The 144,179-nt window shown below is 40.7% G+C and overlaps 2 protein-coding genes across 4 annotated transcripts; one reads left to right on the forward strand and one right to left on the reverse strand.

Annotated features, from left to right (window-relative positions):
- Window positions 1-68,770: 68,770 nt before the first annotated feature.
- On the forward strand, window positions 68,771-83,429 carry LOC114318048 (uncharacterized). Of its 3 annotated transcripts, XM_082903365.1 has the most exons (4): window positions 68,939-69,005; window positions 69,145-69,244; window positions 78,434-78,491; window positions 82,273-83,429. In XM_082903365.1, exon 4 carries the CDS (start codon window positions 82,276-82,278, stop codon window positions 83,125-83,127), a length of 852 nt encoding a protein of 283 aa, XP_082759491.1. In that variant the 5' UTR covers window positions 68,939-69,005; window positions 69,145-69,244; window positions 78,434-78,491; window positions 82,273-82,275; the 3' UTR covers window positions 83,128-83,429. The 3 variants fall into 3 exon arrangements, with proteins under 3 accessions (XP_082759490.1, XP_028120709.1, XP_082759491.1); XM_082903364.1 differs by lacking the exon at window positions 78,434-78,491 and having other exon boundaries at window positions 68,771-69,005; XM_028264908.2 differs by lacking the exon at window positions 78,434-78,491 and having other exon boundaries at window positions 68,873-69,005; window positions 69,116-69,244.
- A 30,019-nt stretch (window positions 83,430-113,448) lies between these two features.
- Window positions 113,449-116,921, reverse strand: LOC114318049 (chloroplast thylakoid lumen protein). Its single transcript, XM_028264909.2, has 4 exons — window positions 116,487-116,921; window positions 115,090-115,229; window positions 114,663-114,735; window positions 113,449-113,847 (listed from the first exon to the last, which is right to left on the reverse strand). Exons 1-4 carry the CDS (start codon window positions 116,869-116,871, stop codon window positions 113,738-113,740), a joined length of 708 nt encoding a protein of 235 aa, XP_028120710.2. The 5' UTR covers window positions 116,872-116,921; the 3' UTR covers window positions 113,449-113,737.
- Window positions 116,922-144,179: the final 27,258 nt, after the last annotated feature.

The raw sequence follows: 144,179 nt of genomic DNA on the forward strand, positions 1-144,179 counted from the left end.
CACCTTTTCTTGGTTCTTGAAGGGCCAGAGGTTTGTTCTTGAAGCTTGGGAGCTGTTTTGAGCTCAAGGAAGGGGCTGGTCCACCATTTGTGAAGAAGGTCAACAAGGGTAACAATCTTACCTCTTTTTACCCTATTCTTATATACTATTTTTGCCTATCTTAGAACTATTTTTGAGTTTAGTGTATAATATAAAAAAATTCTGTTTTTGGGCCCTCTAAATAGTTTGTTTAGAGTGTTTTGTGGTTTGGAGGTGTTTGACCCCTCTTAAGCCTTGAGGGGCTCCATTTTGTGCCATTTTGAGTGAGCTCTGGGACTTTGGTGTTTGGGCCTCCTCACCACTGAAATCTTGAGGGATTTCAGTGGTAAGGATGGTGCCTTGAAGTCCCAAGAAGGAGAGGGTCACCCCCTCTCCTTGTTGTCCTTGAAAAGGGCCATTTTTGCCTCTTGAGGGAGCACCTAGCTTAGGCTCTTGTTGACCATGCCTTAGCTGATTTTTGTGCTTATTATGTCATAATATGCCTCTGTTTTTAGTTGGTTTTGGTACACCATGCTTGCTTAGCATACATGCCTTGTAATGCCACTTTGTTGCCTTAACATGCCTTAGGTTGTAAACCATTATTCTAGCATGTTTTAGGCTTAGCCTTGTGAAGCTTTTGTGCTTATTTTTCCATGTTTAAGGTCTGTCCATAGTTGTTTGGGTCGACTTTGGCATGTTTAGTATAGCCCTTTTGCATTTTGGCTTGTTGACCTTAAGTGTATGAGTGTGTAGCATGCATTACTTGCTTTATTTTAATGGTTTGGCACCATTTATAGCATCATTTTAGTCCCCTTAGCATGCTTGTATGCTTGCCTTGGATGCCTCTTTGATGCCTTATGAGCTTGTGTGGTATGCTCCTTGAAAGTGCATTCGTGCATGCTTTTGAATTCAAGCCATTTAGATGCCATCTAAGTGGTCTTTTGGGCTTTGTTTTATGTGCTAAAACTCTGTTTTTGGTCATTAAATTCATGCCATGTTTGGTCTTGCTAAGTGTGGTCAAATACCCCTTTAGCTTGCCTTGAATCTTGGACCATTGTTACATGCTTAGCCTGTCTTGTTTGCTTGGTTTGGCACCATGTTCTTGCATGATTTTCAGAGCTTAATGCATGTCATTTGTCCATGTTTGCATCCTCTTTAGTGTGCTTGAGAATTGCTTTTAAATGCTTGAAGTATTGGACACCCTTTGCATGCATGTGCGCGTGTGTGTTAGTCCTTCATTTTGGGCACATTGGCCACTGTTTTGAACCTAACTTAGAGCTGTCCAATTAGTGTAAGTCCATCCCCTGCATGCCATTCAAGTGTTGTTACATTATCCCATGTTTGCATGCTTTGGTTACATGTGTTGCATGCTTGAAATCACTCGCATTTGGCATGCATTCCCTTGGTCAAGTTGCTAGCATGTCGCATGATTAGATTGCATCTTGCATGCTTTAGTAGTTTGCATAGTTATGGCATGCTTGTTTGCTTGTTTGCTTAGTTTGTGTACCTAGTGTACATCACTTGCTTGTATGCTCATGTTGCATGCTAGCTCACATGATTAGGATTGCATTGCATTGGCATGCATGCTCTACCTCTTGACCAAGTCATGATGGAGGTAGAAGCCCCTTGGTTTGATTGTTTGCATTGCACTTCATTTGACATGAAAATGCACAACTTGGTCTCTTGGGCCATCACGCATTGAAATGCGCGATTGGTGGTCTGAGAACCAAGGACCATGTCCCTTTGAGTCATACACATGATAAGGGGCTTGGTTGGTGCATACATTCCTTGAATTGCATTGCCATGCTATGCCTTGCCCTCTGTTGCTGTCAATTGCAGGTTCTGCAGACATTATTTGCCGACCGGTAGTGTTTAGTGCCGACCGGCAGTCCATTGGTGGCCGATAGCTTCACCAACAGCCGATGATCACATACTGTAACACGTCCGCGTGGGACCCTCGCTACAGTTCGGACTCTCGATTTTTGTTTGTCGCGGTTCTTAATCTGAACCAAAGAGTCCAAATCTGGCAAATCGTTTTGAGAAACAAATTTTTGAAAAAGTAGTGCCAAACATGGACTGCTTTGCCAGATACAGAGTCGCCACCTAAATATTTTTTTTATGGGAGAATTTAGGAAACCCTGACTCGGTGCTGAAGGCCACATGTCCGTCATCACCGGAGTTGTCTCGGCTCGGGAGCTTGGGTACGATCGGGGAAGGTCAGCTATGAGCACCCCCTTTCGCCCGGTCCGAAGACCGGCCTCTACTAACCGTGATATCCGTATTTGAAAACTTTATGTGTTCTTATTCCAATTATTAGCCTAGAATTACTATGTTATGCGCGCAGCAAACAAGTATAGACTAGATTGCCTAATTTGGAAACAAGCATTGCATATCCGTTTGTTTTGGAAAATGCTTTGGATTTGCTACTTGCAAGTAGGCTAAAACACGGATTTCAATGAGTTCTTCCAACTCAAACAATCCAACCTTCACCCACAGGCATCCAAGCAGTTTATAACTTATAAGCATCTAGCCACATGTTAAGCATGCTGACATGGCAACATTCACACTCATGCGATATGCTAAAGCGGAAATACTTACATCGTACTCCGTGCCAAAACAAAGAACTCGTTAGCAAACATGCATGATCCAAGTCCATGTTAAGTGCCTAATGCATCGCATACAAAGTGTTGCTAGAATAGGCTCGGCTATCCTAAACATGGCATGTGAGAAATGCACAACTATCACATATTCAGTTTAGAATTTGAAGTACAAATGCAGTTGGCATGATGTACCGAGCCTAATGTATGTAATACAAATGTATGGATGCACACATGCGTAGCATAAGGTATGCTAATTTAAACGTGCCCTAATCTACCATCATAAGCAGGTAAATAAAAGGGAAGAAAGACGTGAGGTTGGAAGACATACACACACTCACGCACACTTATTACATCTTTACCCTCACTCGGAGGGATCGAATAAATATTACAGATTAATTAACTACGCAAGCTAATTAATATTACAAATTAATTAATTTAATTAACAAATTAAATAATCTAAGAAAAGCAGATAAATCGCCTCGGGAAACGCGCCGCCATGCGCAAGCTGCCTCTGTTTTCTTTCCTCTGCTCCTCTGGAGGCTGTCAGAACCTCAGGATTACATCCCTGGACACTGGGGAGTACCACCGGCTGAGTGGAATTACCACCGGCAGTGGTATATGGTCATCGGCACAAAATGGAGTTGTCGGCAGAGAAAAGATTGCCGGCCGGCACCTTACACTGCCGGTCGGCAAAGAAAGCCTGCAGAACCTGCAACTCACAGTAACAGAGGGCAAAACAAAGCATGGCAGCACAATTCAAGGCATGTATGCACCAACCATGTCCCTTATCATGATAATGACTCAAAGGGGCATGTGCCTCGATTCTCGGACCACCAATCACGCATTTCCATGCATGATGGCCCAAAGAACCAAGTATGCAACTTTGATTTCAAATGCAATGCAAACCAATCAAACAAACAAGGCCCAATTCCTATCACCAAGTCAAGGAACAAGGCATGCATGCAAGATGCAATGCAACCTAAGCATACAAGCTAGGGATGCAACATGGCATGGCAACTAGCTTATGCAAGCACACAAGCATACATATGGCAATGCAAACCGATGGAAAGATGGACTTATACATGGATTAGGCAGCTCTAATAAGGCCCAAAACAGTAGCCATAATGCCCAAAAATGAAGGCTAAACATACATGCACACATACACATGTTAAGGCCCAACACTTAGGCACAAAGCAAGCAACATTCAAGCACACTTGAAAGAGGCAATCATGAACAATTGGCATGCAACGCGAGCTCTAAAATCATGTTATAAAATGATGCCAAATCACATTAAACAAGACAAGCAAGTGCATGCAAGCATGGTCCAAGTACTTGAAGCAAGTCATGAAGCTTTGAAGCATGTTTATCACAACAAACATGGCATGCATTAAACTACTAAAACAGATTTTTAGCATGTCAAAACAAGGCCAAAGGACTCCTTAGATGGCATCTAAGTGGCTCAAATACAAAGGCATACATAGACACCAAAACATGGAGCATTGCTACACAAGCTTCCAAAGCATTAAAGAGGCATGCAAGGCAATCGAACAAGCATGGAAATGGGACTGAAATAACATGTGGAGGGACCCCAAATCACCAATTCGATGCAAAGATGTCATGCTACACATGCACATACTCAAGGCTAACAAGCCCAAATACAAAGGAGCTATATCAAGCATGCCAAAATCGACCCAAACACTTATGGGCAGACCTAAAACATGGCAAAATAAGCACATATTCTTCACAAGACTAAGCCTAAAACATGCTCCAACAAAGGCTAACAACCTAAGGCACATTAAGGCATAAACATGGCATTACAAGGCAACTATGCTAAGCATGCATGGAATACCAAAACCAACTTTAAATCATGTTATATTATGGATATATAAGCATGAAAAACAGACCAAACATGCTCAACACACACTCAAGCATAATGCTCTCTCAAGAGGCCAAAATATGCCCTTTTCAAGGACAACAAGGAGAGGGGGTGGCCCTCTCCTTCTTGGGACTTCAAGGCATCATCTTCACCACTGAAATCCCTCAAGATTTCAGTGGTGAAGAGACCCCAACACCAAAATCCCGGAGCTAGCACAAAATGGCTCAAAATGAGGCCTTTTAAGGCCTAAGGGTGGTCAACAACCCTCAAACAACAAAACACTCTTAATAAACAATAAAGAGGGTCTAAAAAAAGAACTTTTTTATGTTATACAATAAGCACAAAAACAGCTCTAAGATAGGTAGAAAATCAATGCAAAAATGGGGGAAAATGGGATTAGATTCTCACCCTTGATGACCCCTTCACAAATGGTGCTCCAATGGCCTCCTTTAGCTTGGATCCAATGCTAAAACTTCAAAACCAGTCCCTTAGAACCTCAAGAGCCAAAGGAAGGTGAAACACTAGGTGTTTGTGTGCAATAGTATGAACTAAACACTATTTTACACACACAAGAAGGAAAAGAGAGAGAGATAGGATGTGTATCTAATCCTAACCCTAAAACCAGAGCTTGGTCTGTATTTTTCTCTCCCTCCAATGTCCAAAATCTCCAACCCTTGCAACAAGAGAGAGAGCTCCTCTATATAGAAGCTTCTTGTCTTGTAAAGCTTACAAGACAAGCTTCATAAGAGGGAGATCCCTCCATACACGTGTATGGAGGGATGCAAAAGTAAGACAGCTGTCTAAAAATATCTGCAAAAGCAGATGAACAGCAATCGGCCGGCCAAAAATGCCATCTTGGCCAAAAAGAGTGCCGACCGGCACAAAATAGTGCTGACCGGCAACAAATAGTGCCGGCCGGCAATAAAAATTGCCGGTGGCAGCAAAACACCAGCCGGTGGCCTCTAGCCACTGCCGGTGGTGGGGTGGGGATGGTCTACAAGCCCCACCCTGCCTCTCAAGGGCAAGATGCAAGTGTTTGGTGCAAAACCAGACACTAAACGGTCGAGTTCGGGGATCCTGAGGCAAGGCGCGCGAGCCGAGACCTCCGGGAACTCCAAACAAACACAAACATGGAAGATCACCGTGTGTTCAAACGGTGACGTCCAAGTCTTGAGGACGGTCAAAAATGGGGTGTCTACAGTTGCCCCTCTTTGACAGAGCTCGAAAGTCATAACAATGACGGGAGTGAATGTCAAAGCCCAGAGACGACCCATTTTTGACAAGGCCGAAGACTTAGACAAACATGCAAGACAATCAAGATATGCGCCCGAAGGCAGGGGCAAAATGCAAGACAATGCACAGAGCCGAGCATAACCTATGATCATGCAAAGAAAAGCTGTAATGAAGCAAACATGCGACAGTTTTAAGCTAGCATACACCGAACTACACTACAATGCAGAAAGGATGTAAGAGAATTATGCAATTCTCAATACGTCTCACTCGGGAGATACAATACCTGTGCGGCTCGTCTGGTGGCACCAGCTTCAAATGAACCGTACATACAATATCGTGCCTGCAAAGAAAACAAACTTAACAGGTACAATATGGTTAGCAACATGCATGACAATGCAAATGTGGATGCAAAACGAAATGCAAAATATACAAAACAATGTATAAACAATGCAAATGAAGATGCAAAGCATTTGAATCGTGATCCAATTACGAGCGGTTCGAAACCACACCTATGTCAAATAGATTGATGGAGATAACAAGTCTGTCTACCACAGAACGGTCAACTGAACTGTGAGCATTGTAGACAGACGGAAGAACAAGTATTGGGTGGAATTGACATAAGTGGGGGAACAACCCGCTGGAGAAAGGATTACGATCCTAATGCCGGATGCAAAAATTACACTACAATGTAATACATGAATATGCTAGGAAGATGGCAATGAATATGGCACGCAGGCCAAACCAAATCTTCCCTAGGAAAGGTATGTACGCATACAAGCCATGTGTAACACAGAAAAGGTGCCGCAACCCTCAACCAACATATCAGCGTGGAATCGGCGCGATACACATGCAGAACTGTGTTTCAACATGAAAAGTAAGGGCACATACCTGACCAAGCTCAACATGGAAAGGCGCAAGCCATAGGCGGAAGGTGATGCAATGAATGCATGCAATCTACAATGCAATATCTACAAATATGCAATGGAGTGGATATGGATACAATGGATATGGCACGCAAGCCAAACTAAATTTTGCCTAGGAAAGGCATGTACACATACGAGCCATGTGTAACACAGAAAAGGTGCCGCAACCCTCAACCAACATATCAGCGTGGAATCGGCGCGATACACATGCAGAACTGTGTTTTAACATGAAAAGTAAGGGCACATACCAGACCAAGCTCAACCTGGAAAGGCGCAAGCCATGGATGGAAGGTGATGCAATGAATGCATGCAAGCTACAATGCAAAATTTACAAATTTGCAATGGAATGGATATTTACAAAATGCATGACAATGCAGTATGATGCGATCTACGGGGAAGATGCAATGAATGCAAGCTACAATGGAAATGCATGACAATGCACTATGATGCAATGACTATGATTGCAACTTTCCCTATCTTACCAACAGGGTGATATACTAGGTTGGTTCAGTATCCAGAACTAAGGCGTAGACATGCCGCCTCAACCTATGGGGCTTCCATACAGATTTCAAGCCGAGGGTAAACCCCTGGGTAATTAAACCAGACTTTAGTCTCGGAACTCCCGAACCTTTGCATTCTAGGCATAAGCCGTTCGAACTCTAGTTTCCACCGTCCCAGTTGTTCTTCTAGGAACTCGTCGCAAACATAGGCAGGTGGCTTTACCAGACCACCGAAAGTCGTTCGGGCACGACAAACACCAAAGGAATTGCACCTTCAGAGGATTTAGGGTCTCCTGGACCGTGCGTGTTTAAGGTCTCGCCAGACCGCAAAATACCTGTCCGGTTCGTCTGGTCGCTCCAGCCTCAAATGAACCGTACATACAATACCGTTCCTAAAAAGAAAACAAACTTAGCAGGTACAATATTGTTAGCAATATGCATGACAATGCAAGAATGAGGCACGCATGCCGTATGGAATGTAAGTTGATGCAAATGGACTTATATGCCAAATAAAAAAAAAACGTGCACATCAATGCACCGGAGGTTTCGCACCTCCCAAGGATTTAAGGTCTCCTAGACCGTACGTGTTTAAGGTCTCGCCAGACCATGAGCAAAATGTAAGTGTGGTGCACAAAACAGTGCGATGCGCAAAACAGCGCGATTGAAATACAATGCACAAAACAGTGCGACAATTTGAAATGCACAAAACAGTGCGATGGTTTGAAATGCACAAAATAGTGCGACGGTTTGAAATGCACAAAACAGTGCGATGGTTTGAAATGCACAAAACAGTGCGACGGTTTGAAATGCACAAAACAGTGCGATGGTTTGAAATGCACAAAACAGTGCGACGGTTTGAAATGCACAAAACAGTGCGATTGATATGCGATACACATGGGGAAACTTTTGAATTTAAAAGGATACAAAAAGGATACACCTTGCATGGGTTGGAGTGCTACGCACGGCAGATGCAGTCCGAAGTCAGAACGGAGGCCGGTTGAGCGTCGGGAATGCACTTTCTTGCACTTTCTTGAGTCATGAAGACCAAAAACAACTCAAATGGCCTAAACAAGGCTGTGGAAACATCACCGGCCGGGAGGGGAGGCCACCGGCTGGCCGCCGGCATCAAAATAAGTCCATCAGCACAAAAAAGTGCGGCCGGCACAAAACATTGCCAACCGGCAAACAGTTGCTGATGCGGGGCAGTTTTGACTTTTCACCTTGGGTGTTATAAAATAGGGCTTCAAACCCTATTTCCTCACTTCCCTACCGCCAAAATCCCTTGCTCTCTCTCTCTAGAGTGTTTCTCTCTCCCTTTTTGCTCGTTTCTTCGCGTTCTACGCTCGTTTCGTCATCGGATTCGCGATTTCCTTCGCGTTTCGGACATTTTCCACCGATCACATTTTCGTTTCGGCGCCTCGTTTGGCGTTCTCGCCTTTTCGGGGTTTGTTCCCCTCGTTTTCCTTTTCATTCTTGTGCCTTTTCACATTCCGGCCTTCCCGGTCATTTCCGACCCTCTCAGAAGTTGACTTTCCGATTGACTCTTCGTATTCCGGTCCGGTTTTCCTTTTCCCGACCATTTTCTCATCATTTTCGATATGGCGGACGACATTCCACGTGGCGGGACTCCCCCGGACCACGAGATGGATCCCGGGGTCGAGCTCCTACCGTTGAGCGAGCGCCCGTTCGACCCGGCGACCTACCGGCCGGCGATCCATGTTCTGCCCCTCGACGGCCTGCGTCAGTTCCGGAGCTTCGAGAGGCACGTGGCGCCTGAGCTACTACTGCGTGAGCCTACCTCCCACCTTTCATTCGGCAAAATGTAAGTGTGGTGCACAAAACAGTGCGATGCGCAAAATAGCGCGATTGAAATACAATGCACAAAACAGTGCGACAATTTGAAATGCACAAAACAGTGCGATGGTTTGAAATGCACAAAACAGTGCGACGGTTTGAAATGCACAAAACAGTGCGATGGTTTGAAATGCACAAAACAGTGCGACGGTTTGAAATGCACAAAACAGTGCGATTGATATGCGATACACATGGGGCAACTTTTGAATTTAAAAGGATACAAAAAGGATACATCTTGCATGGGTTGGAGTGCTACGCACGGCAGATGCAGTCCGAAGTCAGAACGGAGGCCGGTTGAGCGTCGGGAATGCACTTTCTTGCACTTTCTTGAGTCATGAAGACCAAAAACAACTCAAATGGCCTAAACAAGGCTGTGGAAACATCACCGGCCGGGAGGGGAGGCCACCGGCTGGCCGCCGGCATCAAAATAAGTCCATCGGCACAAAAAAGTGCCGGCCGGCACAAAACATTGCCAACCGGCAAACAGTTGCTGATGCGGGGCAGTTTTGACTTTTCACCTTGGGTGTTATAAAATAGGGCTTCAAGCCCTATTTCCTCACTTCCCTACCGCCAAAATCCCTTGCTCTCTCTCTCTAGAGTGTTTCTCTCTCCCTTTTCGCTCGTTTCTTCGCGTTCTACGCTCGTCTCGTCATCGGATTCGCGATTTCCTTCGCGTTTCGGACATTTTCCACCGATCACATTTTCGTTTCGGCGCCTCGTTTGGCGTTCTCGCCTTTTCGGGGTTTGTTCCCCTCGTTTTCCTTTTCATTATTGTGCCTTTTCACATTCCGGCCTTCCCGGTCATTTCCGACCCTCTCAGAAGTTGACTTTCCGATTGACTCTTCGTATTCCGGTCTGGTTTTCCTTTTCCCGACCATTTTTTCATAATTTTCGATATGGCGGACGATATTCCACGTGGCGGGACTCCCCCGGACCACGAGATGGATCCCGGGGTCGAGCTCCTACCGTTGAGCGAGCGCCCGTTCGACCCGGCGACCTACCGGCCGGCGATCCATGTTCTGCCCCCCGACGGCCTGCGTCAGTTCCGGAGCTTTCAGAGGCACGTGGCGCCTGAGCTACTGCCGCGTGAGCCTACCTCCCACCTTTCATTCGGCACTTCCGAGGTAACTCTTTGTCTTCTGCTTTACTTTCCGCAATGTAGGATACAAAACTGTCATAGTTAGTTGTATTCTTTAACTGTTGAAAACTGATATGCTGTAGACTGTAGTTGACTGTAAACATACATACAACTGACATCTGCTTGAGACTGACACATGCACACACACTGCACTAGCCCTGAATCACTCAAACACACTGTACTCACTGTTTTTCACTATATGCGCACTGGCACCCAGTATTTGTCTGAATCTGTCAAACCTGCATGCATGCTATATCTGTTCTGAAACACCCAAACACGCTGACACATCACACGTATTTCACTGTAAGCACACCGGCACCCAGTATTTGCCTGAATCCGACAAACTTGCATACATGCTATATCTGTCCTTTCAAAACTACATTTTGAATGTTGTCTTGCCACCGTTATTTTCTGTTTACAGGAGGGTTCCCATACCACTCGCGGGTATGGGAATACTGGTGCACGGGAGTGGTATGATGAGCTCCCCGACGCAGTCCGACGCATCGTGGATCGAGTGGGTTTCGGCGCCTTCTGCTGAGGACTCTCCAGGCTCTCCACATGCAGACCTCTCCTGGCCGCTCTGGCGGAGAGGTGGTGGGACACCACCGATTCTTTTCATTTCTCTGCTGCAGGGGATATGACGATGACCCCTCATGATTTCTCGATGCTCACTGGCATCGGGGTAGGGGGGGATCCGATCCCTTTTGACATAGACATAGATGAGTGGACCGCCGCTCAGGTCTATCTACTGGGGGAGGCGCCACCCCTAGCTCGCCCAGGTTTCGTCCGATACTCCTGGTTCGAGGTCCAATTTCGAGTCCAGCCCGTGTTGGAGGAGGAGGCGCAGATGACCCCGGAGGACGTGGAGAGGTATGCTCGCGGCTTCCTCATGTTCCTATTTGGGACTACCATCTTCGCCGATCGGGCGAACACCGTGCCTCTCTGTCTTCTCAGCGCACTGGTGGACGTCTGGGACATCTTGCACTATGACTGGGGCGGCGCTGCTCTGGCCACCCTTTACGGGTACATGAGCTCGGCTTCGCGCGGCAGCGGCCAGCTACTCAGAGGCTACTGGCGGGCTTGGGAGGTACATTTCTTCTCCGCTTTTTCATTTCTGTCTCGTACTTTCTGTACTTTGTACACTGCACACACTGTAGTCTGCTCTATACTTGCTGTATACTGTACACACGGCACACACATACATTCTGCTTTACACTGACTGTACACTGCTTACACTGTACACTGCACACAATACACTGCACAACACACGGCTCTGCCATTTCTGCTTTATCTGACGGTCATACTGACATCTGTTTTGCAGTTGTGGGTTTACGCCTACTTTCCTAGGCTTGCCCCCGTGCCAGTTGCGGAGACTCCCCTGGCCGTCCCGTTTTCGAGTCGTTTCGACGGGAGATGCACCCGGCGACCACGGGAGACATTCGGCTTCTTCCGCCGATATTTCGACACCATCACCCCCGCGGAGGTATGCTTTACTTTTAGTTCATTTAAGCTTCGCTTTTCAACTGTATATTTCAATAACAGTAGATAACAAACTGTCTGTCATTTTCATATCACATGGCGGCCGTGGGCTCCTATGCCGGCGGCGATGCGGGGTCGGTTCCCTGGTGCGGAGGAGACCTCGCGTTTCCGGATTCTGCTTGAGGGCCCGGTCTGTCGGGCTTGGTACCTGGGGGAGCGTTTTCTACGTCAGACCCTAGGGTTACCTGAGCAGATAGTCTCGGTTCCCCCTCCTGCAGACATGAGGGAGACCGAGGGGCTCACCACTGAGCAGCTGGATGATTACACCATCGGCTGGGAGGAGGCCGGCTTCCGAGGTACCGGCGACTATCAGGAGTACGTGCGGACGTACCTGATGTGCCCCCTGAGCGGCCGTCAAGCAGAGGGGGCCAGGCCTGTGGCATCGGCGGCTGGGGCCGGAGCGAGAGTTGGAGCTGGATCTTCGAGGAGGGCCCGAGTCCGTGGCAGGGGCGGAGCTCAAGGAGGACGAGGAGCTGGCTAGCCTGCCCTGCCTGCTGTACTGACTTTCTAGGGGCAGGGTGGGTCGACCTATCAGATCCCCTTCGCCCCTCCACCGGCTGGTCACGAGTTCATTGACGTCCCCGACTTACCTCCGGTACGTATCACTGCACTTTTGTACAGTTATTCATTTCAGTTTACTTGATATTCCACAGAATATTGATGCATCTGATACTTTTACAGGCTTCTTTTGGGTACACCCGTCAGTCGTTGGCGATGAATGCCTCGATGATGCGGATGCTCCAGCGGACCTTTGATCTCCTGGCCCTCTACAGCATACCGGTATGTCGTTCTGACACTGGCCTCAAACCATTCATATACTGCTTTACATAATCTGACGCACGGCACAACACCCGATACACTGATCTCACAGCATCTGACACACTGCATACACTGCATTCTGCACTGTTAAACTGCCCACGGCATTCATACACTGTATTCACACACTGCATTCTGCACCGATAGACTACTCACGGCATTCACACTGTACTCATATACTGCATTCTGCACTGTTAAACTGCTCACGGCATTCATACACTGTATTCACACACTGCATTCTGCACCGGTAGACTGCTCACGGCATACTGAAGCATTTCCCTTTTTGTGTACTTTTTCAGCCTCCTTTCCAGATTCCTATGGCAGGAGGCGCTCCAGCCAGGCCTTCTGTCCCTGCTCGGGGGAGAGATGAGGGGGGCAGGATATTTCCCCGTACCAGGGGAGGGCGTACCCATGTCGGGAGTAGCTCGCGAGCTCCAGTCCCGGACGATGATGATGACGAGGAGTCAGAGGCGGAGGCAGAGGCGGAGTCCGAGTCATTGGAGGAGGAGACCGGAGACGGTTCTAGCTCGGGCTCTAACGACGATGCTGATGATGCTCCTGGACCCTCGTCCAGGAAGAGGACTAGGACGGACTGACGGCCCCCTGGAGTGCTCGACATGGATGCAGATTTTTGCTATCTTCTTCTTTCTTGTACTTTTCTCTTTGTTGGTAGATAGATTACCTTGTACTGCCGCAGGCAGATTTTTGTTTCCAAAACTTGTACATTTGAAAAGATAATGAAATAAAACGGAATTTTTATCTGAAAAAGTGTTTACATTTACACATTTCATGCATTGCATCGCATCTCATCATGTTACACCTTAATGTAAATGGAACTGATTGGTTGTCTGAAAATTAAACACTTGCACTGTAATAATCAGATAATTTAAACAGCCAACAGCAAAATAACCCATGCAACCCACTGCCTGATCCTTAGACACACAGCCCTTACTCTGTTAGGGATTAATCTGCATACAGTCCATAACACAGCATTCGGTTCATTCTGCACACGGCAAATTCTGAACAAACGGCCCAATCTAACAGGACGGACCTCAAAGGTGGAACCAGTTGGAGTCGGAACACGCTCAAATGTAGAGAATGGCACAGCATTCTTAAGCATAAATGATTTTTGAAATCGAATGAGGGTTTTTCAAACCGGGATATTGAGCCTACAACTGAACACAGCGGGGAGGACTCAAATATAGGTACACGACCTAAACACAACGAGACACGCTCGGAAAAGACTAAAAACGAAAGACGAAAGCGTCAAATCAAAGAAACACGACACACAGACGCGTGAACGAAGATGGGGGACCTCAGATCACGAGGGGCCAGTTTCTCTAGGCATTGTTTCCCGCCCTTTCTGATTTGTGATTCTCACATCACTCGGCTCTCGAGCTCGGATTTTCTCTCAAAACCCTTTTCCTCACTTTTCTCTCAACTTACACCTCTCTATTCTTCATTCTCTCATTTTCCATCCCTCCCCGAGGTGATTGATGAATGAACAGGAAGTTGCGGGTTCATGCCCAATGCCGTTAGCTCACTTCTATTTCTTCCGGCGGGTAGAGCGCCCTTCTGGCAAGTACGTCGATGACGGGGGAAAGACAGAACGCCTGACTCAACTGTGCCCCTAGTTCATCATTTTAACCATTTTTTGTTTTTTCTTTCTACTAAAACAGTCTTAATCAAAATGAGAGTTGGATTAACGTACTTGTTCGATTTTTGATTTGAAAACCGTGCAAGTCAGGCAGTAAGCACTGAAAATTTTCCTTTTTTGGGTCCAAGACAATGGTCCGGTTTTGGAAAATGGAATAGTTTTCGAGAAAATAGTCAACCTCAGTAAAAATTTTCAAAAACTACTTTTCAAAAAGCTGATGCTCAACAAGCATGGAACTTACTCTTCGAGATGCGCAACCTCGGATCGGAGGCAATGGAAAATTGCCCCTGGTTTGAAGGGGGATGGGAGGCAACGGAAAGTTGCCCCTAGTTTGAATGGCGGCTCACGGCGGCTCGTGGCAACGGAAAGTTGCCCCTTGTTTGGGATGGTGCCGCAGCAATCTGTAAACAGTCTTCATTGGCGATGGTCGAACTCTCAGACACAGAGATGACGAAGACGGTCACAACACATATATGGACACAATCACCTTGAAGGGTGTTGGCCACTGGACTTTGGGGATGAAATCGAAACCATTGCATGGACTGAAACGCTATGAAAGCGTTGGGGGCTGGACTGCATGATGAAGTTTCCTACGTATCCCAAACATGGGAATCAAGCCTCACGTAGTTCCGGTTAAGGTACACTCGGGTATTTTAACCTTCACTTTGTTTGGCTCTCACTTTTGCCAAGGCGCCCAATGCGGGTTTTCGACCTTGCGAGCTTCTTTTCATTTTCTATTTCTTTTCTTTTTCATTTCTTTTTCTTCTTTCTGCTTTTTTTTTCTTTTTTCTTTTCATTCATTTTTCTTCTTTCTTTTTTGTATTTTTCTCTTGCTCTAACTTTTGCCGGGGTCGCCCTTCCGGGTTTTCGGCCCAGCGAGCCTCTCAAAGGGTAAAAGTGTAGCAAGTCCATGCCAAATGGTTTCTTGAATTGAAGCCTCTCTGTATCTAAGAGAACGGCTGTTGCAATGATTTATAGGAGAATCCATCCCGGTTACTCCACGAGCTTCTTCCGGCGAGATCTACTCCTTCTGATTCGGCTTTGGTGCCTCTTGATCAAAGGCTACTGCAAAACTGGCCACACGGGCCTTTCATGGCGTTTGTCCGTTGAACTTTCTGAACGTTCTGAACGGGTTCAAAGTCGGAAAACAAATGGGTTGAATCTTGAGGCTGAGAGCGATCCTAGGCTGCGCGACCTCAAGAGGGATTCCACACAAGTCTTCACAGGGCCGCGCAAAACATTTGCTTTTGAAAGTTTTTAAGAAAGCGACAAATCGCTCGCGCCGAAGATAGTGTGGAACCAATCTGGATCAGGCCAGGATCTTTCTCAGTACTCACGCCGACAAGCATGATTTCACTCATTAAAAGGCTTAGCACGCCTCTCTTTCTCTCAAAATGATCAAAATTTTGCAAAACCCGAGGAATTCCTTCCTCTTCGTTTTCATCACCGCAGTGTTCAAAAAGTTTGTTTTGGAAAACTTAGGTTAATGCAATGAGTTTGGCGCGCAGGAGAGCAGGCGAGATGTACTGTCAGCCCAATCAAATTCTCTGGCACTTATGCTGAAAGCAAGCATGAAGTTTGAGATAGCAACAGCTGTTTCAATCGGCTTTGTTGGTGCAACTAGCCCCTCTGCAGAACAGACTCAAAACAAAAACAAATAATAACAAAATGGCGTTCGGGACAACAACCCCAGAATCACCTAGTATTATATACAACGGGGACTGACTCGATACAACCAGACAGACCCTTAAGCAAAAAAAGACTGACTCAAGACAAAGAGACAGACCCAAAACAAAAGACTGACTCGACATCCAAGCCAGGATTTACAAAACTCGGTTTCACCGATGCTCAAAAATGCGTGCCAGATGCTTCAAAAATACACCAAATGTTGCCCGCAGGCGGTCCACTTCACATACTCGCAGTATCTGAGCCCTCGAAATCCAACAACTGGGTGGTGACGGACTTGGCCGGGGCAGGTGGAAGGATAACCTTGTTATCGATCAAATCCTGCACTTCATGACGAAGGCGGGAACATCCATCGGTACTGTGACCGGACTGTTGATGGTACGCGCAGTACAAGGTGGCATCATGAGTGGTGGGGAGATTCTTCGGGAGTGGCCGGGGCTCCAAAGGCTTAAGATGCCCATTCTTCGCCAATATTAGCAATGCCCTAGACAAAGGCATGTGGAGGTCGTGAAAGACCCTGCGCCCTCGGGGCAGGTACTTTGCAGTTTGAGGATTCTTGCCAGATGCGCTGGCGAAAGGATCGGCTGGCGCTGCCTTAGCTTTTTGAACCTTTCCCGGTGCAGGGTTGGGAACTACAGGAATTGTCTGGGCATGACGGGGCCCATCCCCGGTTTTCTACCTGGCTTGAACTGCCTTTGATCGGAGCGGGGAAAGCATCATCCACAGCTTTGATCACGATCGCGGATGTTTGTTGCTTGTTCATCCCTCTGACTTTCAGAGCCTCGACTGCCCACAGCAGTTGTTCAATAGGGTCGGCGTCTACCTTTGCCTTATCTTTTCCTTTGGCCTCAGCCTGATCAAGGGTCGGGGTTGATGCTGGCATGTCGCGGCTGTAGCTGGAAGCCACCTCTGGCTGGCTGAGCTCTATCACAATCCGCCCCAGTAGTGGGGGCTCCTGTGGTACGAAATTCCCGGCATATGGCGCCGCTGGCGGTGAAGCCGACATTCCATAAGCTAGATCGGCCACGGACCTCTGGAGGTCCCCTATCATTCCCATCAACTCAAAGGGGGTGGGCTCACGAGCCTGATATAACTGGGGGGCCCAAACCGGGTGCACAAGGGGCGACCTGGGCGGGTATGACATACTGATGCTGGCCTCACTCTGCGGAGCAGTCCCCTGCTCCAATGCAGCCGTCATAACCACAATTTCTTCTGAATTTTGTGCCGCCATAAATCCTGCCTCAGCAAAGGGGAGACACTGGCTATTCTGTATCAACTCTGCAACTTTCCGAACTGAAAGAAAAAAACAGACAGCATTTCAGCCCAAGCTGATCAAACACGGGTGTAGCCAGACAACTGTACCCTACTTCTAATCACTGTTCCCAGATTTCTGTTCCCACGAACTGAACCCGATACCCGCAGATAACTGATTCCTGATAACTGATTCTCAACAATACTGATTCTGGTGCCCTCGGGCCCGATACTCAAACTCGCAAACTGGTATATGCGTTCCTGTAGAGATACACTCTAAAAGCACATAGCAAGTAAGTGAGAGCCAAAACACCCCTATGTTGGGGTAGGGTTTCCCTGTCCTATTTTGTCAGGAACTAGGGTTTCACTATGCACACAGCGGTTTTCAAACAACCTAACATCGAGTAAGCAACCTGTCCTAGCTTGGAATGGTCACTATGGATCCGAATATGCACTAGGTCGAATGGTCAAAAAGGGTGCCCCGGTAAATCGGGGTTTGTGTTCCCATGCTGTCAGAGCCCATAGCCGGTCAGCCTTATGGACATGCCTTGACAAGACAAGCCTCCGGCAAACCGTTCAGGAATGGCAGATGGCAAACACTGTGTTCCTAGGCGTACCAATGCACATGCAATGCAAAGAAACACATAAATGAAGTCAAAACAGGATATCACGAGTTCGAGTCAAGCTCTCTAAAATCCCCAGCGGAGCCGCCAGAAACTGTAACACGTCCGCGTGAGACCCTCGCTACAGTTCGAACTCTCGATTTTTGTTTGTCGCAGTTCTTAATCTGAACCAAAGAGTCCAAATCTGGCAAATCGTTTTGAGAAACAGATTTTTGAAAAAGTAGTGCCAAACATGGACTGCTTTGCCAGATACAGAGTCGCCATCTAAATATTTTTTTTATGGGAGAATTTAGAAAACCCTGACTCGGTGCCGAAGGCCACATGTCCGTCATCACCGGAGTTGTCTCGGCTCGGGAGCTTGGGTACGATCGGGGAAGGTCAGCTATGAGCACCCCCTTTCGCCCGGTCCGAAGACCGGCCTCTACTAACCGTGATATCCGTATTTGAAAACTTAATGTGTTCTTATTCCAATTATTAGCCTAGAATTACTATGTTATGCGCGCAGCAAACAAGTATAGACTAGATTGCCTAATTTGGAAACAAGCATTGCATATCCGTTTGTTTTGGAAAATGCTTTGGATTTGCTACTCGCAAGTAGGCTAAAACACGGATTTCAATGAGTTCTTCCAACTCAAACAATCCAACCTTCACCCACAGGCATCCAAGCAGTTTATAACATATAAGCATCTAGCCACATGTTAAGCATGCTGACATGGCAACATTCACACTCATGCGATATGCTAAAGCGGAAATACTTACATCGTACTCCGTGCCAAAACAAAGAACTCGTTAGCAAACATGCATGATCCAAGTCCATGTTAAGTGCCTAATGCATCGCATACAAAGTGTTGCTAGAATAGGCTCGGCTATCCTAAACATGGCATGTGAGAAATGCACAACTATCACATATTCAGTTTAGAATTTGAAGTACAAATGCAGTTAGCATGATGTACCGAGCCTAATGTATGTAATACAAATGTATGGATGCACACATGCGTAGCATAAGGTATGCTAATTTAAACGTGCCCTAATCTACCATCATAAGCAGGTAAATAAAAGGGAAGAAAGACGTAAGGTTGGAAGACATACACACACTCACGCACACTTATTACATCTTTACCCTCACTCGGAGGGATCGAATAAATATTACAGATTAATTAACTACGCAAGCTAATTAATATTACAAATTAATTAATTTAATTAACAAATTAAATAAACTAAGAAAAGCAGATAAATCGCCTCGGGAAACGCGCTGCCATGCGCAAGCTGCCTCTGTTTTCTTTCCTCTGCTCCTCTGGAGGCTGTCAGAACCTCAGGATTACATCCCTGGACACTGGGGAGTACCACCGGCTAAGTGGAATTACCACCGGCAGTGGTATATGGTCATCGGCACAAAATGGAGTTGTCGGCAGAGAAAAGATTGCCGGTCGGCACCTTACACTGCCGGTCGGCAAAGAAAGCCTGCAGAACCTGCAGCTCACAGTAATAGAGGGCAAAACAAAGCATGGCAGCACAATTCAAGGCATGTATGCACCAACCATGTCCCTTATCATGATAATGACTCAAAGGGGCATGTGCCTCGATTCTTGGACCACCAATCACGCATTTCCATGCATGATGGCCCAAAGAACCAAGTATGCAACTTTGATTTCAAATGCAATGCAAACCAATCAAACAAACAAGGCCCAATTCCTATCACCAAGTCAAGGAACAAGGCATGCATGCAAGATGCAATGCAACCTAAGCATACAAGCTAGGGATGCAACATGGCATGGCAACTAGCTTATGCAAGCACACAAGCATACATATGGCAATGCAAACCGATGGAAAGATGGACTTATACATGGATTAGGCAGCTCTAATAAGGCCCAAAACAGTAGCCATAATGCCCAAAAATGAAGGCTAAACATACATGCACACATACACATGTTAAGGCCCAACACTTAGGCACAAAGCAAGCAACATTCAAGCACACTTGAAAGAGGCAATCATGAACAATTGGCATGCAACGCGAGCTCTAAAATCATGTTATAAAATGATGCCAAATCACATTAAACAAGACAAGCAAGTGCATGCAAGCATGGTCCAAGTACTTGAAGCAAGTCATGAAGCTTTGAAGCATGTTTATCACAACAAACATGGCATGCATTAAACTACTAAAACAGATTTTTAGCATGTCAAAACAAGGCCAAAGGACTCCTTAGATGGCATCTAAGTGGCTCAAATACAAAGGCATACATAGACACCAAAACATGGAGCATTGCTACACAAGCTTCCAAAGCATTAAAGAGGCATGCAAGGCAATCGAACAAGCATAGAAATGGGACTGAAATAACATGTGGAGGGACCCCAAATCACCAATTCGATGCAAAGATGTCATGCTACACATGCACATACTCAAGGCTAACAAGCCCAAATACAAAGGAGCTATATCAAGCATGCCAAAATCGACCCAAACACTTATGGGCAGACCTAAAACATGGCAAAATAAGCACATATTCTTCACAAGACTAAGCCTAAAACATGCTCCAACAAAGGCTAACAACCTAAGGCACATTAAGGCATAAACATGGCATTACAAGGCAACTATGCTAAGCATGCATGGAATACCAAAACCAACTTAAAATCATGTTATATTATGGATATATAAGCATGAAAAACAGACCAAACATGCTCAACACACACTCAAGCATAATGCTCTCTCAAGAGGCCAAAATATGCCCTTTTCAAGGACAACAAGGAGAGGGGGTGGCCCTCTCCTTCTTGGGACTTCAAGGCATCATCTTCACCACTGAAATCCCTCAAGATTTCAGTGGTGAAGAGACCCCAGCACCAAAATCCCGGAGCTAGCACAAAATGGCTCAAAATGAGGCCTTTTAAGGCCTAAGGGTGGTCAACAACCCTCAAACAACAAAACACTCTTAATAAACAATAAAGAGGGTCTAAAAAAAACTTTTTTATGTTATACAATAAGCACAAAAACAGCACTATGATAGGTAGAAAATCAATGCAAAAATGGGGGAAAATGGGATTAGATTCTCACCCTTGATGACCCCTTCACAAATGGTGCTCCAATGGCCTCCTTTAGCTTGGATCCAATGCTAAAACTTCAAAACCAGTCCCGTAGAACCTCAAGAGCCAAAGGAAGGTGAAACACTAGGTGTTTGTGTGCAATAGTATGAACTAAACACTATTTTACACACACAAGAAGGAAAAGAGAGAGAGATAGGATGTGTATCTAATCCTAACCCTAAAACCAGAGCTTGGTCTGTATTTTTCTCTCCCTCCAATGTCCAAAATCTCCAACCCTTGCAACAAGAGAGAGAGCTCCTCTATATAGAAGCTTCTTGTCTTGTAAAGCTTACAAGACAAGCTTCATAAGAGGGAGATCCCTCCATACACGTGTATGGAGGGATGCAAAAGTAAGACAGCTGTCTAAAAATATCTGCAAAAGCAGATGAACAGCAATCGGCCGGCCAAAAATGCCATCTTGGCCAAAAAGAGTGCCGACCGGCACAAAATAGTGCTGACCAGCAACAAATAGTGCCGGCCGGCAATAAAAATTGCCGGTGGCAACAAAACACCAGCCGGTGGCCTCTAGCCACTGCCGGTGGTGGGGTGGGGATGGTCTACAAGCCCCACCCTGCCTCTCAAGGGCAAGATGCAAGTGTTTGGTGCAAAACCAGACACTAAACGGTCGAGTTCGGGGATCCTGAGGCAAGGCGCGCGAGCCGAGACCTCCGGGAACTCCAAACAAACACAAACATGGAAGATCACCGTGTGTTCAAACGGTGACGTCCAAGTCTTGAGGACGGTCAAAAATGGGGTGTCTACACATACCACTGCCGATGGCTATTCTACTCAGCCGGTGGTGTCTCCCAATGTCCAGGGAAGCAATTCTGAGACTTTGGCAGCCTTCAGAGGAGTATAGCAGGGAAAACAGAGGCAGCTTGCGCATGGCAGTGTACTTCCGAGCAGGACCGAGCATGCATTGCATTGGGCTCTCTTCCCGAGGCAGTTTATCTGTTTTCCCTAGATTAGTTAATTTGCTTAGCTAATTAGATGGCCTGTAATATTTCATTAGCTTGTAGGTTAATTATCTGTAATATTTATTTGGTCCCTCCGAGCGAGGGCGAATTTGTAATAAGTGTGGGTGAGTGTGTGCATGTCTTCCATCCCCCACTTCTTTCTCCCTTTTACTTACCTGCTTTGATGGTTAGTAATAGGACATGTTTAATTTAGCATACCTTATGCTATGCATGCGTGCATCATTCATCAGTATTGCATGCATCGGGCTCGGCGCATCATGCTAACTTCATTAGTACTTCAAATCTAACTTGAATACATGCTACTTGTGCATTTTTCGCATGTCATTCATAGACTAGCCGAGCCTACTCTAGTGACACTCCATATGCGTTGCATTCGACATTTAAAACATGAACTAGGATCATGCATATGATTACTAACTAGTTTTTTTGTTTTGGCACGGAGTACGATGTAAGTATTTATGCTTTAGCATCCTTGCATGCGTGTGGGTGTTGCCATGGTAGCATGATTACCATGAGGCTAGCTGCTTATGTGATATAACTGCTTGAATGCCTGTGGGTGAAGGTTGGATTGTCTGAGTTGGAATAGCTCATTGAAATCCGTGTTTTAGCCTACTTGCGAGTAGCAAATTCCAAAACATTTCCCAAAACAAACGGATATGCAATGCTTATTCCCAAATTAGGCAATCTAGTCTATACTTGTTTGCTGTGCGCATAACATAGTAATTCTAGGCTAATAACCGGAATAAGAACACATAATGTTTTCAAAAACGGATATCATGGTTAGTAGAGGCCGATCTTCGGATCAGTCGAGAGGGGGTACTCATAGCTGACCTTCTCCAATCGTACCCAAGTTCCCGAGCCGAGGCAACTTTGGTGATGACGGACACGTGGCCTTTGGCACCGAGTAAGGGTTTCCTAAATTCCCCAAAATAAAATATTTAGGTGGCGACTCTGGATCTGACAAAGCAGTCCATGTTTGGCACTTCTTTTCAAAAATCTGTTTCTCAAAACGATTTGCCGGATTTGGACTCTTTGGTTCAGATTAAGAACCGTGACACAAATCGAGTCCGAACTGTAGCGAGGGCCCCACGCGGGTGCGTGCTACAGTTTCTGGCGACTCCGCTGGGGATTTTAGAGATCTTGACTCGAACTCGCGATATCCTGTTTTGATTACACTTATGAGTTTCTTTGCATTGCATGTGCATTGATGCGCCTAGGACACCGTGTTTGCCATCTGCCATTCCTGAACAGTTTGCCGGAGGCTTGTCTTGTCAAGACATGACCATAAGGCTGACCGGTTATGGGCTCTGACAGTATGGGAACACAAACCCCGGTTTTACTGGGGCACCCTTTTTGACCATTCGACCTAGTGCATATTCGAATCCATAGTGACCATTCCAAGTTAGGACAGGTTGCTTTCCCGATTATAGGTTGTTTGAAACTACTGCGTATATAGTGAAACCCTAGCTCCTGACAAAATAGGACAGGGAAACCCTACCCCAACATAGGGGTGTTTTGGCTCTCTTTACTTGCTATGTGCTTTTAGAGTGTATCTCTACAGGAACGTACATATCAATTTGCAAGATTGAGTATTAGACCTGAGGGCATTAGTATCAGTTTATGAGAATTAGTTATCTGCGGGTATCAGGTTCAGTTTTGGGGACAGTGATTCTGGGGAACAGTGATCAGCAATAGAGTGCAGTTGTTCGGCTACACCTGTGGTTGATCTTTTTGGGCTGAAATGCTGTTTGTTTTTCCTTTTAGTTCAGAGTGTCCAGAGAATTGATATAGAATAGCTAGTGTTCCCCCTTGCTGAGGCAGGACTTATGATGACGCAGAATTCAGAAGAGATTGTGGTTATGATAGCTACGCTAGATCAAGGGATCACCCTGCGGGATGAAACTAATGTTGATGTATCACATCCGCCCGGGTCGCCTGTCGCGCACCCGATCTAGGCTCCCCAGTTGTATCAGGCTCGCGAGCCCACTACATTCGAGTTGATGGGAATGATTGGTGACCTCCAGAGATCCGTGGCCGATCTGGCCTATGGAATGTCGGCTTCACCACCAGCGGCACCATACGCCGGGAATTTCATACCACAGGAGCCTCCGCTACTGGGGCGGATTGTGATAGAGCTCAGCCAGCCAGAGGTGGCTTCCAGCTACAGCCACGATATGTCAGCAACAACCGGGCTTCGCTCTGAAGTAGCAACCCAAACCCTTGACCAGGCTGAGGCCAGAGGCAAGAACAAAATGAAGGCAGACGCTGATCCCATTGAACAACTGTTGCAGGCAGTCGAGGCTTTGAAAGCCGGGGAGATGAACAAGCAATAGATATCCGCAGTTGTAGCAAAAACTGTGGAGGATGCTTTCCCCAATCCACCTGAGGGTAGTTCAAGTCAGTCAGAAAATCGGGATAGGCCCCGTCATGCCAGAACAGTTCCTCCTATTCCCAACCCTGCACCTGGGAAAGATCAGAAAACCAAGGCAGTGACTGCCGACCCTTTTGCTAGTGCGTCTAGTAAGAATGCTCAGACTTCAAAGTACCTGCCCCGAGGGCGCAGGATCTTTCATGCTCTCTACATGCCTCTGTCTAAGGCACTTCAGATCCTTGCTAAGAGGGGACACCTTAAACCCTTGGAGCCTCGGCCTCTCCCGAAGAATCTCCCTACTACGTATGATGTTGCTCAGTACTGCGCGTACCACCAGCAGACGGGCCATGCTACCGACAATTGTTTCCGCCTCCGTCATGAGGTGCAAGATTTGATTGACAACGAGGTTATCCTCCCGCCCACCTTAGCCAAGTCCGTTACCACCCAGTTATTGGATTTTGAGGACACAGATACTGCAAGTATGTAATCAGAAAGTGAACCACCTGCGGGCGGCATTTGGTATATTTTGGATGTGGCGTCTGGCATGCATTTTTGAGCATCTATGAACGCTAGCTTTGTAAATTCTGGCTTGGGTATCGAGTCAGTCTTTTGTTTTGAGTCTGTCTCTTTGTCTTGAGTCAGTCTTTTTGCTTAAGGGTCTGTCTTGTTGTAGCGAGTCAGTCCCCTTTGTATAGAATACCAGGTGATTCCGGGGTTGTTGCCTCGAACACCGTTTTGTCTTGTAATTACCCGTTTTTGTTTTTGAGACTGTTTTTGCCAAGGGGCCAGTTATACCAACAAATCTGAATGAAACAGCTGTGGCTATCTCATTTTCATGCTTGCTTTCAGTGTAAGTTAGTTGTGCCAGAGGATTTGAATAGGCTGACAGTACATCTCGCCTGCTCTCTTGCGCGCCAAACTCATTGCATTAGCCTAAGTTTTTCAAAAACTCCTTTTGAACACTGCGGTGATAAAAACAAAGAGGAAGGAATTCCTCGGGTTTTGCAAAATTTTGATCATTTTGAGAGAAAGAGAGGCATGCTAAGCCTTTTAACGAATGAAATCATGCTTGTCAGCATGAGTACTGGGAAGGACCCTGGCTTGATCCAGATTGGTTCCACACTATCTTTGGCGCGAGCGATTTGTCGCTTTCTTAAAAACTTTCAAAAACAAATGTTTTGCGCGGCCCTGTGAAGACTTGTGTGGAATCGCTCATGTGATTGTGCAGCCTAGGATCGCTCTCAACCTCAAGATTCAACCCGTCCATTTCAAACCTTGAACCCGTTCAGAAAGTTCAACGGTCAAACACCATGTAAGGTCCATATGGCCAGATTAGAAGCAGCCCTCGAACAAGAGGCACCAAAGTCGAATCAAAAAGATTAGATCTCTCCAGAAGAAGCTTGTGGAGCAGTCATGATGGATTCTTCTGCAAATCATTGCAACAGCCGTTCTCCTAGACACAGAGAGGCTTCAACTTCAAAAACCATTTGGCATGGACTTGTTACACTTTTACCCTTCGAGAGGCTCGCTGGGCCGAAAACCCAGAAGGGCGACCCAGGCAAAAGTTAGAGCAAGAGAAAAATACAAGAAAAAAAGCAAAAAAATGCCAAAAAATGCAAAAAAAAAAGAAAGAAAGAAAAAAGAAATGCAAAAAAATAAGAGAAAAAAGAAATGAACAAAAAAAAAAGAAGAAAATGAAAAGAAGCTCGCAAGGTCGAAAACCCGCATCGGGCACCTTGGCAAAAGTTAGAGCCTGAAAAGTGAAGGTTAAAATACCCGAGTGTACCTTAATCGGAACTACGTAAGGCTTGATTCCCATGTTTGGGATACGTAGGCAACTTCATCCTGAAGTCCAGCCCCCAACGCTTTCATAACGTCTCGGTCCATACAATGGTTTTGATTTCATCCCAAAGTCCAGTCGCCAACACCTTCAAAGTGACTGTGTCCATATATTGGTTTTGACCATCTTCGTCTTCTCTGTATCCGAGAAAGTTCGGTCGTGATCATCACTGGTAGGGACTGTTTACAATATGCTGCGGCATCATCCAAACAAGGGGCAACTTTCTGTTGCCATGAGTCGCCGTTCAGACCAGGGGCAACTTTCCGTTGCCATCCACCCCTTTCAAGCCAGGGGCAATTTTCCATTGCCTCCGCTCCGAGGTTGCGCATCTCAAAGAGTAAGTTCCATGCTCGTTGAGCATTGACTATTTGCAATATAGTTTTTGAGAATTTTTACTGAGGTTGACTATTTTCTCAAAAATTATTTCATTTTCCCAAAACTGGACCATTTTCTTGGACCCAAAAAGGAAAATTTTCAGTGCTTACAGCCTGACTTGCATGGCTTTAAAATCAAAAATCGAACAAGTACATTAATCTGACTCTCATCTTGATCAAAATTGTTTTAGTAGAAAACCAAAACAAAAAAAATGGTCAAAATGATGAACTAGGGGCACAGTTGAGTTAGGTATTCTGTCTCTCCCCTTCCGTCAACATACTTTCTAGAAGGGCACCCTGTTCGCCGGGAGAAGCTTTCCCTACCTGAAACCTCGACTGAATGTCACCAAAAGAAATAGTTGTGAGCTAACGGCATTGGGCATGAACCTGCAACTTCCTATTCACCCATTAATCACCTTGGGGAGGGACGAAAAATAAGAGAATAAAGAATAGAGAGGTGTAAGTTGAGAGAAAAAGAGAGCCAAAGGGTTTTGAGAGAAAAATCGAGCTTGAGTGCCAGAGTGATGTGAGAATCACAAATGAGAAAAGGGTGGGAAACAATACCCAGAGAAACCGGCTTCTCGTGATCTGAGGTCCCCCGTCTTCGTTAACGCGTCTGTATGTCGTGTCTTTTGTTTTGTTTACCTCAACCTTTGTTTTAGGTCTCTTCCGAGCGTGTCTCATTGTGTTTAGGTCGTGTACCCTTTTGTTTGAGTCCTCCCCGCTGTGTTCAGTTGTAGGCTCGATACCCTGGTTGAAAATCCGTTTTATTTCAAAAATCGTTTATGCTCAGAGTGCTGTGCCATTCTCTACATCTATGCGAAGCAAAAGAACAAAAAAATTGGGGCATCTGAGCGTACTTCAACTCCAACTGGTTCCATCTTTGTGTTCCGTCTTGTCAGATTGGGCTGTTTGTTCAGGATTTGCTATGTGCAAAATGAACCAAATGTTGTGTTACGGACTGTATGCAGATTAATCCCCAGTAGAGTAAGGGCTGTGTGTCCAGAATCAGGCAGTGGGTTGCTTGGGTTATTTTGACTGTTGGCTGTTTAGTTATCTGATTATTACAATGCAAGTGTTCAATTTTCAGACAACCAATCAATTTCATTTACATTGAGGTGTAATATGGTGTGATGCAATGCAAAGTATGAAATGTAAAGATATACAGATGTAAACACTTTTTCAGATAAAAAGCCTGTTTCATTTCATCATCTTTTCAAGTACACAAGTTTTGGAAACAAAAATCTGCCTGCGGCAGTACAAAGTATCCTAACTACCAACAAAAGGGAAAAGTACAAGAAAGAAGAAAAACAACAAAAATCTGTATCCATGTCAAGCGGCTCCGAGGGCTATCGGTCTGTCCTAGTTCTCTTCCTGGACGAAGGTCTAAGAGCATCATCAGCATCGTCATCAGAGCCCGAGCTAGTGCCGCCTCCGGTCTCCTCCTCCGATGACTCCGCCTCCGACTCTGCCTCCGCCTCCGACTCCTCGTCATCATCATCAGGGACTGGAGCCCGCGAACCACTCCCGACATGAGTGCGCCCCGCCTTGGTGCGGGGGAATACTCTGCCCTCCTAATCTCTCCCTCGGGCGGGGACGGAAGGTCCAGCTGGAGCACCTCCTACAACGGGAATCTGGAAGGGAGGCTGAAAAAGTACATAAAAGGCAAATGCATCAGTATACTGTGGACAATTTATCAGTGCAGAATGCAGTGTATGAGTACAGTGTGTGAATACTGTGGACAGTTTATCAGTGCAGAATGCAGTGTATGAGTACAGCGTGTGAATGCCGTGAGCAGTTTATCAGTGCAGAATGCGGTGTATGAGTATAGTGTGTGAATGCCGTGAGCAATTTATCAATGCAAAGTACAGTGCAGAATGCAGTGTATGCAGTGTATCAGACGCTGTGAGATCAGTGTGTCAGGTGTTGTGTCGTGCATCAGATTACGTGAACCAGCTTGTGAGTGATTTGAGGCCGTGATCAGAAGAACATACCGGAATGCTATAGAGGGCCAGGAGGTCGAAGGTCCGCTGTAGCATCCCCATCATGGAGGCATTCAACTCCACGGACTGCCGGGTGTACTCGGAGGACACCTGCAAGAGTACAAGATATATCAGTATTCCACGGAATATCAAATAAACTAAAATGAAATGCCAATGCAAGATGCAAAATGAAGTAATACATACTGGAGGCAAGTCGGGGATGCCGGCTAACTCATGACTAGTCGGGGGAGGAGCAAAGGGGATCTGGTAGGTCGCCCCATCCTGCCCTTTGTATGTCAGTAAAGAGGGCAGAGCAGGCCAACCGATCCCCCGTCCTCCCTAAACTCCGCCCCTGCCACGGACTCGAGCCCTCCTCGATGCTCCTGCTCCAGCTCCCGCTCCTGCCCTAGCTGCTAGCGCCACGGGCCTGGCTCCCTCAGCTCGACGGCCGCCACTCAGAGACCGCATAATGTACGTCTGCACGTACTCTCTGTAGTCGCCGACGCCTCTGAAGCGGGTCGCCTCCCAGCCGATAGTATAATCGGCCATCTGCTCGGTAGTGAGTCTCTCGGTCTCCCTCATGTCCTCAGGAGGGCGAACCGGGACTATCTGCTCTGGTAACCCTAGGGTCTGGCGTAGGAAACGCTCACCCAGGTACCAAGCCCGACAGACCGAGCCCTCCAGTAAGATCCGGAAACGCGAGGTCTCCTCAGCACCGGCAAATCGGTCCCGAATCGTCGCCGGCAATGGAGCCCAAGGCTGCCAAGTGATCTAAAAGTGACATACAGTTTGTTATCTATCGTTATTGAAATATGTAGTGAAAAGCAAAGCTTAGATAAATTCTGAAATAAAACATACCTCGGCAGGGGTGATAGTGTCGAAGTAGCGGCGAAAGAAGCTAAATGTCTCTCGTGGCCTCCGCATGCATCTCTCGTCGAAACGTCGCGAGAACGGGACGACGAGGGGGGTCTCCGTGTCTGGCACGGGTGCAAGCCTAGGAAAGTAGGCATAGACCCACAACTACAGAGAAAACATCAATATGATTATCAGATAAGAGCGGAATGCAAAATAAAACAGGAATAACAGGGCCACATATTGTGCAGTGTGTTGCGCAGACAGTGTATTGTGTACAGTGTACAGTGTGAGCAGTGTACAGTCAGTGTAAAGCAGAGTGTATGTATGTGCCGTGTGTGCAGTATACAATTAGTGAAAACCAGACTACAGTGTGTGCAATACAGAATACAGTATAGAGTACAGAAGATAGAAAAGCAGAAATGAAAAGCGAAAAAGAAACGTACCTTCCAAGCACGCCAGTAGCCCCCGAGCAACTATCCGCTGCCACAGGAAGCCGAGCTCATATACCCGTAGAGTGTGGCCAGAGCGGCGCCACCCCAATCATAGTGCAAGATCTACCTAACATCCACCAGTGCACTAAGCAGGCAGAGGGGCACGGTGTTCGCCCGGTCGGCGAAAATGGTCATCCCCAGTAGGAACATGAGAAAGCCGCGTGCATATCTCTCCACGGCCTCCGGAGTCATCGGAGCCTCCTCCACCAGCGCGGGCTGGACCCTGAACTGCACCTCGAACCAGGAGTAACGAACAAAGCCTGGACGGGCGAGAGGTAGCACCTCACCAAGCAGATGGATCTGAGCGGCAGTCCACTCATCCATATCAATGTCAAAGGGGATCGGATCACCCCCTACCCCGATGCCTGTGAGCAATGAGAAATCATAGGGAGTCATCGTTATGTCTCCCGTCGCAGATAGATAGAACGAGTCGGTGGTGTCCCACCACCTCTCCGCTAGAGCAGCAAGGAGAGGCCTGCTCGCGGTGAGTCTGGATAATCCCCTGCAGAAAGCGTCGAAGCCCGCCTGGTCCACAATGTGGCGAACCGCATCAGGAAGCTCAGCATACCAGTCCCAAGTGGCAATGTTCCCATACCCGCAGACGGTATGGGAATCTCCCTGTTTTCAAACAAATAATTGCGAGGCAATACTGAATATACTAGTTTTGAAGGGCATCCAGAATTTAGTACAAATATAGCATGCGTGCAAGTTTTTCAGATTCAAGCAGATCCCGGGTACTGGTGTGCTTATAGTGAACTACAACGTGTGATGTGTCAGTGTGTTAGCGTGGTTCAGTACAAATATAGCACGTGTGCAAGCTTTTCAGATTCAAACAGATATCAGTTGCCAGTATGGTTGCGATCAACTACAGTGCACAGTGTGTCAGTGTATCTGAGTCAAGCAGTTAAAGAATGTAATCAGCTATGGCAGTTTTTATATTCTACATTGCGGAAAGTAAAACTGAGAAAGGAATGTTACCTCGGAAGCGCCGAAGGATAAGTGAGATGTAGGCTCACGCAGGAGGAGATCTGGTGGCATCGCTCTGTCGAAACTCCAAAACTGGCGAAGTCCGTCAGGAGGTAGCACATGAATCGCCGGCCGGTAGGTCACCGGGTCGAACGGGCGGACGCTCAACGGGAAGAGCTCAACCCCGGGATCCATCTCGTGATCCGGGGGAGTCCCGCCCTGTGGAATATCGTCGGCCATGTCAAAAATGGTGGGAAAATAGCCGAAAAAGGGAAAACCGGGCAAAAATATGGAAAGTCAACTGGAAAGTCAACCCGAGAGGGTGAAAAGTGGCCCGAGAAGATGGGAAGTGAAAAAGGCACGCAAGTCAAGAGAAACTCGAGGGGAATAAACCCCAAAAGGTGGAAATGGCAAAGGAAGCACCGAAATGAAGAAATATTCGGATGAAAATGTTCGAAACGCAAAGATATACGCGAATTGAACGACGAAAGGGGTGTGAAACGCAAAGAAACGGAGAAAAGAAGAGAGAAAATGCTCTAGAGAGAGAGGGAATGGATTTTCGGCTAAGGAGGATGTGTAAAATAGGGTTTGGAACCCTATTTTAAAAGACCCGAGGTGAAAAGTCAAATTTGCCCCGATTCAGGCATTTTTGGCCGGTCGGCCAAATATTTGGCTGGTGGAATGTATTCATGGCCGATGGACAGCCGGTGGCCTCCTCTTCTGGCCGGTGAGCCTCCTGCATCCTTGTTTGGGTTAGATCTGTAGTTTTGGGTCTTCATAGCTCAAAGAAGTACAAGAAAGTGCATCTCCGACACTCAACCGGCCCCCGTTGTGACCTCGGGTCATGTCTTCTGTGCGTGGCACTCGAATTCGTGCAAGGTGTATCCTTTTCGTATCCTTTTGGCTTTTACAAAACTCAAAAGTTTCCCCATGCGTATCGCATATCAATCGCATTGTCTTGTGCGCTCGCGTTGTCTAAAACGCATCGCGCAGTTTTGCGCATCTCATTGCATTTTGCATGCATTCAATCAAATTCATTACTTGCGTAGACCGCATGTTTTGCTTGCGTAGACCGCATGTTTGTTCAAATTCATTACTTGCATAGACCGCATGTTTTGCTTGCGTAGACCGCATGTTTGTTCAAATTCATTACTTGCGTAGACCGCATATTTTACTTGCGTAGACCGCATGTTTGTTCAAATTCATTACTTGCGTAGACCGCATGTTTTGCTTGCGTAGACCGCATGTTTGTTCAAATTCATTACTTGCGTAGACCGCATGTTTTCCTTGCGTAGACCGCATGTTTATTCAAATTCATTACTTGCGTAGACCACATGTTTTGCTTGCGTAGACCGCATGTTTGTTCAAATTCATTACTTGCGTAGACCGCATGTTTGTTCAAATTCATTACTTGCGTAGACCGCATGTTTTGCTGGTGTAGACCGCATGTTTGTTCAATTTCATTACTTGCGTAGACCACATGTTTTGCTTGCATAGACCGCATGTTTGTTCAAATTCATTACTTGCGTAGACCGCATGTTTTGCTTGCGTAGACCGCATGTTTGTTCAAATTCATTACTTGCGTAAACCGCATGTTTTGCTTGCGTAGACCGCATGTTTGTAATCAATTTCATTACTTGCGTAGACCACATGTTTTGCTTGCGTAGACAGCATGTTTATAATTAATTACACTATTTGCGTAGACCGCAATGCTTTCCTTGCGTAGACCACATGTTTTCCTTGCGTAGACCGCAATGCTTTCCTTGCGTAGACCGCATGTTTTGCTTGCGTAGACCGCATGTTCGTAATCAACTTCATTACTTGCGTAGACCGCATGTTTTGCTTGCGTAGACTGCATGTTTGCATTCAATTTCATTGCTCGCGTAGACCGCATGTTTTACTTGCGTAGACCGCATATTTTGCTTGCGTAGACCGCACGCTTGAAACCAATTTTTTTGCTTGCGTAGACCGCATGCTTATGTTCAATTTCATTGCTTGCGTAGACTGCATGCTTATGATCAATTTCGTTGCCTGCGTAGACCGCGCGCTCCACTTACATGTCTGTACCTTCACAGCATTGTTATGCTTCCCACTTGCTTTGCGTTGTCACGCATTTTCAAATACATTAATATGCATATTGTTAATCACATTGTACCTGTTAAGTTTGTTTTCTTTGTAGGCACGATATTGTATGTACGGTTCATTTAAGACTGGTGCAACCAGACGAGCCGCACAGGTATTACACGGTCTAGGAGACCTTAAATCCTTGGAAGGTGCAAGACCTTTGGCTCATTGATGTGCACAGTTTGTTGGCATTGTCATGCATATCTTAAGCCGCACGTTGTTGCGCATTTCAAGTTCACTTGCATTGTTATGCATTTCTTGTGCAATGTATACGGTCTAGGAGACCTTAAATCCTTGGAAGGTGCAAGACCTTTGGCGCATTGATGTGCATAGTTTGTTGGCATTGTCATGCATATCTTAAGCCGCACGTTGTTGCGCATTTCAAGTTCACTTGCATTGTTATGCATTTCTTGTGCAATGTATACGGTCTAGGAGACCTTAAATCCTTGGAAGGTGCAAGACCTTTGGCACATTGATGTGCACAGTTCACTTGCATTGTCATGCATATCTTAAGCCGCACGTTGTTGCGCACTTCAACATCACTTTCATTGTTATGCATTTCTTGTGCAATATATACGGTCAAGGAGACCTTAAATCCTTGGAAGGTGCAAGACCTTTGGCGCATTGATGTGCACAGTTTGTTGGCATTGTCATGCATATCTTAAGCCGCACGTTGTTGCGCATTTCAAGTTCACTTGCATTGTTATGCATTTCTTGTGCAATGTATACGGTCTAGGAGACCTTAAATCCTTGGAAGGTGCAAGACCTTTGGCGCATTGATGTGCACAGTTTGTTGGCATTGTCATGCATATCTTAAGCCGCATGTTGTTGTGCATTTCAAGTTCACTTGTATTGTTATGCATTTCTTGTGCAATGTATACGGTCTAGGAGACCTTAAGTCCTCGGAAGGTGCAAGACCTTTAGTGCATTGATGTGCACAGTCCATTTACATTGTCATGTATCTTAAAAGCCGCGTGTTGTCGCGCATTCCATGCAACATGTATTTCATGCATCATTTGCATCTCAAAAACAAACAAAATAAACAAACAAAAAAAAAAAAACAAAACATGCATTGTCATGCATCATTGTAAATAGTTGCATTGTCATGCATCATAGGAATATAGTGCACGTTGCATTGTAGCTTGCATGCATTCACTGCATCACCTCCGCTTATGGCTTGCGCCTTTCCATGATTGAGCTTGGTCTGGTATATGCCCATACTTTTCACGTCAAAACATAGTTCAGTAGACCGTTCTATGTTAGACACGGCTTGTATGTGTACATGCCCTTCCTAAGCAAGATTTGGTTTGGCCCGCAGGCCATATCCATTGTATCCATTTTCATTCCATTGCATATTTGTAGATATTGCATTGTAACTTGCATGCATTCATTGCATCACCTTCCATTTATGGCTTGCGCCTTTCTATGTTGAGCTTAGTCTGGTATGTGCCCATACTTCTCGTGTCGATGCATAGTTCAGTAGACCGTTCTATGTTAAACATGGCTTGTATGCGTACATGCCTTGCCTAGGCAAGATTTGGTTTGGCAAGCGTGCCATATCCATTGCCATTTCCCCAGCATTTTCATTATATATTGCATTGTAGTATAATTGTTGCATCCAGCATTAGAATCATTGTCCTTTCCCCAGCGAGTCGTTTCCCCACTTATGTCATCCCCCCTCCCAATACTTGTGCTTGCGTCCGTCTACATTACTCATACTTCAGTTGACCGTTCTATGGTGGACGGACTCGTTACCTCCATCAATCTATTTGACATAGGTGTGGTTTCGAACCGCTCATGATTGGATCATGATTCAATTGCTTTGCATATAGTTCGCATTATTTCAATTACATTGCATTTTCATTTGCATTGTTTATACATTGTTTTGTATATATTGCATATCATGTTGCATCCATTTTTGCATTGTCATGCATGTTGCTAATAACATCGTACCTGTTAAGTTGTTTTCTTTACAGGCACGATATTGTATGTACGGTTCTTTTGAGGCTGGTGCAACCAGACGAGCCGCACAGGTATCGTATCCTCCGAGTGAGACGTATTGAGAATTGCATAATTCTCTTACATCCTTTCTGCATTGTAGTGTAGTTCAGTGTATGCTAGCTTAAAATTGTCGCATGTATGCTTCATTACAGCTTTCTTTGCATGATCATAAGTTATGTCCGGCTCTGTGCATTGTCTTGCATTTTGCCCCTGCCTTCGGGCGCGTATCTTGTTTGTCTTGCATGTTTGTCTGAGTCTTCGGCCTTGTCAAAAATGGGTCGTCTCTGGGCTTTGACATTCACTCCCGTCATTGTTATGACTTTCAAGTTCTGTCAAAGAGGGGCAACTGTAGACACCCCATTTTTTACCGTCCTCAAGACTTTAACGTCACCATTGGAACACTTGGTGAGTACCCTTGTTTGTGTTCGTTTGGAGTTCCCGGAGGTCTCGGCTACGCGCTTTGCCTCAGGATCTCCGAACTCGACTGTTTAGTGTTTGGTTTTGCACCAAACAGTTGTGTTTTACCTTGGAGGGGCAGGGAATGCCTTGTGAGGCATCCCCACACATCACCGGCCATGGCCAGAGGCCACCGGCTGGTGTTTTGTTGCCATCGGCAATGTATATTGCCGGTCGGCATTCTTTGTTGCCGGTCGGCAGTCCATTTTGTCAAAATGGCAATTTTGAGCAGCCGACTACTGTTCATCTGCTTTTGCAGATATTTTAATACAGCTGGCTTGCATTTTGTTCCCCTCCATACACGTGTATGGAGGGATGGCTTCCTTGTTAGCTTCTTGAGTAAGCTTTACAAGATTGGCTTCTCTATAAGAGGAGCCCTCCTCTCTTGGCTTGAAGGTTAGACATTTTTAGACAGCCATTTTAGGGTTTGAGTTCTAGGGTTAGGGTTTGTCTATATCCTAGCTCTATATCTCTCTTCCTCTTGTGTTTAGTGTGTGTTTAGTCCATACTATTGCACACAAACACATAGTGTTACACCTTTTCTTGGTTCTTGAAGGGCCAGAGGTTTGTTCTTGAAGGGCCAGAGGTTTGTTCTTGAAGCTTGGGAGCTGTTTTGAGCTCAAGGAAGGGACTGGTCCACCATTTGTGAAGAAGGTCAACAAGGGTAACAATCTTACCTCTTTTTACCCTATTCTTATATACTATTTTTGCCTATCTTAGAACTGTTTTTGAGCTTAGTGTATAATATAAAAAAATTCTGTTTTTGGGCCCTCTAAATAGTTTGTTTAGAGTGTTTTATGGTTTGGAGGTGTTTGACCCCTCTTAAGCCTTGAGGGGCTCCATTTTGTGCCATTTTGAGTGAGCTCCGGGACTTTGGTGTTTGGGCCTCCTCACCACTGAAATCTTGAGGGATTTCAGTGGTAAGGATGGTGCCTTGAAGTCCCAAGAAGGAGAGGGTCACCCCCTCTCCTTATTGTCCTTGAAAAGGGCCATTTTTGCCTCTTGAGGGAGCACCTAGCTTAGGCTCTTGTTGACCATGCCTTAGCTGATTTTTATGCTTATTATGTCATAATATGCCTCTGTTTTTAGTTGGTTTTGGTACACCATCCTTGCTTAGCATACATGCCTTGTAATGCCACTTTGTTGCCTTAACATGCCTTAGGTTGTAAACCATTATTCTAGCATGTTTTAGGCTTAGCCTTGTGAAGCTTTTGTGCTTATTTTGCCATGTTTAAGGTCTGTCCATAGTTGTTTGGGTCAACTTTGGCATGTTTAGTATAGCCCCTTTGCATTTTGGCTTGTTGGCCTTAAGTGTGTGAGTGTGTAACATGCATTACTTGCTTTATTTTAATGATTTGGCACCATTTATAGCATCATTTCAGTCCCCTTAGCATGCTTGTATGCTTGCCTTTGATGCCTCTTTGATGCCTTATGAGCTTGTGTGGTATGCTCCTTGAAAGTGCATTCGTGCATGCTTTTGAATTCAAGCCATTTAGATGCCATCTAAGTGGTCTTTTGGGCTTTGTTTTATGTGCTAAAACTCTGTTTTTGGTCATTAAATTCATGCCATGTTTGGTCTTGCTAAGTGTGGTCAAATACCCCTTTAGCTTGCCTTGAATCTTGGACCATTGTTACATGCTTAGCCTGTCTTGTTTGCTTGGTTTGGCACCATGTTCTTGCATGATTTTCAGAGCTTAATGCATGTCATTTGTCCATGTTTGCATCCTCTTTAGTGTGCTTGAGAATTGCTTTTAAATGCTTGAAGTATTGGACACCCTTTGCATGCATGTGCGCGTGTGTGCTAGTCCTTCATTTTGGGCACATTGGCCACTGTTTTGGACCTAACTTAGAGCTGTCCAATTAGTGTAAGTCCATCCCCTGCATGCCATTCAAGTGTTGTTACATTATCCCATGTTTGCATGCTTTGGTTGCATGTGTTGCATGCTTGAAATCACTCGCATTTGGCATGCATTCCCTTGGTCAAGTTGCTAGCATGTCGCATGATTAGAATGCATCTTGCATGCTTTAGTAGTTTGCATAGTTATGGCATGCTTGTTTGCTTGTTTGCTTAGTTTGTGTACCTAGTGTACATCACTTGCTTGTATGCTCATGTTGCATGCTAGCTCACATGATTAGGATTGCATTGCATTGGCATGCATGCTCTACCTCTTGACCAAGTCATGATGGAGGTAGAAGCCCCTTGGTTTGATTGTATGCATTGCATTTCATTTGACATGAAAATGCACAACTTGGTCTCTTGGGCCATCACGCATTGAAATGCGCGATTGGTGGTCTGAGAACCAAGGACCATGTCCCTTTGAGTCATACACATGATAAGGGGCTTGGTTGGTGCATACATTCCTTGAATTGCATTGCCATGCTATGCCTTGCCCTCTGCTGCTGTCAATTGCAGGTTCTGCAGACATTATTTGCCGACCGGTAGTGTTTAGTGCCGACCAGCAGTCCATTGGTGGCCGATAGCTTCACCAACAGCCGATGATCACATACCACTACCGGTGGCTATTCTACTCAGCCGGTGGTGTCTCCCAATGTCCAGGGAAGCAATTCTGAGACTTTGGCAGCCTTCAGAGGAGTATAGCAGGGAAAACAGAGACAGCTTGCGCATGGCAGTGTACTTCCGAGCAGGACCGAGCATGCATTGCATTGGGCTCTCTTCCCAAGGCGGTTTATCTGTTTTCCCTAGATTAGTTAATTTGCTTAGCTAATTAGATGGCCTGTAATATTTCATTAGCTTGTAGGTTAATTATCTGTAATATTTATTTGGTCCCTCCGAGCGAGGGCGAATTTGTAATAAGTGTGGGTGAGTGTGTGCATGTCTTCCATCCCTCACTTCTTTCTCCCTTTTACTTACCTGCTTTGATGGTTAGTAATAGGACATATTTAATTTAGCATACCTTATGCTATGCATGCGTGCATCATTCATCAGTATTGCATGCACCGAGCTCGGCGTATCATGCTAACTTCATTAGTACTTCAAATCTAACTTGAATACATGCTACTTGTGCATTTTTCGCATGTCATTCATAGACTAGCCGAGCCTACTCTAGTGACACTCCGTATGCGTTGCATTCGACATTTAAAACATGAACTAGGATCATGCATATGATTACTAACTAGTTTTTTTGTTTTGGCACGGAGTACGATGTAAGTATTTATGCTTTAGCATCCTTGCATGTGTGTAGGTGTTGCCATGGTAGCATGATTACCATGAGGCTAGCTGCTTATGTGATATAACTGCTTGAATGCCTGTGGGTGAAGGTTGGATTGTCTGAGTTGGAATAGCTCATTGAAATCCGTGTTTTAGCCTACTTGCGAGTAGCAAATTCCAAAACATTTCCCAAAACAAACGGATATGCAATGCTTATTCCCAAATTAGGCAATCTAGTCTATACTTGTTTGCTGTGCGTATAACATAGTAATTCTAGGCTAATAACCGGAATAAGAACACATAATGTTTTCAAAAACAGATATCATGGTTAGTAGAGGCCGATCTTCAGATCGGTCGAGAGGGGGTGCTCATAGCTAACCTTCCCCAATCGTACCCAAGTTCCCGAGCCGAGGCAACTTTGGTGATGACGGACACGTGGCCTTTGGCACCGAGTAAGGGTTTCCTAAATTCCCCAAAATAAAATATTTAGGTGGCGACTCTGCATCTAGCAAAGCAGTCCATGTTTGGCACTTCTTTTCAAAAATCTGTTTCTCAAAACGATTTGCCGGATTTGGACTCTTTGGTTCAGATTAAGAACCGTGACACAAATCGAGTCCGAACTGTAGCAAGGGCCCCACGCGGGCGCGTCTACAAATGTTGATTGTGCAAATACCTTGAGTGCATTTCAGATATCTGCGACCATTCTTCATCATCTAAAGTGGGGTCTTCTGCTTTTCCATATTGATAAATTAATTCATGTGACTGTCAAAATGAGCAACACTTGTCGACTTGTAGTCATACTTGCAAAATGAATGGTACCACAAAAAAAAAAAAAAAAAAAAAAATAGAAGAAGAAGAAGAAGAAGAGAAGAAGCAAAGATCTAACTATAGTTATCATACAAATGTGTAATTAGCTAATAAAAACGGCATACTTCACGAGAAGTCCAATGAAGAAAGGGATGAATGCATAAAGCAAATTATATCATTAAAGCATGAGAAAGACAACTACCAACACTTGAACATTCCATTATCAAGAGAAAATCAAATTACTGAACACTTAGAACTACTAAACCAAGATCTCTTATACCACTTGATTCATCTTAAATGATACACTATCTGATTTTAGATTATTCATAATTGTCAATTTATATGAAGAAGGCATTACCTCTTTTGATGCACGGAAGCCCTCTAGTTTATCACTTGTAGACAATTCTGTCAGCATGATCGTTTCCCTGCCATAATATTTTTTAATCACAAACATGTTGGTTTAAAAGTGAGTTGCAAGTGCAAGATAACTTTGGTGCAAGCTACAGAATAAAATGAGCCAGATAGACCATGATTTCTAAGAAAAATCAACTGTTGAGTTACCTATAGATAGAAAGCAATGTGATTGTGTGCACCTAACTTGCATGGGCATTTCTAGGGAGGAGCCTTGTTTGTGTCACACACTCCTAGAAACGTTTCTTAAGTTTAAAGTAAAATTTCATAATTTCGGACAAACGACTTTTCATGAACACTTCACGACACTTTTCGAACGCTCCTGGTTACAACCAAATGGTTAATCTCTTAATAGTACCCATGTTAGGCATTCTTCGGGCTACAACTTATGCACCCCAAACATATCTTCAAATATCTCAGAAAAGAATAAATCATGTGCATATCCACATAAAGTATGCAATTAACAACTTCTAACACAAAAATAAATATATAGAAATGAAGCTAACAATTAATAAATAAATGTAATAAGAAACACGGAAAGCATACAAATCCACAGTGATCCAATTTTTTTTCCTAATGTAATGCTTTTCATATGATTTTCTCTAATAATTTTGAAGTGTTCTGATATATATATATATATATATATATATATGTATGAACAATTTTGATATGTGCTAGTCTCTAACACATCTTCGTTCACAATAACCAAACAATTTAGAGAACTATGTTGGTATAGATAGTACATTTCCATCTAATGTTCAGGTTGCATGAAACCATAGGTTTAAGCAAATCAAGTTTGCAACAGATTTTGGAACCAAACATTGTTTACAAAATAAAAAATAAAAAAGTAACACAATTTTGGCATAAAGATTTAACAAATTATAATCCTTCTAAAGAAAATCCATAATAAAGCAATGAAAGCCAACAAAAGCATAAAGATAAAAAAGATAATTGAAAACAGTTTTTGGACATGCTCACTGACCCTAAATGACTAGAAATCTACAAATAAAACATTCTAGATTTTCTTTTACTTTAAGAGATCCACATCAAACCAGATGAATTATAGTCACATAGACAACAACAAAAAAAAGTAAAACGATACCACATGCTTTTGAATTTAATCAACTTGATGAAACAAGAGAAATTACAATAAATGAAAAGAAAAAAGAACAAATTATGCTTCATACCTATCCTAGAAACATCATCTCGAATTTCTAACCTTTGAAACTTTTGAATGCGATGAATCAGAGAAGGTAGCATCTATAAATTGCCTCCCCGAGGTACTGGGGATGTCATCATCAGTAGCATCATCAATCTTAGTCTGCCTTGCATTGGCAAGATGCATTTCTACAGACAAGTCAGAAAACTAGGGAATATGAATGATATCGAGGATATCCTGTGTCTTATTACTAGTTAACAACAATATAGCACTCCCAAACAAACCAAGCCAATTGCAACTTGATTTGGTGGATACCATGTTTAAGATATTCCTTTGCATATATCTAGTGGTAGATTATTTTCCTTAAACAAGCCTTCCAGCATTTCTGCCTTCCCTACCTGTTTCAATATCAGTATCGGGCCCCTCAAATATCTGATTATGAAATGAAATGGGCACAATGCTTATCTGTATGTATACTTAATCTCAGATTCATTCTATGCTTAATCATATATTATACAATTTAATTTTTACCACACAAAAATGTAAAAGTTTGGGACAATTTTTTTGTGTCAATACAATTTATATATTACAAATTGGACTTGGATATTCTCTAATTAATTAGAGAGTTGAGCCTAAAGAATAGTGTTATAAGAGGAAATTCAATGGTTGTAATTATAATAGCATTTCCAAAGCTTTTTTTGGTAAATTTATATTGTCAAAATGTCAATTTTTTTAGTGGATATAGAGTGCTCCAATGGTTTATGTTAGGATGAACAAACAACCAGTCCAACTTGCACACTAGTAACAACATATCTATCACTCTAAGCTTGACCAAATTTAACATTGGGTCTAATCTAATCATTTCAAGTTTAGCCCTAAAAGAAATTTAAACTTTAAGTTCACCCACATAACCCAATAAATTTAGACTATTATTATTATTATTATTATTATTATTATTATTATTATTATTATTATTATCTTTACTTATTTTCAATTAAACCATTCTGTCAACTGAAGAGAAGAGAAGCCTAAAATATATTAACTTTGCTCAAGTAATTGTGTTTAAATTTCTTCCTATTTCCTTTAGGTTAAGTTAGGGTAGGATACAAATTTCTAGTATTAAAAAGAAAAAGAGAAAATATAAATACGAATAAATTTATAGAAAATTACTTTGTCTACTCAAATGGGTGTCCATGTGACGGTTTACAAAACATACACGTGTGATGTGAGCATTATGAATATTTTGCATGGTTTAATAATGTATATATGTAAATATTGAAATAGAAAAACAAAAACAAAAACAAAAAATTCTCATGTGTTCACATCCACAAGAAACAAAATCCACTGGATTAATAGAATCAACTCAATATGTTGACCTTTGACATTCAATTATTTTTCTTGTGCCATGAGTTCTCATATCGATAGCATGTTTTATGTAGTTGATTCATACACACACAATGAAGCAATGGAAACAAAAAGGGAATGACTTGTCTCCAGTTGAGATTTTAACTAGACCAGACAGTTAAAAATTTTGACTGGAAAGAGTCATTAAACGGAAGACTCTGACTAAGAAAAATTATGAAACAGAAGACTCTTACTGATAAGAGTTTTTGAAAAAATTCAACTGGACCATATTAAACTCTTACCGGTTGTAGACGCGCCCGCGTGAGGCCTTCGTGCTACAGTTCGGACTCGATTCGTGTCATGGTTCTTAATATGAACCAAAGAGTCCAAATCCGGCAAATCGTTTTGAGAAACAGATTTTTGAAAAGAAGTGCCAAACATGGACTACTTTGCCAGATACAGAGTCACCACCTAAATATTTTTTAAGGGGGAATTTAGGAAACCCTGACTCGGTGCCAAAGGCCACGTGTCCGTCATCACCAAAGTTGCCTCGGCTCGGGAGCTAGGGTACGAATGGGGAAGGTCAGCTCTGAGCACCCCCTCTCGCCCGATCCGAAGATCGGCCTCTACTAACCGTGATATCCGTTTTTGAAAACGTTATGTGTTCTTAACCCGATTATTAGCCTAGAATTACTATGTTATGCGCACAGCACAAAAGTATAGACTAGATTGCCTAATTTGGGAATAAGCATTGCATATCCGTTTGTTTTGGAAAAATGTTTTGGAATTTGCTACTCGCAAGTAGGCTAAAACACGGATTTCAATGAGCTATTCCAACTCAGACAATCCAACCTTCACCCACAGGCATTCAACCAGTTATATCACATAAGCAGCTAGCCTCATGGTAATCATGCTATCATGGCAACACTCACACGCATGCAAGGATGCTAAAGCATAAATACTTACATCGTACTCCGTACCAAAACAAAGAACTCGTTAGCAATCAATGCATGATCCAAGTCCATGTTTAAATGTCTAATGCAACGCATACGGAATGTCACTAGAGTAGGCTCGGCTAGTCTATGAATGACATGTGAAAGTGCACAAGTAGCATGTATTCAAGTTAGATTTGAAATACTAATGCAGTTAGCATGATGCGCCGAGCCCGGTGCATGCAATACTGATGAATGATACACGCATGCATAGCATAAGGTATGCTAAATTAAACATGGCCTATTACTAACCATCAAAGCAGGTAAGTAAAAGGGAGAAAGAAGTGGGGGTTGGAAGACATGCACACACTCACCCACACTTATTACAAATTCGCCCTCGCTCGGAGGGACCAAAAGAATAATACAATTCGAATAATGAATTAACTATCCTAGCTAATTAATTATTACAGACCAACTAAATTAATTTAAGAAAGCAAGGAAAAGGGCCTCGGGAAGAGGGCTCAATGCACGCGTGCTCGGGTCTTGCTCGGAAGTCCACTACCATGCGTAGGCTGCCTCTGTTTTCTCTGCTCTGCCCCTCTGAAAGCTGCCAAAGTCTCAGAATTGCTTCCCTGGACATTGGGAGACACCACCGGCTGAGGAGAATGGCCACCGGCAGTAAGATGTGATCATCGGCTGTTGATGAAGCTATCAGCCACGGATTTATGGTCGGTCGGCACTGAACACTGCCGGTCGGCCAAGAATGTCTGCAGAACCTGCAATTGACAACAGCAGAGGGCAAGGCACAGCATGGCAATGCATTTCAAGCAATGTATGCACCGACCAAATCCCTTATCATGTTTATGACTCAAAGGGACATGGTCCTTGGTTCTCGGACCATCAAGCGCGCATTTCAATGCGTGATAGCCCAGGAGACCAAGTTGTGCATTTTTCATTTCAAATGTAATGCAATGCACATAGTCAAACCAAGGGGCTTCTACCTCTATCATGACTCACTTCAAGAGGTGAGGCAATGCATTCACAATGCAATGCAACCTAGGCATGCGAGCTAAGGATGCAACATGGCAATGCAATGTGTACATACAAGTATGCAAGCAACTATGCGAGGTGAGCATGCAAACAAGCAAAGAGATGGACTTAAACATGATTAGGCAATTCTCAAACAAGCCTAAATCAGTGGCCAAAGTGCTCAAACATGGAGGCCAACACACGCACACACATGCACATGTTAAAGGGCTAATACTTAAGCACAAAAGGGCAACTCTCAAGCACACTTGAAAGAGGCATAACATGGACAATTAGCATGTAAATTAAGCTTTGAAAATCATGCAAGAACATGGTGCCAAACCAACCCAAACAATGCAATCAAGGTATGCAAGCAAAGTCCAAGATTCAAAGCAAGCTAAAGGGGTATTGAACTACACTTAACAAGACCAAACATGGCATGAATTCAATGACCCAAAACAGAGTTTTAGCACATAAAACAAAGCCCAAAAGATTACTTAGATGACATCTAAATGACTTGAATTCAAAAGCATGCACAATGACCAAAACATGGAGCATGCAACACAAGCCTTTGACACATCAAAGGGACCATGAAATGCAAGCATACAAGCATACTAAGTAGACTGAAATGACATGGAAAATGGTCCCAACCCACTAAATCAAAGCAAGTAATGCATGCTATACACTCACACCCTTAAGGCCAACAAGCCAAAAATGCAAAGGGGCTATGCAATGCAAGCTATGGTCAACCAAAACAGCCAAGGACAGACCTTAAACATGGAAAAATAAATATGAAAGCTTCACAAAGCTAGGCCTAAAGCATGCTTGAACAATGGTTTACAACCTAAGGCATGTTAAGGCAACAAAATGGCATTACAAGGCATATATGCTAAGCAAGCATGGTGTACCAAAACCAAATTAAAACAATGCTATTTCATGGCAAAATAAGCATAAATAACAGCTAAGGCATAGTCAACAAGAGCCTAAGCTAGGTGCTCCCTCAAGAGGCAAAAATGGTCCTTTTCAAGGACAACAAGGAGATGGAGTGGCCCTCTCCTTCTTGGGACCTCAAGGCACCATCCTTACCACTAAAATCCCTCAAGATTTCAGTGGTGAGGAGGCCCAAACACCAAAGTCCCGGAGTTCACACAAAATAGCACAAAACAAGGGCCAAACAAGGCTTAAGAGGGGTCAAACAACCCCAAAGATTAAAACACTCTTAACAAACTATTTAGAGGCCTTAAAAATAGAACTTTTATGTATTATATGCAAAGCCAAAAAACAGTTGCAAGATAGGTAAAACTAGTGTGCAAAAATGGGGTAAAAAGGGACTAGTTTCTTACCCTTGAAGTCCTCCTTCACAAATGATGATCTTGTTGCCTCCTTGAGCTCAAATCCAGTCAAGAACACCAAGAACAACCCTCTGGTCCCTCAACAACCAAGAGAAGGTGTAACACTATGTGTTTGTGTGCAATAGTATGGACAAACACACACTAGACACACACAAGAGAGAGATATAGAGATAGGAAATATGTATCAACCCTAACCCTAATCCAGAGCTCCCTCTGAAATTTTTGTAACCCTAATGCCAAGAGAGGAAGCCTCTTCTTATAGGCAACTCCCTCTTGTAAGACTTCCAAAACAAGCCATCCAAGAGGAAAATCCCTCCATATAGTGTATGGAGGGGAACAGAGTGGGTGCCAGCTATCACAGCTGGCACAAAATATCTACTAAAAGTAGATGAACAGTGATCGGCCATTCAAAATTGCCATTTTGGCAAAATAAATGGCCGACCGGCAACAAAGAGTGCCGACCAGCAATATACATTGCCGATGGCATAAAATCACTGGCCGGTGGCCTCAAGCCATGGTCGGTGATGTGTGAGGATGCCTCACAAGGCATTCCCTGCCCCTCCAAGGCAAAACACAAGTGTTTGGTGCAAAATCAGACACAACACGGTCGAGTCGAGAGATCCTGAGGCAAGGCGCGCAATCGAGACCTCCGGGAACTCAAGACGAACACAAACAAGGGTAATCACCAAGTGTTCCAATGGTGACGTCCAAGTCTTGAGGACGGTCAAAAATGGGGTGTCTACACCGGTAAGAGTCTTTCGTTTAATAATTCTTCCCGGTCAAAGACCTTAATTGTATGGTCCAGTTCAACTTTCAACTAGAGACAACTCAAATCTAAAGAAAAATGTCGTTTTTGTGATGAATGCTACTTTAAGAGCTTAATGGGTAATATTCTGAAACTAGAAATGCTTATATTTAGCATACCCTCCATCTTTGAGATGTGTCTCTCAACTTTTCTTCCACAACCATTGCAATGCATTGACACCCTTAGCACCACCGTCTACATTATTAGTCATCAAACACAAATTAAATGAGTTTTTTTTATTCCACTAATGTTGGAAATCAACGGACTCATTCCAAATCAACAATCAGATTTAAAAGCCTATTTGATTATGAGTCTGTTGATTTCCAACAATCAGATTTATAAACCCATCATTTTTTATTTTTGTGTGAAAATAGTTTTTTTTCTTTAATTCAACAACAACATTTTGATATTTCCTAAAAAGTGGGTAGTTTTTTTTTAAAAAAAAAAATTCAAGAAACAATACCAAACAAGTTTCCCAAGTTTCCTGTGTTTTCTGTAAACTGAAAAAAAATAAAAAAAATTCCAAATAGGCTTAAAAGTAACTCATCTGGTTATTTAGTGGACCAAAAATAGAAAATCAAAGTATAACCAAATAGGCTTAAAAGCAACTCATTTGATTATTTAATTGGTCAGAGATCTTCTATTACAAAATTTTGTCTTTCAATCTCAATTCACTTACAACCATTATATTATGTGAGAATCTCCAAACATAATCAAATGATTGTACATAAATTAGAACAAGTGGACATAGTGTTTGTGGGATAGAGAATCCAAAGCCTATACAATGAAGTCAGAAATCTTGTTTAGGCTTCGGATTCTTTCAATATGGAGAGATTTTCTTTCATTTCTTCTTTTACAATGATAGGTGACAAGAATGTAAGTTTCAAAATTTTGTTTACCATTTCAATAGACACAAAATTTCTCAATAGCCAAGCATACTGTTACATAAAAAAATATATATATATAAAATCAACAAAGTGGAGTATACATTGAAGCAACTCACCTTGGGCTTCAATTGGAAAGCAAGTGTCTGGGGCCCTTCAAGAACATCCTTCAGTCTCACCAAATTGCCTCCTTCACTCGTAACCAATGGCTTGCTCTCAAACTCATCTTGGTTTTCCAATGAATTGATGCAAAAACAAGACCTTGAGTTAGAAGAAAGACAAGGGCAATCCAACACCCTCCCAGGACTGAGTTTCCCCATATCACACCCCAAACTTCTTACCCAAAATATCACAGTCTATATATACAAAATTTGAGTTAGAACCCTCACATGAAAAGCCACTTCTTCCCCATATGATTGATATAAAGAAAACCCAAGCCAACATCACAAGTAAGAAGATAATGTAAGATTTGAACAAAATGATAAAACAAGGGGATTCATAGATATATACCATAACAAGCTGGTATAGTAACAATCAACAATGCTAGAGCAACACTGATAGTGAGCATCACAAGTAAGAAAATAGCATAACATTTGAACAAAATGATCAAACAATAGGATTCATAGATGTGTACCATAACAAGAATGACAAGGTAAAATAGTAATGTCCAAGAATTCCACTAAAGTTTGGGGCATTGTGCTACTTTTCATTGAAGAAAGTGTTTTTCATCAAACCATACTTCAGAACTCCACAGTGACAGCAAATAATACCATTTTCCATAGCATAATTTAGAAATCACGAATAACATCTTATATTTGTAAGTGTCCCTTGGCAGTGAGTATTATTGGCAAACTAGTATCCATTTGACAAGGGTTGCAAGTGAACCAACTGTTCGTGAATAGCTGCAACTCGGCTTCTTTGAAGCTTTGTCTGTATGTATAAATGAACCAACCTCTAGCTAATCTTACCTCTGTGATTACAAGGGCAGGTCTCACATTGTGCTCGAAATCCAGATCAACTTCTAATGCACTATTCTTTGGCCTTTTCTCAGGAGTTACCTTTCATCAAATGCATAGTCAATAATTAGGAATTCACTTCAGAGAAAGGTGACACACTGCTGAGATCCATATGAATGGATATTGCAAAGATTTCAAAAACGTGAAGATTATAAAAATGTCTCTACAGTGCCCTCAAACAATCAGAGACCGTCCTCCACAAGATGAATTGAACTCAGTGAGGGAGACAAAAGCATAGAGAGAGAGAGAGAGAGAGAGAGCAAAAAGAAACTTACCGAATCGGCTAGTGGTGAGGCAATCTAAGAGGAGATGATCGACGGTGACTCGTAGGGCTAGCGATGGCGGCGACGATTTGCGACGGCAGCGATTGGCAACGCTAGTAGCGGTGGAGGCGATCGGCAAGGTGAGGAGCAGCAAGAGGCAGAAAGAGTTGAATGAGATGCTTTGGGGATATGAATTAGGTTTGATTGGGAATTGATGGTGTGTGTGAGAATGTATTTACAATTACTTTGAATTAGAATATATATAATCACACTTATTTAAAATATGTGATTAAAAAAAATATTATCTCACTCATTAAATTAAGTGTGATTAAAAAATTATTTTAATATTTTTAATAACACTTTTAATAAAAGTGAGATATTTTAATTTTTCTTATGTGATCTTTAATCACATGTTAATTAGAAAGTGTGATTAAAATATATATATATATATATAATCACACTTAATTGAAAAGTGACATAAAAAATAAATATTATCACACTTAATCAAATCAAGTGTGATTAAAATATCAATCTAATTTTTTTTATCACACTTTTAATAAAAGTGAGATATTTTAATTTGTCAAAGTGTAATCTTTAACTATTTTTGTAGTAGTGGTGCCTCTACCTCAAGCTCAAGATCAAGCCTGCTTCAAGCCAGAATGACGATCAAAAGTGCTCTCCCAAATATCATTCCTTGCCAAAGGCATCTTGGCTGTGTTTGCAATGAGTTCCTAAGAGATCAACTGCGGCGGTGGAAATTAGAGTTCGAATGGCTCTTGCCTAGAACACAAAGGTTTGGAATTTCCAAGACTAAAGTCTGGTTTGAATACCCAGAGGTGTATCCCTGGCTTGAAATCTGTATGGCAGCCCCATAGATTGAGATAGCATGTGTATGCGCCTCAATTCTGGATACTAAACCAACCTAGTATGTCACCCCATTGAAGAATATGGAAAGTTGTGAATATGAACAGGAAGGAAAACGACATTTGTGGTTTCTACATGCAGAAGTTACAACTTGTCAGCGTTTCGGAACCTTTGTACTGTGAGTTGAAGGTAAGAGTTCGAAGAACACACAAGGGGAGATCCCCGTCAGAGTAGAGTGGTTCATCGCCACTCACCCCATGAGGTGCTTGCTAAGGCACCACTTTGTTTATTGCATTTCTCTAAACATCATGTTCTACATTGCTTGTAACATGTATCGTATCATCGCACTTATTGCATTTATTTGCATCTTGTGTTATCTTGTATCATTTATCCTTTCATGCTGTGCAGCGTTTAGGATCATTGTCCTCCGGGGCTAACTCAGGTTACGTGGAACGCGCTCCTGATTGTTTGTTTTCGAACCACCTCTTCTCACGATTTCAACATGGTTAGAGTGTTCTTTTCCTCACACGATTTCAGCGTGTTTGGAATTTATCTCAAGTTGCGTTGTGTGCGCACCTGGACGGTTGTTTTCGGGCCTCTTCTCACGATTTCAGCGTGGTTAGAGTGTTCTTTTCCTCACACAATTTCAGCGTGTTTGGAATTCATCTCAGGTTGTGTTGTGCGTGCACCTAGGCGGCTGTTTTCGGGCCTCTTCTCACGATTTCAGCGTGGTTGGAGTGTTCCTTTCCTTACACGATCTCAGCATGTTTGGAATTTATCTCAGGACGTGTGATGTGCGAGCCCGAGCGGTTTCTGACCTCTTCTCACGATTTCAGCGTGGTTAGAGTGTTCTTTTCCTCACACGATTTCAGCGTGTTTGGAATTTATCTCAGGTTGCGTTGTGCGTGCACCTGGGCGGTTGTTTTCGGGCCTCTTCTCATGATTTCAGCGTGGTTTGAGTGTTCCTTGCCTCACACAATTTCGGTGTGTTTGGGATTTGTTTTTCCTCCTCTCACGATTCCAACATGGTTGGAGTATGTCACCCTTTGCATCTACTGTACTATATGTTTCATCGCATCTATTATCTATTGCATCACATCTGTTATGTCTATTGCATTGCATATAAAATATATTGCATGCATGTACTGCATTGTCCATTTATCGCTTACATCATTTCCATGTTAAGCTTAGTCCGGCATGTGCCCATACTTTTCGCGTTAAGGCATGGTTCTGTGATTATGTGTACCCACCCATTTCACTAAGAGAATTGTGGTCTGAGGGTCTCGGCACCTTTTCTGTGTTAGACGTGATCTGTTTTGTGTCTATGCCTCTTCTAGGCAAAATGTGGTTTGGCCGCGTGCCTTATTCACTTCATCCATTGCATCCATTGCATTGTAGTTTGTTTTGTTACATTCAACATGTAGGATCACGATCTTTCCTCAGCAAATCATTCCTCACTTATATCATCCCCCCAATTACTTGTATTTTGTGGTCTTTTTGCGAAACACATAGTTTTGCTTGTGCACACACCTATCCCACTAAAAGAGTTGTGGTTTGAGGTTCCCGACACCTTTTCTATGTTAAACATAGTTTGATGTTGCATCTCCATCCCTTTATGATATTTGTATGGTTTTGCACTGCTTGTGGTTTGATTAATTCAAATACATTGCGGTCATTCGCATTGTTTCATTACATTGTATATCATTACATTGTTTTGTTATATCACATATCATTTTGCGTCCTGCCCCTGAACTACGCTGGTTTGATTCCTTGCAAAGGGATACATAGGCAGCCTGCGGGCGCAACCATTTATTTATCTGTATTTTGTTTGTTTGTCCAAGTCTTCGGCCTTATCAAAAATGGGTCATCTCTGGGCTTTGACATTCACTCACGTCATTTCATGACTCTCAGCTCTGTCAAAGAGAGGCAACTGTAGACACCCCATTTTTGACCGCCCTTAAGACTTGGGCACTACTGATGGTTTACTTGGTAGTGAAAGGTGTACAGGGCAAAGGTTCAATTTCTTCGGCAATGAGAGAGTCAAATCCCAACTTCATACCCCCTTTGGACCAAAACAATCTTGATCAAAATATTTTAGACCTTGAAACCCTCTCTTTCAAAATGTTTTGGAAATAAAGTTCCTACGATGTTCCGACGCTCGCATTTCGTTAAATGTGGCACTTTTCGGTAAACCGAGCAAGGACAAAGTGGAAATGAATGAAAGAGAGATGAAATCTTTGAAAAATCTTTCAAAACACCTTGTTTATGGGTTTGGAGTTGAAGAAAAGAGGAAAGGAGAGAAGAAAACTAGTTTGGGAGAAGTTCGGCATGAATCCAGGTAGGACCAAAACTGAGCGGCTTCACCAAAATAGGCATAACTTTTTGCATAGTTTGAATTTTGATGCAAGGAGGCCATCATTGGAAAGCTTACTTCCGGGGCTTCAATTTGGACATAAGATTGACTAGAAAAGGAGTCCTGACGAAGGTGTTATGCTCATTTTAAATTGGACCTGGAAAGTAGAATTTTGCCTGCCGACTAGAAAAATGGCCTGCCGACCAGAAAAGTATCCAACCGACCATTTAGGTGGTCTACAAGTGGTCTGCAGCTGGAAAACGTGGTCTGCAACCATGTCATTGCCTTCCCCTCTCTATGTAGACCCTCTTTCCCTCCTTGCGGACCACTTTCTCTTCTTACAGACCAGAAAAAGTGGTTGGCCGACCAATGCAAGTAGCTAGCCGACCACTTCAACTGGTCGGCAGCTTTCCTACATTTTTCTGAAGATATTTTCTTACCAGCTATGCCAGCTGTTGGGCACAGAAAGCATCCCCCATACACGTGTATGGAGGGATTGCTTGGAACTCCTAGCTTGTTCAACAAGCTTGATCCTTGGTTTTCTATAAAAGGGAGCCTCCTCCCTCTTGTCTCAGGTTCAGAAAAAGTGCTTGGAGCTATACATACACATCTATCTCTATAATTCCTCCTTTGTCTCATATTTGTGCTTGAAAGTGCCTTTTCTTCATACTTTTGCACACAAACACATAGTGAAACACCACACTTTTGGAACTGAGGCACCTAGAACTTGGTTTTGGTGTTTTTGGATTGGTTTTAGCTCAGAAAAGCTACTGGAGTTGCAGCTTTGAAGTTGTTCTTCAAGGGTGAGTCAACTAGCCCTTTAAAGCTTTGTTTTGATTAAGCTTTTGGCCCAATTTGCATGATGATTTAGTTTAAACTGCAAAAAGTTCTGATTTTACATCTTGAAATGTTTGTTTAAGGCTTCTTTGGTGTTGGAGGTGATCCATTCCCTTTTGTGCCTTATTTGCTTTGTTTTGCACCATCACTTTAGGCCCTTGAGATCACTTTCTCTTGGCCTTTTAACCACTGAAATCCAATGGATTTTCAGTGGTAAAAGTTATGTTTTGAGGTCTCAAATAGGAGGGGGTCATCCCCTCTCCTTGTATCTTGCAAACTAGGCTTGTATGCCTCATGTTTGAGCATGTCTTTCTAGCATGTTTTGGCCATATCTCAGCATGTTTTTGGTGTTGTTTTGCCATGGAATACCTCTGTTTTAGCTTGGTTGAGTCACCACTTGCATGCATTCTACACTTGTAGTGCAACCTTGCAATTTAGCCTAACATGCATCATGCATTTGACCATCAATCTAGCATACTTTTGGCTCTACTCCAGCAAGCTTTTGTTCATGTTTTACCATGCTTGAGCTCTAATTTGTGTTATTTTGGTCATGCATGCCTTGCTTTGTATAGCCATAGTGCATTCTAGCTCACTAGCATTGAGTTTCCAAGTCACTAGCATGCATTACGTGAGCTATTCACATGATTTGGCATCATTTGGCACATAATTTCAGTGCATGTAGTGTGGTCATACACTCACATCTTTCACTCATTCTATGCTTTGGAGGGTTGGTTCTTTATGCCTTAAGTATGAGCCATTGTGCATGCCATCTTGCCTAAGCTTTTGGGCCACCATTTCAGTGTGTTTTGGGTCTTATTTTGCCATGATGCAACTTTGTTTTTGGTTGGTTAGAGCATCCCTCATTTGCTTCTTACACTTGTTGTGTAAATACTCCTTGCTAGCCTTGTATGCCTAATGAGTGAGCTTGTTATTCTAGCATGTGTTGACTTGGTATTAGCCCATTTTCGGTATTATTTTGACATGCCATAACTTTGATTTTTGTTGGCAAAGCCATCTCATGCTTGGTTTTGGTAGGTGTAGGGTAATCCTCTCTTTTGGCCTTGCATACTCCATGCTTCATGTCCATCATGTTAGCATGTGTTAGCTCTAGTCCATACATGTTTTAGCATCATTTTGACATGCTTTAGGACTATTTTGGGTTGTCTTGGCCATATGCTTCATGTATTGCATAGCTATAATGAAAGTGCCTATGCTAGTTTCAAGCTTTGAGCCTCCTAGCATGCCATGCTTGTGTTGTTTGAATGATTTGGCATCATTTCATACATGATTTCAGAGCATATAGTGTTGCTACACTTCCATGTTTGTCACTCCTTAATCATATTTGAGAGTTGTGCTCTTATGCCTAGTTGATGGGCCAATGCATGTGCATGCATTTTCTTGCTTCCCATACTAGCATTTCAGCATTTTGGCCACTGTTTTGGGCACGATTGAGGTCTGTCCATATTCAGTTTAAGTCCATATAGCATGTCTTTTGCGTGTTGTTGCATTGCATTGTGTTTGCATGTCGTTACATTGTATTGTTGTTTGCATGCTTATGTTGCATTAGCATTGTTCGCATGCCATTAGCTTTGTTAAGTTGATCATGTTGCATTAAATTAGGTTGAGCATGTTGCATGCATTGCATTGTGTTTGGATAGGGTGTTAGTCCAAACACAAAAAACGAGGGACGTTTCATACTTGAAGTGATGAAACGTGCCTCATTTCTCGGTCGTCGACGCTCTTGATCATGCATGATAGAGTTTAAGGCCCTTATGTGTTATTTGTGCATTCATTTACATTGATTTGTGCAATCTTGGCTTCTCAACCATTGTGCATTGCGATGCTCGATTGGTGGCCTGAGAGTCGAGAACCGCACTTCCTTGAGATCATGAAATGATAGGGAGGATGGTTGTGCACACATATCTTGCAAATACATTGCTATGCCCCTTCTTGTTCTCTGTTGCAGCAAACTGGAAATGTGCAGAATTTTCTGGTCAGCAGACCAGTAAAAGTGGCTGGCTGACCACTTTTTTTGTTCTGCAGCAAATGTAAGTGGTCGGCAGGTGGTTGGCAACACCAATAAGTGGTCGGCAATGCTCCTGGAGGTTCCCATGATGGAATAGAAGCTATCTAGAGCTTTGTGCAGTGTCCTGAGAACAATTGCAAACAGAGGCAAGTTAGGGCATGGTGATGGATTTCTGAACAAGGCAACCGAGCATGCATGCACTTCTCGCCCTGAGGACATCTCTTTACTGCTTTACTTAGCCACTTTGCTTAGCTAGCTAATGCCTTGGTTTTGTACTTAAGTAGTTAATGTACTTAGCTATTCATTTGTGTTGTAATAACTAATTAGTTAACTAGGATTAGTTAATTAGTTTCGTTTTGTAATAATTAGTTTAATTAGCTTAGATTAGCTAGTTAGCTTATTATTCGAACCCTCCGTCGAGAGGGCACAACTGTTGTAATAAGCGTGCCTGTGTGTGATGCATGTCTTCCAACTCCCATTTCCTTCTCCCTTTTACTTAACCGCTTTCAATGGTTAGTTTTAGGGCATATTTCAATTAGCGTCCTTATGCTTGCATGCGTGCATCCATTCATCTATCTTGCATGCACCGGGCTCGGCGCATCATATAAACTGCATTGTATTTCAATTCCAATTTGAATACATGTTTTCTAAATTGCATTCACATGACATCTTAGAATAGCCGAGCCTATCTTAGTTGCATTTTGCATGTGTTGCATTACGCTTTGTTGACATAGCTAGGATCATGCATGATTACTAACTAATTTCTTTTTTGGCTCGGAGTACACTGTGAGTGTTTACGCTTTAGCATCCTTGCATGTATGTAAGTGACTGCCATGATAGCATGCTTGCCATGAGGCTAACTGCTTATGTGTTTAACTACATGAATGCCTGTGGATGAAGGTTTCATTGCTTGAATTGGGACAATTCATCAAAATGCGAGTTTTAAGCCCACTTGAGAGTGGCAAATCATGTTTTCTAAGCCCACTTGAGGGTGGCAAAATTCGCGACTTAGCCTACTTACGAGTAGTATTTTCAAACCATTTTCAAAACAAACAAACATGAGATGTTTTGTTCCAACTTGAGCGATCTAGTCTATACTTGTATGCTTTGTGCATCACATAGTAAAGCTAGCTAATAAACCGGAATAAGAACACATGTGTTTTCAAAAACAACATATCGTGTTAGTAAAGGCCGATCCTTTGATCGAGCGAGCGGGGGTGCTCATTGCATGACCTTCTCCTTTCGTACCCAAGTTCCCGAGCTGAGGCAACTTTGGTGATGACGGACACGTGGCCTTAGACACAAGTCAGGGTTTCCTAAATTTCCCAAAAACAAAATATTTAGGTGGCGACTCTGAAATTTGGCAAAGCTGTCCATGTTTGTGCTTTTTGATTAAAATCAATTTTCCAAAACGATTTGCCAGATTTGGACTCTTTGGTGATTTATCAGTCTTACATTGCACTTTGTGAGATTAGATTCAGAACCGTGACATGAGTCCGAATTGTAGTAGCTAAGAACTAACGATTCGCGCCCTCGCGCGCGGAACGGAGTTCCGAGTAGTCTACAATGGCTGCCACGTGATCTATAAATGGAGAATTTATAAGTTGTTAGTTGCTATCAGTTGTCAGAGTATGAATCAGAAACAATTGCAATGAAAATAAAGAAGTTTCGGATTACCTCATGGGCCACCACCGTGTCGAAGTATCGGTGGAAGTAAGTGTAACGACCCAAAATGCGTATCAGAAATTACCTTTATTTAACTATGGGTTAATGTGCTTTAACTTGATTATATCTATTTGAACTGAGGAATTATCTGTTGAGTTACAACTTTAAAATTGAAATTGCCGACCTTTATGGGTTCAGAAATCAAAATTGATTATTTGGATATGTTAATAGGAATTTTTTAGACTTATTTGGGAAAGTTAATTGGAAGCTTATTTCGTCTAATTCGTTATGGTATGTTTGGGTGGTTAACTTTGCACAGCAAATTGAAGGCCTTAGAGGCTTCTGAAACCAGAACGGAGTACATAGTTATGATCAGCATAATTTTTAGAGTCATCAAGGAAATTTAATTGAAATTTGATTTCGTACGATTCGTAAGGACGCGTTTGGCTATCCCTACTTGTGATAGGCTTTATATATATACACCTATGATTGGAGTTGTTGAACTCATCAATTGAAGTCCAAAATATCTCCTGGAGCAAAGAAAGGAAACGAGGAGAAAGAGAAAGAGGAAAAAAATAAGGGCAAATCAACTAGGAGCTTCGTGGATTTGAGGAAAAGTTCAAGGATTTGAACTCCAAGTAAGTGTAGGCAACCTAATTGTTCTAAAATACCTCTAATTCCATATTCTCAAGTATTTGAAGGAGCTTTTTCTCTCTTTAGATTGGGGTTTGGATGTGGTTGAGAGGATAAATATAAGGCTCACCAATTTTCCTTGTATTTGCTTAATTTAAGGGTTAGATGATGATGTATGGATCACTTGAGATAGCTTAAGGAGATTTAATTTTCAATCTCCAAGTTTTGCATATTATGATCCTCCTATGTTATATCTCTTTTTTATATGTGTTTACATCTCTTGAGGCTAAGTATGATCAAAATGTAGGAACTCTTGGGTTGCATGAGTTATGAGTTAATTATTTGTCAAAGTCATGTTTGGTATGTTATATGCTGTGATAATAAAGGAATTTAGCTTATAATTGAGCCTTGAGATGCCTTGGAAAGGTTGGGTTTTTGTTGAACTTCGGGTTGCACAAAACAAAGACTCCGACCGCACGTGCGGGGCCCATGGCCGCACATGCGGGACATAGCCACATGTGCGAGGCTCATAGCCGCATGTGTGGAAAACAGGGGAACTTGAAGATGGCATTCTGAAATAAAAGCACGTGCGGGGCGCACGTGTGGCAAGGGTCTTCTGCATGTGCGGCCCAAGGGGAAAAATTATGTGTGCTTTTCTTTTGTTTGACCCTCTAAGAGCGCTAAAAAGTGTGTTTGAAGCTTTTAAAATGCTTGTAATTAAATGAAGGTTGAACGAATCGGACGTTGATTAAAGAGAAAAGACTAAAGAAAAGGGACTAATTTATGAGTTACATGTTGTGTGTAGGTCACCTACAGGAAGGGACTATCGCTCCGCCATAACACTATGAGTAATAGTAGTGTAGTGACATGTTTTATTTACTGCTAATCGTTATTGTTAACATATTGTTAATCGTGAATGAGCTATGTTTCCGAATGGTGAACAATTGGGAAATTTGTGTGTGATATTGAGCAATGGTATCCTTATGGACCCGAGGTCATTCTGTTTCGTCGTTGCTGGGCCCGAGGCCGTTCAGATATAAATTACATCTTGTTATCAGCCCTAAGGCTGAGGGAGGTGGTGACACGCCGATGTCTCATCGACCCTAATATGATTTACATTGATTATGACTCATGGCCTAAGGCCGAGGGAGATGAGGTGCATGTCGATGTTCTACCTACCCCCCAATGTTCAAACAGTTGTTGATATGTGGGCTTGAGGCCGTTCTGTTTGCTAATGGGCCTGAGGCCGTTCTGTATGCTAATGGGCCTGAGGCCGTTCTGTATGATAATGGGCCTGAGGCCGTTTTGTATAATATTGGGCCCAAGGTTGTTTTGAAAATGAATACAAAACAAGAACAATCACATGAAATATATACTTACTTACGGCGTAAATTTTGTTCATTCTTATGAATTATCTACCTGCTATTATTCACTGAGCCCTGCTCACTCCATCTTTACATCTATTTATGTAGGTGAGCCATCAAGAATCAACATTAAAGTTGTATTAAGGTCCACCTGTCTGCCAAGTCGCCTGGGGTACGCCTCCGCGTTGAGGCCTTGATTTTGTATTGGGAATTACGTAATTTATTTATGTAACTTGTTGAGTCTTATGTAAGTGTGTGTGTGATATCGGTATAATTCTATGATTATTGTAAATATGGAAGCGTATTTAAATGCTTAAATTAACCTAAATCTTCATGTATGCACAAGCTCAATGAGCATTTTATCTATGTTGGTATTTGCTTCCTCTTAAAGCCCCGTATTTGAATAAATATTATTGTGAAATTTTGTTTTGAGGCCTAATCATAGGTTGGTCATGGACCAAAACCTTTAGGGGCGAGTTTGGGTTATGACAGTAAGTGAATGTCATATCGTTACGGCGCCAGCGTCAGCACCGGCACCGGCACCTACCATCATACCGCCATGAGTAGGGCATAGCCGGTGCTATCTCCTCTATTGATATTGGGGCGAGGGCCGGGAAATAAGCATAAGCGCAGAACTGTAAGAAGGGACTAGTTATGAATCAATAAGTGCAGTGTGTGTGACTAGTAAACATAAAGTGCAAAGTAGAAAGCACAATGTATAAACAGATGTAAAGTAGAAAGCATAAAAAAGAAACAGAAACTGAAAGTGTAGTGTGTACCTCTCGGGCTCTCCAATAGCCTCTGACCTTGTTCCCCTTCATGCAGGAACTGGAGCTCATGTATCCATAGAGGGTGGCAAGGCCAGCACCATCCCAGTCGTAAAATCGAACTCGGGGCAAGGTCACAAAGGCGCTCAATAGATACAAGCCCACGGTATTCCACCTGTTTGAGAACAAGGAGGTACCGATAAGGTATATCAAGAAGCCACAGGTGTACTGCTCCACCTCCTCTTGAGTCTCGAACTAACTCCCGCAGAAGTGCTCGAGGAACCAGTTGTATCTGACCATAGCTGGCCTGTATAAAGGTGGGCTCACTCCAAGTAGGTAGATTCAGGCCGCCTCCCATTAGCCTATATCCATATCAAAGGAGATCGAATCACCCCTTACTCCTAAGTCTTTGATCGGCGAGAAATCATAGGGAGTCATCGTTATCTCCCCAGTGGAAGAGAAGTGGAAAAAGTTGATGATGTCTCATTACCTCTCCACCAACACTCCGAGTAGGGCCCGGCTGGCCATATGGCGTGAGAGCCTAGTGCAAAATAGGCCAAAGCCCGCCTCGTCGACAAGGTCGTGGACCTGAGCAAGGAGCTCGTGATACTAGTCCTTGGTTGTCACCATCCCGTAACCTCTCTAAGAGCGAGAGTCCTCTTATGACAAGGAAATAGGGACACAGTGATGAAATGGCTAAACAAATGAAAGTGCATGAAAGCAAAGTTCGTACCTCAGAAGAGCCGTGAGAAAGGTGGGAGGTCCGCCCCCTCAACAAAACACCCTCCGACACGCCACCAAAAATCATCAAACCATAGCATGCCGCCAGGGGCCATCCCGTGCATCTATGGATGGTAAGTGGTCGGATTAAATGGCCTCACTCTTAATGGCAATAGCTCGGGCTCGAGCCTTGGTGGAAAGACTGCCTCAGCCTCGGCCTCAAAATCAGTGGCGATATCCTCTGTCGCCCTGCTAGCCTCGGTAACTGTTGGCTCCTCTACCTCGGCTGTGGGTGGGGCACCGTCATGTGGGACATCGTCTGCCATCTAGAAAGTGAGTAAAAAGTGGTGAAAATAAAGAAAATGAGGGGAAAATGGAAAAAACTTGGAAAAAGTCAACCCTAGGAGAGAGGAAATGGAAGAAAAAGTCAAAATCCAGGGCAACTCGCGAAACCTAGGAAAAACCTGAGGAAAATGAGCCCAAAGTGATGAAAACTCAAAAAAATCAACAAAAACAAAATTTGATCAGTTCAAAGTGTAGAGGACCAAAGAGGTTTTACAAATAAAGTTTGCATGGGGCGTTGGAAAACGTTTATAATGTACGAATCTATTGAGAGGAAGTACCTAGAGAGAGAATGAGTGATTTCAGGCTTGGATGTGTGAGGAAATGAAGTTTGGTGGTGTATTTAAATAGACCCGAGCCAAAATGACCAAAGCACCCCCGAAATCCACACGGGTGGCCGACCGTACACTCATTTATGGCCAGCCGGCCCCATTTGTGGTCCCGAGTTGGTTTTTGTTGCCCTTTTGCCCAATAAGTGCATGGAGAGGTACTAGTTTGGGTCTGAGGAGAAGGATTGACATACTTGAAGTAGATTTGGTCTCCGAAGATCTCGAACTTGTGTTCTAGTTGCATCGTTCCGAATCCCGTTGTGTCTTCGGTGCATGAATGTGCCTTGATTTCAAAAGTGAGTAAGTTGTATCCTTTTTGAGCATTTTGAGAGCCTCTGAGTGGTAAGTTTGAGGTCATTGTCAAACATCGCTTTTGCCCGTCTTTTCGATTCACATATCTTTTGCATAGAATGTATACCTCTTACAGTGTATGTGCGCCTTGCATCGTAGCTCATATGCTTATCCTATTTGCATAGAACATGCATTACATCTTATGTTGGTTGTCTATTTTGTTGCATTGTCATCATACTAATTTTCAATTACGTAGTGTTGTGTCGTATTCACGTGCATTGTGCTTTTTAATTATGGTGTCCACCCTCGTCATATGAGAATGATTTGGGTTCCCTCCCTTTAACCTCACCACGTGGTAGTGTGGCTTGGTTCACTTTTATCCTTTCTACGCGGAAGTGTAGTTAGGATCACCTCGCTACGCGGTAGTGTAGCTTGGTTGTTCTTGTTTCTCGCCACGCAGTAGGGTCGCTTGGTTTGCTTTTATCCTCTCTACGCAGAAGTGTAGTTAGGATCACCTCGCTACGCGGTAGTGTAGCTTGGTTGTTCTTGTTTCTCGCCACACAGTAGGGTGGCTTGATTTGCTTTTATCCTCTCTACGCGGAAGTGTAGTTAGGATCACCGCGCTACACGGTAATGTAGCTTGGTTGTTCTTGTTTCTCACTACGCAGTAGTGTGGCTTAGTTTGCTGTCATCCTCTCTATGAGGAAGTGTAGTTAGGATTACCTCTCTACATGGTAGTGCGGTTTGGGTTGTTTTTTATCCTCTATACGCGGAAGCGTAGTTAGGATTACTGCTTTACACGATAGTGTAGTTTGGGTTGTTGTTGTTCTCCTCTCTACACAGAAGTGTAGTTAGGATTATCTCGCCGTGAGGTAGTGTGGTTTGGTTGATCTTGTTCCTCGCTACGCGAAAGTGAAGCTTGGTTCATTCTTGTAATCCTCTATGCGGTAGTGTAGTTGGGGTTGTTTTGTTCTTTTCTATGCGGAAGTGTAGTTAGGATTGTTTCTTGTTAACCACTCTCGTTTTAGTGTAGTTTGGTTTGTTGTTTCTTACCTCTCTACGCGAAAGTGTAGTTTAGTTCGTTTCTTGTTAACCTTTTTGCACGGAAGTGTAGTTTTGGATTGTTTCTTATATGAAAGCGCAGTTAAGATTGCTCTCGATTATTGATTTCAATTGTTGTATTGCATCATTATCTTATCTTCATACTTTTCGAGCAGTACGCTCATTCGTGTTTTCAACTACATCACTTCTCATGTCACATTATGCCCCTGAACTACGCTGGTTTGATTCCTTAGAAAGGGATACGTAGGTAACCCTTGGGTTTAACCACTTTAGTTTTATGTCTTGATTGTTTGCCCAAGCCTTACGGCCTTGTCAAAATGGGTCGTCTCTAGGCTTTGACATTCACTCATGTCATTTTATGACTTCGAGCACTGTCAAAGAAGGGCAACTATAGACACCCCATTTTGACCGCCCTTAAGACTTGGTGGCCACCGATTGATCACCCAATGATGAAGTTTACGCTTGTCAAATGCTCGATTTCCTCAGCAGAAAGCCTCAGTTTTGAGCCTCAAAAGCCTACAAACCTTACACCATTTTTTGACCAAAACAACAGTTTTCCAAGCCTGACCACCCAGAGGGCTGCAGGCCACTTGGTAGCCGGCCGGCCAAAAGTAAGTGTATGGTCGTCCTTTAGTGGCCGCTTGGCCACTTGTGTCAATAAAACCAGATATTTTTGCCAGTTGTCTCCACAGGTGCATGCATTGCACCAGCTATTTCTATATTGATATTTCGGAGAGCCTAACATATTTTGCTATATATACTTGACCCTCTCTCATAAAATTAGGTTAGAAAATTTTGGAGAAAGAAAATTCTTAGAAAAAATATCTCTTTCTCTTCCTTGTAACTTATACACACCTTACCTAGACTTCCTAAACCAAATTTTTAGGGCTCTTTGCTAAGGTTGTTAAGCTTAAATATTAGCTCTTAAGGGTAAGAAATTGGTGCTTTATAACTTAAAGTGTTACTCCTCTTCAAGAGGTATAATTCCTAGCTTCTTTCCCTTATTGATTTACCATCTTTACTTGTTGTTTTTGGATCATTTTTCAACTGTTTTGATGGGCTAAAAATTGTGGTTAAAAGCTACCCAAGGTAGAGGAATTAACCACCCTTCTTTGTACCTTGTATTCCAAGGTCTTGCCCTTGTGTTTCTCATATTTCCATCAACCTTTTTTGAGTTTTTCCCACTAATTTTCAGAGGTTTTCAAAGGCTAAAAATGTTGTTTTGAAGTTCCAAAAATGGAGGGGTTAGCCACCCCTCTTTTGGCTTTGTTTGCTAGCTTCATTGCTTTATTATTTTAGCTTGTTTGTTAGTTGTTTTTACTTTAATTCCAGCACTGTTTTGAGCTAATTTAGGACTTTTTTATGAGTTAGATTCATTTATACTTTATATAGTATGCTTGTAGTATAATAGTCCTCATAGGTTTGGTGTTTCAGGCCTTAGACACCAACCTATTTGAGTTGAAAGCCTTTATTTAGTGTTTCCCATACTGGTGTTCACCTCTAATCACCTCTGCAACTTCCCTATTTTCTTGCCTTTTTTTTCTTTGCTTTGAGAGTTATTTCAAATGAGTATTATTTAAGCTTGAGATAGAGATCCTTGTCTTTAATGGTTTAATCTCTTCGAAGGTTCACTACCAAAGGCATGATCTCTCTCTCATGACCAAACAACCCTTTGTTTGACGCTTCTCTCCATTAGTGGACTTAATCTTCATTATTGGACTAAAATGCTTAATGAATGGAAAGGTAATTAAAAGAGGTAATAAAATCGGACTAAGAGGTAACAAGATAATAAAATGGTTTGGGGTTCAATAAGACGTTAATTGAACCCATTGAGTCTTGAGTCGTTTCATACTTGTTAGTGATGAAAACGATTCAAGAGTTAATGTCAACCACTTCCCTTGATCAACATCATGAGAGGGGGGAGGTTTGTGAGTCTTTTCATTGTCATTTATTGAGATTGTATCCCTTAGTTCTTAAGTCATCACGCAATGAATTTGCTTCAATTGATGACTTGCGAATCAAGCCTACCACTCCTTTGACCTGTTTGATATAAGGAGAGGCGAGGTGGACAGACAACCCTTGAAAATACTCTATTTGTGCTCTGCTTTGTGTCTATTATAGTAGGGCAAGTACCAAACATTAGTGGCCGGCCAACCACCTTTACTGTATGGCCGACCACACCTTTTTCAGCCAGGAAGTGTCATTTTTCCTACAAAACAGAATAGAGGATGAGGTAAAAACAGTGCATTTTTTTGGCTACAAAATAGAAGTATTTTGGCAGCCAGACAGACGGTATTTTCAGGTGGAAATCTGCGTGCATGCATAAGTCATTCATCGTTTCTCGAGGCCCATTAAAATTGGGTTCACTAGTGGTGTGTTGCAATTAATTAACTAGTTAGAATAGCATCTTAATTTACGTTGTAAATAGTTAGTTAATTCATGTTGTAAAGTGATTAATTAGCTAGAGTAGTTAAATTCATTTTGCTTTGTAATTAATTCATTACTATTCATTTTTCTATTGTAATAATTAGCTAGTGTAGTTAATTTATTTCATTTGGTTTGTAATATCTAATTAATTCGTAGTAATTAGCTAGGATATTTATTCGGACTCTCCTGCGTGAGGCCAAAAATGTAATAATGTGTATGTCTTCCAATCCACATTTCTTTTTCCCTTTTGTTTATTTGCTTATGATGGATAGAATAGAGCATCATGTTTTAATTAGCATTTTCCATGTACAAAGTATCCATTTGTCTTGCACGCATAAGGTTCGGTTCATCATTCTAACGGTATTGTCATTTATTACTTTCTTGAATACATGCGTTACCGCATGCTATCAAAGTGATTCACTTGACATATTAGCCAACCGGACCTATTAGCTACCTTTTTGTATGTGTTACATTAACCATCTTGTATCGTTAAGATCATACATTTTTTTTTCCAACTCTTTTGTTTCTTTTTGGCTTGCCTTGGAGTATGAGGTGAGCACTTATTGCTTTAGCATATCGCATGTGTGTGATTGTTGTCATATCAAGCATGATACCATGAGACTAAATGCTTAAATGATATACCTATTTTGAATGCCTGTGGATGAAGGCTAATTGCTCAAATTGGGATGATTTGATCAAATGTACATATGGGATCACTTTTTCAAGTGGTGCATATTCAAACACTTTTCAAAACATATATGAAATCAAAGTGTTCCAATTTTTGCAAATTAGTCTATACTTGTGTGCAACGCATAGTAAATTAGCCTAAATAATCGGAACAAGAGCATATAATGTAAATAAGAATCACATCATGATTAGTAGATGCCAATCTTTAATCGGGCGAGTGGGGTGCTCAATTCATGACCCTCCCCTCTCGTACCTAAGTTCCTGAGCCAAGACACTTTAGTGATGATGGATAAGTGGCCTTTGGCATGAGTCACGAATTTCCTAAATTTTCCAAAAACATTTAGGTGGCGACTCTGTAATCTGGCAAAGTAGTCTATTTTTGGCATTTTTTATTCAAAATCGATTTTCCAAAAGAATTACCAGATTTGGACTCATTTGTGTTTACCTATTTCACATTGCACTTGTAAAATCAGATTCAGAACCACAGGAGTTTGAACTGTAGGGCTAGTCGTACTCGAAAAGAGCACGAAAAGCAAGTTACAGCGAATACTAGCCAAAAATACTCAATCTTGCAGAGTTAAAGCCATCATCCAAAGAGGAAGTGGAATGAGTTGGTAGAGACAAACCAGAATTGACTGCCAACAAGGAGAAATCCTTTGTCCAACTTCCAAGTAGAACGACTCAACATGATTAAGTCATAGATATGCTAATCTCCTTCCACAAATCTCCTTTCACAACAGCGACACGATTGAGCCACTTAACATAGGGAGAAGTTGCAGAATGCCAAAGCCTTATAGGATTCTTGGTCTGGTACTTATCCTATTCTGGGATAATTTTGGAAGCAAATGGGAGACAGCCTTCCAAGGAAGGATAGTAAGCCTTTAAGAAATGTGGATAAGGAACTTGCAATGAAGGCCCAAGCCCATGTTGTTATTAAGCCGACGAAGAAATGAGAGAAGCAATTGAAATGAGATAGCCATTAAACGATGGTGACGATGGTGTTTCCTACACTGCTGGGGTCTTTTGGTGTTAAAGTGAATCTCTTTGTCGCAATTGATGGGCAAGCCTGAAAGCTTCAGGGCTATGGAAGAAAGAGATGGAGAAGAAGAGAACTATTTGATGATGATGAATAAAATGGCTGAGAGTCATGACTTTATAGGGAATGTTGGACTCAAAGATTGAAAATCAAATTGTTTTGAATTTTAAATTACCTAGAATTTGCCGCCAAGAATGATGGAAGAATCCTAAATTAATTAGGACAAGTAAAGAGGAGGATTTTGATGGCAGAAGGAGTAATGGTGAGATCAAATTCTAACAAAAATCTAGCCTCATCCTTCTCCAAAGAATAAATCCTTGAGGGGAACAGTGTTTGTATCAGAAATGACCTACCAATGGAAATGTGTGACGTGTGTTTGTGGCGATGCAAAGTGGGTGATTTTAGTAAAGAAGGGTGGTAGCAAATTTAGGAAAAGTCTTTGTAATCATGAACTTTGATCTTGATTTGACCAAATCCCTAGGATATAGGGACAAGATCACGTATCTTTTTTTCTCTCTTTCAATGGATATATATATATATAAAATATCTATATTAAATCTATTAATATATTTATATATTGATGAGGTTCAAATAGGTCAATCATGAGGACATGTGGCAGTAATCAAGGAGTGTCCATATCAACTTCCCAACTCAATCCAATGGTTGGAATTCAAATATTTCAAACGATTCTTACAAAAGAGGCATGAGTTGACTAAGCATGGACACATGGCAACCATCTAAGACCCCCACCCACCATCCAATGGTCTAGATTGAAGGAGGTTATAACAACTCCTATCCTTAAGGAACTAACTAACAAATTTGCTGAGGAGAATGAGGAAGTTAGGACAGGTGTCACTCCAAGAGGCAATTCAGTAAACAACTTTCAAGATATTATGGAGATTCTTCAAAAGGTTGTTGCAAATTTTTAGAAGGTAGACATGGTTTTTAGAAGGTTTTAGCATCTATAAATACCCTATTTGATGATAATACAAATCCCAATCAATCTACTACTTAACTCAACATAGTGCATAATACCAGTGTTGTTTATCCTTAGTTTAACCCTAGTTCAACTTAGGAGTAGACTTGAAAGGTATCTTTGTTTTAGCCTTAGATCATGACATCCATGTCAAATTAGTTGTGTTTGGCCTTTATTGGCCTTGTTTTGAGACTTAAATTGTGTTTCAATTCTATTTGTAATTCAATTTCATATTTTCAAACTTGTTCTTATACTTTTGTAATATTTAATCCATTTGAAGTTATAAAAGTAAGGTGTTTTTGAGCTCATTTCCTCTTACTTATCTTTCTTCTTGATTTTACAAACTCTTTGGATATTTTAAGTTCTCTTAATTGAGGCAAAATAAGAAGTAAGAGGTTTTCATCCTTTGGACCTAAATACAAACTCCTATTTCTAGAAGATTTTTCCAAAAATATTTCCACAACTTAGGCATTGTTATCTTGACATGCCCATAAATCTTTCTTTATTTTAACAAAACTTGTTTTTTAGTCAAAAGATACAATTTTTATATTTTGGGTAAATTGCACTGACATCTCCCCTGAAGTTTAGTCCAATCACATCCCAATCTCTCACGTTCTGGAAATTATATTCCCACCCTTGTAGTTAATAGCATCATTTCACAAACCCCTTGCTTATATAAAAGACAACAACTCATAGTAGAAAAATAGAGAAAATTACATTAAAAAAAAAAAGCAAAGCAAAAAAAAAAAAAAAAAAACACACAAAAGAAGTAAAGCAAAGTAAGAAAAGAGAGAGTGCATGAACTCAATGTTTTCATTCCGTCTAAATAATTACAATGTCAGGGAGATTAGTGTAATTTCCCAAATGTCAGGAGATGATATGTATTAAACCCAAACCGCATGGGGTGTAAGTGTAATTTACCCTTAATTTTATTTTTATTTTTTTGTACAAACACATCAACGCTAAGTTATATTTTTAATATTTTTTTTAGGGCTGTTAAATGTCCCCACTTTTCTACTTTGGACCCTCCACTTCTTTGGCCTTCCGCCACCAAAATTGCTTCCCTTTTTATTTTTCTTTGGACCCCTTTCATAATATCAAATATACCCTTTCAACCCCGCCCCTGCACCTTTCACCTGTAACTCTTGCTTCCCTTCTCCGGCAATTTCCCTTCCACTCCGACGACCTACTCAAACAACGACAACAACAACAACAACAATAGCAACAGTGCAACCATCTATTTCCTTGAAGTATCAAACAAATGCAAACTATGTTTCAAGAAATGTAACAACATTGGAAATGCAATGGACCCGAGTTCAAAGGGTGATTTCTCTATTGTAGAGAATTACATTGATGTTGCTGAAAATGAATGATGGATAACTAGTTCGGAAAACCCTTCTTTTTGCCTTCGTGACCACTCTCACTGCTGTTCGAAAACCAATTCTAAACAAAAGCTTGATGTTCGATACTATATGGCCGAACAAAAGGCATATGTTCGATTGTGGAGCATCGAATATATTCAACAAATTCAGCTCTGTGTAGCTGAACGAAGAGAAATCGACCAACCTGTAAGGTAAAGAGAAATTGACAGGGGAGAGAGATAGTCTTACACAAAAGAGAGAAAAAAGAGTAGGTTCCAAAGAATGAAGATGAAGATCACGAAATAGAGTTTTCGAATCAGTAGCTCCTTCTCCACCGTCACTGCAACTGCTACCAACAAAACCCTAACCTTTGCCGCCATTGATAGTTCTGTGAACAATAGATGGCGGCAAGAGGCTCACCAGATGAGGAAAATAAATGAGGTGGGTTGGTCATCAGCGGCCACTGGCAAGAGTGGAAGTGGTGATGGAATTATGATTAGAGTTAGACTTAGGAAGATAAGATGATGACAAAATTAAAAATTAATATTAAAACAAAATTATAATAAAAAAATGAAGAGTCGAAAGTAAAAAAATAGAGACATTTAGCCATCTTATTTTTTTTTAAAAAAAAATTATTTTAAACAATCAATTACTATATGAATGGTAAACGGGTCAACTATTAAAGGCATGATTCGGGCTGACCCGTAATCCAAAATGGTGACAGGTGTCCTCTCCATATCCAAAGCCAATCAGTTGATTTCGAGCTTTTACAAAAATAGAGAAAAAGCTGAGACGACAAGTCTTATTAATCTGTAATTCAACAACGTGGGTTCCTAACAATAATAATCTCTACACAAAATTCATCTTACGAAAGGTAGAGAGAGAAATATATTTTATATATATATATATATATAATGGGTATATATACATGTGTGTTTTATTGGGTTGGCTTATTGGGTTGGCTTCGTTTGTGTTTTATTTCAGGTTTTGATTTCTGGGTTTGGATTTGGTAGGTTGAAAATGTCGAGCTCAGTAGCGAAGGAGACCCAAAGCGGTGCTGGAGATGAAGGTTTCTCCTTGGAACTCCCAGCTCCTCCTGGTTGGACAAAAAAGGTCTCTTTCTCTCTCTACAACTTTTTTTTTTCTCTCTCTAGATGTATATATTATCTGTCACATTCATTTCTTTGAATTATGCTGTTTTTTGTGCTGTGAATTTTGTTTGTCTCTGTAAATTGGAGTCTGGGTATGTTCAATTTTAGAGAATTGGGTGGTTCTGTTGTTGAATTTCATTCAGCAGTGATAGTTTTGAAGCTAGGGTTCGTCGGCATGTTTTTCTTATTTTGGTGAATTGTGGGTATAATTTTGAATTCTTGTCACTTGTTTGATGTTTCTTTTTATTGAGTTTTCTTGGATTTTCTAGGAAATTAAAATTTTAACCATACTGGTTTCTTAGAGCCTTCTGTTGTTGAATTTCATTCAGCAGTTAGAGTTTTGACTCTAGGGCTTGTCGGCATGATTTTCTGATTTTGGTGAATTCTGGGTATAATTTTGAATTTTCACCACTTGCTTAATGTTTCTTTTTATTAAATTTTCTTGGGTTTTCTAAGAAATTAAAATTTGAACAATACTAGTTTTCTTAGGGCCTTCTGAAAGGGTTCCTGAAAATAGTAATCTCCTCTATGTTTGGTAATTTATCATTTTTTATTTTCAGGTTGTTGTTGGAACTAAATGCTGTAATTGATGACCTATCTAACGAAACTAAAATTTAGCTGGTGTTTCGATGTCCCTTTTTGCTTGATATTAATTAAAGGAATACTGTTTAGAAAGTGGGGATGTAGTTTTTTTTTTTTTTTTTTTTTGAACAAAGTGGGGATGTAACTCTCCATGGTTCTATGAGAACGGAAATTTTCATATTTATTCACTTTCACCTTTACAAAAGTGGTTTATATAGTAATTGTGGAAATGTGGGGTTGTGATTGATATTTTGTGGACTTGTACTCTTGTGGCATTCCTTCATGGTTCCATCTTATTGTGAATGTTTGGGGTTTGTAAACTATTATTACTACACTTTCCGGATACCTCGAAGCAAGTTTCAAAAATAAGATAGTGTTATCCTAAGGTTGCCATTCTAAACTTTAGCAAGGTGCCAACCCATATACTCTAGCATGCACGTATAGGGTTGAGTCTGGATGAAACCTAAATATGTATGTAGTGGTTTCTACTACCTATATATTCTTAGTTGCTCTTGTGCTAAGTTTTTCTAGATTGGTTCCTAAAGCCTGACCTCATTTTTGTCATGTGTTTTCAACTAAGTTATATTGCTTATTTTCTGGGAAAATTGATATAATTACATTATTGTCACACAAAACATGTGCCAAATTTTGATTGTGAACTGTTCTCTTTTCCCCCCTTTTTTGGTGGGGAATTCATTTATTTGGATTACATTTATTTGATGTGATTGTGTAATATGTCTAGATTAGAAAATAAATTTGATTGATTCTAAGAAAATTTTGTGGAAACTAATTTTCTAATTTGGTGATTGATGGAACTTACTTATCATTTCCAAGTCAATAAACAACCATATGAAGGTCTTCTTCTTTTATATACATTAGATGTACTGATGTAATAAAAAATACATACAGTAGAGTTGTCACTAGTGTGGGAACAAGAGGGGGAGAAACAAGTGAATTTTCGATTATAGTTGGCTTACATCAAGGATCCATATTAAATCCTTGTTTTTTTGCATATGAATGTTTAAAATGGTACTCCCCTGTGCTATTTGGAATCCAAAATTTGCAAGTTGGAACAACAAGAAAAAAAGAAGAAGATATAGGGTGCAATTTTAGCAAAATTAAAAATAGCAATGAAAATAAAGTAAAACTTAACGGCCAGAAGGTATCTGAGAAAGATAATTTTTAATATCTTGAATCCATTATTTATAAAGAATGATAGATTAAGGAGGATGGATGAAATGGAAGAGTGCTTCGAAGGTGTCGTGAGATCATAAGCTACCTAAAACATCGAAGGGTTAAGTTTAATTTGACTGTTATGATGCCTGCTAGACTGCTATAATGCATGTTATAGAACATTGGGCTGTTAAGAAACAATATATTAAAAAAAAAGGGGGGGTGTGATTGAAGCAAGAATGTTAAGATGGGTGATTCCTGTTATAAGGAAAGCCAAAATAAGAGGTGAATTCATTCAGAATGGCCATGTACGATGAAGAACAAAGTGCTTGTAAGGAGGTGTAATTTGGTTCACAATGAAGATGCTAAAAGAAATATGAGAAGGCTAAGGAGGACACAGGTTGAGGAATCAAGAATAGAGCTACTTGGAGGGAACAATTCCATAGAGCCAACCTTAGTAATTGGGACAAGGCTTATTGAGTTCAGTTGATTAAGTTTGAGTGATAATTGCCAAAAAGAAAGCACATTAATTTCTTATTTGGGACCTGAGGACCAAATGAAAAAGCACACTCATTTCTTTTTCTTTTGTGGAAGGTGTCCTTTAAAAATCTAATCAAATAGACGTGTGTTTTGTGCTATTATTGAATTCCAAGCTTGTGAAAAGTGATGCAGAGAACTAGTTGGTTTAAGCCTATGCCTGCAGTTAAAGATGGAGTGAGGTTTATATATGAATAAAAATAAATAAATAAATAAAATAAAACTGTTAAAGAGGGTAAATTAATGATGTATTATGCCCCTCTTGCTTTAAATTAATGTTAAACAGTAGTAAACATACATATAACTTTCTGCATCTATGCATTTGTTCAATCATACTCTTTTTCCTGGTACCAGATTCCTATGTGTCCGTGCATGTACTAATACTGGTACCATGGAACATAGGTGGGCAAATCCCCTAAATGGTCTCCTAAGTTATTTGTGCATGTCATAAATACATTTGTTACAGATATTCTATTTGAATTATTTATTGGCATGTACATGTCATGCCTGAAAATTTGGGGGTTGTGGTCTTTGGATTTCCCATTTTGTTACTGTAATTGGACTTGATTAAAAGTGTGAGTGCACTTTTTTATGAATATGTTGAAGAAAAAAAAAAAAAAGCAGAGTTCGCGAATTACGATGGAGATAATTTTAAGGTATCTAGTATCTATGAAACAAAGTTCTTGTAAGCTTCCAAAGTATATGAAAGCACTAAAACCATGCATGTTGAACACAAAGAGCAGATGCCCAGATCTCCAACTTATGTCTATACAAGGCACTAAGACATAGTGGTCTCAAAAGAAATCCTTTTAACTTTGTGTATTAGCTGGTGCATAGGAGACAACAAAGACCTACAGTTTGTTTGTTTGTGTGTGTTTGTCTTTTTTTTTTTTTTTTTGGTCTCTGCAATTTGCAGTAAACTTTGAGACATTTTACAAGCCTATCAATGTTTCACTCAAAATAAATGGCAGCCATCTCCAACAATAAGATATCATCGACTCTCTGATCAAAAGAGGCGAGAAGAAAATTTTCTCAGTTCTCAATTTAAGCTGGCTTATATGCCCCAGTAATTATCTTGGTGTAAGCATTTCACATTTCGCTATTGCCCTACATTGAGCTAACCTCTGTTTTTAAATGGGATCCCTTTGTTTTTGTGATTGCTTCAAATTGGGTGACGGTTTGCTTTGAATAATCTGTAGTTGATGGCTTTTTGTTTTTGTTTTGTTTTTTTTGGATGTATTTTTTCTTTTTCCTGTTGAGGATGCCTCATCCTCTTGGCCTTGTGCCTTAATAAAATTTTTCTTGTCTGTTGCTGATCAAAAAAAAAAAAACATTGAGCTAACCTCTGTGTTGATTCTCTGCCATGAGTTGAGAAAATTGAACAGTTTTTAAAGCATAAATTCCTTTTGGAAAAAATGCAAGCAATTGTTTATCATAGTGGATATAGTTCATTACTACAAATTTGAAAATGAGTTTGATGGATTGCAATTTAAGCAGCACGGACACAAACACGTGACACAACACAGACAAGCCAACATGGAAATTTTCAAAAAATATAGTATACAACGCATGGGGGATACATGCAAAATATATAATTTTATTTATTTATATATGTCATACATATGGGTAATTTAAGTCCTTTATCATCTTGAAAACATGCTTTCATTCCGTTTGTTTTTTGGGGGTATTGGGAGGGAAATTGAATCCATGACCTACACGGAGTAAGGTACCGTACATGGAATTTGGCCATTAGGCTAACCCTGGTGGTTAATACATGCTTTCATTCAGTTGATGAAGAATAAACTATTGCACATAGACAAGGAAAAAGTGGCTTAGAAGGAGATGAACAAAGAACCTATGAAGCTCTGAATGATGTTCCTTTTTGTTCGTTTGCTATCATGGAGTAGACATATGAAAATAGTTTCCATAAGTTTAAAGTTTGCAAAGGGCTTAGGGTGCCTTTGCTGGTTAAAGGAGTTCCCATTCAAGTTGTGTTGTGTTGAACCATGAGCAAATTTATGTGAAGAGAATTCATTCTTAGACTTCTTGCAATCATTAGAATATGGTTTTTCATATGTGATCATAAAATATTCAGAATCATATCTGTTTGTATTTTTTTTATTTTATATTTTATTTTATTTTATTTTTGTGTGTGTGTGCGTGTGTGGTGGGTCACTGTTTATGGATGTGTAGTTGTGTGTTTGTGTTTCAACTTGTCTTTTCAAGAGATTTCATGACTGTACTCTTTTTTCTTTTTCTTTTTCTAACTTTTCACTTTCCTTCTAGTGAAACTAGTTTCTTATCCATGCATTTGTGAGTGTATCTTATAATACAGTGTCACAAGTATGGATGTTTGATTATAGGTATTCTAAGACCAAAAAGTAGTTTCTTATCCCTGTATTTGTGAGTGTATCTTGTAATACAGTGTCACAAGTATGGATGTTTGATTATACGTATTCTAAGACCAATTGTCAAGCTTTCCATGTATCACTTTATTTCTATAATTGATGCAGGAAGATTAGTTTCTCTTTGAAATTATGCCAATGTCCAAATATCATCGTTTTTTTGAATTTAACCTTCCATGAGCTTCTTATATTCTGCATCAATAATACTGTCACATGTACAAGGATAAGAGATTAAACAATAGGAAAAAAAATTTAAAACAATCCAACAGGTGAAGGGCTCAGTAACAAGGAATCTGTTGTCTCAAATTTGAGTCTCCAAGGGCTTACCCAGTGTGTGTTTTTTGCAGGTTGTTGTGTGCATCTGAGATACTTACTTGTTTCAACTCATGTAGGTCAAAAACACCACAGTGGAACGAAAATAGTAACAGTTGGAATAAAACGATTAACTCACTTTTCAAAAAATTGAGTTTTTTTTGTTTTACATATATATATATATATATTTTTGTTTTTAGTGAATTTTTTTAATATTTTACACAATTTTTTTTTTAGATACACCAAATCTAGATACACTTAAAAATATTTGTAAATAAAAAAGAATTTAAAAAATAAAAAAAAATAAATAATAAATAAATAATAAAAAAAATTATTAAAATCGAGTACATTTTCGTATTTTGTTGTATTCAATGAATTTGTAAACGATTTTTGTACAAATTTTATATTTTTTAAGTATACCAAAATTAAGCTGATGTAAAAAGTGAAATAAAAAATGATTAAAATATTTCAAAAAATCATTAAAAATACAAAAATACGAATTAAAAATGCAAAAAACTGTTTTTGAAAACTTCAAACCAAACAGTTGTTTGTTGTATCTGTGAACTTTGACATCAAGCCCCAATTGCTTCTATACGTCCAAAAAAAAAAATAAAATAAAATAAATAATAATAATAATAATAATAATGATAATAATAATAATAAAAATAAATAAATTTTTTGAATTAGTCAGTGACGTCTAGACGACCTTTTCCAACAATTGAAATACTTTTAGTGAATTAAAAAGGAAATAATGATATAAGCTGGGAGAGAGGGGGATTAACTTTTTCAGCTTTATAGAATTGCATTAAATAAATGTTGAGAGTGGGTAGGACCATGACAACCTCACTTCTCAAGTTATGCATTAAGTGATGGGCAAACAATAGAGTAATAAAAACAATGCTTTTCTAGGGCTATCTACAAAAGTTGGAGAAATAGTCTTGGTCAGTCAGTTTCAGAGATGTTTGGAAGATTGTATCACCTTGTGAGACACAAAACCAGATATCTAGGGTTTAAGGAAATTCATGTGGAGCTCAAAAAGATTTGATGATAGTGGTACTAGTATCATGCGTGAATGCTATCTTACTGTAAATGTTCGCAAGGCTATTGATCACCTGTGATGAGGCTTAGAATCTATAAGACAACACAAGCTACGATATGAAGTTAAACCAAGCACACAAGGAAGAGACATGCGGCTTCATATTGAAGCAAAGCTTGAGTATACGCAAGAAACTAAATAAAAATACTACACTAAATTTGGAAAACATGCATTGTACTTATAATCTGAACATTGCATTGCTATTTTGCAGAACTATTGAAGTTAAATTTACTTCACCTCATATGCAAGCATACCTTTAACGAGTGACTAAGTTTTGTAAGCATTTCCTTCAAAATGTAGAGGTGGCACACTTTTGCACAAATGTTTTCTAGCTTGTGGGGTAAGTTAGTTGCATATGATTCATGGATTTATGGATTTACTAAATGCTCAAATTAACCCAACTCAATTCACACATGTCTTCTCCACTCAGCTCTGTGTAGAGCTGTATCGTTGTTTAAATCGGTTATTTTATTATCTCACGGCGCTCTCTGCCTCAACCCTCATTCTTTATTGCTTTCTTCCTATTTGACACCTTGAGAAGCCTATGAATTCATCAGTTGGAGATGATCAACAAGGAGTTGTTGGGAAGTTGTGAAGGTTTGCTTGGGAGAGGTACAGTTTGTGGAGGAAGGTGATAAATGGAAAGTGCAATCATGACTAGTTGGATTGGTCCACAAATTCAATAAGGAACTACATGGTATGGGTGTATAGAAAAGCATTATGTGTGTTAGGGATGATTTCTTTAAGTACAAATGCTTTAAAGTGGGGAAGGGTGTACAGTGCAGTTTTGATAGAATTCGTAGTTTGATTAAAGGCATTTGAGGGAAACTTTATTGGATCTGGGGGATTGTGGTTACTTTCGAGGTGTCGATGGCGAATTGTTGTAAATCATCTCCCACAGGCGTGCTATAGATACCTGTTTACTAGAAGTTGTAGGTGCAATCATGGCTAGGCGGATTAGTCTACAAATCCAATAAGAGGACAACATGGTATGGGTGTATAGAAAAAGCATTATAAAGGTGAGGGATGATTTCTTTAATTACACATGCTGTAAAGTGGAGAAAGGTGTGGAGTGCAGTTTTAATAAGATTCCTAGTGTGATTAGAGGCATTTGAGGGAGAATTTTCTGGATTTTATGGGATTGTGGTTAGTTCAGAGTGTTTATGGCAGATTGTTGGACTTCATCTCCCATAGGTGTGCTGTAGAAACCTATTTACCGGAGGATTTTGCAGGAGTGGGACGCAGAGTCAATTGAGGCACTTTTTTGGATGCTTCAGATCAATCTGCTTCAGGCAAAGGTGACACTCTGGCTTGGAAAGGGTCTAGGAATGGCATGTTTCCAGTGCCTTCTTCCTATTGAAAACTAATTGGAGAGAGGGATGTCGCCTACCTGTAAAAGGGGATATAGAAGTCGAAAATCTCATTCCAAAGTGCTTTTCTTTGCTTGGATGGTGGTTCGTGAAACTATTCTATCAACTAATAACTTGAGGAAGTGAGACAAAGTTGTGTTAGATTGGTGCTTCTTGTGCAAGAGTGTAAGGGAAAGTGTTAAATCATCTTTTATTGCACTGCCTTGTTACTAGAGACGGGTGGAATGTGGTGTTCTGTGTTTGGAGTTTAATGGGTGATGCTTGGTCAGTAAGGGAGTTTTTTGTTTCTTGGAGCGGATAGTGTCCTAGTGGTAGAGATAGGAAGGTTTGGGAGATTGCTCTTTATAGTTGATTTGGTGCTTGTAGAGAAAGAGAGAGAGAGGAAGAGAACTTTTGAATGTGTAGAGAGCTCAATTCTTTGTTTGAAAGGAATAGTGCTGTTCTTTATGTATTTTTGGCTTAGGGACTTTTCCTTCCGCTAATTTATTTTGTTGACTTTCATGGGAGCTATATATCTTTGTAAATAAATAGCAGAAGCACAATTGTTTCATCTTTAAACATTGTGTATACACTTTTTGTTGGTGCCTTTTAATACACTTGCTATCTTTACTTATATTAAAAAGAAAAAGAAAAAGAAAAAGAAAATTGAATCACGCCACTCCATATTGGTGAACTTTTTTTAATTCTAGTTGCACGCGATCAAACCGTCTTGAACAATTTTGTCATTTTGTCTTCAATTGGTTCAACTTTTAATTATAACAAATTTGTTTATTTTTATTTTTATTATCTTTTAACATCACTCATCCACTCTCAGCTACACCCATTTTCACAACATTCTATTTCTGAACTGCTTAACATCTTGCACCATACAACATAACTAATTTTAAGCTATCCTATAGAGCTTACCCTTCAATTATACGACACTTGTGAAGTACTTTTCCATTTTATGGGTAACTACTAAGATCGTCTTCATTTTTGCATTTCATACCACACCCGTGAAGTACTTTTCCACTTTATCCATCGTGCTCATAATGTATGGGCAGCATCCCCTTCATTCTTCTATTTCACGTAGATGAAGATTCCAAGATATCAGAAATGGTCCTCTTCCTCTTACTCTCTTTTCCTGATTGTGTCTTGAGATGTGACGATGACATTTTATATTGTCGATCTACTAACCTCAGCCCTCCTTTCTCCTGGCTGTGACCAGCTAGCCACATGGAGGATAAGACATGAATCATGACACTATCAAAGTCAATTTTAAGGGGTTAACAGAGTGAAGGATACTTAGCATGATCATATTTTCCAAGACCTTTACACCTTTCCCCCAAAAAAGAAAAAAATGTTCCACGGCCTTACAGTGATGAGCAGATCTGTTGATTTTCAACTCTGGTACTGAACTTACAATCAAGTAATTACTCTGTTTTTCTTCTCTATATTATAGATTTCTGATTGTCAGACATGAATTATGTAACAACACAAGTCTGAAGAGGAAATATAAATTGAGATGCACCATTTTCTATATTACTGCTTATATATGCTCTGTTTAGGCACTCGATATTATGTGTTACTGCTTAAAATAAGTACTTTCATGTGGATGCATCTTAGTGACCTATGTCAGTTGAGCTTCCCAAGCGGCCTGGTCAAGGCTAACTCTTCATGTCTTTTTGTTTCCCAAGAAGTTGGTGGGGGCTGAAGCTTTACAAGGGAAACGTGTGAAAAAAGAAATGAATTCAGGTAATGACTGAAATATGAAGTTACATAGGGATATATCTCTCATATTAAACAAAATTTCATAGTATTTATAGCTGACAAAGAATTGTTGATAATGCTAAGCCTGTTGTCTACATCATTGTGAAATATGTATTTGTTTGTTTAATGTTGAATGTAGATTACTATGTTACACAAAAGTGAGCGTAGTCCGAAGTCCTCATTGTAAGGGTGTCAGAGTTGTCTCATAACTTATCTTATTGCAAAGTTCATTTTTCCAAGCCTTTGTTCATATTTTAAGCTGGTATGGTCTTTCAAAGTGCTTCCAGATATCAAGAGCTTTCTGGGACAGTTGACTGCTAGAACAGAGGAGACTTTGCAACCACCATCTTGTACATGGGCCCTATGCTTAGTTTGTCAGAGGTTGTCTACTTTTCAGGGGATTAGTTAGGTGGTCTTTCTGAGATTTCGTCTTTTTAGGATTCCTATTTCCATGTTCAGGGGAAGAGGAGGATTATATGGTGTTTTTGTACTTTGGTGGCTGTGATTTTGATCATGTTGGTTGAAATGAGCAATAGTGTTTGCTTCAAGAGTTGGGCTATGGAATCAATCTGGATGATAGTCTAATAGAGTAATTCTCATGGACTCCAGTCAATTGAAAAGAGTTCGACAGCATATGTTGGTATAATGTTTTGGAGCTGATTTTATGTGAGTTTGAAATATAGAATGAGATCATGTAGAAGCAAGATGAACCTGGCATCATCAATTGAGTATATCGGAAGCACACCCATTTGACTGGCACAGCAACTATGTGTGACTAAATATATGCTCTCATGTGCACAAAAACTTGTGGAAAGGTTACCTACTTTTGCTGCTAAAAAGTGTATAATTGATGTGTGAAGCCATAATGAACATTGAATTTAAATTATGCTTTGAACATAACCTCACGCCTCTATCATCAGTTGTGCATGAAGTGTTTATGTTCATAGTGCAATGAACCATTTGGTTTGGACAAGAATCAACGTGTAACCTTGCATGAATACCAGAATTCAAGACTTTGATGAGGTTTGGTGTCAATATACCGAAGTGGCATTGTTTTAATAAGGCTATTTGGAAAAATAGATAGATAAATGATCCGGAGGAAATATATTCATGTCTCTCATGTCCAAGCAAATCAGATTACATGGTTGAGTGAATTTAAACCATGAGATTACGCTATCAGAATTCATATTAGAAATATTATGCTATGTTTCCTTCCTTGCATTTACTTTATTTTTTTCTTGGAGATGCAAAGATTTTATAGAATGAGTCGCACAATCATGGAATTTGAACCAAATTTATAGGTTTTATGCTCTTCTAGATCCTGTGATTTCTTTGGCCTTCTATAAAATTTAACTTTTTTAGTCATATTGGAGAGCAGAGGCTTGGCAAATATCATGAAAAATAGATGGACACATCAAATGCTAGAAGACAGCGCATTGTTTCTATATCAAAGCTAATCGAAACTGTGTCCTGATTAAGGGAAAAAATTGTAGTGACAAGTTCAGGTCAGCTGGTATATGCTTCTTTGTTTCTAAGATGTACTGTATTGGACTATGTTAATTTCAGTAATATTTTGAACTTCTCCATTTGGAGTAGGCATGTGAGTTTGGATTAAACATTGGTCAATTTGAAGTGGATTCAACGATGGAATTTTATGGTAACCTCTGAGGGTTGCCCTCACAAGTTCTGTAGGCATTATGTTTTGATCTGAGATAGAAAGATGGAGTTCAAACTTCAAAATGATATAATACGATCACATATTATGTTTTGATCTGAGATAGAAAGATGCTTTATCTTTTGTATTGTTGAAAATTCCTTCCATAATCTGCATCTGAGAGGTTAATTTAGAATAAAGGATCTATTCCTATGTTTTTCCTTGAGAGATTTTTGAAACAAATGGTCATTTGAACACCTCCTTTACGGCACTTGTTAGTAAAACCTTATATTGCATTTATAAAAGATGCCTATCATTCTCAAAAGGTAGACAAGATTTGTGGTAATTTTGACGAATTGACTTTTACTAAAGATAAGGGCGGTTGCCTTAGCCATGATCAGGTTGAACATGTGATTGAATATGAAAGAATTGACTAATGGAAGCAAGGAAATTGATTCTATGATGGTGGAGATTGGCAAGAATAGGAAGGTCTCAAAGAAATGAAGGGGAAAATCATCCTCAAGGAAGGAAATGGAGTTATGATGATCATAGGAAGAGAGGATCCGGAGCAAAGAGATGTGAAGGATATGGGTGGCTGTTTGGTTAAAGATAGTTTATTTTTCCCAAGAATCCGGTCAGTGCTCTTTTTTTCTTTATGGAATATTTTGAGAGGATATTCAAGGGGGGGAGCATCCAGATATCACTTCTGCTATGCTTATTGGTAAAGTTGGTGGAGCTAAATGGAAATCAATGTCAGATGCCAAGAGCACTTTTGTGAAGTGGGCACTATATTGATGCTTTTTAGAAGATGGGTTTTGTTTTGTTGCTTTTGGTTTGTAGTCAAGAGTGTTGAATCTTTCTTATGTACTTTTTCTTGATTGTATATGCGTTGTGTCCCCTCGGCACATTTGCTAATACAATTTTCTTTGTTGCTTATAAAAAAAAAAAAAAAAAAAAAAAAATGTATAATTTAACTTGGTTAAAAATTCTTTGAAAAGAAACCTATAGTTAAAGAAGTTAAACGTCTACAGCTTACTTTTCCATATTGTATCTGCGCTACATTAATAACAATCACATCTTATACAAATTATTGTTGACAAGCATGTTTCTTTTAAAACAAATATAAAGGTCCTCAGCTATTTCAAGTATGATTCACTTCATTTCACATTGGTGTAGGTTAGTCTATGCGTAAAACATTGGCAGGTTTAATAAATTTTATATGCTGATTAATTTACACAATCATTTTTCCTTTTCCACGTTCTGAGTGTCTTTTAGATTTTACAGTATTTTCTATTCCATGTTCTGTTTATTCTTGTATAAGACACCGTGGCAGCTGAGAATAATAAATTAATATGGAATGCGAGTTGTATATTTATTTCTGCTTTATTCTCAAAGAAAAGAAGAAAACAAAAGTTATATATGATTGAAGTCCATGTCTTGATTTTCATCTCACCTTGATATCGAGATGACCGAAGAGAGTTGAGCTGTTGCATGAAGGTTGGTGGACCAACTGGTTACCTAGTGGCCTATGGTCAAGCAGGATAGCTAAATAAGAATATTTATTGGTAAATTACACTAACCTCCTTTAAAGTTTAAAGAAAATACATTGAGTTACACAAGTTTGACGTAATTACACTGGGCTCCCTTAAAGTTTCAATTCATCTATTACTTAGCTCCTTTTAATCATTAATTCTTAGTCGGATGGGTGAAAAAGGTTATATTGTCATCTCGTTGACATTGAAATGTATATTTTACATTTGTTCATCTCAGTATAATTATACCAAATTTGTAGGGTTTACTGTATTTTTGTTAAATCTCAAGGGTGATCGGTGTAATTTACCCAATATTTTATTTATCTCAAAAAATGCATGTGACTGACTCCAGATATGCGTTTGTGTACTGTGGACAGTATCTATTTTTCATATTATTTTTTTCTTCCATATTATGTTCAGAGATTTAGTTTACTTTGTATACATTTACTTAAATCATCCTTTCTCATTCATTTTACAACCCTAAGTTTCAATACTGTAAAGCCTGCTTTCTGAAATTTCTTTTCTTGTTTCTTTTTCGAGAGAAACGAATTGTATAACGCATAGTTGTATTTACCTGCAGTTCATGCCCAAGAAAGGAGGTACCCCTAAGAAGAATGAGATTGTATTCACCTCCCCAACGGGGGAGGAGATCACAAACAGAAAACAATTGGAACAATACCTGAAATCGCACCCTGGTGGTCCCGCAATATCCAAGTTTGATTGGGGGACCGGTGAAACTCCAAGGAGATCAGCCCGGATTAGTGAGAAAGCAAAGACAACTCCACCACTGGAGATTGAGCCTCCAAAGAAGCGTAGCAAGAAATCTTCTGCTTCAAAGAAGGATGATAACAAAGAAAAAGAAGTCGGTCCTGAAGAAACCGAGGTGGTGAAAGAAGTTGACCAGCAAGATGGAGATAAAACTGAGAAGGGTAATGCAGCTAAAGAAATCGAGAAGGATGTTGTGGAGGAAAATCAAGATCAGAAGAACAAAGACAAAACGCATGGTCTGGAACCAGAAGAAGCTAAGCTTGGAGACGATGACATTAAAATGCCTGATGCTGAAGAGTGCAAGAAGGATGGAGAAGCAAAACAGGGTAATTCAAAAGAGGCTCAGGTTGGAAAAGTGGCTGACGGTTCTGAAGTAACTCAAAATGATAAGGGAAAAGTGGAGGATACAGATGTTCACGAAAAGGTGGAGCAAACATCACTCGAAGCTGAGAAACCGGATACGGCCATTGTTGAGGAAAAGTGCCAAATGGAAGGACAGGAGAAAGCAGACCAGACAAGTAATGAGAAAGAAGCGACAGAGAAGAAAATTGAGGAACAAAACACATTGATGGACAATGAGGTAAGCAAGAAGGCAGAGGGAGAAGTGATTGAGAATGGCAGCCATGTCGGCAAGGCTGGTGGCTCCGAGCCTCAAGTTACAATGTAGATTAATTTGGTGCAGGTCCCTTTGGATGACTGTAGTATAACTGTTGCTTTATGATAGAATTTCTGATTGTTCATGAAGACATATGTATTTAAAATCATAGATTAGGCCTTGTCTGCTCTAGCTTTCGTTCCGTCAAAGTGACACATAGCATGCAGAGATCGATCTTTGTAACATTACTACTATCTTATGACGTAGATTAGGGCTTCAATGCTGGTGAACTTGTAGCTTGCAGAGATCTATGTGACAATTTAGTGTTGAAACTGGTATTGTAATAATAAGTGGTTATGCATTAGCTTACTGAACCTATTAGCCTCCTTTGAGTTTGTTTTATCCAGCATTGGTGTGATTTGCACTTCGGATGCGTGACAAATTTTGACCAGGTTCAGATGGGACTAAGAAATTAGTTGCCTTTTCGCCCAGAGGGTTTCTTGCATTGCAAATATCTTTCTTAGCTGAGAAAATGGAAGAAAATGAAGGAAAATATTGTCATGACCATATGGATTGTGTGTGGTTGTCAAACTGTGAAGCCCCAAATTAACTCTTCATTGTCTGCATCTTACATACCCAATTGTAGCCAAATGTTCTAGGGGATTTGCCACTTCCAAGAGCATTGTAAGATGGAAAGCTATCTTTCCTGCTTCCGCCATGCAAATCTCAATTTGTTGAATTTGGGGTTCCAATAACTAGGGTTGCAAATGAAGCGAGTCGGGCTAAGTTTTTCTAGGCTTGAGCTTAGCTCATTTATTTATCGAACTTGATTATCCAGCTCGAGATCGATCGAAGTTCGATAATGAATTTTTTTTACAATTATTTATATTATTAAATATATTAGTTTTAAATAAAAATATTACTTATATTATTTAACATATAAATAATATATTTATTTCATAATTTAAATAAAGATAAACGAATCAAGCTTAACAAGTTAAGTTTATTCGAGTTCGAGCTCAGCTCGTTTATTAAACGAGTTTAAAAGTTAGGCTCAATCTCGTTTATTTACTTAACAAATCAAGTCGAGCCTTTAAAGAGCTGAGCTTACAAATGGTTCGGTACATTTATGACCCTACCAATAACTATCAACGTCAACACTGAGAAAGTAAATCACTTTTCCCTTCATTTATCCAGGCCTCTCATTCTTCTTTGACGGACGATTTCTCCAACTTCACTATTAAAGTTAGAATCACAAATTCAACAAATTAAGATTCTCGCATGGTAACATTTAGGCCATAACTAAAATGTAGTTACATGGTTTAATACTATGTTTGGAGAGGAAAACGAAAATAAAACGAATAAATAATTGTCATTTCTCTAGATCAAAACATAGGATAATTGGAATAACAAGAAACTTAGATTAATTTCCGAACAAATTGAAAAAAAATTGGTATGAAAAAAGGAATAATTACAAAATAAGGGAAATCTAAAATAATCGTCTCAGATATGGAAACTTAATTTTTTTTTTTTATTTTTTTTTTTTTGCTTTTGGGGGAATTATGTGTCAATGATACTTGGGGAAAAAAAATTTATTGGATAGTCGAAAGTTTTTTCAAATTTCAACTAGAATAGTAAGGTACAAACAGAGATAATTCTACTTACACAACCATTTGGTTTCCTTACACCTATTTTCCCATTACAATCAATCAAATTTTCACTTTTTCTTTTTTACACTTTTCAATATACCAATTTTACGCCATCTTCAACCCCACATTCTCTCTTTACACACCCATTTTCATCTCTCTCCACTTTTCTCTTCTTTTTTCTGCCATTGCTATCATCGGCCACCGCTGTTATCACCATCAGTAGTCAATCCTTAACTCTTCATCCATCTCTTACCACTACCCCTACAACCTTCGACTATCACAACTATAGCAGCTTGGGTTAGACTTGACCCTTTCTTATTCCTAGATCCGGAATCTGATACTCTTTATCGTTTTCTATACTCCTCCTTATCTTGTTATTGGGATTTGGTTGTTTGGAGTTGTTGGTTGTGTCTCGAACAGGTTGGGAGTTAGTTTTTTTTCAAAATAATTGTTGCATGTTTTTTTTTCTTGTTCACTCGAGTGGTGTTTTGGTTGCTCGAGCAGTCTTTGGGTTCTCTTAATACTTTTGTAGGTCTGCAAAACTACTAGGAGTAGGGTGATCTTTGCTTGAGCAGTCCTTTCTTCGCTCGAGCGGTCTTCTGTAGTCTGCAAAACTTCTAGGAGGGGGTCCTTATGATCTCGAGCTGTGTTTTGGTCACTTAAGCGGTGTTATTTTCTTGTGACTGATGCTCGAGCGGTGGGTCAGTCATTCTTGCAATTTGTGCGTATATCAGATTGGGGACAAGTCACTTTATGTCACTTTTTCATCTCTCTCTCTTTCTCTCTAAAACACCCCTAAACCTAAATTTTTCACTCTCTTTCTCTAGTTCTTGTTTAAACACTTCAAATACACCCAAATCCGTTGATCTCATTGCCTTGGTGCTGTGGAGTAAAGTGTATAGCTCGTAAAGATGAACGTTTTAATCAGAGAAACTTCTATTTTTAACTTCATCTAGAGTTGGGCCTCGCTTCATTCTTCTTCTACTCTTGAGGTAGGGACTTCTTCAACCTCCTTGTATGATTCTTAGCTTCGTTATGTGTTTCTTGCAAAGTATTGTGATTTGGGAGTTAGGGGGTTTGAGTTAGGGTTTAGATTTTGTAATGTAAAATACGGGTTTTCAAATGGGTTCTTGATAATGATTATATTGTTGTGTTAAAAATAGTGGAAAATTCTTCTTTAAAAGTAATTTTGAAAGAAAAGCGTTTTATTGGAAATCATGTTTGGTTTTGGTTTTCAAAAAATTCTACTTTTTTTATTTTTGTATTTTAAATGTTTTCAATGAATTTTTTTTAATATTTAAGCATTTTTTTTTTATTTTTAGACACACTTAACATAAATACCCTTAAAAAGTATAATATTTGTGAAGAAAATCTTTAAAAAATACACTAAATACCAAGAAAAAAAAATACGAAAATTCAATAAATTTATCGTACTTTTTTGTATTTATTAATCTTTTAAAATATTTTACTATTTAGATACATCTAATTAAGGTGCATCTTAAAAAGAAAAAAAATTGCTTAAAATTTTAAAAATATTCATTAAAAAAAACACGAAAAATACAAAACACAATTTTCAGAAAACTGAAACCAAACATTTGTGTTTGAACTATGAACAGAAGGGGAAGATGTTGAGTTTTGAAAATGAAATGACTGTATCTGTTGATGATGAGAGTGGAGTGGAATATGTAATAACACTCCCATTTCAAAATTTATGAAATTATAATTATTGTTGGCGATTTATCTTTCGTATAGAGATATCTGTTTTGGGGTATCAATGGATGATGACTTTGATTGTTGTAGAAATTACATGAGGAATAGGTTAATTGAAGATCATTTATTCATATATCTTGCATTGAACATTGTTTCATATATAATTACATATAGAAAATTGTATCATTTTTATGGAAAAATTGATGAATACCTTTGTGAATCTGGTTAGAGTGTGTGGTTGTGGTTTTATTATGCTAGCTTGTGTGTCCTTGGTGAAAGTCCAGAAACCCACGTGGTTGGGTGTCGATCCTTCCAGTTAATACCGGTAAGATGGCTTTGGTAGTGCTTGTATAGCCTACTGGCAGACACGTATCTAGAGATTCCAGTGTTTTGTATAAACTGCCCTGTTTTTTGATTTAAAAAGTATTGTTTTATGAATTGATATATACATATAATTAAGGCATTGCATTGCTTTGAAAAAGAAAGTATAATGTTATGGTAAATGGAATGTATGTGCATTCACCATATGACTTTGTTAAGCTTCATACGTTGTGTTCAAGTATCTCTACTAGGCTTTAGCTCACCCTATATGGAAAACAACTTTCAAGTGCTGATGGTATGCCTCCACCACGGAAGTAGCTTGGGAGGACCTTGGAGCTGAGAGCTTCTTTTGTTCTTTTGTGTAAATATTTGTTGGATAAGCCTTGGGTTTTATATATATGGAGTTTAACTCATTTTGTTGTACCCAAGTATTGACTTGGAAAGATGTAGCCATTAAGGCATTACCTTATTTATACTTCCTTTTGTTTCATTTGATTATTACATGTCATATGCTATAGATTCAAGATCTAAGATTTATGAATGTATACATGCATATATCATCTTTTGTACGGTAAATGTTAACATTATGGATGTTTATGCTTTTTCATTGAATTTTATGAAGTAAGTTGTTGTTATTATATTGGGGCGTTACAACAACCACAACTCTTGCTACCGCGATCTCCTCTCTTCTTCTTATTCTTCTTTTTTTCCTGCTGCCATGATCCCTTTCTCGATGCCGCCATTGCAGCCCCCTCACAACAACCTATTCATAGCCATCACAGCCTTACAATCGCTAACCCACTGCCATCCCAGCCCCAACCTCTGCAAGCACTACCATCGCGTTCTTAGCCATTATGATCACAACCCACCAACCTCATCGTCATTGTCACCAATGTCACAGCCCACCACCATTGCAACCCCCTTACCCTCTGTAATTTCCACCTTCAGATCTATGGGTGAGTAGAAAGGGAAAACTAGGATTTTAATTTTTTAGATTTCAGTGCATTTTTGGTAATTTTAATTAGGGATAAAAATGTAATAAAAAAGAGCAAAAATTTAAGGATGTAATTAGTTGGTTTTGTGTAAATAAAGTTAGAGGGCTACTATTAACATCTACCTAATTTCTTTGGATCCCCCATTTCTTTGAACCCCTACCCTAAATCCTAAATTTTAATAAGATTTCTTTGAGCACTCCACTTAGTACCAATTTTACCCATATTCATAATATCATCACACCCAAGTGAACACCCGCCTAATTTTGCACACCCTCTCATATTGAAGAAAAACGAATCAACAGTCTCTTTCTCTTTCTCTTTCTCTTTCTCTTTCTCTTTCTCTCAGTGAACGAAGGTCGCTCTCTTTCTCCTTTTGTCAGTTTGGAATCTCTTCAACAATCTTTATACCGGCTGAGGTAGAGGCCCGACCTTTTTATACTCTTTGATTTGGAGTCTGGTATATATCATTGTTGTTTATACTCCTTTTGGTTTTATTGTTGATTGTGAGTGGTTGTTTGAAGTTTTTGGTTTTCTTTGGAATAGGCTGGGATTTAGCATTTCAAGGGAAATTCTGTTTGGTCATTCATGAGTTCGCTCGAGTGGTCTTTTCTTCACTCAAGTGGTCTTTCGTTTCTCTAAGAATTTGTGTTTGCAGTCTGAACTTCTGAGAGTATGGTGTTCTTATCTCGAGCAGTCTCTTTGCAGGTCTAAATTTTCGTAAAGGGGTCATTCTTCACTTGAGAGATGATTACTTCCCTTGAGCAATTTGTTCTGTAGGGTTAATGTTCTATGAGTTTGGTTTCTTTTCTCGAGCTATGGTTTGGTCACTTGAGTAGTGTTCTATGTATGACGCTCGAACAGTGTTTGGTCGCTTGAGTGGTCTTTTTGCAAGTCTGAAATTCTGTAAGGGAGTCATTCTTCGCTTGAGCGATGATTAGTTCACTCAAGCGATCTATTCTACAGGGTTAATGTTCTGGGAGTTTGGTTTCTTCATTTGAGCTATGGTTTGGTCGCTCGAGCGATGTTTTGTGTATGACACACGAGTGGTGTTTTGGTCATTCAAGCGGTCTGCGTGTACAAAGCTATGGGAAAATGATCTTTTCTTTTACTTTTTGATTTCTCTCTCTCTCTAAAAGGTCTCCAGACCTAATTTCTTCACTCTCTCTCTCTCTCTCTCTCTCTCTCTCTCTCTCTCGTTCTTGCATAAGCATTCTTCTACACTCAAATCCGCTACTTTCGTTACCTTGGTGTTTTGGAATAACAGATAGAGCTTAGAGTGGTGATCATTTTAATCTGAAAGGTTCTAATTTCCGCCTCCGTCAACTTTTGGGTTTTGTTTATCTCTCTTTCTCCTATTGAGATAGGGACTTCTTTAATATGTCTGCATGGTTTTTAATCTAGTTATGTGCTCTTGAGTATAGCAGTGTTTTGGGTCATTTGGGATAGATTTGCTTTGATTTGGGTTTGGGCTTGGGTTTGGGTTTGGGATTATAAAAGAGGGCTTTTCCTTGGAAATGATATTGGAATGGTTTGATATTGAAAATTTGGGAAGTTGCTTTTAAAATGTGAAATGTTGAAAAGAATATTTGTTTGGGGGTATTTGGAAATCTTTGAGCATCCATAATTTGAATGAATGATAAAGGAATTGTTGAGATTTGATATGATATTGTAATAATATCTGTCGGGTTAGAACTGGAGTTGAGCATGCATTGTTACTCCAAGTATTGAAATTCTATATTTATATCTATCTCTTGAATTTATCTTTTGTATAGGGATATCTATTTTGGGCTATCGGTGGAAGATAGCTTCTGAGAATTAGCTTATTTAAAACTATTCACTTATGCATCCCTCATTGAACATTGTTTCATGTTTGTACATCGAAAATGTTTTTTTTTTTTCCGATAAAAAAATGGGTGAATACCTTAGAGAATCGGATTAGGGGGTGTAGTCGTGGTTTATATTATGTTGGCATGTGTGTCCATGGTGAAATTCTAGAAACCCACGTGGTTAGGTGTCGATCCTTCTGGTTAGCATTGGTAAAATGGCTTTGGTAATGCTTATATAGCCTAAGTCCAGACACGTATCTAGAGATTCCCAATGTGTGTATCCACAGCCCTGTTTTCTTTCTATTTTGAAAGTAATGGTTTATGAATTGGTTTATAAACATGGCATTGTATCATTTTGAGAAGGAAAATGCATCGTTTTGGTAAATGGCATTCATGCGCATTCACCATATGACCTTGTTAAGTATCATACAGTATATTAAATTAATCTCTATTGGGCTTTAGCTCACCTTATATGGAAACCAACTTTTAGGTGGTGATGGTATGCCTTCGCCAAGGACTTAGCTTGAAAGGATCTTGAAACGAAAAGCTCATTTACTTTTGTGTTGTAAGTATCTTTTGTACAAACTTGAGGCTTTTATTTGTATTGGGCTTAACCCACTTTTGTTGTAACCATGCATCGTTTTGGAAATATCTAGCCATTAGGGTATGAACTTCTCCTTTCTTTTCTTGTTCTATGTATATTTGTTAAATGCTATAGATTCATAGCTTAGGGTTAGTGAATGTATTAATGTGTGTGATGTCATCTTTGTACTACATTAAAGGAATAAAAAAAAAGAGAGAATGCTCTGGTAATATTGTCTTTAATGAATGATTGAATCTCGTGAGCTTTCGTCTCACTGTTGAGTATTATAAGGGTATCTGTTGAGGATTATGAATCTATCTATTATTATTATTTCGGGGCGTTACAATCTATTTCTCCTCTCAAGTAACATCCAACTCTCCATCACAGTTTATTTTTTTTTGGTTTCTTTCAAGATAAAACCCTCGATACAGGGGGGTTTAGAGGAAAAAACCTTAGAAAAAACACAACTATGAGAAAAGATCATATAAAATGGATCCATTCGGCATACCAGTGCCGAACAAAATATTATTATTCAGAACCAATCTATCGAACTAAATGTTTCTATTAAGTACTGTATTACCAAACAAAATCTTAATAGTCGGGAAACCAGTACCAAACAAGCTCAAACAAAATAGCAACCATTGAAAAAGACCAAGAATCATTAATGAAAGATAGATAAACTTACCAATGCAACGCCAACCTCATCAGAGTTGTTGTCATCGTCCTCCATTGCTCTATAAGTATCAACGAATGGTGAAAACGACTACAGATGTAGATAGAAATTTGATTGGAGAAACTTGAAATTTGTAATAGGGTTGTTTGAAACGTTAATTGATTTGGATATAAATATGATGAGTACTACTTTGTTACAAAAATGGTGATGAAAATGAATAAGTTTAGGATTTAGGATGGTGATGAAGAGAAATACGTTTAGGGTTTAGGTTGGTGAGGAATACGTTTAGGTGAGGGTGAAGGTAGACGTACAATATTGTAGAATGTCATTCTAATTGTCTTCATTTGATGGGTGAGTGTTCCATTAAAGGTTGTCTTTTAATGTAATTTTATTTTAGGGTATAATTGTAATTAAAAAAAAAATAAAAAATAAGTGAGAATTGAGAGGTCCAAAGAAATTAGGTTGGTACTACTAGCAGCCCTTTAAAATTATACTATAAGGGTGTATTTGATTGGACGGACTGTGAATCCCCTAGACTATTTGGTTGAATTTGATGTGTATCGCCGTATTTGTTTTCTCATGGGATTAGATGTTTGGAAAGAACTATTTTTAGTGAACCCAAAGTTTGCTTGGATGGACTGGATAAGGATAAATGTTCAAAAGACTATTTTACCCTTGTAATTTATAATTTATATTTTTTATTTAATATATAATTTAAATTTGTAATCTATAATTTATAATTTAACAACACCAAAAAATTTTAATTTATAAGGCCATAATTTTAAATTTATTATTTTTAATTAAATTAAATTTATAATTTATATTTTTTATTTAGTATATAATTTTAAATTAACAACACAAAAAAAAAAATTATAAGGCCATAATTTTTAATTTATTATTTTTAATTAAATTAAATTTATAATTTATAATTTATATTTTTTATTTAATAGATAATTTTAAATTAACAACACCAAAAAAATAATTTATAAATGTTTAAAAGACTATTTTACCCTTTTCCAATTGTTTACTAAGTAATAGGATTAAGATAAAATGAACATTTCACACATTAGTCCCATAGGATACCAATCCCATGGAAATAATCTCACCCCTCCCCCACCCCCCCAGGATTGTTTAGTCCCTCATATGAGGGATATGGAATCTAGCCAGACTCTATGTCCGGCAAACTAAAATTGCACCAAGCGATGGACATCCCCCACCATTGGATAAACAATTCGAACAGTAAATAATCATTTCCTAATTCCTTGAATCAAACACACCCTAAGTACGTGGAATCTTAAGTTGATTTTGCTATTATACCCTTGTCTCTCACATAACTCTCACCACTCTGCACACACACCGACCCCACTCTCACTGACACACGCTCGTGCACGCATGTCACACTCTTTTACACACTGCACCCTATTACACGTTTCACATCTCTCTCTCTCTCTCTCTCTCTCTCTCTCTCTCTCTCTCTCTCTCTCTCTCTCTCTCTCTCTCTCTCTCTCTCTCTCTCTCTCTCCACACACTAGTACAAGAAATTATTGATTGGTTTAGGAGCAGTGCCATGTAACGCTCCACACCTAGTGATTGCTGGAGGAGGTAGAGCCCATAATTTTGTGTTGGATGATTGAAGAACATAAGGGGTTATAGGGGTTTGTAATTGGTTTCGGACATGACCACGTGATGTCTCAGGACCAACCAATAATTTTTTCATTGGCACACGCCTCACTTTTTAAGAAAAAATAAAACAAAATTTATCTTTATACTTTTTATTTTATTTTATTTTTATAAAATATATATAATTTTTAATATATAAATCTAATTTTATAAAATTAATATTGTTAAAAAGTATTGTTGAAATTATTAAAATGAGATTATTATTTATCATATTTAATAAAAATTTAAATTAGTAATTCAAAATATATAAAAGCTTACATGATTACAATGATTTGTATAACTTGAATTTGTATAAATAATAATTATCTATAATTACTTGTTGAATAGAAAAATATTATTTTTATTTACTTAGAGAAAACATAGGAAGTAATAAAAATAAAAATATTAATTCAAACCTTATAAATAAAAAATAATAATATTCAAACCATACATATATTAACTCAAACCAGATTAATTAAAAATAATAATATTCAAATCATACAAATGTTAACTGAAACCATACAATAAAAATAATAATTAAATCATACAAATATTATTTTATATTTTTTTAAAAATTTAAAAATTAAATATAAAAATACATTATTTTTATCGTGCTAGACAAATAATTTGACATCGATAATGTAATATTTAAACCATACAAATAGTAACTTGTATGATAAAAATATATATATATATATATACTTCTAAAATTTTAAAAAATTACTTTTGTTCTAAAAAATAGAAAATCATAATAAAATGATGAGTTTTTTTATTTTATTTTATTCACGAAATTAGTTTTTTTTTTTTAATTTTTTTGAAGAAAATAAATAAAAGAAATTGAAAACTATACCAAACTGTGCATAAAAAATTAAAATAATATATATATATATATATATTTAAAATAAAAATAATTTAAGTGAGATACTACAAATTATAAAAATGAAAAAGCTACTAAAAAAATTCAATTCAAATTCGACTGGCATCCATACACAGATCGGACTTGCACCTTGCATAGATTGAATTTGCACCCCTCACAAATTGAACTTGCACCCATGCACGGATCATACTTGCAACCACACAAATCAGACTTGCACCCATGAACAATTATGCATAAGTTCGGCATGCACTTTGCACAGGTCGAACTTGCTCTTGCACAAATCAGACTCGCACCTATGGACAGGTCGAACTTGCCATGGCACAGATCAGACTCACACCCATGCATAGGTCAAACTTGCACACTACACAGATCGAACTTGTACCCATTCACAGGTCAAACTTGCACCACACATAGATCAAACTTACATCCATGCACAAATTGGACTTGTGTTCCACACAAATTGAAATCTGCAGATGGAAATTCCAAGATACTTTATTTATTTATTTATTTTTATTTTTTTTGGTGTGTGAATCATTTCGGGTTCCTATTGACTTGGGTTCCCTTGAACCTTTGAATTTTGGTTTTGGGTTCACCAAATCCTCAGATTTTGTAAATAAATCATTTGGGTTCATTATTTTCAAAATTAATTAGATGGATGGGACTAGTTTAAGAGGTATGACGGGATATAAGGGACGTTGGCGGAGCTGGTGAGGGATCAGAAAATGAAGGAGAATGCAGGTTTGATCAGAGATTATGTTATGCTTTAGTGAGTGTCCAAATTGTTCTGGAGTGTGTAGCTTAGGTGGTTGTGTAATGCTTTGGATTCTAAATTCCCAAGGTTATTGGAATATTATTTATTCTAAATAGAAGCAATTCACTAGCATTTAAATGATTTAAATGCAATTCACTAACATTCGTGAGACATAAGAAAGACCTAAGAAATGATTTAAAGCATCTCAAGCAACATCACCAACCATCGAGATCCACTAAATCTCAAAAAGACATTAGAAGCACCAAAAAAATCAAAAGTTCGGCCACAATAAAGGAAATTGACATGGAAAATGTGGTGGTTATGGACAAGATCCTGCATCATTAGGAACTCCCCCTCCCAAATATTTCAAGGAAGCTCTGGCCATGAGTAAAGATGGTGATTACACATTCGATAGTATAGTGGAAATCCTCTGGTCTGATGAGGAGGATGATGATCAAGAAGGCCAATCTAAGATCCAAAACACATATCCAGAGCACATGGGACTTCCTAGAGTCACCTTACCAAAGAAGCTACTAGAGAAGATCAGGAAGCCATGGAAGAATGCTCCAATTATTAGACTTCTAGGGAAAAGCATTGGTTACAAAATGCTATGTACTAGAGTCAAGAACATTTGGGAACTCAATGGTGAATTTATTTCCATTGACCTGGGTAGTAATTATTACCGTTTTAAATTCTCTGACCAATCAGACTGTGCTAAAGTCTTCGCAGGAGGACCATGGGTTATCATGGATCATTATCTCACTGTGAGATGTTGGGAGCCAAACTTCAAACCATTGGAAGCCTTTGAAACCACAACTGTAGTTTGGGTTTGGTTTCCAGAGCTTCCGATTGAGTACTATCAGGAAAAAGTTTCGCTATTGCCAAATCTATTAGCAAACCTCTTAAAATTGACTGGACTACGACAATGGCTACAAAGGGGAAGTTCGCACAAGTATGTGTGGAAATGGATATCAGTAAAACTTTAAAAGCAAAATTCATACTGGAGGATAAGACTACAACATTGAATATGAGTCCCTCTATTCATTCTTCTTCCTTTGTGGAAAAATTGATCACAGAAAAGAAGCTTGTAAATTCAAAACTCCAAATGTTCAACCGGGGGAGAAGAATCTAGCCATTACTGGCAAGGGAGTCCCTGACAACCAAAAGTAGAGGCTAATGGTAACCTGCAGCAAAAGAGAAGGGATGAGGAAACATTTGACCCATGGATGCTAGTGACCAAACACTATAGAAGACCAACCCAGCCTAAGAGGGCTCAAGACCCAACTGGCCCTGTAACTAATACTAACATGTTTAAATATTTGAAAGAGGGCCAGGGCGGCCAATGAAATAACACTAGGGGCAAGAAAAACAATAGATTAGGTTTTGAGAAAGCCCAAGGAGAGCCTAACAGCCTAGTAGGCCCAAGTCAATCTAAGGATCCTAAGGGCAAAGCCAAAATCCGATCAAATCATCCCAAACCAAAGGAACCAGATGCCCAAGTTCAGAATCATTCAAGCTGGAAGAAAATGGGGGAAAGCTCATCATATCACGCCAAAGATTCTAGGGCAGAGTCACCAGTCTGTCACCAAGAAAAAGTCTTCAATCACTCTAATGACATTCAATTGAAATAGATTACATTTGACATGATTTACACTTTGGAAACCACACCACACCAAGAGGACTCAACCATGGTAGAAGTTAATCCAACCCTATCACCTAGCGGCAACCCAATTACATAAACCACCCTAATTCATAAATCCAAAGAACCTCTAAGAAGAGATAGAGAACCACTAGACCCAAGTGAAGATATCAATGGAGATGAAAGACAATTAGAACCAGAGGATCAGAAGAAAGAGGTGAAAGAACACCGAAAGCAGGCCAGTATAATAAATTTGTTGTTAGGACCAAGGAGAGAAGCAATTCACCTTGTCGCTTTCGCTTGGTAGATAGAGCAAATCAGAATGACAATTGAGCTAAACTGGAGGGATAACCTTATGAACCCATCCCACTCGATTTAGATGGCCTCCATCAAATCAAAGGAGGACGATCGTCGGAGGATATGTAGCATTGTTAAGGATCTGGTAACCGACTGACCTCTATCTTACCCATCTATGGATTTTCTACAAATTCTTTTCTGGAATTGTTGTGATGCTGGTAATAACATATATAAAACGCAACTTAATGAAGATTGTTCCTGCTCACAAACCTAAAATCCTAATTCTTATGGAAACTAAGGTGGCATTTAATAAAATAGGCAACTTCTTTAACATATTTGGATTTACAACTTCAACCATTGTTCACCCAGTTGGACGAAAGAAAGAAATATGGACTGTCTGAGACACAAACCATGTTAATGTGAGACCTTCTATAGTCAATCTTCAAGCTGTACATGTAACTATTTGCAAAAATGATTATGACAAGTGGGTCTTAGCTAGGGTTGTTCACGGGTCGGTTCGGCTCGGGTTTACCCTTTACTCGTTAGCCAAACCGACACCTTCGGGTTAAGAAATTAGTGATCTATTGTCGATCGAAGTGTGGTTCGAAATTGACAGAATGAAAGAAGATGGTTTGACGGTCGGTTCAGTCAAATTCAAAAATCTAAGTAGGGGTGAAATTTTCATGTAAAATATAGAATTAAACCCATGCTCATAAATATACATATACACACATACATCTATGATAGTGTATGAACAAACATGAAGAAAAAGAGAGAGAGAAAGAGAAAGATTCACCATCGTAGCTGTAATCATCTCCATTGCCATCGCAGATCGTTGCCATTGTTAACTACCTCGTCTTCACCACAACCATTACCATCAAAAGAAAGAGAAGCACAAATGAATCATGAAAGAGAGACGAGTTTGTCTCTCAAAGAAAGAGTTGAAAAATGAGAGAAAGAGAAAGGCCAGAAACGAGATTGAAGAGAGAAAAGAAGAGATTCTTCAACTTTTGGTCTACCTAGGGTTGATGAGAGAGAGAAGAAAAATGAGAAATAAATCTGTCAAGACAATAGAGAGAGAGAGACTCATCATTTTTGTTCTTTCCACGGTTTATGAGAGAAGAAAGAAAAGAGAGAGAGTGGGAACAAATGAGAGTAAAGAAAAGAAAGAGAAGGGAATGACTTTTCAATTTTGAGTCTTTCAAGATTTTATGAGAGAGACATAAAGTGAAGAGAGATTACTCTCGTTGGAAAGTGAGAAAGAAGACGGACTGTTATAAATACTCCCAATGTAAATATATAAATATTATATACTTATTATTGTTTCGGTCGGGCTGGGTTTGTTGGATTTATATATGAAAAATCCATTACCGACCGTGAATCTATGAAATTTAGTATAGAAAAGCCGCAGCCGACCATTCTTCTCTTCGAAATCGTCCATGGCAGCTCGGGTCGGACCGGATCGGACGGTTTGGGCGGGTATTCGGTTCATTTGAACAACCCTAGTCTTAGCTGCAATATATGCCAGTTCAAACCCTATATGAGAGAGAATATGTGGGATGAACTGGAGAAAGTGGCTAAAAATATGGATAAACCCTAGTTGGTTGCATGGGATTTAAATGACTATGCAAACTAGGGAGAAAGAAAAAGTTTCACACCAAATCAAAGTTCTGCTAAAAATCAAAAGTTCTTGGATAGGATCAACAATTGCAACTTGATTGATTTAGAGATTTCTAGACCTAGAATGACATGGACAAACAACAAGCAAGGACTTGCGAATACGATGGAAAGGCTGGATAGGGCTATGTGTAATTCAGAATAAAGAACCATGTTTCCAAAAGCCACTATTAGAGTCCTCCCCAAAAGATATTCAGATCATTCCTCTCTTGTCGTCTACACTCAAGGTAAGCATACCCTTAACCCCCTCAACAAACCTTTTAGTTTTGAAGCTGCTTGGATGACCCATCCTGGCCTTACTGATGTTGTTAACTCATCGTGGGATGATATGAACAATAACCTCCTTGATTCCACTGTCGAAGTCACTCTAGAGTCAAAGAATGGAACAAATGGGTTTTTGGTAATATTTTTAAAAGAAAAAGGCATTTTCTAGCAAGGATTGAGGGCATCCAAAGATCTTTAGCTGATAATTTTTCTCATATTCTTTATGTCCTTGAAAAAGATCTCATCAAACAATACAATGCCACTCTGTTCCAAGAAAAAGTTTTACGGTTTAAAAAATCTAGATCTAAACATATTACTCTTGGTGATAAAAATACTAAATATTTCCATGTTTCCACTATTACTAAAGGAAAATCAAAATCAATGCCCTTAAAGATAATGCTGGTAATTGGATCATTGAAAGTGAGTGTCTTAAAGATATTATTCTTGACTATTTTCAAAACCTCTTCAATAGTGATACCATTACACACCTAGATCATTGGAATAATTTAGCTCCTGCCCATTTCACTCAAGAAGACAATGGTGGTATGCTAAACCCCTCTCTAACTATGAAATTTTGAGAGCTGTGAAAGACATTGGTGCCTTCAAAGCACCAGGTAGGGATGGTATTCAAGCTATATTCTACCAGAATACTAGAATATTGTTGACCATTCTATGTGTGACTTTGTCAAAACCTGTTTTCATAACAAAATGGTCCTAATGAAACTCTCACTATGTTGATCGCCAAAGTGGAGAACCCAACAAACATTAGGCAATTCAGACCCATTAGCTTATGTAATGTCACTTGTAAAATCATAACCAAGCTTATTGTGGGAAGAATTAGACCCCTTCTTGACAATCTTGTGAATCCTAATCAAAGTAGTTTCACCCCTAGTAGGAACACTACTGATAACAAATATTAAATACTTTGAGGTACAAGAAAGGTAAAAGAAGTGGCATGATTTTTAAGATTGACTTAGAGAAAGCCCATGATAGATTATCTTGGGACTTCATCAGAGATACCTTAACAGAATTCAAGCTTAATGACAATTGGATTGATTTGATTATGAGTTGTGTTTCCATTAGTCAATCATCCATCATGTGGAATGGTGAAATTATTGAAGGAAGCCATGATAAAAGGGGCCTTAGACAAAGAGATTCTCTTTCACCTTACCTTTTTGTCTTTTGTATGGAAATATTATCCAATATGATCAACTGTAAAGTTAAGGAGGGCTCTTGTAAAGGCATCAAGGCATCTAGAAATAGTCTGTCCTTATCCTACTTGTTCATTATTGATTACCTTATCCTTTTTGCACAAGATTACCAATCCAATTATGAAATCATTATAGAGGTCCTCTCTGAATTTTGTGAGGTGTCTGGATACAAAGTCAATCATTTAAGGTCTAAACTCATTGTTTTCCCCAATATCCCTAGGAACTCTACTAAGTCTTTAAGCTTTTAAAGTGGCATCCCCCTAACCCAAGGCCTTGGTAAGTACTTAGGCTCTCTTTTGCTCCATTAGAAAGTCACTAAGAAATTATTCAATGAAACTCTTGAAAAGATGAAAGCAAGACTATCAGGACGGAAAGCCAGAAACATCAACTTGGTAGAAAAAACCACTCTCATTCAATCAGTCACTTCTTCCATCCCCATTTATAACGTGAAAACCATGGAAATTCCTAGAAAACTCTGTGATAAATTGATAAAATTAATAGAAATTTCCTTTCGAGTGATACTAAGACTCAAAAGAAAGTTCACTTGGTCAATTGGGACAATGTGTGTAGAAGCAAAGATGATGAAGGATTAGGCATTAGAAAGACCAGAGATCAAAATGCTGCTCTTCTAACCAAACTTGGGTGGAAAATTCTGAGTGACAAAAACAAACTTTGGTGTAGAGTACTCCATTCCAAATATCTGAAGCACAATAGCTTCTGTACTTGGCCTATGAAGAAGAGATCCTTACACATTTGGAGAAGCATTTGTAAAAATAAAGATGTCCAAAGAAAGGGAGTTAAATGGATTGTTGGTAATGGAGAGGACATATCCCTCTGGAATGATTGGTGGTGTGGAAAACAACCATTATCTCAGATGAACAACACTTACCAAGTGAATGATTTTGATAAAGTAAGCTCAATTCTGGATGATGAAGGTAATTAGGACACTGACTGGATAGTCATTCTTGTTAACCAACAAGATCTTAATGAAATTCTCAAGATCTATAGGCCTAGATTTGTAACCTTCACTGATGCACCTGCCCGGGTTGGTTGCTCTTGTGGTAACTTCACTACTGCCTCTATTTATAAACTCATTACTAATTTTGATATGGATGGCAGGGATTGAAATGCTTTCTTTAGCTTATATTAAAAGGTAAACTGATGACCAATCAATTGCGCCTTGTGAGAAATATGGTTTCTACTGACTTATGTCCGAGATGTGGCCAGTCTAGTCAAGATATGAAGCACTTAGAGACCATGTTACTTCCAAAGATATTTGGGTACACATTCAAAGCAACAATTAGTGGGAAGAAAGGACTAAGCATGTAACAACCCCGATCCGTAATTAGCCATTAATCTGTAATTAAGAACATTAATTAAGGGGTTAAATGAAATTATATGTTAATTGTGTGTTTTTCATCCTATTTGAATTTATATCCGCCTACTGTAGGAATATCTATCTAAATTTTGGTACAAAAACTGAAGGCCTTATCGACATCTGAACGTGAAATTGATTAGGTCAACGTGTCATTTAGAAATTTTGGAATTTTAGGGTAACTTAATTAAAGTTCGATTCGGAACCAAATAATTAGAATAAATTGATTAAGCTTGAGCTAGATTACTTAACTTTAATTACACTTAATTAGATAACACTAATCAAGTATAAAAGGCATGTATGAGCTTATGACATCACATTTTCTTATCTTCTTGAGCAAAAATGTGTAGAGAGAGAGAGAGAGAGAGAGAGAGAGAGAGAGAGAGTAGAAGGAAGAGAATTCAATTCAAGAGGAAAATAGGAGGTTGAAGAGAGAAATTGAGAGAATTGGCTTGGTAGCTCAAAGAATCAACAATCTAGAACCCAATTGAGGAGTAGAGGTAAGAATTCAACCCATGAATTAAGTGTATGAGTCATCAAGAATGTAATTCAAGAAGTTTAACTGATTAAACAAGAGAATTGAGCTTTGAATGTAGAATTGGCAATCAATCTATACATGCATGCATATTTCATCACATTTTGAAGTTATTTCCAAAGGATTCTCATATGCACGTACTTATTCTAGCTTTGTTTTGAAAATTTATCATGTTTCATACCATTTTATCTTAATTGTTCATGATTTTAGACAAAAGAATCCATACCATTACATGCATGTAATACATATGGAGTTTCAAGTGTAATTTTGAATAATTGGCATGCTTTTGGGCTTTGATTTTGCAAAATGATCTTCAAATCATGATGTTATACAAGTTTCTAAGTGTTTTCTTGAGTTTTGGCTCAAAAGAATGAGTTTTGATGCTTTAAAGTTGAGGTTTGCAACTTGAACAACAATCTAGAAATTTCATAGTTTGTAGGGTTCGCTCGAGTGGTGAACTCTTCTCTCGAGCGCACTTTGCGAGCTCTCAAAAGTTTTGCAGATAGTGTAGTTGGTTCGAGTAACCAAATCTTTGCTTGAGCGTACTCACCTTTGTTAGGCTCATGGCTTGAGCGACCAAAAAGTTGGCTCGAGCCTAAAATGAGCATCTAGAACTTTTACAGGCTGAGGAGTCCGCTCGAGCGAACGACCCTGTTTTTTGAAATTTTGTCAAGTGTTTCAAAGTGCATGATTGCATCCTTATTTCATCTTAGGCATTCTTAAGCTATGGATTAGGCCATAATAACGAGGATAAGAATTAGAAACACACTAAGAGGAATTAAATTGGGTTGAGCAAAATACGGAATGTGTGTTTCAGTGTGTATCTGTCACGTGTTTGTGTAAGTCACGCGCCATTGTCCATCTGATCTGTCTGATTCATCTGATCTGCTTCTAGAACTATCTGTGAGTAACAACTCTATAAAGCTATGTTTGACTATAAGTATTTTTTGACTGATATGATATGATCTATTTTCTGAAATGCTATTTCGTGAATCATGAATGAATGTCCAATTTTCTGAAATGTATTCATGGCATTCTTAGCATCATGTGAATCTATCATGTGTTATATGTTACCTGGTAACAAGGTTTCACGTGGGTTCCATTCATGGAATTGATTATACATTATCATCTATTTACTCTACACGTGGGTCTGAATGACCATCTTATGTGAATATGGATCAATATGACCAACTACTTTTGTAACGCCCTCAAAATAATAACATTAAACTAACCACATGTCTTTATTTCATTGAGTTTCATTACATAAGTATTACATGTTAACCTCATAACAAAATTCCCTACGGGCTTACAGCTTTCCAAGTCAACACTTGGTTACAACAAAGAGTTCTAACTCGTTTACACATTAAGCCCTTGGCTTGAAATTACATGTAATACATCAAAAGTAAAACGACAAAAACTATGCCTGCCACTAGTCTCCCAGCTATGTCCTTGGAGGTGGCATGCTTCCTGCACCTGAAAATGATATTCCCATATAGGGTGAGCCACAGCCCAGTAGAAATACACTAAACCAACCATGGACAATGACTAAAACATTAGCAATTGATAGTTGATCAACACTGATACAATCACATAAATTACGTATTTATGTCAACGACTTACAAGTCCCAATTACTTTTCATTTTCCTTTTTTCAACAGATAAGCATGCTAGCTCTATCATCATTTCCACAGATATGTATAAAAAACTATATCTCACATTCAGATAAGCATAAAAGCTATATCCACATTCTCAACAGATATGTATATCAACAATATCCACAGATAAGCATACAAGCTGTATCCACATTCTACAACAGATATGTATATCAACAATATCCACAGATAAGCGTACAAGCTATATCCACACTCTACAACAGATATGTATATCAACAATATCCACAGATAAGCATACAAGCTATATCCACACTTCACAAAGATAAGCATATGAGCTCTATCTTCACTTCTCTAGACAAGCATATGAGCTCTGTCTACGGAGTTCATCCCCTATCTCCTCCCAATACCTATCCGGTTTAGAGGTACATCCCCTATCTTCCCCTAAACCGCGGAGTACATCCCCTATCTCCTCCTCTACACATAACGTATACAAACACAATGGTTCTATATACAATCACACAATACACATAATTAATGTATTCTATCAACCGTCAAGTTCCATGACACATTCCATTGATTAGTTTCCGTTTACCTAATCATCATGCATTGTCTACAACAATCTCGACTATCCTCCACCGATAGCCCAAAGCAGTTATTTCTAAAACAGAAAATAAATGCACAAATGGATATTCAATCAACATTTCATTTCCTCATTTCTCACCAATTAATTATCCCAATTAATTAAACAATGGAATTAGGCCATTTTCCATAATTACTATTTCAACCCTTAGGTTCCATTTTCATCAATGATTCAACAACCATTCCATTTTTCTATGCCAAACATGCATCCAGGTTTATTATGAATAAAACCCCAACTTTTGTAAAATTACACAAAAGCCCCAAACTTTCACAAAATTACCAAACCAAGACCAACATCTCAAAATACCAAAATTTAAAGACAAAACCCATAGAGAGGAGTAGGATATCCCTACCTTGAAGTTTTAGCCCAAAAGGAGATGAAGACTCCAAGATCAACTTGCTCCAAATCCAAACCTTTTCAGATTAAATCGAAGCTCTCAACACCCTCTACCTTTTTAACAAAGGCCCTAGGCTAGATTCACACCCTAGGGAGATCAAACCTTAGAGAGAGTGCAAGTTTAGAGAGAGAGAGTGTCGGATTAAGGGTTTGCTCAAAGAAAAGAAGTGAAAAAGTGATGTTTTAGACGCTGCTGTGCGCTGATATAAAACACTCTCGCTCGAGCAAAGGATTGGTCGCTCGAGCGACCAGACACAGAAAACTCTCGCTCGAGCCAAGAAGTTCTCGATCGAGCGAAGAAAAACCCAGACCGCTCGAGCCACGAGAAGCTCGCTCGAGCCAAGAAAGACAGCTCTCAGGTCCAGAACCGGTGCAACATAACTCTCGCTCGAGCGACATACTCCTCGCTCGAGCGAAGGACCAAAAATCTGGGCAGCAACACTAGGCTCCCAAACGCAACTAACCTGTAACAAACCTGCCCAACGCATCTTATAACTCAATATACAAAGTAAAGAGGATGCGAACTAGAAAATAAACAACTACCAACATCCACGGACACATGTCCGGATCACTGTACAACAAGGGTAAACCCGGGATCGCTATAACCTCCCCCCCTTAAAGAATTTCGTCCCCGAAATTAAGCACAAGTTTTCAAAAACAAGTTTTTCTTCATTTTAAACAATGTTACACTTGAACATTCAACAATTCGACCCATTACCGGTCATCCCATCCCTTTAACAAGAGACATATCACAATATGTAAACAACATATGTATTATTAACATGCACCAACATTATGCACTAACTTTCCAATGTCAACAATATATTCAACATATATAGTGTTACATCCAACTACCATATGAGGCAAGTTCCAAAACATGCTTCCAATAATCAAAACATTCTCAATGTTTCACAACTTAGGACATATATAAAAGCTCTTAAGTTCAACATAATGTAAAATTTAAATACAAGATCACATATCAACAAACAAGTCCGGATATTTCTCACGGACTTCCAACTCACGTTCCCAAGTGGCTTCCTCCACTCCGTGATGTTTCCACAAGACTTTCACCAAAGGAATGGTCTTGCCACGCAGGACCTGATCCCGCCTATCCAAGACCCGAACTGGTCTCTCCTCATACGAGGCATCCTCATCTACCTCTAAATCAGTCCAATCCAACACATGTGATGGATCTGGCTCATACTTCCGAAGCATACTCACATGAAACACATCATGCACTCCGGACAACTGCGGCGGTAAGGCTAACCGATAAGCAACCTCACCTATCCTCTCAAGGATCTCAAAAGGACCAATAAACCGAGGGGATAACTTCCCACTCTTCCCAAACCTCATCAGACCTCGCCTAGGTGATATCTTCAGAAAGACATGATCACCTACCTCAAACGCCAAAGGTCTCCTCCTACGGTCGGCATAACTCTTTTGTCGACTCTGGGCTGTAACAAGCCTCCTACGGATAAGCTCAACTTTCTCCGTCGTCTCCCTAACTAACTCTGGACCCAACAAAGGTGCATCACCCACCTCGGCCCAACACACTGGAGACCTACACGGTCGGCCATACAAGGCCTCAAACGGTGCCATACCGATGCTAGACTGAAAACTGTTGTTGTAGGCAAACTCTACCAAGGGCAAGTGCCTCTCCCACGTCCCACTGAAGTCCAGGACACAACCCCGAAGCATATCCTCGAGGATCTGAATAGTACGCTCGGACTGCCCGTCAGTCTGAGGATGATAAGCCGTACTAAAGGTCAACTTAGTGCCCAGTGCACTCTGCCACAACCTAGCAGTAAAACGAGAATCTCTATCTGAGACGATCGTCACTGGGACCCCGTGCAATCTCACTACATCCCGAATATACAAATCGGCAAGATGATCTACCGAATCTTTCACGCGCATAGGAATAAAGTGCGCCGACTTAGTCAACCGGTCTACAACCACCCAAATAGCATCACTACCCCGTTGAGTCCTCGGAAGACCTACAACGAAGTCCATAGTGACATGCTCCCACTTCCACTCGGCAATAGGCAAGGGTTGCAACAAACCCGCTGGCCTCTGATGCTCGGCCTTCACTTGCTGGCAAGTAAGGCACTTCGATACGAAAACAGCCACATCTCTTTTCATACCCCGCCACCAAAACTGGCGACCCAAATCCTGATACATCTTAGTACCTCCCGGATGCACCGCAAGGCGCGAATGGTGAAACTCTCGGAGTACCTCCTCTCGGCAAGCCTCCGGTACAAACAAACAGTCTCGGTATCTCACACTCAGGTCGGGATAAACCGTCAAACCTTTCTCAACTTTCCCACTGGAGATCTTCTCTCGGAGGGATTCTACCTCAAGGTCACCTCTCTGTGCCTCTAACACTCTAATCACAAGTGTAGGCTGCGCTACAACAGAAAACAAGGCCGCAGCCTCGACAGATTCGCCCAGTAGCAAATCAAACTCGCCAAGTGCTCCCAACATCTCCCATTCCCGGATGGCTATACAAGCTACATCACTAATGGTTTTCCTACTAAGGGCATCGGCCACAACATTGGCCTTTCCCGGATGATAATGCAACTCAAAATCATAATCCTCGATGAACTCCATCCATCTCCTCTGCCTCAAATTCAAGTCTCTCTGTGTAAACAGATACTTCAAACTCTTATGATCCGAGAATATCTCGAACCTCTCACCATAAAGGTAGTGCCTCCAGATTTTCAAGGCAAAGATCACTGCTGCTAACTCTAGGTCGTGTGTGGGGTAATTCTTCTCGTGTATTTTCAACTGACGTGAGCCATAAGCTACCACTTTCCCCTCTTGCATCAACACACAACCCAAACCCTCTCGTGAGGCATCACAATAAACTGCATAACCCAACCCTCTCTCCGGAATAATCAACACTGGAGCGGTGGTCAATCTAACTTTCAACTCTTGGAACGACTTTTCACAAGTCTCACTCCACACAAACTTGACTCCCTTCCGAGTCAGTCTAGTCAACGGTGACGCTAACCTGGAGAAATCTTTCACAAACCGACGGTAATACCCAGCTAATCCCAGAAAACTGCGGATCTCAAACACACTCTTAGGCTGTGCCCAATCTTGCACTGCCTCAACCTTGGATGTATCAACAGACACCCCTTCTCCGGATACCACGTGGCCTAAGAATTTGACTTCCCTCAGCCAGAACTCACATTTCCCAAACTTGGCATACAGCCTATGGACTCTAAGTAACTCAAGCACCACTTTCAAGTGTGCCTCGTGCTCCTCCTCAGAAGACGAATAGATAAGGATGTCGTCCACGAAAACAACCACAAATCGGTCTAAGAACTCCCGGAAAATCCGGTTCATCAAGTCCATAAAGACTGCCGGTGCATTGGTAAGCCCGAATGGCATCACCAGAAACTCGTAATGGCCATACCGCGTACGGAATGCCGTCTTAGGAATATCTTCCTCCCTGACCCTCAACTGATGGTAACCCGATCTCAAGTCTATCTTAGAGAAACAACGGGAACCCTTCAACTGGTCAAACAAATCATCTATACGGGGCATAGGGTACTTATTCTTAACAGTAGCCCGATTCAACTTCCGGTAGTCTATACACAATCTCAAGGCACCATCTTTCTTTTTAACAAAGAGGGCCGGTGCTCCCCATGGTGAAACACTAGGGCGAACAAAGCCCTTATCGAGCAATTCCTGGAGCTGAACTTTCAACTCAACCAACTCTGCTGGAGCAAAACGGTAAGGTGCCATAGAAATCGACGCCGTACCAGGCACTAAATCAATAGAGAACTCTATCTCTCGGTGAGGTGGCAAACTAACAAGATCTTCGGGAAAGACATCCGAATACTCACAAACCACCCTTGGCAATACAACCTGGGTCTCACCACTCTCACCACTCTCAAAGCTGGCAAGTAGACTACTAAGCTCACTTCGCCCTCGCGAATCATACCCCGGTGGCAAAACACTACCAACCCGGTCTCCCAAGAAATGGAACCACTCCCCGCTCAAGGTACATAATGTAACCCTCTGGCGGTAGCAATCAATAACAGCCCGGTATGACGATAGCCAGTCCATACCCAAAATAACATCAAAACCCTTCATGGGCATGACAACAAACGGAAAAGGAAGCCTATAGTCGGCGACCTCTATATCACAACCTCTAACACCCTGTTTCAGAATCAACTCACCACCCAAAGGCGATACCACACAAATAGGAGATGTTAACTGTGCTAACTCCAATTCCAAAACAGATGCAAATGCAGCAGATACAAAAGAATGAGATGCACCCGTGTCTATCAACACACTAGCAACTGAGTTGCAAAACAGAAAAGTACCTCTCACTACTGATGGAGCCGGTACTAAATCCTGCGCGGTAACAGCATACACGCGCCCCGTAGGCCCCTGGTCTACCTGCTCACCTCTCGGAGCAAAAGACTGCTGCACAGACTGGGATGACGAAACTCCCGGATTGGCCCTCGAGGCCTGCACAGACTGAGCTGGCTGAAAACCCTGCGTCTGCCTAGAACCAGACGCTCCCGAAGTGGCACTCAACTGTGGGCAAAACCTCTTCATGTGCCCAGGTTGTCCACACTGATAACAAGTCAAGAGCTGCCCCCTGCCCAAACTCTGACTCTGCGGTCTAGCTGAAGAAGAAGCAGCTTTCTGACCCCCACCCTTCTGCGGGCAAACAGAAACCTTGTGACCCAGCTGGCCACACTTGTAACAAGTGAATTCCCCCTGACTGCCTCTCCCCGAGCCTCCACTCGGCACTGGAAAGGTCGATCTAGAGACTGCACCCTGAGACTGCTGAGGGTTATAACCCTTCTGTCTCCTGCCATCACTCTGACTATCCTGGCTCCTCTTGGAGCCTCTCTGCCCCTCATCCTCCTCCTGCATCATAAGCTCCATATGAGCTGCAACGTCCACTAGGTGTCTATACTCTCGAATATAAGACCCACCAATTCTCAACTTGAGGCGCCGCCTCAACTTCCGCTCAAACTCATAGCAACGGCGTTCCTCAGACGCCACCAGTTCAGTTGCAAACCTAGACAGACTGGTAAAAGTAGCCTCAAACTCGGCCACTGACAAGCCCTGCTGATTAAGCCGGCTAAACTGATCCCTCAGCTTCTCCCTAGCTGCTGCTGATAAAAACCTCTCCTGAAAAGCATTCACAAACGCCTCCCAAGTACCACCAACACGAGCTTTCTCGTACTTCCACCATTGACCCGCATCTCCCTTCAGTTGGAAGGATGCCAAGGTCACTTTCAATGCTCCGTCCTCGATGCCAAGCATCTCAAACGTCTTCGTTGTCTGTTCGAGCCATTCATCTACCTTAAGCGGCTCTTTAGGATCCCCGATAAACTCGTCCGGATTACACCGGAAGAACTCCCTTTTCAAGAAGGAAGGCCCTGTCTCAGCTGCCTGATTCCCAGCTCTAAGAATACCCAAAGCTCCTGCTATCTCTCTGGCCAAGGCACCCATAACCTGCTGACCCACTGGCTCGGCCACATTGGCCTGCCCAACTCCCTCCTGAACTACCGGAATCTCACCCTGTAACGGTACTTCCTGCCTCGCAGGTCTACCACGCCTAGCACCTCTTCCTCGTCCTGACATCCTAATAAAGGCAACACAGAACGTTAGCACATTCATAAGTGTGCCAAAACTAAACACTCACGTCCTAATGCATGGACAACTGTAATTCACTCCACATAAGCACATAAACACATAAGCACTTACGAATTTCATTTCCGGATAATAATAGTCCCGAGACGTTACTAGAGTTCCGGTTAGAAATAGCATTGATCAAGTGCTTTTCCAACAAGACTCCCAGAAACTCAAGGATCCAATCAACATCCCAGAAATTAAATCCCATACCCACATAGTCACATAAGCATGTTATCATTTAAGCACATAGCATATGATACCACATTTAAGTCTCTATCAAGCGAGACAAACCCATTGTGATCCTAATCACTTCCCACGTACCCAAAGTATTCGAACCCGGTACGCTCTGATACCAAGTTGTAACGCCCTCAAAATAATAACATTAAACTAACCACATGTCTTTATTTCATTGAGTTTCATTACATAAGTATTACATGTTAACCTCATAACAAAATGCCCTACGGGCTTACAGCTTTCCAAGTCAACACTTGGTTACAACAAAGAGTTCTAACTCGTTTACACATTAAGCCCTTGGCTTGAAATTACATGTAATACATCAAAAGTAAAACGACAAAAACTATGCCTGCCACTAGTCTCCCAGCTATGTCCTTGGAGGTGGCATGCTTCCTGCACCTGAAAATGATATTCCCATATAGGGTGAGCCACAGCCCAGTAGAAATACACTAAACCAACCATGGACAATGACTAAAACATTAGCAATTGATAGTTGATCAACACTGATACAATCACATAAATTACGTATTTATGTCAACGACTTACAAGTCCCAATTACTTTTCATTTTCCTTTTTTCAACAGATAAGCATGCTAGCTCTATCATCATTTCCACAGATATGTATAAAAAACTATATCTCACATTCAGATAAGCATAAAAGCTATATCCACATTCTCAACAGATATGTATATCAACAATATCCACAGATAAGCATACAAGCTGTATCCACATTCTACAACAGATATGTATATCAACAATATCCACAGATAAGCGTACAAGCTATATCCACACTCTACAACAGATATGTATATCAACAATATCCACAGATAAGCATACAAGCTATATCCACACTTCACAAAGATAAGCATATGAGCTCTATCTTCACTTCTCTAGACAAGCATATGAGCTCTGTCTACGGAGTTCATCCCCTATCTCCTCCCAATACCTATCCGGTTTAGAGGTACATCCCCTATCTTCCCCTAAACCGCGGAGTACATCCCCTATCTCCTCCTCTACACATAACGTATACAAACACAATGGTTCTATATACAATCACACAATACACATAATTAATGTATTCTATCAACCGTCAAGTTCCATGACACATTCCATTGATTAGTTTCCGTTTACCTAATCATCATGCATTGTCTACAACAATCTCGACTATCCTCCACCGATAGCCCAAAGCAGTTATTTCTAAAACAGAAAATAAATGCACAAATGGATATTCAATCAACATTTCATTTCCTCATTTCTCACCAATTAATTATCCCAATTAATTAAACAATGGAATTAGGCCATTTTCCATAATTACTATTTCAACCCTTAGGTTCCATTTTCATCAATGATTCAACAACCATTCCATTTTTCTATGCCAAACATGCATCCAGGTTTATTATGAATAAAACCCCAACTTTTGTAAAATTACACAAAAGCCCCAAACTTTCACAAAATTACCAAACCAAGACCAACATCTCAAAATACCAAAATTTAAAGACAAAACCCATAGAGAGGAGTAGGATATCCCTACCTTGAAGTTTTAGCCCAAAAGGAGATGAAGACTCCAAGATCAACTTGCTCCAAATCCAAACCTTTTCAGATTAAATCGAAGCTCTCAACACCCTCTACCTTTTTAACAAAGGCCCTAGGCTAGATTCACACCCTAGGGAGATCAAACCTTAGAGAGAGTGCAAGTTTAGAGAGAGAGAGTGTCGGATTAAGGGTTTGCTCAAAGAAAAGAAGTGAAAAAGTGATGTTTTAGACGCTGCTGTGCGCTGATATAAAACACTCTCGCTCGAGCGAAGGATTGGTCGCTCGAGCGACCAGACACAGAAAACTCTCGCTCGAGCCAAGAAGTTCTCGATCGAGCGAAGAAAAACCCAGACCGCTCGAGCCACGAGAAGCTCGCTCGAGCCAAGAAAGACAGCTCTCAGGTCCAGAACCGGTGCAACACAACTCTCGCTCGAGCGACATACTCCTCGCTCGAGCGAAGGACCAAAAATCTGGGCAGCAACACTAGGCTCCCAAACGCAACTAACCTGTAACAAACCTGCCCAACGCATCTTATAACTCAATATACAAAGTAAAGAGGATGCGAACTAGAAAATAAACAACTACCAACATCCACGGACACATGTCCGGATCACTGTACAACAAGGGTAAACCCGGGATCGCTATAACTTTGCACGTGGGTCTTTATGACCAATCTGATCTGTTAGCTAATGGATCTACCACATATGACTGTTTACAAAATCTGACTATGTATATGCATCTATTTCTGATATGAATTCTGGTTTCTGAATCTGTTATGGACATCATTCATTAAAAACCTTTACTTTGTTGTTATTCACTATGCTCCAACTCACTGTATTATTTATGTATGTAGGTGATTAGGCACGTGACCAGGCCTAGAGCTTCTTCCTGGACTTTGTTCTGTCAGCCAACCATTGTGCCTCACATAGAGGTTCCTGAAAAGATGTTTTGTGATCAAGTCTTAAGCTCTTATTGTCTTTTGTTTATTTTGTATATAGGGCTAAGTCCCTTTTTCTTCTATCTGTACTTGTGACGATGTATTAACACTAGTATGATGTCAAAATATATGTGAATGTAAGTTTAAATTTTCTGTCCCATATAAGTTTGCACAGCTCTATGGACATTGTATGTTTGATATTTACTTTCGCTAGCCCCTTATTTTGCCAATATGTCTCTGAGGTTTTTGGTAATCTTAGGATTACTAGCCGGTTATTATGCTAAACATATAGGGGCGGGTTTGGGTCATGACGGAGCAGCCTCTATTTAATTGGGTGTCTTTTAATATAAAAAACAAAAAAAACTATTTTATGGGGAAAAATGGTATCATGTTTCTATTGTTACTCTTTGGCAGATCTGGAAAGATCATAATAAATTGGTTTTTCATAATCAAATTAACCCAATTGAAACCAATCTCAAGAACATTGGGGAATATGTTCATCAGATTGATAAGGCTTTTCAATCCCCTCTGTACCCTCATCCTTCTCTACCTAGACTAATTAAATGGTGTTTTCCAACTACAGGTAAGCTTAAGTTGAATACATACAGTTGTTCAAAAGGAAACCCATGATAGGTAGGATATGGTGGACTCTTGTGAGATGAAATAAGTACTTGGCTGTGGGGCTACTATGGCATGATAGGACGTTGCACAAGTTTGGAGGCAGAGATATGGGCTATCTATAGAGGACTTACCATCCTCTTCCAAAAAGGTTCTAGAGATGTAGAAGTTGAATTTGATTCAGCACAGGCCATCAATCAAATACAACATGTCCCAAGACAAAACTCACCCTATAAGGCCCTCATTGAAGATGCAAAGTTTTTGCTGAAGAGGTGCAACTATTCAATTGGCCATACACTACAAGAGGGAAACAAAGTTGCAGACAAGTTAGCCAACATGGGAGTGGCCCAGGATGAACATGTAGTGATCCTTGAAGATCCCCTAGCTGAAGTTAGAACTCTAGTCATAGATGATATGACTGCAGCTAGTGTTGTGAGGGATTATCCCTTTGTCCTGATGTAATTGCTACTATGAACTCGTGTTTGATTAATTTCAAATGAATCAAAAAAAAAAAAAAAAAATGTAATGTTTTGGATGAGGGATAATTTTGGTATTATGTGGGGTCCTTTTAAATTTTATCAATGTTTAAATTTTATGATTGGGGTTCAAAGAAATAGGGATCCTTTAAAAAAGGTGGGAACTATTAGCGCCACCATTAAAAAGAAAAAAAAAATTAAAAATGCGCTTCCATATCGAATGCAATTATTTTAGATTTGCCTTATTTTGCAATTACTCCTTCTTTGGTACCATTTTTGTGCAACTTTCCCCAACAAATTTAATTTAAAGTCCAACTTGGAAAAAGAAAAAAAACAAAGAAAAACAGAGAGGGTTTACAACTGATATGCAGCCAATAGAAACTTATCTACCGACTTTTTGGAAAGTATGAAGCATTCCAGTGAAAAAAAAAAAAAAAGGGAGAGAGAGATGGAAGGAGAGAAGTACAGAAATTTTCCTTGCAGATCAATTAAAACAAGAAGGAAAGAGAATATCAAAGTTTTCCATTTCCTTCAGAGCCCTTTAAGCTGCCCAACCAGCCCTGTCAAGGCTGTCCATTCCTCAAATGCAGTTGCCGATGAAACAAAAGCTATTTTAGATGCCTCAACATCTTTCCTAATAACTGTCATGTGAAAAAACATAGATTAGTCTTGCAGAAATTTAGAAATATTAGCTACTTCATATGCTTTAAAATCACATTCTGTTCATGGGTTCAACAATTCTTGGTTGTGTTCTCCTTTTCGGTTTTTGTTTTTCAAAATCTGACTAACTGTTTTTTAAAAAATTAAAAAGTTATTTTGAATTTTTTAAAATTGGATGTTTTTCTACTTTTAATTAATTTAGTTATCAACGGGAATTTTATTTTAGTTCCTTATTTTTTAGTTGCAACAATTAACTCGTTCAATATGGTTCTTTCATCATTCCACCATTTCAAATTTGAGTGAAAATTAAAATATGATGGATAAAAGTGAAATTTGAGTAAAAGATAGATGGTTCAAAGGGTAATTTTTCATATGCGTGCTCAAGTGGCCCTCACATGAGGACTTTCTGATCAAATTTTAAACAATGAGTGGCGGAAGAACTGCATTGAAACATGAGTTGAAATCTAAGAACTTAATTATTACAATCAGAATATAAGGGACCAAAGTCTAAGGTGCAGATAAGCTAGTCCGGACACCCGATCATCAAAAACTAAAAAAAGGACCAATGACTAAGGAAGAATTTGATTTTGTGTCACCTTATCTATTGACTTACATCAGTTGCTGATAATGTTTAAGATGAACTTATAAAACCATGCAAAATATCTCCATTGTAAAGATCCTTTTGGGTTAGAGCCAATTATTAGGTTGAGTCACAGTGAACAATACTTTTAGTTAGGGGATGAACTGCGGGTCTAGTAGTATCAAATCAAACTTTCATGATATATAGAAAACTAACCTGATGAAATCAAAGAAGCTAGTGAGCTGTTGAATGTATCCACCTGACTCTTCTCCTCAGGACTAGAACTCAACTGTTCAAGATGTGCAGTGAAAAACACTCAAGAAAGATTTAACAAACACAAAAATATTGTTTGGCAAGTTGGGTTTTAGCTTTTTTTGGACCAAAATTCACAAAAAAACAAAATAGACTAAAATTACCAATAAGATAAAATGTCACATCAAACACATAATCATTTTATTTTTTCTCTCACAAACATCACATCTAACTACAAAAAAATCCAACCATTTTTCCAAACACAAAAATTTTAGCCTACTAAAATAGCCAAAATCTAAAATAGCCAACTTCCCAAACAAGGCCAAAGTTGTCAAACAAAGAACATACTGAGCAAATGTATGCAACAGTATTAGATCAGTTAGAAGAAGACCTTTTTGAAGGCTGCATTGGCTTTCTGGACCCAATCTGTGTCGGTGCTGGGACCAAGAACAGAGCTTGCTGCAGAGAGATCATTGTTTTCTATGGCTTGGCCTACTTTGCTCAGCTTGTACACAAGATCTTGCAGATATGCTGCCAGATAATGGTTTAGAAAAATTCATGGAAGCATTGTCAGAATTCAATCCAAAGAATCCAACTGAGCAATCCAAACAATAACCAACTCTTGTTTAACTCAAAAACACATAATAACTAAGAAAAGAAAAAAATAAATAAATTCGTTTTGAGATTTTGTGTCCTACAAAAAAAACTGTGGTCTTGAAGTACAAAGTCCAGTTATTTTTGAGTTGCCTTGGGTTCACACTTGAGCTGAATTACTCTATGTTGCAATGTAGCAGATGCAAAACTGAAAGCAGACATAATGTTGTTTTCTGTATTTTTTTATTTATTATTTTTTTGGTCAAAATTGTTGATGCCATCTGGACATTTTTCGCTGCAATTCGAATTCAACTTAGAACATTTCCAACGGTTTTTGCCATTTTGGCAATACCAGACTCATGTCGCTGGCATGTTATAGTATGCAAAATACTATAATTTGGCGAAGTTATTTCAATGGTGTAAATTTCATTTATTATATTTTCTTCACATGGAGCTAAACATAAATTTATTTGGCAACTATTGTGGCCGATCATGAGAGACACCATCTTTGGACAAGTTGCTATATTTTTGAAATGACGGGGATAAACGTACTATTAGAGATGCCCTTACTTTGTTTAATAAGTTTATCGTCTCCAACCAATATTCAATCTTATAACACTATGAAATTAAATACAAGTCGCATCAGTTCCTAGCTTAAGTTTTAAGAAAAATGCTAATGACAGTTCAAAAGAGATTGCCATTAGCTTCGATGCCATATAAAATGTATATTGAAATATGTGAAAAGTGTATATAAATTTATAAAAATACTTTGAGATTCATAAAAAATGCTTTTAGAATAAATTCATTCCTTATTGATGGAAAATTACTGGCCCATTAAGCTGTCCACTAAGATCAATCAAGTTTAAAAAGGCACACCATGATGCTTGAATCAGCATTAGAATTAGGTATCACTATTCTAAATTGTTCATATTTGGCACTTGAAAGTAGATCATAAAATCCCCAAAATTGAAGTGTTTGAACCACAATTAGAAAGGCCCAATCATGGCCACATGTCCACAGCCCATTCCTAGATATTTCCACAACGCAAAATCCTATCATCTCCATCACCTCAATCATCATTTTTCTCAATTGGGTATTCATCAAATTCCAACCAATCACAAAGAAAAAATGAAATTTAGCAAGAATCTTTTCAAGTGGGTAATATTCAAAATATATAGAACAGAATTAACCAACCTGTCTCATTGTTGGATGAGCTGATGACTCCTTGTTTTTCAAGCCTCTTCTTCCTGTCCCTCTTCACCTTTTCCAAGAGCTCTATGTCATCGTCAGCTTCGAGTATTGCTGCATTTGCAGCAGAGCAGTTTTGGCTACTAACTAAAGATAGGAAGGAGGTAGTGAGAGAGATCGAAAGGCCTCTTTTGGTGAGAATTGGAGGATAAGGTGGTTGTTGTGAGTCAGTCACTGCCTTACACAGACTCAATTCTGGCCTTGCATTGTGTTTTTTACCAAGAATTAATTGTGGTGGTGTTAGAGAAGATGAAGAAGATGGTGATGATGATGTAGTGGACACAAGTGTTGGGAGGAAGGTTTTTGCAGTTGAGAGGAAAAGTGTTGCCATTTTTTATTTTTTTTTAATTACTTTTTTTTTTTGTGTTTTTTGGTGGGAAATAGTCAAGAGGTATTGTATTGGTATTTTGGAACTATACAGGATAAGATTACTGGATTCTCTCATCCATTCCATTGCCATTTTTCCTATATTTTAGGGCATTTTAGTCATTAGAAGTGATAAGCAACTTTGGACATTGTAGTCATCTCTCTCTGTCAACTTGTGACCACAAGTCGACTTAACACCACAACCATTATGGTGAGTTTGAATGAAAAATAGTGTATGAACTTGATGACGTATCATATTGAATATTGATATTTTTTAAATACGGTAAATTATATTAAACTCCCATAAATTATCTATCATTCACACTTTATCTTTTTAATTTTTTAAACTCAACAATTATCCCCTGAAACTATTTAAATTTGAACATTAAATCTTTCTGTTAGTCATTTGTTAGATATTTAGATGAAAAATTGTCAAGTGTTGTATACATGATGACTATATTAAATTTTATGACAAAATTATCCTATTTTATCTTTTGTATAAATTTAATATAATTATCATGTGCACAACACTTGATAATTTTTCATCCAAATAGCTAACTAATGACTAATAAAATGATTTAATGTTCAAATTCAAATAGTTTGAGGGGTGTAATTATTAGGTTTTAAACATTAGGGGGTAAAGTGTAAATGGCCGATAATTTGAGGGGACTTAATATAATTTGCCATTTTAAATATGTAGGGATACGTATTGGATATTTAATTTCGAAGTATCGAATACTTCAAGACATATACTATTTATATCGGATTCTTAACTAATTTTTAAATATCGAACACTTAATTTTGAAGTATTAAATATTTTAAGTAATGTATTACTTCTTTTACAAAATTAAAATTGTGATTTTTCTTGCGTAGTATTATGATATAATATTATGAAGATAAATATAATAATATTTTTTCAGTAATTCACTTAGTTTTTTTTTTTCTTTTCATAAGAGGAACATATTGAGTCAAACAAAATTTGTCAATTCACGTATTCCTTATTGTATCATCCGCGTACAAAGAAGGTAAGGACTAATAAAAGATTTACTATTTATAATTTTTAAATATATATATATTTTACAAACTTATATTTTTTAAATTTTATTATATCAACATATCTATATATGTTTTGGAGAATAAACCGATAAGAATTTTTTTTTGCTAGTCCTAAAATTCAACCAATAACCACTATATTTTGGGGAGAAGAAGAAGAGAAAAAATAAAAATAAGAAATAAGAAAAAATTATTTATCTCAATTAAGGAAAAAAAAAAAAAACAAAACCTTAAAGGTCAAGTATAAGAAAGGTGCCTCTATTTACACCCCCAAAAAATTGATTGGACACCCTAATCTAAAATTTAAAATTTATTATATTATTTTAAACACTTTTAAAAGAGTGCACACCGTAACATTTTCCTATCTTTTATATCCTAAAAACCATAAAAAGATATACACCCTACAAATCAAATAGGCTTCCAAACCACCCAAAGCCAAACTAAGATCAGCAAACTGAGCATCTCATGGTAGAGCCCACACCACCATTGCTATTAGTCGAATCATCGCCCACCCCGACGCCGGTCTAACAAATCGTAGGAGAAGTTAGAAAGTTTAAGGGCAAATTACATATGCCCCTTGAGGTTTGGCTAAATTATAGATATTCCTCTGAGGTTTAAGAAATTACGAATTTCCCCCTAAATGTTATATTTGCATAAAAAATTAGGGGGTAATTTGTTATGAAATATAAACCTCAGGGGGCAAATTGTTATGAAAATACAAACCTCAGGGGGCGGGATGTAATTTTCGAAACCTCAGGGGTATCTGTAATTTAGCCAAATCTCGAGGCGGTATATGTAATTTGCCCAAAGTTTAAATGTATGAAAATACAGAGTTAAATATTTTTATTTTTTTCAAATACTCAATACCAAACAAAATTAAGTTTATTTGAAAGCAAGCTTCTGAACATATATAATTTGTATAATTTGCTTGGAGATATAATACTAGATAATACTTTTTGTTCGGAACTGGAATATGAAGAAGTTAGAAAATTAATGTTTGGAAACATATAAATAAACAATTTGTTCAGATATTAAATAATGAACAGTGTCAAATAATTTGGAAATACAATGTCGAATATATGAAATAAACAAGTTTTTGAATTAGGCCTCGTTTGGAAACAGGCTAATTTAGTAACTTTTTGGCTAATTGGCTAAAAAGGTAGGTAAAAAAAACTTGTATATTTGGGATGACTTTTTGACTAATTACGAAAAGCTGTGCAAAAAGTAGAGAGAAGCCGTAATTGTTGACTTTTTGGTATGACTAATTGGCTAATTGGCTAATTTAGTAACTTTTTGACTAATTGGCTAAAAATGTAGCATCCCAAACGTGGCCTTAATGTAATTTGTTTGGTACAGAATTTTTGAACATATTTCGAAAATCCATCAACCAAAAACAACAAATATGAACAAAAAACATATATATATATATTTTTTTTTATAAAAAATAGCTTGAAAATGTCTTATTCATTGTCTATCGTTGACTTTAATATAAAATAGAATGTAAGAAAGTGGATTCAAGGAAAATGTAGTTGAGTTTGAATGTCACACCCCGGATTTTCAAGATCTGACTCATACAAATAATTCAATTAAATAATAAATGAAAGACATTAATATACTGAAATAAAGGATAATCTTTCATATATGCATATATTAACATCATCCACAACATGAGATAGTTTAATTACATACATAATATGTACAAAACACTATAAAATGCCCTAAGGTTTATCAAATAAGGGTGTAACCCTTTACATAGGCAGCGTTCGGGCAACACAAAAAGAAGGGATCGAGGCCTGATAATCAAATGAGCTCTTCTAGCTCAAATACGTATTTTGGTGCTTAGCCTCAAGTTCGGGGCACTCCATCAACACCTAAAAAAGATTTCAGCCACGTAGGGTGAACATATAGTCTAGTAGAGAACATTTCAGAAACCAATACAATTTCACAAGTATAGATGATCATGATTCTATATAACATACCCGAGACGTCTTGTTTAATTCAATCATTTTCTATCATCAATACTAAGACCTGGTGAATCCTCTCAAATGCATGTATCTACCTGTGGTCATCACTAAGTATCACCTAAACCAGTGCACTATATGAAGCTATACTCTGCCAGTGACCATCGCTAAGTGTCATCTCTAACCCACCAAATTTACCGGTTGCTAACTAAAAGGACCTTGACACCTGCAGCCTGCGGGTTTTCGGTCCACCAGGAACTATCATGCCAAATTAACCAATCACAACCTCAACTATACATGAACTGGATTCACCCTAAACGTTCAATTAAAACCATGTTGTTTCAAGAAGACCAATGCAAAAATATATAATTTCTCGAATTATATTACAACACAACCTCATCCATTTCAATAACCCAACAATAATTTCCCAAATTCCCAAAACCTCAAATTTAATGGTTTTTCCACAATTTGGGGCTTTCTCAAAATAAAGTTTCCTCATGCAATTTGATATAGCAAAATTAGGTTTGATAAGAGATAATGGAGGAAACACACCCAAATCACCAAACCCTAACTTCTCTATCATGCTTTTCCAAATCAGCAACAACAACATGCTTGTTTTCATTTGAAACTACCACAAATACACTAAAAAACTCATATTGAATTAATGAAATTGAACCCTACCTCTTGAAGAGAAGAGGAGACGGTAAAACCAACTACAAACGTTCAAATCAACTTTTGGCCGAGATTAAACTGAAGCCCTTGCCAAGCTCTACAATAAACATGTTTGGGTTGGAGATCAAACCTGACTCTAAATGCTCCAAAAATCAAGGTTGAAGCCCAAGAACAAAGGTAGGAATTGCAATAGTAGAAAGAGAAGAGATAGAGAGCTAAAACAAATATTTCGCACACTTAGCTGCCTTTTATAGGCAAGGACATTGCGGGCTCGATATACACAATTGCAGTCGTGAACAAGATGGTCATGGGTGCAACCAAGCTATTCATGGGCCACTCTCGCGATCGCAACCAGTTTCCACAAGAAAAGAACTGCACGATGGTTTGAGTTGCCGGCACCATCATAGGCATGACCACTTTTGTAACGCCCCCAAAATACTTCCAACTAGACATCAAATACAACATGTACAATATACCAAAATATCTACAATATCAATTCCAAAAGCCCTCTTTCTCATTGAACTATTGATTAACAGTAACAAATTTTAGTATGAATCCTCACAGTTCAACGAGTTAGAGGAAATTATAACAAATGCATCACGGCTTACAATTTATTATTCAAAGCTGTCAAATAAACAAAAGGACTCTCAGTTTCAAAAGAAAATAATTACATTGGGAGCACTATGCTCCATATATATCATGTCCTTAGCAAAAACAAAAGATTGAATCACTTCTAATTCATTGGGGTAGTTACTGCTCTCCAGGTCCTAAAAGTTGTTAGATATGAATGCACAATTGCCCAGTAGAGAATATATTTAACCAAGTATATAAATATTTGATTTAAAATATGCATGATCATAACTAATACCCAATGGATACTAATTTTCCAATTTCAAAGAACAATGCACAACCTTACATTTAATTCCATATTTTTTCGTCCTCACACAGTTGGCCAGTAGGCACCTCAACTCTTCCACATTTGTCATTCTCACATAACCAGGCAAGTGGGCACCTCAATTTTCCCTGCGCGGGTAAAGCCATAGCACATAACAAACAGCATTCCAAAAACTCAATTTTTACCACAGCACAAAAAACCCCAATACCCATCCAATTTACCTATCAATTTCTCTTCCATTACCAATCATGACCCACAAACCACATTTAGGGTTTCCCAAGAATTTTAGTGCTTTTCATTGCATTTATTTATTTTCCTTGATTTATGCCTTGTACACTATCTTTCATTAGTGGATACTCAAATCTTTTACCAATTTTAGTCAAAACCCACTACCACCATTAATGTCCATATATGTATCCATATATATATATATAAAACCCCTCTCAAAATCATACATCCACACCAAATGAATAACACACATTTAAACCAAAATATAGATATACAAGGGTAAAGATGTTCCTACCTCAAAAGTTGTGAAAGGAGAGATAGACCCAAAGATGAATCTCCACAATAACAAGATCCAATTGGTCCAAAATGTAGCTCTTGATGAGATGAACAACTTTAATAAAGGAGCAAGGATGAATTCTAGCTAAAAAATAGATGAAAGCTAGTGTTTAGGAGTTAGGGTTTTCGAACAAGGGGTTTAAAGAGAGAAGGAGAATGAAAAAGTGAATCCAAAATATGTATAGATCGAAATTTAAAACTGTTGTCCCGAACAAACTGCTCGAGCGAACTTTCCATCGCTCGAGCAATGAACACAAAACAAGCAGACCGCGCGAGCGAACTATCCATCACTCGAGGGGTAAACACAAACTCTTAGAAGTTTTGCAGAGCTACAGTGAAACTACTGGAAGCTTGATATCGTCGCTCGAGTGACCATTCTACCGCTCGAGCAGTCTTGCTTGCAAACGAGCAAGATACTGGGAGCTTTGTTTATCCGCTTGAGAGACCATTTGACCGCTTGAGCGGTCACTCAAAACAGGTTGTTACATTCTACCCCCCTTACAGAATTTCATCCCTGAAATTTTGTGATTTCTGCTACAAACAACAACAACAATCCCCAAGAAGACTAACATCAATTGACAACCATCCCAACATGTATAATACAATTGAGGGAGAACAAAATCAAATCACAACTCATATAATGAAATAAACATCCAAACTATTTTGAAAATAATACTTTTCATCACATTCCTTCCACAAATCAAAATACATAATACTCAGGAAAATAACAAATCATCCAAATTATGCATCATTAAACAAATCTGGATATTTCTTACGAACTTGGCTTCTCGTTCCCAAGTAGTTTCTTCTACCCCATGGTGGTGCTATAATACTTTCACTAAGGGAATGACTTTGCCTCTCAAAACTTGCTCTAGAGAATCCAAGATCTGTACCAGTCTCTCTTCATAGGTGGCATTTTGTCTACATCTGAACTTGTCCAATCCAAAACAAGGGAAGGATCAGGTTCATAGTTACGAAGCATGGAAATGTGAAATACATCGTGTACCCTGGAGAGTTGTGGTGGTAAGGCCAGACGATAGGCTACTTCTCTTACCTGTTCTATAATGTCAAATGGCCCAATGAACCTAAGTGACAATTTCTCACTTCGCCCAAATCTTATCAAACCTTTCCTAGATGATATCTTCAAAAACACATGATCACCCACTTTGAAAGGTAGAGGTCTTCTTCTTTGATCAAGATAACTCTCCTACCGGCTTTGAGCCATGATCAACCTCTTTCGAATGAGAGTCACTTTCTCGATGGTCTTGTAAACTAACTCGAGACCAAGCATGGGTGAACCCCCACCTCGGTCCAGCACACAAGTGATCTACACGGACGCCCATACAAGGCTTCAAATGGTGCCATCCTGATGTTAGCCTGATAACTATTATTGTAGGCAAACTCCGCCAGAGGCAAGTGTCTCTCGCAAGAACCTTTGAAGTCCAATACACATGCTCTCAACATATTTTCTAGAATTTGGATGGTGCGCTTGGATTGTCTTGAGGGTGATAGGTGGTGCTAAAAGTCAGCTGTGTACCCATAGCGTCTTGTAAACTCTGCTACAATCGTGCAATAAAGCAAGGGTCTCTATCCAAGATAATGCTCACTAGAACCTCGTGGAGTTGGATAATCTCTCAAACATAAAGCTTAGCTAAGAAATCCATCGAATCCCCTATATACATAATGAGAAACTGGGCTGACTTAGTTAGTCGATCCATAACTACCCAAACTGCATCATTACCCCTCTACGTTTTAGGAAGGCCCGAGACAAAATCCATAGTTATTTGCTCTTACTTTCATTCGGCTATTGGTAGGGGTTGCAATAACCTTACAGATTTTTTGTGTTCTGCTTTGAATTGTTGGCAGGTTAGACACTTAGACATAAACAATGCCACATCTCTCTTCATTTCTTTCCACCAAGATTGATGGCTAAGATCACAGTACAATTTTGTGCCTCCTGGATGCACTGCAAGGTGCGAGTGGTAAAATTCCCAAAGAACTTCATCTCTACAAGTTTCTGGCACAAAGAGGCGGTCTAGATATCGGACACTAGAATCAGGATGCACCCTCAAACCCTTTTCCTCATTCCCCTAGAAGATTTTCTCTCTGATTGCTTTTACTTCTGTACTACCTCGGTGTGCTTTATAACCCCATGTGACAAGTGTTGGTTGTGTAAGAACCGAAAACAAGGTGGCATGCTTAGGAGACTCCCCAAGGTGTAATTCAAACTCCCCCAATCACCTAACATCTCCCACTTTCTGATGGCAAGACTAGCAACGGAGCTCACAGATTTTCTACCCAAGGCATCGGCCACCACGCTGGCCTTTCTTGGATAATAATGCAATTCGAAGTCGTAATTCTCCATGAACTCCATCCATCTTCATTGTTGTAGCCTTAAATCTTTATGAGAAAATAAATACTTAAGAGTCTTATGATCTAAGAACATGTCAAATTTCTTCCCGTATAGATAGTGCCTCCAAAGTTTTAGAGCAAAAATAACCACGGCTAACTCTAAGTCGTGAGGTGGATATTTTCTCTCATGAGTCTTTAACTATCATGAACCATACGCCACAACTTTACCCTCTTACATTAGGACACACCCCAAACCTTCCCTAGAATCATCACAATAAACAATGTAACCCAACCCTTTCTCCGGAATAATCAAGATTGGTGCGGTAGTCAGCCGAGTTTTCAATTCTATGAAGGATTTGTCGCATGCCTCACTCCAAACAAACTTCACGCCTTTTCTAGTTAACCTAGTCAATGGAGAAGCTAGAGTAGAAAAATCTTTCATGAACCGTCTATAATACCGGGCGAGGCCCAAAGAGCTACAAATTTTAAAGGCGTTCTTTGGTCTTTCCCAATTTTGCGCGGCCTCTACTTTTGAAGAATCCACTGTAACCCCATCCCCAAAAACGTGACCCAAAAATTTTACCTTTGATAGCCAAAACTCACACTTTTCATACTTAGCATATTGTAGACACCCCATTTTTGACCGTCCTCAAGACTTGGACATCACCGTTTGAACACTCGGTGATTATCCATGTTTGTGTTCTTTTGGAGTTCCCGGAGGTCTCGGCTCGCGTGCCTTGCCTCAGGATCTCCGAACTCGACCGTTTAGTGTCTGGTTTTGCACCAAACACTTGCATCTTGCCCTTGAGAGGCAGGGTGGGGCTTGTAGACCATCCCCACCCATCACCGGCAGTGGCTAGATGCCACCGGCTGGTTTTTGCTGCCACCGGCAATATAGTTTGCCGGCCGGCACTCTTTGTTGCCGGTCAGCACTATTTGTTGCCGACCGGCACTCTTTTTGGCCAAGATGGCATTTTTGGCCGGCCGATTGCTGTTCATCTGCTTTTGCAGATATTTTTAGACAGCTGTATTGCTTTTGCTCCCCTCTATACACGTGTATGGAGGGATCTCCCTCTTGCAAAGCTTGTCTTGTAAGCTTTACAAGAGGCATATAGAGAGGAGCTCTCTCTAAAGAAAAAAGAGAGACAAGGTTAGACTTAGGATATTTTGGAGAGCAAAACAGCCATTGTTGAGCTCTTGTTCTAGGGTTTGGGTGAGATACACATTCTATCTCTCTTTCCCTCTCATTTTGTTCACTAGGTGTTTTGTGTCTCACTATTGCACACAAACACCTAGTGTTTCACCTTCCTCTTGGAGCTGAGGTTCTAAAGGGTTTGTTTTGAGATTTTGGTGTTGGATTCAAGCCAAAGGAGGTCATTGGAGCATCATTTGTAAAAGGGGTCTTCAAGGGTGAGATTCTAGTCCTTTTTTCCCCATTTTTGCATTGATTTTATACCTATCTTAGAGCTGTTTTTGTGATTATTGTATAACATAAAAAAGTTCTGTTTTTAGGCCCTCTTTATTGTTTATTAAGAGTGTTTTGTTGTTTGAGGGTTGTTGACCACCCTTAGACCTCAAAAGGCCTCTTTTTGAGCCATTTTGTGCTAGCTCCGGGATTTTGGTGTTGAGGTCTCTTCACCACTGAAATCTTGAGGGATTTCAGTGGTGAAGATGATGCTTTGAAGTCCCAAGAAGGAGAGGGCCACCCCCTCTCCTTGTTGTCCTTGAAAAGGGCATATTTTGACCTCTTAAGGAAGCCTATGCTTGAGTGTGTGTTGAGCATGTTTGGTTTGTTTTTCATGCTTATATATCCATAATATAACATGATTTCAAGTTGGTTTTGGAACTCCATGCATGTTTAGCATAGTTGCCATGTAATGCCTTGTTTATGCCTTAATGTGCCTTAGGTTGTTAGCCTTTGTTGGAGCATGTTTTAGGCTTAGTCTTGTGAAGATTATGTGCTTATTTTGCCATGTTCTAGGTCTGTCCATAAGTGTTTGGGTTGATTTTGGCATGCTTGATATAGCTCCTTTGTATTTGGGCTTGTTGGCCTTGAGTATGTGCATGTGTAGCATGCCATCTTTGCATTGTTTTGGTGATTTGGGATCATTCTACATGCCATTTCAGTCCCATTTCCATGCTTGTTTGATTGCCTTGCATGCCTCTTTAATGCTTTGGAAGCTTGTGTAGCAATGCTCCAAGTTTTTTTGTTTATGCATGTCTTTGTTTTTTGAGTCACTTAGATGCCATCTAAGTAGTCCTTTAGCTTTGTTTTAACATGCTAAACCTCTGATTTTGGTCATTCTTTTCATGCCATGTTTGGTCATGTTAAGTGTAGTTCAATGCCTCATTGATTTGCTTTGAACACTTAGGCCATTTGGTGCATGCTTGGCTTGATTTGTTGCTTGGTTTGGCACCATGTATTAGCATGATTTCAAGGCTTATAATGCATGCTAATTGTTCATGTTTGTCCCTTTCAAGTGTGCTTGAATGTTGCTTGATTTGTGCTTAAGTGTTGGTCCTTATGTGCATGTGTGTGTGTGTGCCATTTAGCCCTCACTCTTTAGCACTTATGGCCACTGTTTTAGGTCTATTTTAGAGCTGCCTAATTCATGTATAAGTCCATCTTTCCATTTATTTGCATTGCCATATGTATGCTTGTATGCTTGCATAAGTGCTTTGCCATGCCATGTTGCATCCTTAGCTTGTATGCCTAGGTTGCATTGCATCTTGCATGCATTCCTTGTCCCTTGACTTGGGTGATAGGGATTGGGAGTTTTGTTTGATTGGTTTGCATACATTTGAAATCAAAGTTGCATACTTGGTTCTTTGGGCCATCATGCATGGAAATACGTGATTGGTGGTCCGAGAACCGAGGCACATGTCCCTTTGAGTCATCACAATGATAAGGGACATGGTTGTTGCATACATGCCTTGAATTGTGTTGCCATGCTTTGTTTTGCCCTCTGCTGCTGTGAGTTGCAGGTTCTGCAGGAATACTCTGCCGACCGGCAGTGTAATGTGCCGACCGGCACCATTTTCTCTGCCGACAGATTCAATTTTGTGCCGATGGCCATACCACACTGCCGGTGGCAATTTCAATCAGCCGGTGGTGATCCTCTATGTCCAAGGGATCAGTCCTGAGGCTTTGACAGCCTCCAGAGGAGGAAAGGAAGGAAAACAGAGGCAGCCCATGCATGGTGGCGCGCTTCCCGAGGGGTTTTCCTGCTTTAATTAATTAATTTAATTTGTTAATTAAATTAGTTAATTTGTAATATTAATTAGCTTGCGTAGTTAATTAATTTGTAATATTTATTCGGTCCCTCCGAGTGAGGGTAAATCTGTAATAAGTGTGTGTGGGTGGTGTGTATGTCTTCCAACCCCACTTCTTTCTTCCCTTTTATTTACCTGCTTACGGTGGTAGATTAGGGCATGTTTAAATTCAGCATACCTTATGCTATGCATGCGTGCATTCATGCATTTTGTATTACATGCATTAGGCTCGGTACATCACGCTAATTGCATTCGTACTTCAAATCAAAAATTGAATATGTGATAATTGTGCATTTTCACATAACATGTTTAGGATAGCCGAGCCTATTCTAGTAACATTTTGTATGCGATACATTAGGCACTTCACATGGACTTGGATCATGCATGTTTGCTAACAAGTTCTTTGTTTTGGCACGGAGTACTATGTAAGTATTTCCGCTTTAGCATATCACATGAGTGTGAATATTGCCATGACAGCATGCTTAACATGTGGCTAGATGCTTATGTGTTAAACTGTTTTGAATGCCTGTGGGTGAAGGTTGGGTTGTTTGAGTTGGAAAAACTCGTTGAAATCCGTATTTTAGCCTACTTGCGAGTAGCAAATTCCAAAGCATTTTCAAACCGAACGGATATGCAATGTTTATTTCCAAATTAGGCAATCTAGTCTATACTTGTTTGCTGTGCGCATAACATAGTAATTCTAGGCTAACAATTGGTTTAAGAACACATAAAGTTTTCAAAAACGGATATCACGGTTAGTAGAGGCCGGTCTTCGAACCGGGCGAAAGGGGGTGCTCATAGCTGACCTTCCCCGATCGTACCCAAGCTCCCGAGCCAAGACAACTCCGGTGATGACGGACATGTGGCCTTCGGCACCGAGTCAGGGTTTCCTAAATTTTCCCATTTTAAAATATTTAGGTGGCGACTCTGTATGTGGCAAAGCAGTCCATGTTTGGCACTACTTTTTCAAAAATCTATTTCTCAAAACGATTTGCCAGATTTGGACTCTTTGGTTCAGATTAAGAACCGTGACACAAATCGAGTCCGAACTGTAGCATTGAGGCCCACGCGGGCGCCGTCTACAGTTTCTGGCGACTCTGCTGGGGAAATTTAGAGAGCTTGACTCGAACTCGTGATATCCTGTTTTGATCTCATTTATGTGTTTCTTTGCATTGCATGTGCATTGGTGCGCCTAGGAACACAGTGTTTGCCATCTGCCATTCCTGAACGGTTTGCCGGAGGCTTGCCTTGTCAAGGCATGTCCATAAGGCTGACCGGCTATGGGCTCTGACAGTATGGGAACACAAACCCCGGTTTTACCGGGGCACCCTTTTGACCATTCGACCTAGTGCATATCGGATCCATAGTGACCATTCCAAATTAGGACAGGTTGCTTACCCGATGCTAAGTTGTTTGAAACTGCTGTGTGCGTAGTGAAACCCTAGCTCCTGACAAAATAGGACAGGGAAACCCTACCCCAACATAGGGGTGTTTTGTTCTCTTTACTTGCTATGTGCTTTTAGAGTGTTGCTCTACAGGAACGCACATGTCAGTTTGCAAGTTTGAGTATCAAACCTGGGGACACCAGTATCAGTATCAGTTGTGAGAATCAGTTATCCGCGGGTATTGGTTCAGCTTTCGGGAACAGTGACTTCTGGGGACAGTGATCAACAGTAGGGTACAGTTGTTTGGCTACACCCGTGATTGATCAGTTTGGGCTGAAATGCTGTCTGTTTTTCTTTCAAGGTTCAGAGAGTTGCAGAGTTGATACAGAACAGCCAGTGTCTCCCCTTTGCTGAGGCAAGATTTATGGCGACACAAAGTTCAGAAGAAATTGTGGTTATGACGGCTGCATTGGAGCAGGGGACTGTTCCGCAGAGTGAGGCCAGCATCAGTATGTCATACCCGCCCAGGTCGCCCGTTGTGCACCCGGTTTGGGCTCCCCAGTTATACCAGGCTCGTGAGCCCACCACATTCGAATTAATGGGGATGATAGGCGATCTCCAAAGGTCTGTGGCAGACCTCGCCTATGGAATATCGACTTCACCTCCAGCGGTGCCGTATGCCGGGAATTTTGTACCACAGGAGCCCCCGCTACTGGGGCGGATTGTGATAGAGCTCAGCCAGCCAGAGGTGGCTTCCGGCTACAGCTGCGACATGTCAGCAACAACTGGGTTTCGCTCTGAAGTAGCAACCCAAACCCTTGACCAAGCTGAGGCCGGAGGAAAAGATAAAATGAAGGTAGATGCCGACCCCATTGAGCAACTGCTGTGGGCAGTCGAGGCTCTGAAGGCCAGAGGGATGAACAAGCAACAAACGTCTGCAATAGTGACCAAAGCTGTGGATGATGCTTTCCCCACTCCGATCAAAGGCAGTTCAAGCCAGACAGAAAACCGGGATGGGCCCCGTCATGCCCAGACAGTTCCTGTAGTTCCCAACCCTGCACCGGGAAAGGTTTAAAAGGCCAAGGCAGCGCCAGCTGATCCTTTCGCCAGCGCATCTGGCAAGAATCCTCAAACTGCAAAGTACCTGCCCCGAGGGCGCAGGGTCTTTCACGACCTCCACATGCCTTTGTCTAGGGCATTGCTAATATTGGCGAAGAATGGGCATCTTAAGCCTTTGGAGCCCCGGCCACTCCCGAAGAATCTCCCCGCCACTCATGATGCTACCTTGTACTGCGCGTACCACCAACAGTCCGGTCACAGCACCGATGGATGTTCCCGCCTTCGTCATGAAGTGCAGGATTTGATTGATAACAAGGTTATCCTACCACCCACCTCGGGCAAGCCCGTCACCACTCAGTTGTTGGATTTCGAGGGCTCAGATACTGCGAGTATGTGAAGTGAAACGCCTGCGGGCAACATTTGGTGTGTTTTTGAAGCGTCTGGCACGCATTTTTGAGCATCGGTGAAACCGAGTTTTGTAAATCTTGACTTGGATATCGAGTCAGTCTTTTGTTTTGAGTCTGTCTCTTTGTCTTGAGTCAATCTTTTGCTTAAGGGTCTGTCTGGTTGTATCGAGTCAGTCCCCGTTGTATATAATACCTGGTGATTCTGGGGTTGTTGTCCCGAACACCGTTTTGTTTTGTAATTATCTGTTTTTGTTTTGAGTCTGTTTCTGCCGAGGGGCTAGTTGCACCAACAGAACCGATTGAAACAGCTGTTGCTATCTCAAACTTCATGCTTGCTTTCAGCATAAGTGCCAGAGAATTTGATTGGGCTGACAGTACATCTCGCTTGCTCTCCTACGCGCCAAACTCATTGCATTAACCTAAGATTTTCAAAAAACAAACCTTTTGAACACTGCGGTGATAAAAACGAAGAGGAAGGAATTCCTCAGGTTTTGTAAAATTTTGATCATTTTGAGAGAAAGAGAGGCGTGCTAAGCCTTTTTATGAATAAAGCCATGCTTGTCGGTGCGAGTACTGAGAAGGATCCTGGCCTAATCCAGATTGGTTCCACACTATCTTCGGCGCAAGCGATTTGTCGCTTTCTTAAAAACTTTCAAAAACAAATGTTTTACGCGGCCCTGCGAAGACCTGTGTGGAATCGCTCTTGAGATTGCGCAGCCTAGGATCGCTCTCAGCCTCAAGATTCAACCCGTTCAAACTTTGAACCCGTTCAGAATGTTCAGAAAGTTCAACGGACAAACGCCATGAAAGGCCCGTGTGGCCAGTTTTGAGGTAGCCTTCGATCAAGAAGCATCAAGGCCGAATCAGAAGGAGTAGATCTCGCCGGAAGAAGCTCGTAGAGTAACCCTGATGGATTCTCCGCAAATCAGTGCAACAGCCGTTCTCCTAGACACAGAGAGGCTTCAATTTCAAAAAAAAACCATTTGGCATGGACTTGCTACATTTTTACCCTTTGAGAGGCTCGCTGGGCCGAAAACCTGGAAGGGCGGCCCAGGCAAAAGTTAGAGCAAGAGAAAAATACAAAAAAAGAGAAAAATACAAAAAGAAAGATTGAGAAAGAAAAAACAAGAAAAAACAAGAAAAAAAAGAAAAGAAAAAGAAACGAACAAAAGAAAATGAAAAGAAGCTCGCAAGGTCGAAAACCCGCATCGGGCGCCTTGGCAAAAGTGAGAGCCAAACAAAGTGAAGGTTAAAATACCCGAGTGGACCTTAACCGGAACTACGTAAGGCTTGATTCCCATGTTTGGGATACGTAGGCAACGTCATCATGAAGTCCAGGCACCAACGCTTTCATAAGCGTCTCAGTCCATGCAATGGTTTCGATTTCATCCCCAAAGTCCAATGGCCAACACCCTTCAAGGTGATTGTGTCCATATATGTGTTGTGACCGTCTTCGTCATCTCTGTGTCTAAGAGCTCGACCACCGCCAATGAAGACTGTCTGCGGATTGCTGCGGCACCATCCCAAACAAGGGGCAACTTTCCGTTGCCACAAGCCACCGTGAGCCGCCATTCAAACTAGGGGCAACTTTCCGTTGCCTCCCACCCCCCTTCAAACCAGGGGCAATTTTCCATTGCCTCCGATCCGAGGTCGCGCATCTCGAAGGGTAAGTTTCATGCTCGTTGAGCATTGACTGTTTGAAAAATAGTTTTTGAAAATTTTTACTGAGGTTGACTATTTTCTCGAAAACTATTTCATTTTCCAAAACCGGACCATTGTCTTGGACCCAAAAAGGAAAATTTTCAGTGCTTGCTGCCTGACTTGCATGCTTTTCAAATCAAAAGTCGAACAAGTACGTTAATCCGACTCTCGTTTTGATCAAACTTGTTTTAGTAGAAAACCAAAACAAAAAAATGGTTAAAATGATGAACTAGGGGCACAGTTGAGCCAGGCGTTCTGTCTTTCCCCCGTCACCGACGTACTTGCCAGAAGGGCGCTCTGCCCGCCGGAAGAAATAGCTGTGAGCTAACGGCATCGGGCGTGAACCCACACCTTTCTATTTATCCATCAATCACCCCGGGGAGGGATGAAAAATGAGAGATATGAAGAATAGAGAGGTGTAAGTTGAGAGAAAAGTGAGGAAAAGGGTTTTGAGAGAAAATCCGAGCTTGAGAGTCGAGTGATGTGAGGATCACAAATGAGAAAGGGTGGGAAACAATACCCAGATTGAACTGGCTCCTCGTGGTCCGAGGTCTCCCATCTTCGTTTACGCGTCTGTGTGTCGTGTCTCTTTCATTTGACGGTCTCGTCTTTTGTTTTGAGTCTCTCCCGAGCGTGTCTCGTTGTGTTTAGGTCGTGTACCTCTTTGTTTGAGTCCTCCCCGCTGTGTTCAGTGGTAGGCTCGATATCCCGGTTTGAAAAACCCTCATTCGATTTCAAAAATCGTTTATGCTCAGAATGCTGTGCCATTCTCTACATTTGAATGCATTTCGACTCCAACCGGTTCCATCTTTGAGGTCCGTCCTGTTAGACTGGGCTGTTTGCTTGAGAATTGCCGTGTGCAGAATGAATCGAATGCTGTGTTATGGGCTGTGTGCAGATTAATCCCCAGTAAAGCAAGGGCTGTGTGCCCAGAATCAGGCAGTGGGTTGCTTGGGTTATTTTGCTGTTGGCTGTTTAGTTATCTGATTATTACAGTGCAAGCGTTTAATTTTCAGACAACCAATCAATTCCATTTACATTGAGGTGTAACATGATGAGATGCGATGCAATGCATGAAATGTGTCAATGTAAACACTTTTTTTAGATAAAAAGTCCGTTTCATTTCATTATCTTTTCAAATGTACAAGTTTTGGAAACAAAATCTGCCTGCGGCAGTACAAGGTAATCTATCTACCAACAAAAAAGAAAAGTACAAAAAAGAAAGAAAAGATAGCAAAAATCTGCATCTATGTCAAGCGCTCCAAGGGCCGTCAGTCCGCCCTAGTACTCTTCCTGGATGAGGGTCCAGGAGCATCATCAGCGTCGTCATCAGAGCCTGAGCTAGAACCGTCTCTGGTTTCCTCCTCCGATGACCCTGCCTCCGCCTCTGACTCCTCGTCGTCGTCATCGTCCGGGACTGGAGCTCGCGAGCTACTCCCGACGTGAGTACGCCCTCCCCTGGTACGGGGAAATATCCTGCCCTCCTCATCTCTCCTCCGAGCAGGGACAGAAGGTCTAGCTGGAGCACCTCCTGCCATGGGAATCTGGAAAGGAGGCTGAAAAGTTCACGAAAAGGGAAATGCATCAGTATACCGTGAGCAGTTTAGCAATGCAGAATGCAGTGTGTGAATACAGTGTATGAATGACGTGAGCAGTTTATCAGTGCAGAATGCAGTGTGTGAGTACAGTGTATGAATGCCGTGAGCAGTTTATCAGTGTAGGGTACGGTGCAGAATGCAGTGTATGCAATGTTCAGATACTGTGAGATCAGTGTATCAGGTGTTGTGCCGTGCATCAGATTATGTAAAGCAGTGTATGAATGGTTTCAGGCCAGTGTCAGAAGGACATACCGGTATGCTGTAGACGGCTAGGAGGTCAAATCCGCTGGAGCATCCCCATCATCGAGGCATTCATCGCCAACGACTGACGGGTGTACTCAGAAGAGGCCTGCAAAAGTATCAGATGCATCAATATTCTGTGGAATATCAAGTAAACTGAGATGAATGACTGTACAAAAATGCAGTAATACGTACCGGAGGTAAGTCGGGGACATCAATGAACTCGTGACCAGCCGGTGGAGGGGCGAAGGGGATCTGATAGGTCGACCCACCCTGCCCCTGGAAAGTCAGTACAGCAGGCAGGGCAGGCCAGCCAGCTCCCCGTCCTCCCTGCACTCTACCCCTACCACGGACTCGGGCCCTCCTCGAAGATCCAGCCCCTGCTCCCGCTCCGGCCCCAGCCGCCGATGCTACAGGCCTGGCCCCCTCTGCTCGACGACCGCTCAGGGGGCGCATCAGGTACGTCCGCACATACTCCTGATAGTCGCTGGTGCCTCGGAAGCCGGCCTCCTCCCAGCCGATGAAGTAATCATCCAGCTGCTCAGTGGTCAGCCCCTCGGTCTCCCTCATCTCTGCAGGAGGGTGAGCCGGGACTATCTGCTCAGGTAACCCGCGGGTCTGGCGTAGAAAACGCTCCCCCAAGTACCAAGCCCGACAGACCGGGCCCTCTAGCAAGATCCGGAAACGCGAGGTCTCCTCAGCACCAGGGAACCGACCCCGCATCGCCGACGGCAAGGAGGCCCATGGCCGCCATGTGATCTGAAAGTGACAGACAGTTTGTTATCTACTGTTATTGAAACATGCAGTGGGAAAGCGAAGCTAAATGAACTGAAAGTAAAGCATACCTCGGCCGGGGTGATGGTGTCAAAATATCGGCGGAAGAAGCCGAATGTCTCCCGTGGTCGCCGGGTGCATCTCCCGTCGAAGCGACTCGAGAACGGGACAGCCGGAGGAGGCTCCGCGACTGGCACGGGGGCAAGCCTAGGAAAGTAGGCGTAAACCCACAACTGCAAAACAGATGTCAGTATGACTATCAGAAAAAGCAGAATATACAGAATAAAGCAGAAATGGCAGAGCCGTGTGTTGTGCAGTGTATTGTGTACAGTGTACAGTGTGAGCAATGTACAGTCAGTGTAAAGCATAATGTATGTGTGTGCCGTGTGTACAGTATACAGCAAGTATAGAGCAGACTACAGTGTGTGCAGTGTACTGAGTACAGAAAGTATGAGACAGAAATGAAAAAGCGGAGAAGAAATGTACCTCCCAAGCCCGCCAGTAGCCTCCGAGTAGCTGGCCGCTGCCGCGCGAAGCCGCTCATGTACCCGTAAAGGGTGGCCAGAGCGGCGCCGCCCCAGTCATAGTGCAGAATGTCCCGGACGTCCACCAGTGCGCTGAGAAGGCAGAGAGGCACGATGTTCGCCCGGTCAGCGAAGATGGTAGTCCCGAACAGGAACATGAGGAAGCCGCGAGCATACCTCTCCTCGTCCTCTGGGGTCATCTGCACCTCCTCCAAAACGGGCTGAACCCTGAACTGTGTCTCGAACCAGGAGTACCGCACAAAGCCTGGACGAGCTAATGGTGGGGCCTCCCCCAGTAAATGGACCTGAGCGGCGGTCCACTCATCCATGTCGGTGTCGAAGGGGATCGGATCACCCCCTACCCCGATGCCTGTGAGCATCGAGAAGTCATAAGGGGTCATCGTCATGTCCCCTGCAGCAGAAAAATGGAAAGAATCGGTGGTGTCCCACCATCTCTCCGCCAGAGCGGCAAGGAGAGGCCTGCATGTGGACAATCTGGAGAGCCCTCGGCAGAAGGTGCCGAAGCCCGCCCGGTCCACAATGCGCTGGACCGCATCAAGGAGCTCATCATACCACTCCCGTGCACCAGTATTCCCATACCCGCGAATGGTATGGGAACCCTCCTGCAAACAGAAAATGACAATTGCAAGACAACATTCAAAATGCAGTTTTGAAAGGACAGATATGGCATGTATGCAAGTTTGTCAGATTCAGGCAAATACCGGGTGCCGGTGTGCTTACAGTAAAATACGTGTGCTGTGTCAGCGTGTTTGGGTGTTTCAGAACAGATGTAGCATATGTGCAAATCTAACAGATTCAGACAAATACTGGGTACCAGTGTGTGTGCAGTAGAATACAGTGAGTACAGTGTGTTTGAGTGATTCAGGGCTAGTGCAGTGTGTGTGCATGTGTCAGTCTCAAGCAGATATCAGTTGTATGTATGTTTACAGTCAACTACGGTCTACGGCATATCAGATTTCAGCAGTTAGAGAATACAACTAACTATGGCAATTTTGCATCCTACATTGCAGAAAGTAAAGCAGAAGATGAAAAGTTACCTCGGAAGTGCTGAAAGACAGATGGGAGGTAGGCTCGCGTAGTAGTAGCTCAGGCGCCGCGTACCTCTCAAAGCTCCGGAACTGACGCAAGCCGTCTGGGGGCAGAACGTGGATCGCCGGCCGGTAGGTCGCCGGGTCGAACGGGCGCTCGCTTAGTGGTAAGAGCTCGACCCCGGGATCCATCTCGTGGTCCGAGGGAGTCCCGCCACGTGGAATGTCGTCCGCCATGAAGAGAGTGGTGTGAAAATGGCCGGAAAAGGAAAACCGAGCCGGAATGCGAAGAGTCAACTGAAAAGTCAACTCCTGAGAGGGTCGGAAATGGCCGGGAAGGCCGGAATGTGAAAAGGGCACGGAAATGAAGAGGAAAGTGAGGGGAACAAACCCCGAAAAGGCGAGAACGCCAAACGAGGCACCGAAACGAGAATGTGATCGGTCGAAAACGTCCGAAACGCGAAGAGAAACGCGAATCCGACGACGAAACGGGCGTAGAACGCGAAGAAACGGAGAAACGGGGAAGAGAAAAAGCTCTAGAGAGAGAGAGCAAGGGATTTCGGCGTGGAGGAAATGAGGAAATAGGGCTTGAAGCCCTATTTTATAACACCCAAGGTGAAAAGTCAAAACTGCCCCACATCAGCAACTGTTTGCCGGTCGGCAATGCTTTGTGCCGGCCGGCACTTTTTTGTGCCGATGGAATTGTTTTTGTGCCGATGGCCAGCCGGTGGCCTCATCTTTCGGCTGGTGGGGTTCCCACAGCCTTGTTTAGGCCATTTGAGCTGTTTTGGGTCTTCACAGCTCAAGAAAGTGCAAGAAAGTGCATCTCCGACGCTCAACCGGCCTCCGTTCTGACCGCGGGCCGTGTCTCCAGTGCGTGGCACTCGAATTCATGCAAGGTGTATCCTTTTTGTATCCTTTTTTAAATTCAAAAGTTGCCCCATGTGTGTTGCACGAGTTCATCACACTACTTCGGTGCATTACATTGCGCTGTCATGCGCCACACATTTGCATTGTTATGCACGTGTTACATGCGTTGCAACACGCACCCCTTTGCATTATCGTGCACATTTCTCATGCATCATCATTGCATTTCCATTCCATGCATTGTCATGCATTCTGGAATACGTGCGTTGTTGCGCATTTAAGCCCGTTTACATTCCGTGTGGCGTGCGTGTCACACTGGTCATCGCACTGTCTTGTGCATTTCAAACCTCGCGCTGTTCTGCGCATTGCACTGTTTTGTGCCTTTCAAAATTGTTCGCGCTGTTCTGCGCATCGCACTGTTTTGTGCCTTTCAAAATTGTTCGCGCTGTTCTGCGCATCGCACTGTTTTGTGCATTTCAAAATTGTTCGCGCTGTTCTGCGCATCGCACTGTTTTGTGCATTTCAATTTCGCGCTGTTTTGCGCATCTCATTGCATTTTGCATGCATTCCATCGCACTGTCCTGTGCACTCGCGTTGCCTAACGCATTGCGCTATTTTGCGCATCATACCGTCGTGCAATACGCTGGTCTGGCGAGACCTTAAACACGCATGGTCTGGCGAGACCTTAAACACGTACGGTCTAGGAGACCTTAAATCCTTGGAAGGTGTAAGACCTTTAGTGTTGGCATTGTCGTACACTTCGAAAGCCACGTGTTGTCGCGCATTCCATGCAACATGCATTTCATGCATCATTTGCATTTCAAAAACAAAAAAAAAAAAAAAAAAAAAACATGCATTGTCATGCATACATTTTGCATCCTGGTCTAGGAGACCTTAAATCCTCTGAAGGTGCAATTCCTTTGGTGTTCGTCGTGCCCGAACGACTTTTCGGTGGTCTGGTAAAGCCACCTGCCTATGTTTACGATGAGTTCCTAGAAGACCAACTGGGACGGTGGAAACTAGAGTTTGAACGGCTTATGCCTAGAACGCAAAGGTTCGGGAGTTCCGAGACTAAAGTCTGGTTTAAATACCCAGAGGTTTGCCCTCGGCTTGAAATCTGTATGGAAGCCCCATAGGTTGAGGCGGCATGTCTACGCCTCAATTCTGGATACTGAACCAACCTAGTATATCACCCTGTTGGTAAGATAGGGAAAGTCGCAATCATAGTCATTGCATCATAGTGCATTGTCATGCATCTCCATTGTAGATTGCATGCATTCATTGCATCACCTTCCATCCATGGCTTGCGCCTTTCCAGGTTGAGCTTGGTCTGGTATGTGCCCTTACTTTTCATGTTAAAACACAGTTCTGCATGTGTATCGCGCCGATTCCACGCTGATATGTTGGTTGAGGGTTGCGGCACCTTTTCTGTGTTACACATGGCTCGTATGTGCACATGCCTTTCCTAGGCAAGATTTGGTTTGGCTTGTATGCCATATTCATTGTATCCATATCCACTCCTTTGCATATTTGTAGATATTGCATTGTAGATTGCATGCATTCATTGCATCGCCTTCCATCTATGGCTTGCGCCTTTCCAGGTTGAGCTTGGTCTGGTATGTGCCCTTACTTTTCATGTAAAACACAGTTCTGCATGTGTATCGCGCCGATTCCACGCTGGTATGTTGGTTGAGGGTTGCGGCACCTTTTCTGTGTTACACATGGTTTGTATGTGTACATGCCTTTCCTAGGCAAGATTTGGTTTGGCCTGCGTGCCATATTCATGCATTACATTGTAGTGTAATTTTTGCATCCGGCATTAGGATCGTAGTCCTTTCTCTAGCGGGTCGTTTCCCCACTTATGTCAATTCCACCCAATACTTGTTCTTGCGTCTGTCTACAATACTCATAGTTCAGTTGACCGTTCTATGGTAGACAGACTTGTTACCTCCATCAATCTATTTGACATAGATGTGGTTTCAAACCGCTCGTGATTGGATCACGATTCAAATACTTTGCATGTAACTTGCATTGTTTCAATTACGTTGCATCTTCATTTGCATTGTTTATACATTGTTTTGTATATATTGCATTTCGTTTTGCATCCACATTTGCATTGTCATGCATGTTGCTAACCATATTGTACCTGTTAAGTTTGTTTTCTTTGCAGGCACGATATTGTATGTACGGTTCATTTGAAGCTGGTGCAACTAGACGAGCCGCACAGGTATTGTATCTCCCGAGTGAGACGTATTGAGAATTCCATAATTCTCTTACATCCTTTCTGCATTGTAGTGTAGTTTGGTATGCTAGCTTAAAACTGTCGCATGTTTGCTTCATTACAGCTTTCTTTGCATGATCATAAGTTATGCTCGGCTTCGTGCATTGTCTTGCATTTTGCCCCTGCCTTCGGGCGCATATCTTATTTGTCTTGTATGTTTGTCTGAGTCTTCGGCCTAGTCAAAAATGGGTCGTCTCTGGGCTTTGACATTCACTCCCGTCATTGTTATGACTTTCGAGTTCTGTCAAAGAGGGGCAACTGTAGACACCCCATTTTTGACCGTCCTCAAGACTTGGACGTCACCGTTTGAACACTCGGTGATTATCCATGTTTGTGTTCGTTTGGAGTTCCCGGAGGTCTCGGCTCGCGTGCCTTGTCTCAGGATCTCCGAACTCGACCGTTTAGTGTCTGGTTTTGCGCCAAACACTTGCATCTTGCCCTTGAGAGGCAGGGTGGGGCTTGTAGACCATCCCCACCCATCACCGGCAGTGGCTAGATGCCACCGGCTGGTTTTTGCTGCCACCGGCAATATAGTTTGCCGGCCGGCACTCTTTGTTGCCGGTCAGCACTATTTGTTGCCGACCGGCACTCTTTTTGGCCAAGATGGCATTTTTGGCCGGCCGATTGCTGTTCATCTGCTTTTGCAGATATTTTTAGACAGCTGTATTGCTTTTGCTCCCCTCTATACACGTGTATGGAGGGATCTCCCTCTTGCAAAGCTTGTCTTGTAAGCTTTACAAGAGGCATATAGAGAGGAGCTCTCTCTAAAGAAAAAAGAGAGACAAGGTTAGACTTAGGATATTTTGGAGAGCAAAACAGCCATTGTTGAGCTCTTGTTCTAGGGTTTGGGTGAGATACACATTCTATCTCTCTTTCCCTCTCATTTTGTTCACTAGGTGTTTTGTGTCTCACTATTGCACACAAACACCTAGTGTTTCACCTTCCTCTTGGAGCTGAGGTTCTAAAGGGTTTGTTTTGAGATTTTGGTGTTGGATTCAAGCCAAAGGAGGTCATTGGAGCATCATTTGTAAAAGGGGTCTTCAAGGGTGAGATTCTAGTCCTTTTTTCCCCATTTTTGCATTGATTTTATACCTATCTTAGAGCTGTTTTTGTGATTATTGTATAACATAAAAAGTTCTGTTTTTAGGCCCTCTTTATTGTTTATTAAGAGTGTTTTGTTGTTTGAGGGTTGTTGACCACCCTTAGACCTCAAAAGGCCTCTTTTTGAGCCATTTTGTGCTAGCTCCGGGATTTTGGTGTTGAGGTCTCTTCACCACTGAAATCTTGAGGGATTTCAGTGGTGAAGATGATGCTTTGAAGTCCCAAGAAGGAGAGGGCCACCCCCTCTCCTTGTTGTCCTTGAAAAGGGCATATTTTGACCTCTTAAGGAAGCCTATGCTTGAGTGTGTGTTGAGCATGTTTGGTTTGTTTTTCATGCTTATATATCCATAATATAACATGATTTCAAGTTGGTTTTGGAACTCCATGCATGTTTAGCATAGTTGCCATGTAATGCCTTGTTTATGCCTTAATGTGCCTTAGGTTGTTAGCCTTTGTTGGAGCATGTTTTAGGCTTAGTCTTGTGAAGATTATGTGCTTATTTTGCCATGTTCTAGGTCTGTCCATAAGTGTTTGGGTTGATTTTGGCATGCTTGATATAGCTCCTTTGTATTTGGGCTTGTTGGCCTTGAGTATGTGCATGTGTAGCATGCCATCTTTGCATTGTTTTGGTGATTTGGGATCATTCTACATGCCATTTCAGTCCCATTTCCATGCTTGTTTGATTGCCTTGCATGCCTCTTTAATGCTTTGGAAGCTTGTGTAGCAATGCTCCAAGTTTTTTTGTTTATGCATGTCTTTGTTTTTTGAGTCACTTAGATGCCATCTAAGTAGTCCTTTAGCTTTGTTTTAACATGCTAAACCTCTGATTTTGGTCCTTCTTTTCATGCCATGTTTGGTCATGTTAAGTGTAGTTCAATGCCTCATTGATTTGCTTTGAACACTTAGGCCATTTGGTGCATGCTTGGCTTGATTTGTTGCTTGGTTTGGCACCATGTATTAGCATGATTTCAAGGCTTATAATGCATGCTAATTGTTCATGTTTGTCCCTTTCAAGTGTGCTTGAATGTTGCTTGATTTGTGCTTAAGTGTTGGTCCTTATGTGCATGTGTGTGTGTGTGCCATTTAGCCCTCACTCTTTAGCACTTATGGCCACTGTTTTAGGTCTATTTTAGAGCTGCCTAATTCATGTATAAGTCCATCTTTCCATTTATTTGCATTGCCATATGTATGCTTGTATGCTTGCATAAGTGCTTTGCCATGCCATGTTGCATCCTTAGCTTGTATGCCTAGGTTGCATTGCATCTTGCATGCATTCCTTGTCCCTTGACTTGGGTGATAGGGATTGGGAGTTTTGTTTGATTGGTTTGCATACATTTGAAATCAAAGTTGCATACTTGGTTCTTTGGGCCATCATGCATGGAAATGCGTGATTGGTGGTCCGAGAACCGAGGCACATGTCCCTTTGAGTCATCACAATGATAAGGGACATGGTTGGTGCATACATGCCTTGAATTGTGTTGCCATGCTTTGTTTTGCCCTCTGTTGCTGTGAGTTGCAGGTTCTGCAGGAATACTCTGCCGACCGGCAGTGTAATGTGCCGACCGGCACCATTTTCTCTGCCGACAGATTCAATTTTGTGCCGATGGCCATACCACACTGCCGGTGGCAATTTCAATCAGCCGGTGGTGATCCTCTCTGTCCAAGGGATCAGTCCTGAGGCTTTGACAGCCTCCAGAGGAGGAAAGGAAGGAAAACAGAGGCAGCCCATGCATGGTGGCGCGCTTCTCGAGGCGTTTTCCTGCTTTAATTAATTTATTTAATTTGTTAATTAAATTAGTTAATTTGTAATATTAATTAGCTTGCGTAGTTAATTAATTTGTAATATTTATTCGGTCCCTCCGAGTGAGGGTAAATCTGTAATAAGTGTGTGTGGGTTGTGTGTATGTCTTCCAACCCCACTTCTTTCTTCCCTTTTATTTACCTGCTTACGGTGGTAGATTAGGGCATGTTTAAATTCAGCATACCTTATGCTATGCATGCGTGCATTCATGCATTTTGTATTACATGCATTAGGCTCGGTACATCACGCTAATTGCATTCGTACTTCAAATCAAAAATTGAATATGTGATAATTGTGCATTTTCACATAACATGTTTAGGATAGCCGAGCCTATTCTAGTAACATTTTGTATGCGATGCATTAGGCACTTCACATGGACTTGGATCATGCATGTTTGCTAACAAGTTCTTTGTTTTGGCACGGAGTACTATGTAAGTATTTCCGCTTTAGCATATCACATGAGTGTGAATATTGCCATGACAGCATGCTTAACATGTGGCTAGATGCTTATGTGTTAAACTGTTTTGGATGCCTATGGGTGAAGGTTGGGTTGTTTGAGTTGGAAAAACTCGTTGAAATCCGTATTTTAGCCTACTTGCGAGTAGCAAATTCCAAAGCATTTTCAAACCGAACGGATATGCAATGTTTATTTCCAAATTAGGCAATCTAGTCTATACTTGTTTGCTGCGCGCATAACATAGAAATTCTAGGCTAACAATTGGTTTAAGAACACATAAAGTTTTCAAAAACGGATATCACGGTTAGTAGAGGCCGGTCTTCGAACCGGGCGAAAGGGGGTGCTCATAGCTGACCTTCCCCGATCGTACCCAAGCTCCCGAGCCGAGACAACTCCGGTGATGACGGACATGTGGCCTTCGGCACCGAGTCAGGGTTTCCTAAATTTTCCCATTTTAAAATATTTAGGTGGCGACTCTGTATCTAGCAAAGTAGTCCATGTTTGGCACTACTTTTTCAAAAATCTGTTTCTCAAAACGATTTGCCAGATTTGGACTCTTTGGTTCAGATTAAGAACCGTGACACAAATCGAGTCCGAACTGTAGCATTGAGGCCCACGCGGGCGCCGTCTACACATATAAATGGTGTTCTTTAAGCAATTGCAAGACAATATAAAGGTGTCCCTCATGCTCCTCCTCGGAAGGTGAATAAATAAGGATGTCATCTACGAAGACTACCACAAATTTATCGAGATATTTTGGGGTGATGAAATTTATCAAGTCCATAAAAGTAGCAGGGGCATTTGTCAAGCCAAAAGGCATTACGAGAAATTTGTAGTGGCCATATTGAGTATGAAAGGTTGTTTTCGGTATATCTTCCTTCCTCATCTACAACTGATGATAACCCGTTCTTAAGTCTATCTTTAAGAAACAACAGGAGGCCCTGAGTTGGTCAAACAAATCATTTATCCTAGGCAACAGATATTTGTTTTTAACTGTGGCCCTATTTAACTTGCAATAATCAATACACAACCATAACGAAGCATCTTTCTTCTTAGCAAAGACAGCTGGTGCTCCCCATGGCGAGCTACTAGGGTGTATAAAGCTTTTGTCTAACAACTCTTGTAACTGCTCCTTCAAGACGAGCAACTCTGCTAGCACAAACGTATAGGGTGACATGGAGATGTGTGTCGTGCCAAGCACTAAGTCTATAGAAAACTCGACCTCACGATGAAGTGGCAACTAGGTGAGGTCCTTAGGA

Source organism: Camellia sinensis, chromosome 13, assembly GCF_055761805.1.
Source record: "Camellia sinensis isolate YWXY chromosome 13, ASM5576180v1, whole genome shotgun sequence".
NCBI classification, from domain to species: Eukaryota; Viridiplantae; Streptophyta; class Magnoliopsida; order Ericales; family Theaceae; genus Camellia; species Camellia sinensis.

Bases quoted from the DNA above. Each gene is read 5' to 3' on its own strand.
- LOC114318048 (XM_082903364.1), top strand. From the start codon at position 69,152: ATGTCGAGCTCAGTAGCGAAGGAGACCCAAAGCGGTGCTGGAGATGAA. The intron at 69,245-82,272 runs GTCTCTTTCTCT...ATTTACCTGCAG, and splicing joins CTCCTGGTTGGACAAAAAAG to TTCATGCCCAAGAAAGGAGG.
- LOC114318049 (XM_028264909.2), bottom strand. From the start codon at position 116,871: ATGGCAACACTTTTCCTCTCAACTGCAAAAACCTTCCTCCCAACACTT. The intron at 114,736-115,089 runs GTCTTCTTCTAA...CATCTTGAACAG, and splicing joins CCAATGCAGCCTTCAAAAAG to TTGAGTTCTAGTCCTGAGGA. The intron at 113,848-114,662 runs GTTAGTTTTCTA...TTCACATGACAG, and splicing joins AGCTTCTTTGATTTCATCAG to TTATTAGGAAAGATGTTGAG.